The sequence below is a fragment of the Periophthalmus magnuspinnatus genome, chromosome 9 (assembly GCF_009829125.3).
Source record: "Periophthalmus magnuspinnatus isolate fPerMag1 chromosome 9, fPerMag1.2.pri, whole genome shotgun sequence".
In the NCBI taxonomy this organism is placed as follows: domain Eukaryota; kingdom Metazoa; phylum Chordata; class Actinopteri; order Gobiiformes; family Gobiidae; genus Periophthalmus; species Periophthalmus magnuspinnatus.
This window is the reverse complement of record NC_047134.1, coordinates 2221681-2365859: the sequence shown is the minus strand read 5'-3', so window position 1 is coordinate 2365859 and position 144179 is coordinate 2221681. Positions and strand designations below refer to the sequence as shown.

The window sequence follows — 144179 nt, the reverse complement described above, 5'->3', positions numbered from 1 at the left end:
CCTCACAGTTCTCACAGAGGTCTCCCGCTGAATAAAACCAGTGATATTAAAAATATCACTGGTGACACAAAATGATCTGACACAGCCAGGTCAACAACAGAGGACACACTCGCAGACAGGCCATGAGTGATGACCAAGTCCAGAGTGTGTCCTCTGTTGTGAGTTGGCTGTGTCACATGCTGGGTAAAATCCATGTAATTAAGAACATTTAAAAATTCCCTTGCAACAGGGTCTAAAATATCTACATGTAAATTAAAATCACTCATCATTAAAATAATCATATTGTAAGAATTATGTAAAATTGATAAGATAGGTTTGGTGGCCAGAGTACTTGAACATATAGAAGCAGTGCCACCTCCCCTTTTACTACCCCTAATTGAAAAAGCATAGTTAAAATCAGAGGGGGAGGCCTCTGAGAACAACCGGTCCATCTCCACCCAACCAAGTTTCCGTTAAAAAGAGACAGTCAAGTTTGTGGTCTAAAATTAAGTCATTGACAATAAAAGCTTTGTTCAGCAGAGAGCGGACATTTAAAAGTGCCATGTTTATTGTTGAAGGAGGATGAGTAGGAGGAATCTTTGATAAATAAATTTTGGTGAGCTGTGATAAATTATTGATGTTAACTGTACGATTTTAAGAGTTTTTGTGAATAGGCCGCTCTCTGCTGAAAATTACCGGGATATGATGTGATGATTCTATTGATGGCGTGGACGATGGTGATGGGGTTTCTGAAGAAAACCGTCATGTAGATTCTATTGTGAGCTGTATGTTCTGGGAAAGAAGAAATGAACCATGGAGATTTGGATGAAGAAGGTCCTTTTTGAACAGTCCGGGTCTCTTGAAGAACAGAAGGAAATTGTCTATGTAGGGGATATGGTTGGTGGTGCAGAAGGATTTGAGCCAGATGTGAAGTTGTCTTAAGCGGGTTGTCTTATGTAGGTCAGACTTATGTAGGACAGACTCATGGAGGACAGATTTGTGTAGGACAGACTTGTGTAGGACAGACTTGTGTAGGTCAGACTCATGTAGGTCAGACACATGTAGGACAGACTCATGTAGGTCAGACTCATGTAGGACAGGCTCATGTAGGACAGACTCGTGTAGGTCAGACTTATGTAGGACAGACTTATGTAGGACAGACTTGTGTAGGTCAGACTCATGTAGGTCAGACTTATGTAGGTCAGACTTATGTAGGACAGACTCATGTAGGTCAGACTCATGCAGAACAGACTCATGTAGGACCGATTTGTGTAGGACAGACTCGTGTAGGACAGATTTGTGTAGGACAGACTTGTGTAGGACAGACTTGTGTAGGTCAGACTCATGTAGGTCAGACACATGTAGGACAGACTCATGTAGGTCAGACACATGTAGGACAGGCTCATGTAGGACAGACTCATGTAGGTGAGGCTCGTGTAGGACAGACTCATGCAGAACAGACTCATGTAGGACCGATTTGTGTAGGACAGACTTGTGTAGGTCAGACTCATGTAGGTCAGACACATGTAGGACAGACTCATGTAGGTCAGACACATGTAGGACAGGCTCATGTAGGACAGACTCATGTAGGTGAGGCTCGTGTAGGACAGACTCGTGTAGGACAGGCTCATGTAGGCCAGACTCATGTAGGACAGGCTCATGTAGGCCAGACTCATGTAGGACAGGCTCATGTAGGTCAGACTCATGTAGGTCAGACTCATGTAGGTCAGACTTATGTAGGTCAGACTTTATGTAGGACAGACTCATGTAGGTCAGACTCATGCAGAACAGACTCATGTAGGACCGATTTGTGTAGGACAGACTCGTGTAGGTCAGACTCATGTAGGACAGGCTCATGTAGGTCAGACTCATGTAGGTCAGACTTATGTAGGTCAGACTTTATGTAGGACAGACTCATGTAGTTCAGACTCATGCAGAACAGACTCATGTAGGACCGATTTGTGTAGGACAGACTCGTGTAGGTCAGACTCATGTAGGACAGACTCATGTAGGACATGCTCATGTAGGACAGACTTATGTAGGACAGACTCGTGTAGGTGAGGCTCGTGTAGGACAGATTCATGTAGGACAGACTCGTGTAGGACACTCGTGTAGGTGAGACTTGTGTAGAACAGACTCATGTAGGACAGGCTCATGTAGGACAGACTTATGTAGGACAGACTCGTGAGGGACAGACTCGTGTAGGACAGTCTCATGTAGGACAGACTCATGTAGGTCAGACACATGTAGGACAGGCTCATGTAGGTCAGAATCATGTAGGACAGACTCATGTAGGACAGACTCGTGTAGGTCAGGCTCATGTAGGACAGACTCGTCTAGGTGAGACTCGTGTATGACAGACTCATGTAGGACAGTCTCCTGTAGATCAGACTCATGTAGGACAAGGGCAGACTCATGTAGGACAGACTCGTGTAGGTGAGACTCGTGTAGGACAGACTCATGTAGGACAGACTCGTGTAGGACAGACTCGTGTAGGACAGACTCGTGTAGGTCAGGCTCGTGTAGGACAGACTCGTGTAGGACAGACTCGTGTAGGACAGACTCATGTAGGTCAGACTCGTGTAGGACAGACTCGTGTAGGTTAGACTCGTGTAGGACAGACTCGTGTAGGACAGTCTCCTGTAGGACAGACTCATGTAAGACAAGGACAGACTCATGTAGGACAAGGACAGACTCATGTAGGACAAGGACAGACTCGTGTAGGACAGACTCATTTAGGACAGACTTGTGTAGGACAGACTCATGTAGGACAGTCTCATGTAGGACAAGGACAGTCTCATGTAGGACAGACTCATGTAGGACAGTCTCCTGTAGGACAGACTCATGTAAGACAAGGACAGACTCATGTAGGACAAGGAAAAACTCATGTAGGTCAGACTCATGTAGGACAAGGACAGACTCATGTAGGACAAGGACATACAGGACAGACTCATGTAGGACAGACTTGTGTAGGACAGACTCATGTAGGACAGTCTCATGTAGGACGGACTCATGTAGGACAGACTCATGTAGGACAAGGACAGTCTCATGTAGGACAGACTCGTGTAGGACAGACTCATGTAGGACAGACTCATGTAGGACAGTCTCATATAGGACAGACTCATGTAGGACAAGGACAGACTCGTGTAGGACAGACTCGTGTAGGACAGACTCATGTAGGACAGGTTCCTACATGAGTTCCTCTGTGTTCCTTCTGGTTGTACCTGTTGGATGTTGTCAAGGGGACGGTCAGTGTGAGATTAACAGGTGGATTGCGGCATCTGCAGGGATGTGGTCACTTGTGTTAAAGTAGGAGTTGAGTCTAAAAGCAAACCTCTCGATTTACCGATCAGTCTATGTTCCTACCCTCACCTATCGTCATGAGCTTTGAGTAGGACAAGATGGTCCATACAAAAGTTTGCTCAGGGGGTGGCTGGGCAGATTGTTATTTAACCTTGGATTCAAATAATCAGCATGATATTTTGTATTTTTCATATCAATCTGGTATGAACAAGGTTAATTGTTATTATGGACGACGGCACATTCCACATATTGTCAGCAGATGGCGCTAACCTTCTACTGACAGTTCTTGTGTTTATACCTTTTCATTTGTCAGTGCTATGATTTTTGGTATGATTTTATTTTATTTTTTCTGTGTCAAAATGTACTAACTACATTCTGCTGCTTAAAGCCTCACATTGTTTTTATTACCAAGTTTTACAGTGAGGCAAATAAGTATTTGAACTCCCTGTGATTTTACAAGTTCTCCCACTTAGAAATCATGGAGGGTCTGAAATGTTCATCTTAGGTGCATGTCCACTGTGAGACACATGATCTGAAAACAAATGGAAATCACATTGTATGATTTTTAAATAATTTATTTGTATGTCACTGCTGCAAATAAGTATTTGAACACCTGACAGGTTAGACCACTTTTTTTTTTTTTTTTTTTGACTAAATCGAAGTTAAGATTATTTTTGATAAGAGCGATGTCATCAGTGTGATGTCATCAGTGTGCGACTCTCTACTTCCAGACACTTTCAACACATTTTTTCATCTTTTTTTCACAAACAGCTTAAAACTGATTTTTTTTTTTTTTTTTTTTCACCAGAAGAAGTGGAAATGCAAGAATCATCCGATCCTGTCCTGACACACTTTAAAGTCTAAACCAGGTCTAAACCAGGACTATTGTCCTATATCGGCAACTAGATAGATAGATAGATAGATAGATAGATAGATAGATAGATAGATAGATAGATAGATAGATAGATAGATAGATAGATAGATAGATAGATAGATAGACAGATAGACAGACAGACAGACTTTATTAATCCCCAGCCAGGGAAATTCACCTGTCCAGCAGCAAAACAGAGACACAACAGAAATTGCACACAGGTATAAAATCACAAAGAATACAAAGATAAGATAATAAAGTGCACCTGATCAACAAGAGCTGTTATACAGTCTTATAGCAGCAGGAATGGCTGATCTACTGAACCTCTCAGTTCTACAGTGCAGCGAGAGAAGCCTGGTACTGTGGCTGCTTCTCTGAGCTGACACAGTCTCGTGCAGTGGGTGTCTGCTGTTGTTGAGGATGGTTTGCGTCCTCAACAAGCAGAACTAACCCAGGATTAAACTGGGGCTAAACCGGGTCTACTCTGGGTCTAAAGGTCCAGTTCCTTGCAGTAGTCGTAGTTCAGTGGATGGATGTAGAGGAGCCTCAACAGTTGAATGAGCAGGACTTTGACGATCAGGTCTGAGACTGAAGCTGCAAAAGACCCAGACCAGTCCAGACCAGGACTGAAACCAGGACTGAAACCAGGACTGAAACCAGGACTAAGATCAGGACTAAGAGCAGGAACAACACAAGGACCCTTGAATACCCCACAGAACTAAATACCTCCTCTTTAATACTTCAGTAAATGTAAAACGCCTCTGGGGACCTACGGGAGGGCATCTGTGTTTATTTGAGCCCTGAGCTGCTCTCTGCTGCCCTCTGCTGGTCGTTTAAACCGTTTCTGAAGAAAACCAGTGGAGAAAATCCTGCAGAGGTTGAGTTTATTTAAACAGTACAAAGTGTAAACGTGAGGACTGCAGACAGGAGCAATAAAACACACAGACACAGAAAACAGTGACACTGCGGACGCCATTACAGGGACTTTATGAACGGAACTTTACTTTAATCAAAAACACAGATTTAGAAACATCAGAGTTTTGTGAATCATTTAGAGAAATACCACAGAGTTTCAAACAGGAGGGATTTTTATTCGGCTACTCGAGAGTAGGCGAGTTAGCATGCTAACAGTGCACTTCCTGATTGAAATTAGATATAGACAGAACTCAAGAGCAGCTTTGAAGTCACATTTTATTAAAATATGTGGAAACAAGCAGGTGCAAGACATTTAAAAAGTACCAAATAAAGTGAATCTTAACACTATATTTTATTCACATATTTCTTAAGTTTTAATTAAAATGTCAGACTCATTTAAAGATGAAAGCAGAGCTGTGATTGGCTCAGAAGCTGTGCTCGGTGGTGACCTCAGCGGCGATGTCATCATACTCCTCCTCCTGCTGGCCCGTCTCCATGGAAACGACATGTGCACTTCCTGTGGGCGGAGTCAAGACAAGCAATTAGCCCAAACTGGGGTTGTGTTCAGATGCCCTCCCACAGCCCCTCTCTGCTCCACACTGCCCCCCAGTGACCTGAAACCTGTGTCTGTGTAATACCTCTTTTATCCAGCAGGGGGAAAACATTTGAGCTTTTATTTAGAGCGATTCATGTTTGAGTTTGTCCTGCAACTGAGGCTTGAGTGCTCAGTAGAGTCTGTTTTCACCTACCCCCTATCCCCGCCCCCTGCTCTGTACTTACAAATTCAAAATGTATTAGCCTGTGTGTTAGCCTGTGTGTTAGCCTGTGTGTTAGCCTGTGTGTTAGCCTGTGCGTTAGCCCGTGTGTTAGCCCGTGTGTTACCCGTGTGTTAGCCCGTGTGTTAGCCTGTATGCTAGCAGCGTGTCTGTCTAACAAAGTTTAACATCCAGGGAGGAGAATTACATATATAAGTACAATATATTTCACTCAACCAGACCCGCTTTGCCTCCACTCCAGATTCTTGCACATTTTCACCAAATTCACACTTTTATCTGTCCAGTTTTTCAGGCAGACGCCACGACTGTGAACCAATAATACGCCTGTGATTTTGAGCGTGACCAATCAGAGCGCAGCACCACACGGCTGTTCAAAAACACAAACACACAGAGGCTGGAGATCGACTTCATGCAGAAAACAAAGCTATAAACTTTAGGCCAACATAACAGCGACATGTTTATAGATGATTTAAAATTAACAATGCTTTTGGTTGGTTTCCTTCTTTCGTGGCACTTTTGGTTTTGTTTATCGTGTTATCCGTTGTAGAGACACAATATGAGTCTCAAAACACATAGTAATCATGAAATGTGCTGAAGCAACTGCTCACTTTTGGACCACGCCTCACAGAGCTCACCTTCGCTCATGGTTTGGAGCGCGGCAAAAGCTGAAGAACAGGTGGGCGGGGCTTGAGTCAGCACGAGAATATTTCCAGATGTGCTATTGGCTGATAGTAGAGGATACGTCACACTCTGGGGGAGCCGTTCACTGTTTGTGCCTCAAAAGTGTCAGAGAAAAGTTGCCAAAAAATGTGCAAGAATCACAATAGTGTTTTAGTATTTTAACAGACAAATGTGTTTCTATTCCCTGATAAATGTAGATGATGTGAGCAGAACACAGGCTCCTCCCCTCAGTGGAGATCCAAAAACTGCACCAAAAAGGCTGTTGTCCCAGCGCTTGGAGGACCTGGAGGACCTGGTGTGGGTTCATTCTTTAGTTTAGGTCAGAACATCTCAGACTGTGGGGTTACCTGTGCGACGCTGCCCCCTGTAGATCAGCACCAGCAGCACAGTGCACACGGCGTACGGACTGGACACCAGCAGAGGGCGCACTAGCCACAGCATCCACAGAGAGGGAGAGGAGGGAGGAGGAGAGGAGGGAGGAGGAGAGGAGGGAGGAGGAGAGGGAGGATCTGGAGTGAGAGAGAACATGCAGTGAGATATTAGGCTTTTTTAATTTTTATTTTTTTATAAAACTGGCCCTAAGTTCCTCGTCTTCTCTGTCAGTTTAAATAAACAAAAGTTAAATAATTTTTTCCCAATATCTTCATAAAGTGGAGCCATTATTCAAGCTCAAAGACGTGATCGTGCTCAGATGAAACGACTTTAAATCATAAGATTAATGTGACAATCTGTGGAGTCGATCCCAAACTAATAATGAAAAGGTTCAACATTTGTAGAGCAGAGGTTTGGACATTTGTTTTAAAATAGTAAGTCTCCCATAGAGTTTATAGAGTTTTATCGAGTTCTACAGGCCCCGCCCTCCATCTGAAACATCATGACATCATCAAATCCTAAACGTGAACATGACCCATTTGAATTTAAACTGTAGTGAGTCTAAAGTCTGACATTATGAACCACTCAATGCTTTATAATAAGTTATAATAAGAAGGACCTGTCCAGCAGAGGGCGCAATGACACCTCTGATCCCGCCCTTCTACTATGACTGCGTGTTTGTGTGGAGAGAGACTAATGTGTGTGTGATGAGAGACACTTGAAAATATAAAAATGTGAAATCAGACTTTTACCTGAACACTTCACCTTCAGACCCCAGGAAGAGGAAGAGTCTGAATCAAAGACACATTCTCTCACTGCAGACGTCTTCACACAGTCAGAATCGACCCACCAAACTGGACTCTGTGGAAAATCCTCTCTCTCTTCTCCATAAACAAAAGAGCCACAGTCCAGGTCTCTGCACACAGCAGCTGTGTCCTCCAGGGACCAGAAACTAGATGGCCCCACCCGTCTCCACTCTTCTCTGTGTCTCACCTCCACAGTCCCAGCACAGCGACTGGCCCCTCCCACCAGCCTGAGCGGCTCTGAACAGACAAGAGACAGAGTGAGCCCCGCCCCTTTACCTGAGCAGTGAAGCCCCGCCCCTTTACCTGAGCAGTGAGGCCCCGCCCCTTTACCTGAGCAGTGAGGCCCCGCCCCTTTACCTGAGCAGGTGAGGTTGACAGCGGCTCCAGAGGAGCAGGTCTCTGAGCCAGAGCGGGGACAGTCCATCAGAGCAGACTCATGGCCCTCACACTGGAACTTCTGCTTCAGAGGAGAGAGCGCCCCCTGGAGGAGAGAAGGAGCCCCACAGCCCAGCTCCCTGCACAGCACCTCTGCCCCCTGCTGGTCCAAGGCCCCTTCACAGACCCAGGTCCAGGACTGGTCCCAGATCTGCACTGATCCTGAGCACAGACTGGGCCCCGAGACCAGACGCACCGAGTCTGTGGACACACATGTGTGACATCATCACTCTGAGCCAATAGGACACACACAGGACTGTGACATCATCACTCTGACCTGGCGCAATCCTCCTGGTTTAGTCCTGGTTTAGTGCTGGTTCAGTTCTGGTTTAGTCCTGGTTCAGTCCTGGTTCAGTCCTGCTTTAGTCCTGATTTAGTTCTGTTTTAGTCCTGGTTTAGTCCTGGTTTAGTCCTGGTTTGTCCTGGTTTAGTCCTGGTTTAGTCCTGGTTTAGTCCTGATTTAGTTCTGTTTTAGTCCTGGTTCAGTCCTGGTTTAGTCCTGGTTCAGTCCTGGTTCAGTCCTGCTTTAGTCCTGATTTAGTTCTGTTTTAGTCCTGGTTCAGTCCTGGTTCAGTCCTGGTTCAGTCCTGCTTTAGTCCTGATTTAGTTCTGTTTTAGTCCTGGTTTAGTCCTGGTTTAGTCCTGGTTTAGTCCTGGTTTAGTCCTGGTTCAGTCCTGGTTCAGTCCTGGTTCAGTCCTGGTTTAGTCCTGGTTCAGTCCTGGTTCAGTCCTGGTTTAGTCCTGGTTTAGTCCTGGTTTAGTCCTGGTTTAGTCCTGGTTTAGTCCTGGTTCAGTCCTGGTTCACATGTGAGAAGTGAATCTCTCTGTAGTTTTTCAAAGTATGTGTTTTTTTTGTGTAAGTGTGTGTGTTTGTGTGTTTTCTGTGTGTGTATGTATGTATGTGTGTGTCTGTGTGTATGTGAGTGTGTATATGTGTGTGAATGTACATGTGTTTGTGTGTGTATATGTGTGTATGTTTCTTTGAGTTTGTGTATGTCTTTGTGTATGTGTGTATACATGTGTGCATTTTTTTATGTGTGCGTGTATGTGTGTGTTTCTGTTTATGTGTGACTATATATGTATATGTGTGTTGGGGTGTGCGTGTGTGTGTGTCTGTGTGTGATGCGAGACACTTGAAAAAAAAAAACATCTGAGAAACATAAAAATGTGAGATCAGACTTTTACCTGAACACTTCACCTCCAGACCCCAGTAAGAGGAAAAGGAGAATGATTCGTCGACACATTCTCTCACTGCAGACTTCTTCACACAGTCAGAATTGACTCTCCACACTGGACTCTGTGGAAAATCACGTCTCTTTTCTCCATAAACAGCAGAGCCACAGTCCAGGTCTCTGCACACAGCAGCTGTGTGCTCCAGGAACCCAAAGGACTCCACCCGTCTCCACTCTCCTCTGTGTCTCACCTCCACAGTCCCAGCACAGCGACTGGCCCCTCCCACCAGCCTGAGCTCTGAACAGACAAGAGACAGAGTGAGGCCCCGCCCCTTTACCTGAGCAGTGAAGCCCCGCCCCTTTACCTGAGCAGTGAAGCTCCGCATAGAGTAAAACAAATATTCAATTTTGTCAACAGAACAAAAGTTTCAGAGCGGGGTGACCAAAGTGTGGCCCACGGGCCGAACTTGGCCCTCCAGCGTGTCTAATTTGGCCCACAAAGGAGCTCTGAGATTTTAGGAATAATCTGTTTTGATTCAGTTTGTAGTGAAAAGACTGTCAGGAGACGGAAGGAGGACAGTCCTGTCTATTTCCTCATTTTTAAAGTCAGAATAAAACATAACTGAAGAAGTAATCTGACCAAAATGAAGAAGACGCTGGGATGAGACGCCAAATGTCACTCTAAAATGTTTGTCCCATGACACAATAGAGTTTTTGGATCCCACCTGGACGACTGAGGGATTACACAGACACTGTGTCAGAGTGGTTATCCTGTGTCCTCCCTCTCACCAGGAGGTTGTGGGTTAAACTCCTGATCTGAGCGGAGTGTGCATGTTCTCCCTGTGCTACTGTGGCAGAGTGGTTATCCTGGTGTGTGTCTTTACCTGAGCTGTTGTCTTCTGCCATGAGCCCTGCACACACAAAAGTCATGTCACAAAATGTCACTTGTTGGTCACATGACCAAAAGAACTTCACACAAATTGGCGACTGTTGGGCTCCTTAAAGCCACAGGCTGGTTTCATGAGTGTGATGGAAACAGGATGTTCACTATGGCCCCGTCTGATCAGACTGTTTGACTTTAGAACAACTTTAATATTAATCAAATGTACATTTATTTTGACATTTTGCTGAGACAGAGTCTCAGACACACATGATCCAGTTCCCTCAGACTGAAGAAGCTGGAGTGTGGGACCAAAGCCAAACTGTCATGATCCACACTGTCCGCTCCTGGTTTTCCTCCCGTCCTGCTCCTTCCCTCCCTCACCTGCCAGATCTGGGCTGGGCTCCTGGCTCCTCCTGCGCGCACCTGCAGCCCATCAGCACAATCACCACACCTGTGCATAAGAGGAGCTGGGAGAAGAGACTCAGGGCGAGATCATTGTCGTGTTCACTTCATCCCTGTCGTGTCACTTGATTCCTGTGTTTCTGTCATGCCTGTCATGCCTGTCGGTTCCTGTCGGTTCCTGTCGGTTCCTGTCGGTTCCTGTGTTCCTGTGTTCGTGTGTTCCTGCTCACCTGTTCACCTCCGGATCACCTTCTGTTCGTACTTTGTCCCTTGTCTACAATAAATACTGTAATTCTGCCCCGAGTCTGCATCCCTTGGTCCGCTACACACACCCGTTACGACACAAACTGACAAATAAACATAAACACCATCAAACAGACTGCAGCTAAACCATAAAGTGTAATGTAGCAGTGTGTTCACTACGACAGCTCCATCTGCTCCTTCACACAGACCAGGCTGGTCTGTGTGAAAGTGCTCACGGTTCTGCACAAGGACCACACATAAAATGGGCTCAAAGTCTGATTAACTTTTAGACGTGCTTTAGTCCTGGTTTAGTCCTACTTAACTCCTGGATTAGTCCTGCTTTAGTCCTTGTTTATTCCTGTTTTTTTCCTGCTTTAATCCTGCTATAGTCCCATTTTAGTCCTTGTTTAGGCCTGGTTTAGTCCGGTTTTAGTCCTGTTTTAGTCCTGCTTTAGTCCTGCTTTAGTCCTGCTTTAGTCCTGGCTTAGTCCTGCTTTAGTCCTGCTTCAGTCCTGTTTTAGTCCTGTTTTAGTCCAGTTTTAGTCCTGCTTTAGTCCTGCTTTAGTCCTGCTTTAGTCCTGGCTTAGTCCTGTTTTAGTCCTGTTTTAGTTCTGTTTTTGTCCTGCTTTAGTCCTGCTTTAGTCCTGCTTTAGTCCTGCTTTAGTCCTGTTTTAGTCCTGCTTTAGTCCTGCTTTAGTCCTGTTTTAGTCCTGTTTTAGTCCTGTTTTAGTCCTGCTTCAGTCCTGCTTCAGTCCTGCTTTAGTCCTGCTTTAGTCCTGCTTTAGTCCTGCTTTAGTCCTGTTTTAGTCCTGCTTTAGTCCTGTTTTAGTCCTGCTTTAGTCCTGCTTTAGTCCTGCTTTAGTCCTGTTTTAGTCCTGCTTCAGTCCTGTTTTAGTCCTGTTTTAGTCCTGCTTTAGTCCTGCTTTAGTCCTGTTTTAGTCCTGCTTTAGTCCTGTTTTAGTCCTGTTTTAGTCCTGTTTTAGTCCTGCTTCAGTCCTGCTTTAGTCCTGCTTTAGTCCTGTTTTAGTCCTGCTTTAGTCCTGTTTTAGTCCTGCTTTAGTCCTGCTTTAGTCCTGTTTTAGTCCTGTTTTAGTCCTGTTTTAGTCCTGCTTCAGTCCTGCTTTAGTCCTGCTTTAGTCCTGCTTTAGTCCTGCTTTAGTCCTGTTTTAGTCCTGCTTTAGTCCTGTTTTAGTCCTGCTTTAGTCCTGGTTTAGTCCTACTTAACTCCTGGATTAGTCCTGCTTTAGTCCTTGTTTATTCCTGTTTTTTTCCTGCTTTAATCCTGCTATAGTCCCATTTTAGTCCTTGTTTAGGCCTGGTTTAGTCCGGTTTTAGTCCTGTTTTAGTCCTGCTTTAGTCCTGCTTTAGTCCTGCTTTAGTCCTGGCTTAGTCCTGCTTTAGTCCTGCTTCAGTCCTGTTTTAGTCCTGTTTTAGTCCAGTTTTAGTCCTGCTTTAGTCCTGCTTTAGTCCTGCTTTAGTCCTGGCTTAGTCCTGTTTTAGTCCTGTTTTAGTTCTGTTTTTGTCCTGCTTTAGTCCTGCTTTAGTCCTGCTTTAGTCCTGCTTTAGTCCTGCTTTAGTCCTGTTTTAGTCCTGCTTTAGTCCTGCTTTAGTCCTGTTTTAGTCCTGTTTTAGTCCTGTTTTAGTCCTGCTTCAGTCCTGCTTTAGTCCTGCTTTAGTCCTGCTTTAGTCCTGCTTTAGTCCTGTTTTAGTCCTGCTTTAGTCCTGTTTTAGTCCTGCTTTAGTCCTGCTTTAGTCCTGCTTTAGTCCTGTTTTAGTCCTGCTTCAGTCCTGTTTTAGTCCTGTTTTAGTCCTGCTTTAGTCCTGCTTTAGTCCTGTTTTAGTCCTGCTTTAGTCCTGTTTTAGTCCTGTTTTAGTCCTGTTTTAGTCCTGCTTCAGTCCTGCTTTAGTCCTGCTTTAGTCCTGCTTTAGTCCTGCTTTAGTCCTGTTTTAGTCCTGCTTTAGTCCTGTTTTAGTCCTGCTTTAGTCCTGCTTTAGTCCTGTTTTAGTCCTGCTTCAGTCCTGTTTTAGTCCTGTTTTAGTCCTGCTTCAGTCCTGTTTTAGTCCTGTTATAGTCCTGTTTTAGTCCTGCTTTAGTCCTGCTTTAGTCCAGCTTTAGTCCTGTTTTAGTCCTGCTTTAGTCCTGCTTTAGTCCTGCTTTAGTCCTGTTTTAGTCCTGCTTCAGTCCTGTTTTAGTCCTGTTTTAGTCCTGCTTTAGTCCTGCTTTAGTCCTGCTTTAGTCCTGTTTTAGTCCTGCTTTAGTCCTGGTTTAGTCTGGTTTTAGTCTTGCTTTAGTCCTGTATTTGTTCAAGAGGGAAACAGAAGTGACAAATGAGAGTTTATTTGTGTTACTCTTAAAGTGATGTGCTCCAAAACATGAAAGGAACAGTTTCATATTCACCACACAACAGGTGAGAGGGGTTCTGACAGTTCATCTGAGCTCAGAGTTTAGACAAATGTCCTGAACAGAAGGAAACTCTTTCCTGCCAGTCACCTTCATGGTTTTATTTACCAGTTTTTAAGTTTGGTTTTACATTAGACAAAGACCTGAGGCTGTGCCACACTGTGTGTATAAGACTCTCCAAAACAGCTTTAGAAAAACAGATCTTGGGCTTTTTTTTTTTGGGCTCAAACAGCCTCAGTCTCCTTAAAAAGTGGAGCCTCTGGGACAGTTTTGAACAAAGAAAATCAGCATGTACATTCCATCTGAACAACTGCAAACCCTTGACCTTCTCTCACTGAGTTTCATGATGAAGTCTCTGCTCCTCAGCGTCAGGGAAAGCCACAGCAGAGGTCAAAGGGTATAGACCATTTCAACATTTAAATCTAAAAGAAGATGTGATTTATTTTGAGTTATTCACACGCTCGTCCATCAAAGACTCATATTCATAAATAACACAACAGCACCTGAAGCAGCATCTCACAGAAAACAGTGTTACTTACTTAAAAAGAACAAAGACCAGACCAGGACCAGTGCTCCAAGGGCCATCATCAGGACTGAACCAGGACTAAACCAGGACTGAACCAGGGCTGAACCAGGACTGAACCAGGACTGAACCAGTACTAAACCAGGACTGAACCAGGACTGAACCAGGACTGAACCAGGACTGAAAATGGCAGTAAAACTTGTGGTGTCCTCATTTGTCTTCATGCCCACACTTCCTGCTCTTTGAATGTGTGGTCTTCTTTACATCCTGTTTATTCTTTTTTGGTCATTCAGTTTTGCTGATATGGTGAGAGGCGTTGCTGTTGCTGCTGCTGCTGATACTTAAAGTCGTGTCACCATCAGGAGCGTAGTCTATATCTCTCATACAAACACACTAAAGTGGATTGATCCTGAATTGTTCCTTGTTTTACATATGACGTTATTTCATGATAATTTTGCATCACATTTTAACATGAAACTATGGCATATTTTTGAGTTGGCATCAGGTCATTACATGATAGTGTCAGGTTAAAACATGATACCGCAGATTTTTAGTATGAAGTGTCAGTTCTACACTGGCGAGCGAGGCTGTTGAAGGTAACGCCTAAGCAGGGGGCGGGAAAAAAGGCTCCTGATTTGTCCATTATTGATGTTCAGTTCAAAATAGTGAAATAAGACGAACATTTTAAGACCAAAATGATGAGCTTGACAGCAGCAGTTACAGAGAGAAGGGCGACGGTTTTTCAATAGAAAGTGAATTGGAGCCGGAGTCGATGAAGCCTGAAGTGCGATGTTCACTTCCTATTTGCAACATGGCGGCTAGCATGTTAGCTATGTCTGTTTGTATATACAGACTGTGGTAGTGACCCAGCAGCTTGTCAGGTTGTTTCAGGGCTCTTTTGTTTCCTGTTTTACTTTATTTTTGCTCTGATTTTATCTCTGAGTACTTGGCCCAAACTTTTTTGCACCCGGCAACCTTAATTTGAGTAAAGTAAATACAGAGGATGAACAATTACATTCTAACAAATTATTAATAATTGTAATAATAATAATGCATTTTACTCATGAGCGCGTTTCAAAACACCCAAGGAAACTGCACAGAACAAGTAAAAACACAAAAACAGGAGAAAAACACACAGTACAAACCTGGATGAGGGTGTGGCTGGTCATGTGGTGTAGGATTGTCTGAGGATCCTCCCACAAAACCTCCTGTAAATGTGCAATAATGTTCAAAATTCAAGATCTGAAGCCCGTTACTCCACTAATGCTGTGGATCCAATCAAGTTCACATGGGAAGAGGCCAAGAGCAAACTGGCCTTCTAAGATTGTGCAGGAGCAACAGGACAGGACTGGGGTCTGCAGGTAGAAGTCTTCAGGAAACCCCCACACACTGACCAATCCCTGCTGTTTGATTCACACCATCCACTGCAGCACAAACTCGGAGAAGGAAAGGCGTGACTATTCCTTACACAGCTGGTGTGAAAATGGTAAATTCCTCGGTAAAATAAGCGTTTGGTCACCTACAAACACGCAAGATTTCTGGCTTTCACAGACCTGTAACTTCTTCTTTAAGAGGGTCCTCTGTCCTCCACTCGTTACCTGTATTAATGGCACCTGTTTGGACTTGTTATCAGTATAAAAGACACCTGTCCACAACCTCAAACAGTCAGACTCCAAACTCCACTATGGTCAAGGCCAAAGAGCTGTCAAAGGACACTAGAAACAAAATTACACCTGCACCAGGCTGAAGACTGAATCTGCAATAAGGTAAGCAGTTTGGTGTGAAGAAATCAACTGTGGGAGCAATTATTAGAAAATGGAAGACATACAAAATCAATGGGGGTAGATCAGTAAAATGGTGTCTTGAAAGTAAAGATTAAAGATTATTCAAACAGGAATCACTCCAAATACAACTTTGGGTGAATAAATTGAGGGGGAACAACTACAACATGCTCAAAAACTCTGAACCATAATATGTGTGATTTAAGTATAAGTCCTTATGAAGCCCATAAGGCCCAGAAGAACTCGATTACAACTTCCTGACATATTCCAGTGGGGGGCAGTGTTGTAAACTGTGCACAGGGGGACTGAATGTGCAGGACTGAAACATGTAACTGAAACAAAACACAACTCCAGAGAAGTTTCTGAGGAGCACACTACATTAGAACATGGTGTCGTACTAAACCATTGGTGGAGCAAATGCCCTGGTGAAACATTCCTCTTTTGTCAAAAAACAAAGTTTTCACAATAAAGGCAGATCATTGTTAAAAGTAAAAAAAAAAAAGAAAAAAGTGCCACACCATATAATAAATATATGAAAATCAAAACCCTTTTACCATTTTTATTTCTGTTTCTTAAAATACAAATTATTAGTTGATCAAACTCCCAAGATTTCAAGTCCCACAAAAGTTCATAATAGAAAAATAATAATATGCTCAATGTTCTATAATAAAATCAAAGTGATTTATTTACATAAATGGATGACATCAACAAGTGACTGATTCACTGTACAGAGCAGCAAACGGAACACATGGAACACACTCCAAGGAAAAGCAAAACTGGATACACTGATGAAACAATCGTAAAATTGAAATGTAATAATCTGATAACAAACTTTTATACACACACCTGCCCCGGTTTTTAATAGACTTGTATACTTGTTTGTTTCGTGTTTTTCTGCTTGTATTGTATTTTAAACAGGGCGTCCATGAAAAAGAGAGTCCAAATGCTCTCACTGGATCCCCCTGTGTAAATAAAGATAAATAAATAAAATAAATGACTGCAGATAAATTAGAACAAGGTCAAAAATCATCTTCATTTTAGTTTGTGATGTTTGGTTCAAGTTCCACAAACTGTAGAAAATGCTTGAAGTTTGTTTTTAGTTTAATTTTTAGTTCAGTTGGGAGATTGTTCCTTTATTGTTTTATAGAAGGCTGTTTGTTTTGCATTTTCATGTGGTACACTGCCCCCTGGTGGAGGCAGGTGTAGAGTTATTCAGGGTTTTATATACCAGTCGATTTAAAGGCCAGTCTTTGTATATGTCAGAGTTAAACAGTCTGTATTTTTGTAGAATATGGAGGTGGTGGTGTTGTCGTGGTTTTCGTTCTAGGATTTTACAGGTTTGTTTGTGAAGTGATTCCAGAAAACCAGCTCTAAAACCTCTGGATAAGGTTGTTCTACATGATAATTTCTCCCAATGAGTAAACAAATTTCAAGAGGACTTTATAACCGAAGGGTGAGTTCCAACAACAGTGGAATCACACTCCTCAGCCTTCCCAGTAAGGTCTATTCCAAGTTACTGGAGAGGAGAATCTGACCGATAATCGAACCCCAGATCCAGGAGGAGCAGTTTGGTTTTCATCCTGGTTGTGGGGCTCATGGGAGTTTGCCCAACCAGTCCACATGTGTTTTGTGGATCTGGAGAAGGCATTCGACTCGTGGTGTCCTTTGGGGGGTGCTCCGTGAGTACAGGGTCCAGGGACATTTGATAAGGGCTGTCCGGTCCCTGTATGACCGGAGCAGGAGCTGTGTTCATTGCAGTAAGTCAGACCTGTTCCTGGTGCATGTTGGACTCCCCCAGGGCTGCCCTTTGTCACCGGTTCTGTTCATTGTTTTTATGGACAGAATTTCAAGGTGTAGCGGGTGGGTGGAGAGTCCCTGCCTCAAGTGGAGGAGTTCAAGTATAAAGATAAAGCAGAAGAACATGCATGGATGGATAGACTTATAAACACTGTGTTATCCAGGACAAAGTTCACCTGTGAACACAAAAACAGGACATGATTCTTATAGAGTGTGAGAACAAGGTATTTCACAACTTTATAACAAGTGTTTATTGCACAGGGCTCTGAATATGAAATTTAATCTACACAACAGTGGATTACACAGATTAGGATTATGTTTAGGACGTTAGCCTTGTCCAGTCGACTGCTTTTTGAAACCTTTAGTTACTGTTAGGATTCAGTCTGAGTACATTGGTCGTACATAGGCCTTATATTTTAACATGCACAGGTTGATTTAGTTAAATTGTTGGAACAAATGACTTAAATATACATTTTATTTTTGGGGAGATCATTTTCCTTTTATATAATCTTGATAACTCAGATTAAAAACCTCCTAAACACATTATAGGTCTCATTACACAGTTTTCCACAATAATGTTCTCACCAAAACAGAGGAATAAAGCGGCGTTCAGTGTTACTCAGTGGACTCAGCCTCAGGAGCTCCAGGCCTCAGTGTCTGTGTCTCTGGATCTGGAGAAGATCAAAATATGAACACATTAAGAACATGATGAAACACTGACAGATGAAATGTGCACTTACCTGATGTTTCCCCAGCTGAAAACAAACAAACTCAAATTATTCACATATTTATCCAGAACACATAAGAATGACAAGACAAATCATTTCACATTTAAAGTGCATTTGACCTGTTTGACTGTTTTTCTCATTCTGACTTGGTTTGGTGGATAGAACCTGTGCTAAATATTGATCAGAGTTTCACATCAGTTGAGTGACAGTGTCATATACACAATATACAGGAAGTATCACTGAGTTCCAAAATGAAATCCCTCTACTCTGTGTCATCAGCACCGAAAAGTCCAGACAAAAATCCAGGGGAAAATTAGGAAAAACACTTTCTGTCAGTTTAAACAATAATTTGACAAAATAAAGGTGTTATCATTCATGTTTATTAGTCTAATCAGAAGTATTGTGTCATTTGGACAGGTTTTGGCCCTTGTTTACATTATGGTTGCTCAGTAACATTTATGGAATAAGTCTGTTACAGCTGGAACTAAATTTATAAACTTCACCAAAACAAAAAAACTAGGCAAAATTTTGAGTCAGACCTTAAATATAATGACATAAACTGTGTTTTTATTGATTTGAGTATTCAAACCTGTCAGATGCACTGAGTAATTTGTCTGAATGAAATGCAACACTTTTAAACATTTTAAAGCACTCACAGTTTGTCGCCGGGGTAACAGGATTTAGATTTCGTCTCATCTGAGCATCTTGTCGACAGTTGTTTGGTGCTGAAAAAAGAACATTGAAACAATTCAAGCGTAAAACTATTATTACTATTATTAATGAGAAAAATGTGTTACATGTTTGTACAGATATGTAAAGTTAACAGTAAAGAACAGACAAGAAGTAATTTGTGTATTTTCATTTAAAAAAGGACGAGTCTCAAAAGAACATTCAAGTCAGGAAAGTCAAACAGACACAAGGAAACTGCAGATGATTTATTTTCATCTGAAGATGTGGAAGTACCACAGAAACATGATGCACCTCTATGGGGTATTAACTGTAACAAATAACATATTTAGATCATTTTTATCTTTTTATCTATTTATGGAGGATTGTCATGTGTGAGAATGGGTGGCTTGTGGGCGGCTAACTGTAAGGAGGGTTTGAATAGGGCCCAGGAGAGATCACTAAATTACTTAAACATGCATGGATGACATCTAAAACTTCTTCATGTTTTTGATGAGGGAACAACATTATAACATTTGTTGCTTAATTCCTCCTCTTTAACATTAAATATGATCATATTTCTGACATAAATTGCACAGTCCTGTCTGACCTCTCTTTCGTCTGATCACAAACAGAGCCACAGCAGCAGCGACGATGACGACTCCCACAACGACCACAGCAGCAGTGATGGAGGTCGGAGCATTTTTGGCTGAAAAACAAAAAAGTTTGAATATCAGTTGCTTCATTGGTGCAAACAGCTCCACAGATGTTCCCTGCTCCTTCACACTGTCACACCACAGTCTGGGTTTGGGGTTTGATTCTGATCCTTCACACGAAACTGGACATCTGTCATTTTGGGTGATCAGGGAGCTTTTATTACATGATCATTTATGACAGGTAACCAGAGGGAGGAGTATTTAAATCTAATGTCTGTGTATAACTCTGTCGTCCATGTAGGTTCCATCACTAAAGAAAGAGCAGACGCACTCACTCTCAAAAACTATTGTCCAGCTGACAGAATTTAACTTTATTCTGCTGTTTAAATCTCGCTCGTTCCTGGCTCTCACAAACACATCACTTCAGACAGAGAAATTAAACTAAACATTGTGTACACCTAAACTCCGCCCACAACCACATTTCAAATAGAGCTGTTAAACTGGGCGGGGCCTGGAGGACTAAAGGAGAGAGTGAAGAGGAACTAACAGACTAAAAACTGCAAACTTGTGGTCTCATCAGTGCCCCCTCTCACCATTGGTCCTGATCTTGCTCCGGTCCAGTCTGGTCACATACTTATTTTTGTCCCCAGACACCTGGAACACACAGTGGTACCTGTCCCAGTCCTCAGGGGGGACAGAGGACAGGTCCAGGGACACACTGGTCTGGAAGGTCCCGTCTTCGTTGGGCAAGATCTCTCCAGGGTCCACGTCCTCCAGCAGCTCGTCTCCGTCTTTGGTCCAGAACAGCCTGGCTCTATCGGGGTAGAAGCCTGTGGCGTGACACGTGACCGGGGAAGAGGAGGACTTCTGCAGCAGAGACACCAGGGGGAGCTCTACACAACACCACAGGAGAGATAAACAAACTTAAAGAGGAGGTATTTTTCATCTATGGGGTTTTAACTGCTAGCACATAACATATTTAGATCACCATGTTTCCTTTTATTGTTTTGAAAATGCTATTTTTGCCAAAACAACATATTAACATGTTTTATAACTTTGCTAAATCACTAAATCACAATCACATCAGATTTCTCAAGTTTCTGTGTACAGTTTTGTATATTGTTTTTTGTATATTTATGGAGAATTGTGGGACCATGTGTGGCGTAGAGGGTCAGACTGCTCACTGTATGGAGGGTTCATATAGGGCCTGGGATCAGGGCTGGAGTGGGAGAAGAAATTGGCCTTGGAGTTTTTGGTCTGGACCTTTCCCCCTGACAGCAACAATTAAAAAAGGCTGGGGCTCTAGCATCAGCCTCGCCCTGTTGGCTTTGGGCTGGTCCGGGCGATAAAGGACTGGGCCAGGACCTCATGTGCGTGAGGCGACGGCAAACTCATGATAGAGTGTATACAGCCAGGGAAAGCTGAATAAGAGCGGACCACTGAAGCGTTACATCAGGACTGTGTGGTGTTGCAAAGATCTGACAGTGACCAGCACAAAAAAGTGTTTTGGCCCACGGGGAAAACTCTAGTCCTGTCCGAGAGAAATCGCTAAATTACTCAAACACGCTAGATTTTGGTGAGGGAACTTTATATAACATGGAAGTAAGAAAAAAAACTAAAACAAAACATACATTTAGCATAATTTAACTTAGTGAACTTACTTAACTGAACTAATTTAACTGAACTTACTTCACAAACATGTTTCATACTAGTGAAATCGCTTCAGGGTTCTGTCTTATTCAGTCTTGCGATCAACTTCTGTATTTTAAAATCTAAAATATTCATATAATATGTAGGACTATGTAAATATTGAATAAAATCACTACAGTCATGGAGGTAAGTGGACATGTCCTGTTTTTGACAAAGGCCATTCTGTTCATTCAAAAGTCAAAAGGAAGTAAAGAAATGCTCCTGTTTCACTGGTCAAGGAGGAATCACACCAGAGAAACACTGGTTTATTAGGGCCTGAGCATGAATGTGCAAGGAGGCACCTCACGTTTAACAACTTACCAACTCAGGACATCAAAAGTCCACATTCAGGTTCTACTAGTACCTGAATGTGGACTCCCCTATTCTTCAAACTTACCTGAACATATTCCATTCTTGATCCAACACTCTGCAGTAAATGCTCGCCAGCATTCAAGCTACTGCATATTACAGTCCTCAGTATAATCACGTCAGGCCAGGATTGGCAGCCCTCCCACTCGTGAGAGCCCTTTATCACTGCTTGCAGTTTTAATTTTACATGTATGTCTCTTCTCACCTGTTCTCTTCAGACTTTTCTCTCCATAGCGCACATAGTTCTTCAGCCCCACAGTGCAGACTTTGCGGATGTTTTGTTTGTAAATCTGAGCTCGTCCACTGCTCTCAAACTTCAGTTTGATAATAAAAGCCTCAGATTTAGCAGCGACCCAGGACTCTGTGCTCAGGTCCAGAGAAAGAAAGTCCTGTCCATCAAAGGCGTACTGAATATACACAGTGATGTCATCAGTCTCATCGTCCCAGTCACAGCCGTACATCCGCTGCCAAATGTGAGCACCTGGAACACAAACATCAGGACCTGAGTCTGTTTATGTTGTAGGATTGAAAGAGTCTCATTTCAGAAAAAAAATGAAGCTCATATTTATTGTGTTTATGTAATTACATTTTAAGATCATAAAATCAATATGACAATGTTTACTGTTGTACTTTAAGCTCTGGTAAAACACTGGTTAAAATTGCACAGGACAGTACAGTGTAAGTGCCAAAGTTTGTCCTTTTATAACTTTATAGAAAAACATTATCTCTGTTCATTGTGTCAAAGTCAAAGTGTCAAACCTTCAGTCTGGTTGAAGAGTCGTTTTACAATCTCTATGCGGACTTTCCCTATCTGAAGACCAATCACACAGAGCTGAGTGGTCCAGTCCCAGAACATTGGGTCGTCCTCTGTCACTCTGTTCATCCACTCCTGTTTGGGCTCAAATCTCCTGGTCTCACTGTCCCAGCGTATCACCTCCAGACCATTCACCACAGCGACTGCAACATACTCTGGGAAGTTTGGAACTTGAGACGAAGATGTTTCAAATATTCTCAGAGTGTGGATCACTGTGGGGAGAAGATTAGATCAGTCCTAAATGTAAAATAAATGTATTTTATGAATATTTCAGTAAAGATGAAAACAAATAAATCAAACTAAAAGAAGCTGCTCCCAAACAACATGAGCAGTGATGCAGGAACATGATGTTAAAGGTAAAGCTGAGGCAGGTCTGTGTAAATCAGAAAGACTTCTCTCACTGTCAGAGGATGTGATGAATCTAATCTGTTCTGAGTTAATGTGTCAAACTCTATTGTGTGATTCAGATATTTCCCTGATGGAGGGTGAGGTCTTTACTGCTTTAAAGTTCAGAGTTTTATATAGTTATTTTATTCATTCATGTTTAAACCAGTAAGAATGCAGAATGGACTTTAGTGATGGGACTGGCGGCTCTTTCATGGGATCTGAATCTTTAGGATCCGCTCATGTCAAAGAGTCGCCTAAAAGACTGGCTCTTTATATTTATTTATACGACAGAAGCCAATGTGAAAACTCATTTAACAACAAACTAATCACAGAGAGAAATGACCCTCAGATGTGTTTAAAATGGTTCAAACTGAGAGTAGGACTGTTTTTAATCTTTGGAATTATGAATCATTTAAATTAAATGTTACACTAATAATAATTAAAAGCGAGCGAACATGTGCCTGACTGCGCCCGGTGTCTCCTGTTTACTCTCCAGCGCCCTCTGTCTTTCTGCCTGTGTTTTTTCTTCTTTTTTTTCACCATAAATACATCATCAAAAGACTTGAACAGACGATCACAGATTTAGAGAGGTTGAGAGTCTAAAAGCTGTCACCTCTCAGGACTCTCTTCTGTCCTTTCTGGAGAGTCCGTTGCTTCATCGTTCACTTTACCTGTGGAACTCATTAAACCTTCTGACTTTATGTTTCAGACTCTTGGTCGTCTTTGACACTTACACCAGAAACAAACATTCTGACATGTATCAAACCTCATGTTCAACCCTAAGAGGCAACTGCTGTTGTGATTTTGGCTTTTACAAAAATAAATTGAATTAAAATTGAATTGAGTCGATTTGGACCATCAGGGAAAACCCAAACATCAGTTTATTCTTTATCGCAGAATTTGTAATTTTACAATCTGTACAATTTAATATCAGTGTACAACTGACAAATCTGAACTAAACAAACATCAGCAGTGTCTCGTTCTGACATGATACTATCTAAGGCATAGCCTCTGTCTCACTGCACAAACGCTCAAAAGTGGATAGATCTTCTACTGTCGTCCCTCGTTTTACATATCACATCATTTCATGATCATTTTGTTTCATGTTCTAAAATGAAACTATAATGTAATTTCATGAAACCATCATGTGATTTTGAGATAGTATCTGTGATCGTCTGTTCAAGTCTTGTTTTGATGAGATATTTCCCTTGAAGAAAAAAAAAACAAAAAACGAGCGGGCGCAGGCAGAAAGAGAGAGGGTGCTGGAGGGTAAAGAGTGAGCGGAGACACCAACACTGGGCACATGTTCAGGCACATGTTCACTCGCTTTCACATTTTCACTGTTCACTGTTTTAGTTACCGCGCCCTCGATTTCTGTCTAAGCCACATGAGTCAAACTCAAGGCCCGCGGGCCAAATGTGGCCCTCCACATCATTATATGTGGCCCTCGACAGGGTAAATTAAAAGGAATGACGGTCTTAACATGTCATTTTATCAAGAGACATGCCGTTACACAGACATATTTTTACATCTATGCAAATGAATATGCAAGATTTGTAACTTGAATAAGTAATAAATACAGAAACTGTTAAAAGTGAAAAAGGTAGTTACATTTATTTTACATCTGGCCCTTTGAGGACAGCCATTTTGCTGATGTGGCCCTCAGTGAAAATGTCATTGACTGGTCTAAGCGCTCTCAACTTAAAGACAGACAAATGACGCCACACTGCTCTGCTTCTGTGATGATCCTCGTGTTGGTTCAGTGTTTGTATAAAAATGCATTTAAATTGAAAGAAAGAGATTCGGGTCTTTTAAAAAATTAGATCCAGTTCCAGCCATTTACGTCAAAGATAAAGTCAATGCAAAAATGTTAAAGTGTATTTTGTTTAAATTTCAGTAAATATATGTAAACATCAATACAAATAAATGATTGTCTTTTTCATTGAATCATGTTTAAACCAATAAGAATGCAGAATAAACATCCATCATGTGTTGCTAAGTAAAGTCTCAGTGTGTAATAAATGTGTTATATAAGACAGGACTAAACCAGATCTCACTCTGCTGTTTACTGCTGTAACTGTTCCATACAGAAAGTCTTGTTTTGGTTTATAACTTAAAGCTGAAACATTGTGAATCCAGATGAAGTTTTCTCTTCTGTAAAACTGATCACACAGTTAAAGTGAGAGAAAGGACAGAGAAAGAAAAACAACTGTGACTCCACGTATCAGAACAGGAGCAGGGTTAAGTTAAACCTGAACACCACAAGATCCATCTTAAATGAACTCAACACATAAAGAGTACTCACTCGATGTGCTGTCTTTTATTAGGATTCCCAACAGAATTAGTGCCACAAAAGTCTTCATGATGAACACGAGCAGAAACACTGAGACGTGTTATTGGGTCGAACTGAGTCTCAGGTTTTGGCATCAAAGTGAAAGTTAAAACTACAGGCTAAACTGGTTTTACAAATACAACACAGACATTATGTAAATGATGTGTTCCATCAGTGAAACACAAATGTGAGAGGAGTGTTTGCTTATTTCCTTCTTAAAACGCCTGATATTTATAAAGATCATTTGTGAAAGTTAATCTGCTTGTCTTTCAGTGACTCATCTCTGTTTCATTGAGTTTTTTGAACACGTCTGAAGTGACTGCTGTTGTGACTTTGGGCTCTACACAAAATTGAGTCCTTACAGCGTCAGGTTACACACAAATATGACATTTAAAATAAAACTGTGTCAGGAGACTCTATACACCACATTCAGTTTCAGATTTATAAAGTGTTTGCTTCAGTCTAATTTCAGCCTGATTAAAACATGTCTCAGTGGTGTCTTCTCTTAAACTTTGAGCCATTCCTTTTCCAGAGCTTCGTACCTGTCGAGATGTTGAAGATTCTGGCTCAGATCTGAAATGTGTCTCTGGGTTTAACTAGAGGCAAATGAAACACATTTTCAGATGCCCTCCCTGTGTCTCCATTCTGTGTAAAAGTTGTTAACCCTCTATTTCACCCTCTACAAACATGTTCTGAAATGCCTGTGATTCTTGGATTAGTCTAAAGTTCAGATTTCAGTCTGTCTCAGATGTGGCGTGTTATTTAAACCACACACTCTTATATACCAGGCTCCTCTGTTTCAAACTATAATTAAAAACATCAAACTAAAAGTAATTGAATGGTCAATTAAACAATCGTCTTGATACATGACATGAGGAAACAAATTGTGTTTTTGATTAAATCCTTTTTTTTGTCTAGAAACAAAAGAAAAAGACAAATGAGTGAGTTTCAGCCTGACTGTGCAAAGCCCTTTGAGATGATGAGCTCAGATGAAGTCTCATTAGGTTCATTTAATCTTCTGATATAGTTGAACTTTAGTTTCTTCTGTACAGACCTGTGTTGTGTACCTGATGTGTACCTAAGACACATCAGACCGATTGTTCTTGAGTCTCTTTACAGATATAATCTCTGACATCTGTGGATCATTATGTTATAATTTGGTCAATTTAAATCTCAATATTGATTTAATAAAAGAAGCAAATCCGCTGACTTGGAGGTTAGAAAACTGGGAGTTGACGTCACGGTAAATGTCATCACAATATGCTGTCGGCGCCCCCTGTGGATATCTGCACATTACACGAGAGCAGCCCATTTTTTTTTCATATGTACCAAAATGACGACACGACGCTGCCAAATCCCGCAAGTATCATCGATTAAAAAAATAATACAGGAAAAGGAAGCGCATACGTCACAGTGGGCGTGTCACAGTGGGCGTGTACAGGTGGAGGTGAAAACAGGGATAGATCGGTAAAATGGTGTCTTGAAAATAAAGATTAATAAATCCTCTTAGCTTTCCGGGTCATTTTGGTGAAATTGCCTCTGTTCTGAACTCTCCAAATTAAAACAATCACCATTATTGAACCCTCAGTAGTAAATACACAAGTTTGGGGTCTTTGTAAAGGTAACACCCTATAGTTTTACCCACAGGCGTCAGAATCACTGTAAGTTTGTCTGCTGAGCATTTATACACTCTACATTTTTTGTGAAAATGAAGGTGTAGAAAGCTGCAGTAGGAGCTGGGGACAAAAATACACCATACCTCAACTGACAAGATTGTTGACCACTTACATTTCAAATTTGAGGTCAATACCTATAAAAATGAGAGTTTTACAATCATTTTATCATGAGTATGTCCAGGCCTCTCCAAACCTATCCGAATGAGGACATTTGGAGAACGTTTGGAAAAAGTGCAATAACTTTTGAATGTTTCAACCCACAGACATAAATGAGGCTCTACTGAAAACTCACACTGAGAGGAATCTGTATCTGCACAGCTGCTCTATTACTGTACATTTATATATCATATCAAAACACAATATAAAATGTGTATTTGTATATAAAATACAGTCAAAACAAGTGCTATGGGTCAAAATAAATATATATTTACAAACCACACACTGCAAACAATCAACAAACACACACACTTCAAAATGTAAACAAACACACACTGGAAACTAAAAACACACTGTACATGATCGTACAGTGAGACAGTCTGCAACAGTGGCTCAGTGGTTAGAGCTTTGGTCCCCCAACCCGAAGGTTGGAGGATCGAGTCCTGTTCGGACCAACTTCTGTCATTGTGTCCGTGTGTGCGTGATGATTGGTGGTGGTTACATTGCTGTAAAGTTGTAACGTCTGACGGCCCGAGACGGGCCATTGGAACCTTAAGGGGTTAAAGATTATTCAAACAGGAATTACTCTAAATACAACTTTGGGTGAATAAATTGAGGGGAACAACTATAACATGGTCACACACTCTGAACCATAATATGTGTGATTTAAGTATAAGTCCTTATGAAGCCCATAAGGCCCAGAAGAACTCGATTACAACTTCTTACATATTCCAGTGGGGGGCAGTGTTGTAAACTGTGCACAGGGGGACTGAATGTGCAGGACTGAAACATGTGACTGAAACAAAACACAACTCCAGAGAAGTTTCTGAGGAGCACACTACATTAGAACATGGTGTCGTACTAAACCATTGGTGGAACAAATGCCCTGGTGAAACATTCTTCTTATGTGGATTAAAGTACTAAACCAAGCAAAACTATTCACTCAATCAAATAAATGTCATGAAGTACAGTATAAAATGTCTGTGTAGACCCTCAGTCGTCCAGGTCTGATCCACAGCAAAAGACAAAGTTTAAATCTGTCAACTGAACAAATTGTTGTAGGAGTGAAGACGTTTGACTGCTCATCCAAGATACTTCTTCAGTTCTGGTCAGATCACTGCTGGACACTGCCTTATATCTGTCTGAGTGGAGGGGCTAACCTCACTGGAACTATAAACAGCTATTGTCTCCAGTTTCAGGTGAGACTACCCTATTCAGCCCTTAACGACCTGCTATTGTTCTCATTGTTCTGGGTCTGAGGGTGGACTTGTAGATGGGGGAGAGATTATGTCTCAGGCCCCATTCCTGTTTAAGGAAGGATTCTCTTTCCCAACAAAAACTTCTTCTTTAACTGCCCTCTCAAACCATTTCTTTTCTCTGGCTAAGATCTGAACTTCACTGTCTTCAAAAGAGTGGTTAGTGTCTTTGAGATGGAGATGTACAGCAGACTGGGGTCCTGAGCAGCTCTTGTGTTGGTACATTCTCTTATGGAGCAGCTGTTTACTTTCTCTAAATGTAACGCTCACTTCACTCTTCACTACAATGAATAGAGTAGACCACATTACTTTATTCATGGCTCAGGGTTTTGTCCTTAGGGTGAACCAGTTTTTGCCTTAAAGTGTTTGTGGGTTTGAAAAAGACAGGAATCTAAAACTGTCTGAAGATTCTCTGAAGTTTTTCAGACACACCAACTGCATAAGGAATAGTTACACCTCTCCTTCTAGGTTCAGATTCCCTGTTGTCCCCTGTTATCTCTCTTGGATCTATTAAAGGCACATTTTGGATCTCCACCGCAGAGAGGACTTTCTCCACATGTTGTTCTTCCTTCACTTTCCCCTCTGTGTTTGTGGCTTGAGCTCTGTGTTGTAGGTCGTGGGTCACTCTGAGTTTGTGCTGCAGTGGATGGAGTGAATCAAACAGCAGGTATTGATCAGTGTGTGTGTGGGCTTCCCGAACACTTCTACCTGCAGACACTGGTCCTCTCCTGGTGTTACTGCACAATCTAAAAAGGACAGTTTGTTCCTTGGCTTCTTCCCGTGTGAACTTGATGTTTGGATCCACAGCATTAATATGTGCAGTAAAAGGCTCCAGATCCTGAATGTTGGTCCAGTTGTCATCCACATATTGAGACCAATGTACACACACGCACACACATACACCTACACACACACCCCTACACACACACACACACCCACGTACGCACACACATACACCTGCATACACACACCTACACACACCTACACACACACACTTTTTTCTTTACTTTCTATATTTCTATTATTACTAATATGTATGTATATATGCATCGATTCTTTGTGAAAACTATGAAAATAAACATAAAAAACAGAGTGTTCACAAAAACTGCACATAAATTATGAGACAGATCATTGCTAAAAGAGCCACAACACATAATAAATACAGGAAAATCAAAACCCCTTTACCATTTTTATTTTCGTTTCTTAAAATACAAAATCTTTGCTGATCAAACAGTGCGACTGGTGTCACTGAGAAAACACACGATTTCAAGTCCTAAAAAAGTTCATAATAGAAAAATAATAATAAGCTCAATGTTCTATGATAAAATCCAAGTGATTTATTTGCAAAACTGGATCACAACAACAAGAAGTGACTGATTCACTGTACAGAGCAGCACTTTGAACAGCCTTCAATGAAACTGCACCATCACCACAAACTCATGTCATTACATCTGCATCTTTCTACATTTTAAATCTATATAATTTTAGCTGTCTTAATAAAAAGGAAAACTGGATACACTGATGACACAATCGAAATGTAATAATCTGATAACAAACTTTTATACACACACCTGCTCCTGTTTTTAATAGACTTGTATACTTGTTTGTTTCGTGTTTTTCTGCTTGTATTGTATTTTAAACAGGGCGTCCATGAAAAAGAGAGTCCAAATGCTCTCACTGGATCCCCCTGTATAAATAAAGATAAATAAATAAAATAAATGACTGCAGATAAATTAGAACAAGGTCAAAAATCATCTTCATTTTAGTTTGTGATGTTTGGTTCAAGTTCCACAAACTGTAGAAAATGCTTGAAGTTTGTTTTTAGTTAAATTTTTAGTTCAGTTGGGAGATTGTTCCTTTATTGTTTTATAGGAGAAGGCTGTTTGTTTTGCATTTTCATATGGTACACTGCCCCCTGGTGGAGGCAGGTGCAGAGTTATTCAGGGTTTTATATACCAGTCGATTTAAAGGCCAGTCTTTGTATATGTCAGAGTTAAACAGTCTGTATTTTTGTAGAATATGGAGGTGGTGGTGTTGTCGTGGTTTTCGTTGTAAGATTTTACAGGTTTGTTTGTGAAGTGATTCCAGAAAACCAGCTCTAAAACCTCTGGTTGTTCTACATGATAATTTCTCCCAGTGAGTAAACAAATTTCAAGAGGACTTTATAACCGATGGGTGAGTTCCAACAACAGGGGAATCACACTCCTCAGCCTTCCCAGTAAGGTCTATTCCAAGTTACTGGAGAGGAGAATCCGACCGATAACACTGGTCAACACTAAATTTATTGTCTAAGATTTTATAGCTGATTCAGGATAATTTTGATGAGCTGAATCCAAAAATCACATTGGTTTCACTCAATCAGGTCAACGTTCTGAACTAAGCTACATATTTGTTTTTGGATGATTTTGTTTACATGTATGAGTATTTTCACATCATATGATGCAAAATTCTGTTATATTTCTCGCTATAAACAAATTCTGAAGATTTTGCATGTGCCAACTTATAACTAATTGTTTTTTTTATATTACAAGTGAATGACATGGCTTCGACTAGAAGATCTTGCAAAAATAAGCCTGACATATTCTGCTACATCTGCGGTGAATACACCAATGTTCCTAACAGGAATCAAGTCAAGTGCCGCCACCTGCAGGACAATAATATATTTGAAAAATGTCAATCTGGATTCAGACCTCACCACAGCACAGAGTCTGCACTGTTTAAAGTAACAAATGATTTACTACTAGCTGCTGATAACGGGCTGGCTTCAGTCCTGGTCCTACTGGACCTCAGTGCAGCGTTTGACACCATTGATCACAACATTCTACTGCAGAGGTTAGAATGTGACATTGGAATCAGAGGGACCGCCCTCAAATGGTTTAAATCCTATCTATCAGATAGGTACCAGTTTATTAGTATAAACCAGAGCACCTCTCCCTGTTCTAAAGTAGCCTGTGGTGTTCCACAAGGATCTGTGCTTGGTCCAATCCTATTTACTCTGTATATGTTGCCATTGGGGAACATTATCAGAAAACATGGCATTAATTTTCACTGCTACGCTGATGACACTCAGCTGTACTTATCAATGAAACCAAATCAGACTGATCAAATAGATAAACTCAGTGCCTGTGTGAAGGACATCAAAACCTGGATGACCTTGAATTACCTGCTCTTAAATCCTGAAAAAACAGAGGTCATTGTCGTTGGTCCCAAAGGTCAAAGAGATTCTCTGTCGGACCAGATAATCTCACTCGACAATGTGAGTATAGCTTCTAGCCCTACTGTAAAAAATCTTGGAGTCCTATTTGATCAAAATCTCTCAATCACAGCCCATATAAACCTAGCTTGTAAAACCGCATACTTTCACCTGCGAAATATAACTAAAATTAGAAATATTTTACCTAAAAAGGATGCTGAAAAACTCATCCATGCATTTGTTACTTCCAGACTTGATTACTGTAATTCTCTGCTCGCCGCCTGCCCCAAAAGTACTATAAAGTACTATAAGGTACTATAAAGTACTATAAAGTACTATAAGGAGCCTCCAGTTGGTCCAAAATGCAGCGGCCAGAGTCCTAACAGGAACTAAAAGAAGAGACCACATCAGTCCTGTGCTAAAATATCTGCACTGGCTTCCTGTCGAGCTTAGAATCAAATTCAAAGTCCTCCTCCTGACATACAAAGCCCTAAACGGTATGGCCCCATCCTATCTGCAAGATGCTATTGTCCCGTACCAGCCAAACAGAGCACTCCGCTCTCAGAATGCAGGACTATTAGTGGTTCCTAGAGTGTCCAAAAGTACAGTGGGAGGGAGAGCATTCAGTTACCAAGCTCCTGTGCTATGGAATCAACTCCCTGCTGATGTTAAACAGGCCCCCACAGTCTCTGTATTTAAGACCAGGCTTAAAACCTTCCTCTTCGGTATAGACCAGGTTACATAGTGAGGGAGTTAGGGACATTAAAACCCGGGATAAGACAGGCTGCAGTAGGAGTAACTAGCTGGAGGAAGTATGGCAACCTGAGCACTATCCTCTGCTTTGTCCTATTTTCTCATCAGCAATGCTATTCACATGTTGTCCCCTGTCCCACTCCCCCTGTGGAGTGTAACTCTTTCAGATGCCCCGATGACAGCTGGACCCTCCCCTCCTCCCCGCCTGGCCCTCCTCCTCGCCTGGTCTTCCTCCTCCTCGCCTGGTCTTCCTCCTCCTCGCCTGGCCGATTTTTCTTGTTTTGTCTGATTTTTCCTATTGTTTGATTTTCCTGTTTGTTTTTCTGTGTAGGCAGCACGGTGGCTGAGTGGCAACACTCATGCCTCACAGCAGAAGGTTTGGTTCAATTATACGGAACTTACAGGATTTTATGGTAAAAACATCGATTTTACGCCAATGTGACAAAATGTAATAACTGTCTTACTTTGGTACAAACTCAAACAACCCATTTTGTTTCATAATTGTGACGTCATTTCTACTCAAAGAGGACGATATGTAACTTTTGTAGTGAAGGGGGCGCCACCTGCTCCGCCCAGAATGTTTCACAGTACGACACCGACTTTATCTCCACGGAGACAAGTAGGTGACGCCACCAGGCCGAGTTACACGTCAGATCTGTGGAGAGCATGATTTTCAATGGATTTTTTTAACACCAGAAACATCTGCAGCTCCACCAGAAAAGTTACATAGTGCATCTTTAGCGTTAGTGTTTTCAGAAAAAGAAAAAAGAAAAAGAGTAATTAGCGACTTCTGTCCATCAGGGGGAGTTGGTACACAGGAAGGACTTATAAAAAAGAGGGGGAGGAGCCAGATGTTCCACTCACGAGTCCCTCCATGAGAAAGTAATCCCAAACGTAACTTCAAAACCCCAAAAGGAGAAGGTCAGAGCTGTGTATTTAAACCACAAAACCTCCCCAAAGCTTTTCACAAGCTCCTCAGAGCAGCAAACGGCAAATGAACGAACACTGGTGGACCACTGGAGCGGGACTTGGTTTGGAGCCTGAGTCTAGACCAGGTTGGACTCCTTCAGGTTGAGCTGCAGGATGGTGTCTTTGACCGCGGCGAACACAAAGTGGATGTTTTCGGTGTCTGTGGCGCAGGTGAAGTGGGAGTAGATGATTTTGTCACTGTCTGGGTTTAGGTCCACAAACATCTTCAGGATAAACTCCCGCGCAGCCTGGGCGTCTGAGGGCCTGAAGAGGAACAACACTGAAGTGCACAAGTCAGGGTTTCATGGCTTTGGAACTGTCATTTATGCTTCATTTTATAGAGTTTTACATCAGTTAAATGGAAAAGGAAGCAGCTCTAAAAATGAATCTGTTGAATGAATCCAAGACATTAATACACAAAATCCCAAAATGGAGGCTCATTTTGTGAGTTTTAACTTGTATTTAAGAAACTGAAGGTGTTGTCAATTATTAAAAACATAAATATGTACTGAGATAATGTCACTATAGTAGAACTTAACAGCCACATCACCATCACAGTCTTTTCACATTTCACTGAACAACTCAAACAAACTCTCCTCGCTTTTCAACACAGAGCATAGACCCAGTTTATGAGTCGTTTCTGTGAGGCTACGGAGCGCGCTCAGTCCGTACCGTCGTACTCGGGGAAGTAGTCCACCAGGTGTGAGGACATGATCTTCTCCTCCAGCAGGTCCTTCTTGTTCAGGGACAGGATCACGGAGGAATTCGTGGGACGTGATAAAGGTCCTGAATAGAGCTTTACTCTCCTCCACATACACACACAGACACACCCCGACACAGACACACACACACACACACACATACACACTGAGAGACACTATATAAACTGTAAACATGCACATTTCAGGACTCTCTTCTTTTCCGTAGAGTCCGTTGCTTCATTGTTCACTTTACCAGTGTGAAATTCATTAAACCTTCTGAGTTTATGTTTCAGACTCTTGCTCGTCTTTGACACTTACACCTGAAACAAACGTTCTTCCAAGTCCATGACAGAGGGAACAGTTCTGTTTTGGTCTCAGTGTTTATACTGAGCTCCATCTCTTTGCACCAGTGGGACTTTTGTAGTTACTCTGCAGTTTGATCAGATTTGAATTAAGAACTTCTACGACTCGTTATAGATACAAACTAATTACTAAAGTGTTGCATCTTTGTCACAGTTTGTGTTTTTGAACATTATTGCACATTTACAGGAGGTTTTGGGGGATGATCCTCAGACAATCCTACAGCACATGACCAGTCACACCCTCATCCAGGTTTGTACTGTGTGTTTTTCAATTCAGGATCAGTCCACTTTAGTGTGTTTGTATGAGAGATATAGACTATGATACTGATGTTGGCACGACTTTTAATGTTAGTATCAGCAGCAGCAGAAACAGCAACGCCTCTGACCCATTAGCAGAAGTGAATGGCCAAAAAAAGATTAAACAGGATGTAAGTATTACCACACATTCAAAAAGCATGAAGTGTAAGGATTAAGACAAATGAGGTCATCACAAGTTTTCCTGCCATTTTCAGTCCTGGTTCAGTCCTGGTTCAGTCCTGGTTTAGTCCTGGTTCAGTCCTGGTTCAGTCCTGGTTTAGTCCTGGTTCAGTCCTGGTTCAGTCCTGATGATGGCCCTCGGAGCACTGGTCCTGGTCTGGTCTTTGTTCTTTTTAAGTAAGTAACACTGTTTTCTGTGAGATGCTGCTTCAGGTGCTGTTGTGTTATTTGTGAATATGAGTCTTTAATGGACGAGCGTGTGAACAACTCAAAATAAGTCACATCTTCTTTTAGATTTAAATGTTGAAATAGTCTTTACCCTTTGACCTCTGCTGTGGCTTTCCCTGACGCTGAGGAGCAGAGACTTCATCATGAAGCTCAGTGAGAGAAGGTCAAGGGTTTGCAGTTGTTCAGATGGAATGTACATGCTGATTTTCTTTGTTCAAAACTGTCCCAGAGGCTCCACTTTTTAAGGAGACTGAGGCTGTTTGAGCCCAAAATCCTGATCTGTTTTTCTAAAGCTGTTTTGGAGAGTCTTATACACACAGTGTGGCACAGCCTCAGGTCTTTGTCTAATGTAAAACCAAACTTAATTAAAGCCGCAAGTGGCATCGAACGGCCCTCGCGGGCCGTGCTTCGCACTCGGCCGACCTGGCACTCCCTGTGGGTGGCGCTGGTGTGTTTTATTGCGGCTTTGGACTCTGTTTGGCACCAAACAAGTGAAAAAACATCGGAAGTGCTGATGCACAAAATGGCAAAATTTGGGTTTTTCCAAGCATCGCCATGGCAACACCGTGCAAAATACAAACTTGGCCCCTTGGACTTTTTTGACGGGGACAACCTGAAGAATCACTGTGCCAAATTTTATGTCCGTCGTTGACGGTAATAAGTCGTTATAACACTTTGAAATGTACGAAAATTTGGAAATTTTCCCATTAGGATAACATGGGCGCTCTCGCGCATCGCCATGGCAACCCAATGAAAAATATGACATGGGTCTGATTGACTTTTTTGATCAGGATGACATGAAGAGTCATGGTGCCAAATTTCACATTATTCCATAAAACTAATATTTTTCCCATGAATGGGAAAAATTGGGAGGTTTCCCATTAGGATAACATTGGCAGTTTGGCGCATCGCCATGGCAACATGGTGCAAAAGACGACATAGATCTGATTGACTTTATTGATTGGGATGACCCATTGGAATTTTGTGTCAAATTTGATAACATTTGGGAAAACTAAATTTTCGGCCTTCCATACAAATTTATTAGATGTTTTGTAGGGGGCGCTATTGCGCCAATTTAGTTTCTATCATAATGAGTAGCTTTAGACCCGAAAGTTTTACAACTGATTCGAATTTGAGCCAAATCGGACTTTGCTTGCGCAAACGGGAGCAAATTTTGAAATTTGAAAATTGCAAAAATTCCGATGGAAATTTGCGGCATCGCCGCACGGAAACCGTAAAAGGGATCATCATAAATTGGATAACTTTTGATGCCCCACTTGTCTAGATGATGTACAGTGAATTTCAGCCCAGCCAGTGAAGCGCCTTCAGAGGAGTTGACGAAAATGCGAGGTCAGCGAAAACGCTGACTCGGCATTTTGGAATTTTCAATCCAAGATGGCCGACTTCCGGTGTGTCAGAGGGCGTGGCCATAATAATATTTTTTGTTTGGCATCACTTGAAGAATGTGTGTACCGAATTTCGTAGCTCTACGTCAAAGTTGACGTCGGGACGTCTCCCATTGACGCAATGTATTTTGACTTTTGAAAGGGGCGCTGTCGCGCCATTTTTTTATGCCCAATGATGCACCACATAAAACAATAAATTTTTCGGCAAACCTGAATTTTGGGCAAAATTTGGTGAGTTTTTGAATATGTTCAGGGGGTGAAATTACTGCTCAAAGAGCAGAAGAAGAATAAATTAAAGCCGCAAGCGGCATCGAACGGCCCTCGCGGGCCGTGCTTCGCACTCGGCCGACCCCGCACTCCCTGTGGGTGGCGCTAACGCGCCACTTGTCCCTTTTTTATTGCGGCTTTGGGCTGCACTTGTCACCAAACAAGTCAAAACACATTGGAAGTGCTGATGCACAAAATGCAAAAACATGTGGTTTCCAGGCATCGCCATGGCAACACCGTGCAAAATACAAACTTGGCCCCCTGGACTTTTTTGACGGGGACGACCTGAAGAATCTCTGTGCAAAATTGTATGTTCGTCGTTGACGGTAATAAGTCGTTATAAGACTTTGAAATGTACGAAAATTTGGAAATTTTCCCATTAGGATAACATGGGTGCTTTCGCGCATCGCCATGGTAACACAGTGAAAAATATGACTTGGGTCTGATTGACTTTTTTGATCAGGATGACATGAAGAGTCATGGTGCCAAATTTCACATTATTCCATGAAAGTAATATTTTTCCCATGAATGGGAAAAATTGGGAGGATTCCCATTAGGATAACATTGGCAGTTTGGCGCATCGCCATGGCAACACGGTGCAAAAGACGGCATAGGTCTGATTGACTTTATTGATTGGGATGACGCAATGGAATTTTGTGTCAAATTTGGTAACAGTTGGGAAAACTAAATTTTCGGCCCTCCATAGAAATGTATTAGATGTTCTGTAGGGGGCGCTATCGCGCCAATTTACTTTCTGTGATAATGAGTAGCTTTAGGTCCGAAAGTTTTACAACTGAAAACAGGAATAAAGCAGGACTAAAACAGGACTAAAGAAGGACTAAAAGAAGGACTAAAACAGGACTAAAAAAGGACTAAAAGAAGGACTAAAAGAAGGACTAAAACAGGTCTAAAACAGGACTAAAACAGGACTAAAGCAGGACTACAACAGGACTAAAACAGGACGAAAACAAGACTAAAGCAGGACTAAAACAGGACAAAAAGAAGGACTAAAACAGGACTAAAAGAAGGACTAAAAGAAGGACTAAAAGAGGACTAAAACAGGACTAAAACAGGACTAAAGCAGGACTAAAACAGGACTAAAACAGGACTAAAACAGGACAAAAACAGGACTAAAGAAGGACTAAAAGAAGGACTAAAACAGGACTAAAACATGACTAAAGCAGGACTAAAACAGGACTAAAACAGGACTAAAAGAAGGACTAAAACAGGACTAAAAGAAGGACTAAAAGAAGGACTAAAAGAAGAACTAAAAGAGGACTAAAAGAGGACTAAAACAGGACTAAAACAGGACTAAAGCAGGACTAAAACAGTACTAAAACAGGACTAAAGCAGGACTAAAACAGGACTAAAACAGGACTAAAAGAAGGACTAAAACAGGACTAAAACGGGACTAAAACAGGACTAAAAAAGGACTAAAACAGGACTAAAACAGGAATAAAGCAGGACTAAAACAGGACTAAAGAAGGATTAAAAGAAGGACTAAAACAGGACTAAAAAAAGGACTAAAAGAAGGACTAAAACAGGTCTAAAACAGGACTAAAACATGACTAAAGCAGGACTAAAACAGGACTAAAACAGGACTAAAAGAAGGACTAAAACAGGACTAAAAGAAGGACTAAAAGAAGGACTAAAAGAAGAACTAAAAGAGGACTAAAAGAGGACTAAAACAGGACTAAAACAGGACTAAAGCAGGACTAAAACAGTACTAAAACAGGACTAAAGCAGGACTAAAACAGGACTAAAACAGGACTAAAAGAAGGACTAAAACAGGACTAAAACGGGACTAAAACAGGACTAAAAAAGGACTAAAACAGGACTAAAACAGGAATAAAGCAGGACTAAAACAGGACTAAAGAAGGATTAAAAGAAGGACTAAAACAGGACTAAAAAAAGGACTAAAAGAAGGACTAAAACAGGTCTAAAACAGGACTAAAACAGGACTAAAGCAGGACTACAACAGGACTAAAACAGGACTAAAAGAAGGACTAAAACAGGACTAAAAGAAGGACTAAAAGAAGGACTAAAAGAGGACTAAAACAGGACTAAAACAGGACTAAAACAGGACTAAAGCAGGACTAAAACAGTACTAAAACAGGACTAAAGCAGGACTAAAACAGGACTAAAAAAGGACTAAAAGAAGGACTAAAACAGGACTAAAAGAAGGACTAAAAGAAGGACTAAAAGAAGGGCTAAAACAGGACTAAAACAGGACTAAAACAGGACTAAAACAGGACTAAAACAGGAATAAAGCAGGACTAAAGAAGGACTAAAAGAAGGACTAAAACAGGACTAAAAAAGGACTAAAAGAAGGACTAAAAGAAGGACTAAAACAGGACTAAAACAGGACTAAAGCAGGACTACAACAGTACTAAAACAGGACTAAAACAAGACTAAAGCAGGACTAAAACAGGACAAAAAGAAGGACTAAAAGAAGGACTAAAAGAGGACTAAAACAGGACTAAAACAGGACTAAAGCAGGACTAAAACAGGACTAAAACAGGACTAAAACAGGACAAAAACAGGACTAAAAAAGGACTAAAAGAAGGACTAAAAGAAGGACTAAAACAGGACTAAAACAGGACTAAAGCAGGACTAAAACAGGACTAAAACAGGACTAAAACAGGACAAAAACAGGACTAAAAAAGGACTAAAAGAAGGACTAAAAGAAGGACTAAAACAGGACTAAAACAGGACTAAAAGAAGGACTAAAACAGGACTAAAAGAAGGATTAAAAGAAGGACTAAAAGAAGAACTAAAAGAGGACTAAAAGAGGACTAAAACAGGACTAAAACAGGACTAAAGCAGGACTAAAACAGCACTAAAACAGGACTAAAGCAGGACTAAAACAGGACTAAAACAGGACTAAAACAGGAATAAAGCAGGACTAAAACAGGACTAAAGAAGGATTAAAAGAAGGACTAAAACAGGTCTAAAACAGGACTAAAACAGGACTAAAGCAGGACTACAACAGGACTAAAACAGGACTAAAACAGGACTAAAGAAGGATTAAAAGAAGGACTAAAACAGGTCTAAAACAGGACTAAAACAGGACTAAAGCAGGACTACAACAGGACTAAAACAGGACTAAAAGAAGGACTAAAACAGGACTAAAAGAAGGACTAAAAGAAGGACTAAAAGAGGACTAAAACAGGTCTAAAACAGGACTAAAACAGGACTACAACAGGACTAAAACAGGACTAAAACAAGACTAAAGCAGGACTAAAACAGGACTAAAAGAAGGACTAAAACAGGACTAAAAGAGGACTAAAACAGGACTAAAACAGGACTAAAGCGGGACTAAAACAGGACTAAAACAGGACTAAAGCAGGACTAAAACAGGAGTAAAACGGGACTAAAGCGGGACTAAAGCGGGACTAAAACGTGACTAAAGCGGGACTAAAACGGGACTAAAGCGGGACTAAAGCAGGACTAAAATGGGACTAAAACAGGACAAAAACAGGACTAAAACAGGACTAAAGAAGAACTAAAACGGGACTAAAACAGGACTAAAAAGGGACTAAAGAAGGACTAAAGCAGGACTAAAACAGGACTAAAACAGGACTAAAACAGGACTAAAGCAGGACTAAAACAGGACTAAAACAGGACTAAAAGAAGGACTAAAACAGGACTAAAAGAAGGACTAAAAGAAGGACTAAAAGAGGACTAAAACAGGACTAAAAGAGGACTAAAACAGGACTAAAACAGGACTAAAACAGGACAAAAACAGGACTAAAGAAGGACTAAAAGAAGGACTAAAACAGGACTAAAACAGGACTAAAACAGGACTAAAGCAGGACTAAAACAGGACTAAAACAGGACTAAAAGAAGGACTAAAACAGGACTAAAAGAAGGACTAAAAGAAGGACTAAAAGAGGACTAAAACAGGACTAAAAGAGGACTAAAACAGGACTAAAACAGGACTAAAACAGGACAAAAACAGGACTAAAGAAGGACTAAAAGAAGGACTAAAACAGGACTAAAAGAAGGACTAAAAGAGGACTAAAACAGGACTAAAACAAGACTAAAGCTGGACTACAACAGGACTAAAACAGGGCTAAAACAAGACTAAAGCAGGACGAAAACAGGACTAAAAGAAGGACTAAAAGAAGGACTAAAACAGGACTAAAGAAGGACTAAAAGAAGGACTAAAACAGGACTAAAAGAAGGACTAAAAGGAGGACTAAAAGAGGACTAAAACAGGTCTAAAACAGGACTAAAACAGGACTAAAGCAGGACTAAAACAGGACTAAAGAAGGATTAAAACAGGTCTAAAACAGGACTAAAACAGGACTAAAGCAGGACTACAACAGGACTAAAACAGGACTAAAACAGGACTAAAACAGGACTAAAACAGGACTAAAAAAGGACTAAAAGAAGGACTAAAACAGGTCTAAAACAGGACTAAAACAGGACTAAAGCAGGACTACAACAGGACTAAAACAGGACTAAAAGAAGGACTAAAACAGGACTAAAAGAAGGACTAAAAGAAGGACTAAAAGAGGACTAAAACAGGTCTAAAACAGGACTAAAACAGGACTAAAGCAGGACTAAAACAGGACTAAAACAGAACTAAAACAGGACAAAAACAGGACTAAAGAAGGACTAAAAGAAGGACTAAAACAGGACTAAAAGAAGGACTAAAACAGGACTAAAACAGGACTAAAACAGGACTACAACAGGACTAAAACAGGACTAAAACAAGACTAAAGCAGGACTAAAACAGGACTAAAAGAAGGACTAAAACAGGACTAAAAGAGGACTAAAACAGGACTAAAACAGGACTAAAGCGGGACTAAAACAGGATTAAAACAGGACAAAAGCAGGACTAAAACAGGAGTAAAACGGGACTAAAGCGGGACTAAAGCGGGACTAAAGCGGGACTAAAACGGGACTAAAGCGGGACTAAAGCAGGACTAAAATGGGACTAAAACAGGACAAAAACAGGACTAAAACAGGACTAAAGAAGAACTAAAACGGGACTAAAACAGGACTAAAAAGGGACTAAAGAAGGACTAAAGCAGGACTAAAACAGGACTAAAACAGGACTAAAACAGGACTAAAGCAGGACTAAAACAGTACTAAAACAGGACTAAAGCAGGACTAAAACAGGACTAAAAGAAGGACTAAAACAGGACTAAAAGAAGGACAAAAACAGGACAAAAACAGGACTAAAGAAGGACTAAAAGAAGGACTAAAACAGGACTAAAAGAAGGACTAAAAGAAGGACTAAAAGAGGACTAAAACAGGACTAAAACAGGACTAAATCAGGACTAAAACAGGACTAAAGCAGGACTAAAACAGTACTAAAACAGGACTAAAGCAGGACTAAAACAGGACTAAAACAGGACTAAAAGAAGGCCTAAAACAGGACTAAAAGAAGGACTAAAAGAAGGACTAAAAGAAGGACTAAAAGAGGACTAAAACAGGACTAAAAGAGGACTAAAACAGGACTAAAACAGGACTAAAACAGTACTAAAACAGGACTAAAGCAGGACTAAAACAGGACTAAAAGAAGGACTAAAACGGGACTAAAACGGGACTAAAACAGGACTAAAACAGGACTAAAACAGGACTAAAACAGGAATAAAGCAGGACTAAAACAGGACTAAAGAAGGATTAAAAGAAGGACTAAAACAGGACTAAAAAAGGACTAAAAGAAGGACTAAAAGAAGGACTAAAACAGGTCTAAAACAGGACTAAAACAGGACTAAAGCAGGACTACAACAGTACTAAAACAGGACTAACAGAAGGACTAAAACAGGACTAAAAGAAGGACTAAAAGAAGGACTAAAAGAGGACTAAAACAGGTCTAAAGCAGGACTAAAACAGGACTAAAGCAGGACTAAAACAGGACTAAAACAGGACAAAAACAGGACTAAAGAAGGACTAAAAGAAGGACTAAAACAGGACTAAAAGAAGGACTAAAAGAAGGACTAAAAGAGGACTAAAACAGGACTAAAACAGGACTAAAGCAGGACTACAACAGGACTAAAACAGGGCTAAAACAGGACTAAAAGAAGGACTAAAACAGGACTAAAAGAAGGACTAAAAGAAGGACTAAAAGAGGACTAAAACAGGACTAAAAGAGGACTAAAACAGGACTAAAACAGGACTAAAACGGGACAAAAGCGGGACTACAACAGGACTAAAACAGGACTAAAACAGGACTAAAAGAAGGACTAAAACAGGACTAAAAGAAGGACTAAAAGAAGGACTAAAAGAGGACTAAAACAGGACTAAAAGAGGACTAAAACAGGACTAAAACGGGACTAAAACAGGAGTAAAACGGGACTAAAGCGGGACTAAAGCGGGACTAAAACGGGACTAAAGCGGGACTAAAGCGGGACTAAAGCGGGACTAAAGCAGGACTAAAATGGGACTAAAACAGGACAAAAACAGGACTAAAACAGGACTAAAGAAGAACTAAAACGGGACTAAAACAGGACTAAAAAGGGACTAAATTAGGACTAAAGCAGGACTAAAACAGGACTAAAACAGGACTAAAACAGGACTAAAGCAGGACTAAAGCAGGACTAAAACAGGACTAAAACAGGACTAAAAGAAGGACTAAAACAGGACTAAAGCAGGACTAAGACAGGAGTAAAACGGGACTAAAGCGGGACTAAAGCGGGACTAAAACGGGACTAAAGCGGGACTAAAACGGGACTAAAGCGGGACTAAATCGGGACTAAAATGGGACTAAAACAGGACAAAAACAGGACTAAAACAGGACTAAAGAAGGAATAAAAGAAGGACTAAAACAGGACTAAAAAGGAATAAAAGAAGGACTAAAAGAAGGACTAAAACAGGTCTAAAACAGGACTAAAACAGGACTAAAACAAGACTAAAGCAGGATTAAAACAGGACTAAAAGAAGGACTAAAACAGGACTAAAAGAAGGACTAAAAGAAGGACTAAAAGAGGACTAAAACAGGTCTAAAACAGGACTAAAACAGGACTAAAGCAGGACTAAAACAGGACTAAAACAGGACTAAAACAGGACAAAAACAGGACTAAAGAAGGACTAAAAGAAGGACTAAAAGAAGGACTAAAACAGGACTAAAACAGGACTAAAGCAGGACTAAAACAGGACTAAAAGAAGGACTAAAAGAAGGACTAAAAGAGGACTAAAACAGGACTAAAAGAGGACCAAAACAGGACTAAAACAGGACTAAAACAGGACTAAAGCAGGACTAAAACAGGAGTAAAACGGGACTAAAGCAGGACTAAAACGGGACTAAAGCGGGACTAAAGCAGGACTAAAATGGGACTAAAACAGGACAAAAACAGGACTAAAACAGGACTAAAGCAGGACTAAAACAGGACTAAACCAGAAGTAAAATGGGACTAAAGCTGGACTAAAGCGGCACTAAAACGAGACTAAAGCGGGACTAAAGCAGGACTAAAACAGGACTAAAGCAGGACTAAAGCAGGACTAAAACAGGACTAAACGAAGACTAAATCAGGACTAAAACCGGACTAAAGCAGGACTAAAGCAGGACTAAAGCAGGACTAAAACAGGACTAAAGCAGGACTAAAGCAGGACTAAAACATGACTAAAACAGCACTAAAGCAGGACTAAAGCAGGACTAAAACAGGACTAAAGCAGGTCTAAAACAGAACTAAAGCAGGACTAAAACAGGACTAAAACTTAGTCAGATCTTGAGTCTATTTGATGTGTGTTCCTTGTGCTGAACCCTGGGCACATTCACACAGACCAGGCTGAAGGAGCAGATGGAGCTGTCATAGTGAACACACTGCTCCAATACACTTTATGGTTTAGCTGCAGTCTGTTTGATGATGTTTATATTTATTTGTCCGTTTGCTTTTGGTCCCACACTGAAGCTACTTCAGTCCGAGGGAACTGGCTCATGTGTGTCTGAGACTCTGTCTCAGCACTTGTCAAAATAAATGTACATTTGATTCATATTAAAGTGTTTCTAAACTCAAACAGCCTGATCGGACACAGTGAGCTTCCTGTTTCCATCACATTCATGAAACCAGCCTGTTGCTTTAATGAGCCCAACCACCGCCATTTTGTGTGAAGCTCTGTGTCATGTGACCAACAACTGCCATTGTGTGACATGACTTTTGTGTGTGCAGGGCTCATGGCAGAAGACAACAGCTCAGGTAAAGACACTCACACACCAGGATAACCACTCTGCCACAGTAACATAGAGAGAACATGCACACTCCACTCAGATCAGGAGTCTAACCCACAACCTCCTGGTGAGAGGGAGCACACAGGATAACCACTCTGCCACAGTGTCTGTGTAATCCCTCAGTCGTCCAGGTGGGATCCAAAAACTCTATTGTGTCACAGGACAAACATTTTAGAGTGACATTTGGCGTCTCATCCCAGCGTCTTCTTCATTTTGGTCAGATTACTTCTTCAGTTATGTTTTATTCTGACTTTAAAAATGAGGAAATAGACAGGACTGTCCTCCTTCCATCTCCTGACAGTCTTTTCACTACAAACTGAATCAAAACAGATTATTCCTAAAATCTCAGAGCCCCTTCGGACCAAAGTAGACCCGCTGGAGGGCCAAGTTTGGCCCGGGGCCACTCTTTGGACACCCCTGCTCTAAAACTTTTGTCCAGTTGACAAAACTGAATTTTCGTTTGACTCTGGGCGGAACCTTACTGCTCAGGTAAAAGGGCGGGGCTTCACTGCTCAGGTAAAGGGGCGGGCCTCACTCTGTCTCTTGTCTGTTCAGGTCTCAGGCTGGTGGGAGGGGCCAGTCGCTGTGCTGGGACTGTGGAGCTGAGACACAGAGGAGAGTGGAGACGGGTGGGGCCCGATGCACTCTGGGTCCTGGAGCACACATCTGCTGTGTGCAGAGACCTGGACTGTGGCTCTGCTATTTATGGAGAAAAGAGAGAGGATTTTCCACAGAGTCCAGTGTGGGACGTCTCGTCTGTCTGTGTGAAGGAGAAGATAAAGAAGAAGAAGAAGTCTCCAGTGGGAGACTGTGTTGTTGGTTCATCCTCCTCTTCCTCTTACTTGGGTGTGGAGATGAAATGTTCAGGTAAAAGTCTGATCTCACATTTTTATGTTTCTCAGATGTTTTTTTTTCTATTGTTTCATTACACACAAAAATACACACATGTGCACAGACACACATATATATACACAAATACACAAACACACACATTTATACACATACACATTCAGATGCACACAAATACACTTACACAAAAACACTTAGACAACACACAGAAAGACACACTCACACATGCATACACACACAGACAACACACCTACAAATAAACAAACACACATATACAGACACACACACACACACATATATACAAACACACACAAAAACACACACACAAATAAACAAACACACATATACAGACACACACATATATATACACACACACATACACACCCCTACACACACAGACAACACACACATACGAACACGTACACACACTGACACACAAACAAACAAAAAACACACATACACGGGCACAAACACAAAAAATACAGAGAGATTCAATGTGTTTAATAACAAGTGAACCAGGACTAAACCAGAACTAAACCAGGACTAAAACAGGACTAAACCAGGACTAAACCAGAACTAAACCAGGACTAAAACAGGACTAAACTAGGATTAAACCAGGACTAAACCAGAACTAAACCAGGACTAAACCAGGACTAAACCAGAACTAAACCAAGGACTAAACCGGGATTAAACCAGGACTAAACCAGAACTAAACCGGGACTAAGCCAGAACTAAACCAGGACTAAACCAGGATTAAACCAGGACTAAACCAGAACTAAACCGGGACTAAACCAGAACTAAACCAGGACTAAACCAGGATTAAACCAGGACTAAACCAGGACTAAACCAGAACTAAACCAGGACTAAACCAGGACTGAACCAGGACTAAACCAGGACTAAACCAGAACTAAACCAGGACTAAACCAGGACTGAACCAGGACTAAACCAGGACTAAACCAGGACTGAACCAGGACTAAACCAGGACTAAAACAGGACTAAAACAGGACTAAACTAGGATTAAACCAGGACTAAACCAGAACTAAACCAGGACTAAACCAGGACTAAACCAGAACTAAACCAAGGACTAAACCAGGATTAAACCAGGACTAAACCAGAACTAAACCGGGAATAAGCCAGAACTAAACCAGGACTAAACCAGGATCAAACCAGGACTAAACCAGAACTAAACCGGGACTAAACCAGAACTAAACCAGGACTAAACCAGGATTAAACCAGGACTAAACCAGGACTAAACCAGAACTAAACCAGGACTAAACCAGGACTGAACCAGGACTAAACCAGGACTAAACCAGGACTGAACCAGGACTAAACCAGGACTAAACCAGAACTAAACCAGGACTAAACCAGGACTGAACCAGGACTAAACCAGGACTAAACCAGGACTGAACCAGGACTAAACCAGGACTAAACCAGAACTAAACCAGGACTGAACCAGGACTGAACCAGGACTAAACTAGGACTAAACCAGGACTGAACCAGGACTAAACCAGAACTAAACCAGGACTAAACCAGGACTAAACCAGGAATGAACCAGGCCTAAACCAGGACTGAACAAGGACTAAACCAGAACTAAACCAGGGCTAAACCAGGACTAAACCAGGATTAAACCAGGACTGAACCAGGACTAAACCAGAACTAAACCAGGACTAAACCAGGACTAATCCAGGACTGAACCAGAACTAAACGAGGACTAAACCAGAACTAAACCAGGACTAAACCAGGACTAAACCAGGACTAAACCGGAACTAAACCGGGACTAAACCAGGATTAAACCAGGACTAAACCAGAACTAAACCGGGACTAAACCAGAACTAAACCAGGACTAAACCAGGATTAAACCAGGTCTAAACCAGAACTAAACCGGGACTAAACCAGAACTAAACCAGGACTAAACCAGGATTAAACCAGGACTAAACCAGAACTAAACCAGGACTAAACCAGAACTAAACCAGAACTAAACCAGGACTAAACCAGGACTGAACCAGGACTGAAACAGGACTAAACCAGAACTAAACCAGGACTAAACCAGGACTAAACCAGGAATGAACCAGGCCTAAACCAGGACTGAACAAGGACTAAACCAGAACTAAACCAGGGCTAAACCAGGACTAAACCAGGATTAAACCAGGACTGAACCAGGACTAAACCAGAACTAAACCAGGACTAAACCAGGACTAAACCAGGACTGCCCCAAAACTAAACCAGGACTAAACCAGGACTAAACCAGGACAAAACCGGGACTAAACCGGGACTAAACCAGGACTAAACCAGGACTGAACCAGGACAGAACCAGGACTGAACCAGGACTGAACCCGGACTAAGACAGGACTGAACCTGGTCTGAACCAGGACTGAACCAGGACTAAACCAAAATCCTATTGGCTCAGAGTGATGATGTCACACATGTGTGTCCACAGACTCGGTGCGTCTGGTCTCGGGGCCCAGTCTGTGCTCAGGATCAGTGCAGATCTGGGACCAGTCCTGGACCTGGGTCTGTGAAGGGGCCTTGGACCAGCAGGGGGCAGAGGTGCTGTGCAGGGAGCTGGGCTGTGGGGCTCCTTCTCTCCTCCAGGGGGCGCTCTCTCCTCTGAAGCAGAAGTTCCAGTGTGAGGGCCATGAGTCTGCTCTGATGGACTGTCCCCGCTCCGGCTCAGAGACCTGCTCCTCTGGAGCCGCTGTCAACCTCACCTGCTCAGGTAAAGGGGCGGGGCCTCACTACTCATTTAAAGGGGCGGGGCTTCACTGCTCAGGTAAAGGGGCGGGGCTTCACTGCTCAGGCAAAGGGGCGGGGCTTCACTGCTCAGGCAAAGGGGCGGGGCTTCACTGCTCAGGTAAAGGGGCGGGGCTTCACTGCTCAGGCAAAGGGGCGGGGCTCACTCTGTCTCTTGTCTGTTCAGAGCCGCTCAGGCTGGTGGGAGGGGCCAGTCGCTGTGCTGGGACTGTGGAGGTGAGACACAGAGGAGAGTGGAGACGGGTGGTGTCCTATGGACCCTGGTCCCTGGAGGACATAGCTGCTGTGTGCAGAGACCTGGACTGTGGCTCTGCTGTTTTTGGAAAAATGAGAAAGGATTTTCCACAGAGTCCAGTGTGGAGGGTCAATTCTGACTGTGTGAAGAAGAAGAAGACGTCTGCAGTGAAAGAATGTGTCGTTGGTTCATCCTCTTCCTCTTCCTCGGGTCTGGATTTTAATTGTTCAGGTAAAAGTCTAATCTCACATTTTTATGTTTCTCAGATGTTTTTTTTCTAGTGTCTCTCATCACAAACACACACATACACACACACACACACACACACATACACACACACATACTCACATACATACACGTACACACACAAACACACACACTGACATACACAAAAATACACACATAAACTCTACTCTATAAAACTCTATGTAACTCTATGGGAGACTTAATATTTTTAAATAAATGTCCAAACTTCTGCTCCACAAATGTTGATCCTTCTCATTATTAGTTTGAGTTTGGCTCCTCAAACTGTCACATTAATCTTATGGTTTAAAGTCGTTTCATCTGAGCACGATCACGTCTTTGAGCTTGAATAATGGCTCCACTTTATGAAGATATTGGGAAAAAATCATTTGACTTTTGTTTATTTAAACTGACAGAGAAGACGAGGAACTTAGGGCCAGTTTTATAAAAAAATAAAAATAAAAAAAAGCCTAATATCTCACTGCATGTTCTCTCTCACTCCAGATCCTCCCTCTCCTCCTCCCTCCTCTCCCTCTGTGTGGATGCTGTGGCTAGTGCGCCCTCTGCTGGTGTCCAGTCCGTACGCCGTGTGCACTGTGCTGCTGGTGCTGATCTACAGGGGGCAGCGTCGCACAGGTAACCCCACAGTCTGAGATGTTCTGACCTAAACTAAAGAATGAACCCACACCAGGTCCTCCAGGTCCTCCAAGCGCTGGGACAACAGCCTTTTTGGTGCAGTTTTTGGATCTCCACTGAGGGGAGGAGCCTGTGTTCTGCTCACATCATCTACATTTATCAGGGAATAGAAACACATTTGTCACCATGGGGATTCTTGCACGTTTTTTGGCAACTTTTCTCTGACACTTTTGAGGCACAAACAGTGAACAGCTCCCCCAGAGTGTGACGTATCCTCTACTATCAGCCAATAGCACATCTGGAAATATTCTCGTGCTGACTCAAGCCCCGCCCACCTGCTCTTCAGCTTTTGGTTCTGGTTGAGTGAAATATATTGTACTTATATATGTAATTCTCCTCCCTGGATGTTAAACTTTGTTAGACAGACACACTGGGCCCAGCGCCTCATCTTAAAGACACATGACACTACAACATATTTACATCTTTATTTTACATTTCACTCATCGTTACTGTTATGATGCTCTAACCTCCATTTTACACTAGAGCAGCCGTCAGAAACCAGCATCTATCAGAGGCTAACACACAGGCTAACGCACAGGCTAACACACATGCTAACACACAGGCTAACACACATGCTAACACACAGGCTAACACACAGGTTAACACACAGGCTAACACACAGGCTAACACACAGGCTAAGACACAGGCTAACACACAGGCTAACGCACAGGCTAATGCAGAGGCTAACACACAGGCTAACACACAGGCTAATAGACAGGCTGACACACAGGCTAAGACACAGGCTAACGCACAGGCTAACACACAGGCTAACACACAGTCTAACGCACAGGCTAACACACAGGCTAATGCACAGGCTAAAGCACAGGCTAACACACAGGCTAAGAACAGGTTAATGCACAGGCTAACACATAGGCTAACACACGGGCTAAGACACAGGCTAACGCACGGGCTAACACACAGTCTAACACACAGGCTAAATCAAAGGCTAACACACGGGATAACACACAGGTTAATGCAGAGGCTAAATCAAAGGCTAACACACAGGCTAACACACAGGCTAACGCACAGGCTAATGCACAGGCTAACACACAGGCTAACACATTTTGAATTTGTAAGTACAGAGCAGGGGGCGGGGATAGGGGGTAGGTGAAAACAGACTCTACTGAGCACTCAAGCCTCAGTTGCTGGATAAAAGAGGTATTACACAGACACAGGTTTCAGGTCACTGGGGGGCAGTGTGGAGCAGAGAGGGGCTGTGGGAGGGCATCTGAACACAACCCCAGTTTGGGCTAATTGTTTGTCTTGACTCCGCCCACAGGAAGTGCACATGTCGTTTCCATGGAGACGGGCCAGCAGGAGGAGGAGTATGATGACATCGCCGCTGAGGTCACCACCGAGCACAGCTTCTGAGCCAATCACAGCTCTGCTTTCATCTTTCAAATGAGTCTGACATTTCAGTTAAAACAAAAAAATATATATGTGAATAAAATATAGTGTTAAGATTCACTTTATTTGTAATGATTTAAATGTCCTGCATCTGCTTGTTTCCACATATTTTAATAAAATGTGACTTATGAGCCACTCTTGAGTTCTGTCTATATCTAATTATAAAGCCTTTTATTACCCAATAATCAGGAAGTGCATTGTTCGCATGCTAACTCGCCTGCTCTCAAGTAGGGATGGGATGATATTAAAATGTAGACTTACGATTATTGTGGCCAAATTAATCACAATTACAATCACAATCTGCTGCAGGAAAGTATTCCAAATGTGAAATCTGCTCCATCACTTTTTTGCCTTTCTTTTGTTGTTTTCATGCATAATAAACTCCTGACAGCACCAACTTTGTTACTCAGGGCTAAACAAACGTGTTAGCTTCTGATTAACACCAGTGTTGGCCAATAAGGTGGGGGTTGCGGGTTACTGGAGCCCCAGACAGTGAATCAGTGCTACAGATGACTGGAAGTTTACTTCTCTCCCCCTTGTAGAATCAACCATTTACATTACACAAGTTTAGTGATGTTTTCCCCTTACAGCCAATGAGCAGTGGAACATGACGATGTATGATATGGTTTTCCGTAAATACGTGTGCGGAAAAGAAGCTGGATGGATGCAGAGATCTGCGTATTGGGTACATAATTTTACACACTGTTGTTTTGCAGCAGTTTTGCGTTCTAAACATGACAAAACATGTTTGCACAAATTAAACTAAAGGCATGTCGGACCTGGAGCAGTTTGTGGCAAAGAGTGAAGATTCCACCGTGGACTCAGGAGTAGAGGACCTTATGTTTTGGACTGGATGCTGTTCCTGATCGGTCAGTGTGGTTTATTCTGCTGGTGACATAATTGTAGGTAAAATATATTGTGTGTAATCTTTAGCATGGCTTCTGTGCATGTTTGTGTTTTTCCTTAGACACATGGGGGATGTTGACATGTCAGATGTGCTCATTGGCTGTTGCGGTTGTTGAAGCATCATCATCTTGTGTACATCAACCCGGGCAGTGACAAGACACACAGGGCAGAAGTGCAGGAAGTGACATGTCAAAACTCCAGTGAAATGTTTAAACCACAATATCCCCCTGTGCTTCCAGCAACAAAGAGACTGTTATAATGACTGTCACAGAGAAGACCAGACAAAATCAAGTACATTGTGTTTTCTTTCTGTGTGTACCAGAGTGTTTAAATGCTCAGCAGACAAACTCACAGTGATTCTGACACCTGTGGGTAAAACTATAAGGTGTTACCTTTACAAAGACCTCAAACTTCTGTATTTACTACTGAGGATTTAATAATGGTGATCTTTTTAATTTGGAGAGGTCAGAACAAAGGGACTTTCACCAAAATGACACAAAATTGTAAAGGGTTAAAAACGTGAACATAACTTTTTGTGCGAATATATTTGATAAGTTGTGAGAAGCTTCAACATTTGTGCATCAGATGTTTGGAGATTTCTTTCAAAAACACAAGTGAGTGAGGTGTCAGACCTGACTAAAGCAATGGGGCTAATGTGATCTGTGTTTAACAAACACTCAGAGGGGAAAAGCACTCTCACCGAGCAGACACTGAACACCACTTTTTTTTCCTTTAAACAAAAATACAATGACACAAAACCTATCCAAATGTTTTATGGAGCTGTTACTTAAGTCACAGCACATGAACTTTGTGTCAATACAAATTTAAACAGTATGAGACTTTCTGGGCCAAATAGACCTGTAAATATGTCTTATTACATCAGTCTTAAGATTTTCCAAAACATCTTGCCTACTTTTTGCTAGATTTTTAATTTTTGGTGTAGTTTATACTTTTACTTCCTTGTTCCATAACTGTTACCTAGCAACCACAAAGTAAACAAGGATTAAACAGGCTCTGTGCACAGCAGGACGCTAGCTAGCTCACTGTATCTCAAAGCTAACAATAAAAACAAGACTACCCAGTTATTTTATATGTAGAATACTTTGTGTTGTTGTTTTAATATTTATTATGCCTCTGACTTGGGAAAAAAACCTCATAAAGATAAAACTGGACAGGAAGTACTGACGCTAACAGTGAGGTAGAGGGCGTGGTTTTGCACAGAGCCTATTGTCTAAATGACACAATAGTTACGATTATACTAAAACAAATAAATTACATAACCTCTATGCAGTGAAGGTTTAAGGTGTAAGAAAAATGTCTTTCTTGTACCTAAACTGTCTTTGTTTTTTGGATGGACTTTTATGTGTTGATGACGTAACAACTCAGTGCTACTTCCTGTATTTTTGTACTTTTTTCTCAACTTTTCTTCCAAAACTGCCACATAACTGATGTAAAACGCTGATAAATATTTAGCACAGGTTTTATATACAAACTAAGTCAGATTCAGAAACACATGAAACCCTTTAAACTATAGGGATTCTTGTGATGTTAATCCGACTCTACTGGACAGTCCCTGAATGAAAACGTTCTCTGTTTTGTCTCATTCAGAATGAAGTGGATTGTAGTGGACTTTTTGAAGAGCTGGACACAGATGGGGACAGCAGTGTGACCTTCACTCTGCTCATTTATAAATGTTAATCTGGAGAATATATTAAACACATGTTAGATTGTGCTGCTGTTTCTGTTGTTTGAAATGCTTTCATACACCAGTGTGTACACACACACACACACACACAGGGGGCGAGGGGGTTAAGTGTGCTGCCCGAGGACACAACCACAGCATTCACCTGTGGGAGCTGGAATCACAACCAAGGATATTTATGTTGAGAGCTGGACTAGAACCACCAACCTTCAGATCAGAGGATAAACAATCACAAAATAACTCCATGATGAACGCAGTGTCATTATTCGTAGGTTATATAATTGACAATGATGTAGTATAAGGCCTTGTTTTTAGATATATTTATATTTACAAAGGCACACTGTGTAACTTTACAGGTGGAGGGTCTGCCACCCAGTTGTCTCCATGGAGATGTTAATTTATTTCCAGGAAAGTAGGCTTAACCAAAAAGAGGGAGTATTCTGCAAAAATCATTTTTTGTATCTTTCTACCAAGTTATAATGGTGTTTCCTCATCAAAAACACGTCTGAAGAGGTTTTATGTGTCATCCATGCACGTTTGAGTAATCTAGAGATCTCTCCAGGGCCCTATTTAAACCCTCCTCACATTTAGCTGTAAGATCCTGTCCAAAGCTCTGCCCACAAGCCTACATCACCCATGTACGAGGCTCCGCCCACAAGCCTACATCACCCATGCTCCACACGATAATCCTCCATAAATAAACAAAAACATGACACAAACTGTGCACTATGACAAACCTGATGTGATGTGCAGTAGTTTCATTCGTGGGATGCAGCTGATTGTGTTGTGATCGTGCTCTGAAGGGGGAGCGACTTAGCAAACATGTTAATCCGTTGTTTTGTGTGAGGACTGATCTAAATATGTCCTGTGTTAGAGTTAATAGTTGTTCAGTAACAGCAGCTCCTTCACACAATGATGTCACCAACAGGATGAATGGAGGAGGATCCTGTTCGTGACGCCATTCTGACATTTTACTCAGTTCTAACACGACTTCAGACTGAACACAACAGAACAGCAGGTTTCAGAACATTCTAAAGGACAAGGGCTTCACAGAGATGGACATGAGCACAGGGGCAAACAACTATTCAAAACTATATACTGTGTCTTTTCAGTGGTCAAAAGTCCTCAAAATGGCTCCTGTATTAATAAAGTGAAACAATAATGTCCCATTGAGAGGGGCACATGTAAAATGGACATGGACACATATATTGGACTCATGGACTTTGTCTCTAACTGATCAGGTACAACATTTGTGTATTTGTCTTTTGAATAATCCTTTTAAGACAGAACATGTGAAAGAAACAGCAGTTCTAGTACTGATGGTTTTCACACTTTAGAATGTGAAGATCTTATACTCTTAGATTTAAGCTCAAATGTTCAGATATTATTTAATGAAGATATGATTTGTTATTTCAGAACAGTAGGACAGTGTGAAAACACATGATAATGACTCTGTGACAGCCACACCCTCTGCAGCTACAGGCCTTTACCTGTGAACACTGTGACCTTTGACCTCACACACCACACATTTTTACTACACTATTATTTCAAACACACATTTTGTCTGAGTTAATCTTCAGTTTTTTACACTTTATTTTTGCATTAACATTTTCATTTTTTCACATTTTTAGGAACTTTTTCTAAAATAAATATTGTTTTATCTTTTTAGTCACCTCTTCACTCTCCCGTTTTTGTTCTACTGCTGCTTCTACATCTTGACCTGCCATCGCCCTAAACATTTGCATTTGACCCAGAGTGAACGGTGCTCTCCACTCCGCTCTCCGGTCTCTGCTTTCTTGCGCCACAGCGTTCACGTACTCCGCACACTCTGGGTCTGGTGCTGCTCCCTCCATACGCCGTTGAGTAGCTTTTTGTTAGCAAATCTTTTTTGTTTGGCCTGGTTGGTCCGGACGTCTTGTTTTCGTAGGGAAAGTTTATGGGTTGTGTTTTTTGGTAGGGTAAGGACAGCGGTGCGCTGGCTGCTCCTACGGCTCTGTATAGGGTTGGCCTGTCCAGTGCGTCGTCCTTATTTTATGTTGGCCGGCTCACCATGGTCCCTTTCCTTTGTTTTTTGTTTCTTTTTGGTTGGGCACGGGGTTTTGGGCAAGGTTTTGTTTTTTATCCGTCTTTTCATTTTTGACAGAAACTGAAACAACATGAAAATAAACACCTGTTTGAACACTTATCCTTGTTTCCTGTGTCCTTCCATAAATATATTTGATTCCCTTGGGTCGTAACAACCACCGACTTCCACAAACATCTGAAATAATAAAACAATATATGGAAGATCTGGGCCTTGGCGATGGCGGCTACAAAAGTCCAAGAGTGCTCCTTCCGCCCCGTCACAAATCACACACACGTAGAGACTTTTTATCATCAGTGATTCAATTTGATCAAATATTTACAACACACCCCATCCTCATTAGTGATCACGCCCCAGTAACATTTACATGGAACCAGATTCTTCCACAGCGAAAGAATAAAACATCCACCAGAGGGCGCTTTAATACTTCCCTTCTCAATGATCCAACACGTCACCTGTAGAAATGAATAACATATTTAAAGTCTTTTATATTAAATGATACGCTTCAGAAACACCCCGGAACAATCAAATATAAATCCATTCCTGAACAACACTGAACTTCCAAAAATCACAGAGGAACAACAGGAAAATCTAGAATCATCAATAACAGATTCAGAGCTTCAATCTGCCCTGAAATCAACAGCAAACAATGAAGCACCTGGACCAGACCCTGCTGAGTTCTACAAACACTTCTGGACCATTCTCCACTTTTTCAAAGACTCATACTTGAAATAAAAGAAAAATCAAAATGACCAAACCACATGAACACTGCACTAATTTCCCTCCTTAAACCAAGACTCAACTTTGCCATCCAGTTATCGCCTGTTTCTCTTATTAATGTGGACTTAAAAATAGTTTCTGAAGCAGTGTTTTTGTCCAATCAGAAGGATAAGGAGACACAGTGGTGTAGACCGTAGTAATTAGTACATGTGGTCTTTTATCAACCTTTGTTCAACTTGGAGAAGTCGACCGGAGCCACACCAAACAAACTAAACCATGAACTCATATAAAACCATAACAAGTTTGAGTCTTATCCTGTTTTCAGTCACAAATAAAAGACAAAAGTTCAAACACAAACTGTGTGCTGTAAGAATCCCTCTAGTTTAACCTGAGACAGGTCAGAATTCTCAGGTGGAGTTCTCTGTGTGACTGACTGCAGATGTGTGGACCTGGTTTATGGTTCATGTCTCTGTCGTTACTAAATGGCTGATTTGTAATGAGTCTCAAAAGAACTGTGCTGCCCCCTTCTGGAGCACAAATGTTCTGCAGTGGTAAAAATGAGGTTGTGGTGATTTTAATGTGATAATTCATAATGTGTTTGCAGTGTCACTTTGCACCTCTAGATGGCAGCGTGCTCTTCCTCTTCATCCCTTTGGAACAGACAAAAGATTGTTCCTCTTGGTCTTCTTCATTTTGTTGGTAAACTGGTGAACTTTGAATGGCTAGGACTAAACCAGGTCTAAACTAGGTCTAAACCAAGACTAAAGCAGGACTAAACCAGCACTACACCAGAACTAAACTAGACCTAAACCAGGACTGAACCAGGACAAAACCAGGTCTAAACTAGGTCTAAACCAGGACTAAAGCAGGACTGAACCAGGACTAAAGCAGGACTAAAGCAGGACTAAACCAGGACTAAACCAGGTCTAAACCCGGCTTAAACCAAGACTAAAGCAGAACTACACCAGCACTACACCAGAACTAAACTAGACCTAAACCAGGACTGAACCAGGACAAAACCAGGACTAAACCAGGACTAAACCAGGACTAAAACAGGACTGAACCAGGACTAAACCAGAACTAAACCAGACCTAAACCAGGACTAAACCAGGACTAAACCAGGACTAAAACAGGACTAAAACAGGATTAAACCAGGACTGAACCAGGACTGAACCAGGACTAAACCAGGACTAAAGCAGGACTAAACCAGGACTAAAACAGGACTAAAGCAGGACTAAAGCAGGACTAAAGCAGGACTAAAACAGGACTAAAGCAGGACTAAAGCAGGACTAAAACAGGACTAAACCAGGACTAAACCAGGACTCTGGCGTGTCCATTTGCAGACACAGTTCAAATGTGTAGACCCAGAGCCCACTCAAGACTAAGGGACAGAGGGGGGCTCATCCAGGACAGGGATCATCCCGGTGAGGGAAGGGGAGGATCTGGTCAGTTATCACCGGGCAGTCAGCGGGAGGGCATCTGAAACAGTTGACAGGGTACAACTTGTGAACAGCAATGAAGAGATTCCAGGTGAAGTGCAGTAGAATGTTCTATTTCACGTTCCAACCTTGTTAATAACTTCTTATGTCATTTTATCTTCAGATGGTGTTAATAAGTCATTATCTAATCTGTGGAGTGTGCTCTTTGTGACCCAGGTCTTTATAAATCAGATCTAATTCAAAGACTTCTGTTTACTGTTTGTTTGATGGAACGTCATTTTATGTTTTTGTAATTTCTTCTCAAAGGGAACATTTCATTGTACAGTTGTATTTCATACATTTTTAGCTCTTTTGGCATTTGGAAGTGTCTTTATGACAAAATGACATGAGATGAACCATGTGAGCAGTGGGCGGGGCTAAACAGTATGATGTCATTCTGTAGGACTCTGGACCGAGCATGGATCGTAGGCCATGTCTCAATTCGCCAAATGCACCGATTGAAGGTACCTTTCGAAGTACTCCTCATAGTATAGTTTGAAGGTTCCAGATGAGAATGTGTCCTCCTCAGTGTAGCCTCCATCTTGCTGAAATGGGACAGGCCCACACCACGGACCGCACACCGCTGTCTTTGAGCGTACGATATGTAGCTTACGTTACGCCTACTAACTGTGACGGCTGGTGACTAATTAGATATACGCCGTTGATGCATGAGCAAAGATGTAAAATGGACATTAAATTAATGATATTTTTATTTTCATTGTTCATAATTTAATAGAAGAGTCAAGGTGTCATTGTTGCGTTCAGTTCTTTTTAGATTGAATGAAGTAAATAATTAATGTCTTCTGTGGAATATCAGTAGATAAATCTAAGGTTCCAGGTGATTGTTTTCCCATTTGTAGCTACTTCATAACTTTAACCAAATATACCTTCTTAATACGCTATAACAGACACAGAGGTAACAATATAATTTTTACATTCATAGTTTATAACCAGGTTATAAACCATCGTCCACAGGGTCACTGGGGAGGTGGTGGCGTCACAAAATCATCCATCTCCCTACCAATGATGACTTTGAGGCAGTGACCCTTGGGTTTGCACGGCTGGCGAGGCACAGGGCCTTTAGGAGAGCAGCTGGGGCAATAGATGGCTGCCATGTAAGAATCAGGCCACCCAGTGGCCCTGAAGGTCAGAGCTACAGAAACAGGAAACTGTTTCCCAGTATCATCCTTCAGGCTGTGACCATCAGGGCCGCTTCATAGACACCTACGTGGGGTGGCCTGGTTCTGTTCATGATGCCAGAGTGCTTCGATACAGTCCTCTGTACCAGAGAGCGTACTCTCTGATTGGTTGACGCTGCGCAGCGAACGCCAAAAAGTTCCGCTTTTGATGTGCGCCTTGAGCGTCCAGGCGTCATACGCACTGCGTCAACGCCAGATTCAGGCCACTCTGACACTTGAAGACACACTGCAAAAACGCGCCACAAAACAGATGTACCAAAGTTCAGAAATAAATCAATGAATGAGTCGAGAAGAAAGTATGAAGAAATAATTTAAAGTAATTAGCAACTCTCCAATCTGTCCAATAGGGGGAGTTGGTACACAGGAAGGATTTATAAAATAGAGGGTGAGGAACCAGATGTTCCACTCACGAGCAGTGTTGGGCATCTTACTTCAAAAATGTAATTAGTTATAGTTACAAGTTACTTCTCCCAAAAAGTAACTGAGTTAGTAACTCAGTTACTTTTTGGGAGAAGTAACTAGTTATGAGGCAAAGTAACTACTCCGTGTTACTTTACTCCATGTTACTTATTATGTTAAAACAATAAAAACACAACAGATGTGAACCTTTAACATTTATTTTACTTTAACAGACTGTAATTATTTTGCATTTAATTCCAAGTAAATTATAGAATTTATCAAAAATAAAAAAATATAAAACATTTCATTTGAAGTGCAAATAAATCAACATGTCAAAGAATTTCAGTCAACTGTACTTCAAGTATTTTGTTCATTAAAATAAACAGTAACAATAAAGTGCTTTCATTAAAATACTGAAAAGATTCATTACCATGTTTTGCAAAACTAAGGCATTCAAATGTAAATCATGTAAAATAAGACAAAACCTTTAACCTTCTCTGGCCACACACTGTGATTCTCTGTCCAGTATTCAAATATTAATCACCTCTGATCTGAGCCTGTTCCTCTTTGGAGAGAACACAGTCACGTTTCTGATCAAAACACAACTCGCACCTAATCTGCTGTGAATGCCCGTGTGGACAGGACATCATTTCCCATCATGCATTACGCGTTTGTAGTCCATGCAGGCGGCCGCAGTCGGTGGAGAGCTATTGCGCTCAAAAACTTCCCGTTACCGGCGCATACGTCAGAGCAAGTCGGTGGCATCTTGGACACAAAACTAACCGGCATGCACCGCGCACCGATCGACGGCGTCGTATCTGCGCCCGCCTCATCTCAAACAAACCTTTTATCTCTGAGACTCTGATGAAGAGCAGAGTGAAATCAATTAAAAGTAACGCGCCACATTTTATTGTCAGTAACGGTAACTGCGTTACGACGCTGGGAAAAGTAATTAGTTAGATTACTCTGTTACTGAAAAAGTAAAGCAGTTAGTAACACCGTTATAGTTTAACGCCGTTACTCCCAACACTTCTCACGAGTCTCACGAGTCCCCCCATGAGAAAGTAATCCCAAATGTAACCTCAAAACCCCAAAAGGAGAAGGTCAGAGCTGTGTATTTAAACCACAAAACCTCCCCAAAGCTTTTCACGAGCTCCTCAGAGCAACAAACGGCAAATGAACGAACACTGATGGACCACTGGAGCGGGACTTGGTTTGGAGCCTGAGTCTAGACCAGGTTGTACTCCTTCAGGTTGAGCTGCAGGATGGTGTCTTTGACCGCGGCGAACACAAAGCGGATGTTTTCGGTGTATGTGGCGCAGGTGAAGTGGGAGTAGATGATTTTGTCACTGTCTGGGTTTAGGTCCACAAACATCTTCAGGATAAACTCCTGCGCAGCCTGGGCGTCTGAGGGCCTGAAGAGGAACAACATTGAAGTGCACAAGTCAGGGTTTCATGGCTTTGGAACTGTCATTTATACATCATTTTATAGAGTTTTACATCAGTTAAATGGAAAAGGAAGCAGCTCTAAAAATGAATCTGTTGAATGAATCCAAGACATTAATACACAAAATCCCAAAATGTAGGCTCATTTTGTGAGTTTTAACTTGTATTTAAGAAACTGAAGGCGTTGTCAATTATTAAAAACATAAATATGTACTGAGATAATGTCACTATAGTAGAACTTAACAGCCACATCACATCACAGTCTTTTCACATTTCACTGAACAACTCAAACAAACTCTCCTCGCTTTTCAACACAGAGCATAGACCCAGTTTATGAGTCGTTTCTGTGAGGCTACGGAGCGCGCTCAGTCCGTACCGTCGTACTCGGGGAAGTAGTCCACCAGGTGTGAGGACATGATCTTCTCCTCCAGCAGGTCCTTCTTGTTCAGGGACAGGATCACGGAGGAGTTCTGGAACCAGGGGACGTGATAAAGGTCCTGAATAGAGCTTTACTCTCCTCCACATACACACACAGACACACCCCGACACAGACACCCCACACACACAAACACATGCACCCCCCCCCCCCCCCCCCCCACACACACACACACCCCCACACAGACACACACACACACATACACACTGAGAGACACTATATAAACTGTAAACATGCACATTTCAGGACTCTCTTCTTTTCCGTAGAGTCCGTTGCTTCATTGTTCACTTTACCAGTGTGATATTCATTAAACCTTCTGAGGTTATGTTTCAGACTCTTGCTCGTCTTTGACACTTACACCTGAAACATACGTTCTTCCAAGTCCATGACAGAGGGAACAGTTCTGTTTTGGGCTCAGTGTTTATACTGAGCTCCATCTCTTTGCACCAGTGGGACTTTTGTAGTTATTCTGCAGTTTGATCAGATTTGAATTAAGAACTTCTACGACTCGTTATAGATCCAAACTAATTACTAAAGTGTTGCATCTTTGTCACAGTTTGTGTTTTTGAACATTATTGCACATTTACAGGAGGTTTTGGGGGATGATCCTCAGACAATCCTACACCACATGACCAGTCACACCCTCATCCAGGTTTGTACTGTGTGTTTTTCAATTCAGGATCAATCCACTTTAGTGTGTTTGTATGAGAGATATAGACTATGATACTGATGTTGGCACGACCTTTAATATTAGTATCAGCAGCAGCAGAAACAACTCTGACCACAAGAGCAGAAGTGAATGGTGAAAAAAGACTAAACAGGATGTAAATATTACCACACATTCAAAGACAATGAAATGTAGGCACGAAGACAAATGAGGAAACCACAAGTTTTACTGCCATTTTCAGTCCTGGTTCAGTCCTGGTTCAGTCCTGGTTTAGTCCTGGTTTAGTCCTGGTTTAGTCCTGGTTTAGTCCTGGTTTAGTCCTGGTTTAGTCCTGGTTTAGTCCTGGTTTAGTCCTGGTTCAGTCCTGGTTCAGTCCTGGTTTAGTCCTGGTTCAGTCCTGATGATGGCCCTCGGAGCACTGGTCCTGGTCTGGTCTTTGTTCTTTTTAAGTAAGTAACACTGTTTTCTGTGAGATGCTGCTTCAGGTGCTGTTGTGTTATTTGTGAATATGAGTCTTTGATGGACGAGCGTGTGAACAACTCAAAATAAGTCACATCTTCTTTTAGATTTAAATGTTGAAATGGTCTTTACCCTTTGACCTCTGCTGTGGCTTTCCCTGACGCTGAGGAGCAGAGACTTCATCATGAAGCTCAGTGAGAGAAGGTCAAGGGTTTGCAGTTGTTCAGATGGAATGTACATGCTGATTTTCTTTGTTCAAAACTGTCCCAGAGGCTCCACTTTTTAAGGAGACTGAGGCTGTTTGAGCCCAAAATCCTGATCTGTTTTTCTAAAGCTGTTTTGGAGAGTCTTATACACACAGTGTGGCACAGCCTCAGGTCTTTGTCTAATGTAAAACCAAACTTAAAAACTGGTAAATAAAACCATGAAGGTGACTGACAGGAAAGAGTTTCCTTCTGTTCAGGACATTTGTCTAAACTCTGAGCTCAGATGAACTGTCAGAACCCCTCTCACCTGTTGTGTGGTGAATATGAAACTGTTCCTTCAGGTGTTTGGAGCACATCACTTTAAGAGTAACACAAATAAACTCTCATTTGTCACTTCTGTTTCCCTCTTGAACAAATGTGCCCAACAGAGGCTTAAGTCCCTTTAATCTCCAGTGAGCTTCAGGATCTGTGAGTTGAATGTGTCGACTGTGGTTTTATTCATGATATTTGTGAAATGAGGCTGGTGCAGTGACACTTTATGGCTGTGCAGACACAAAATGGACACGTATTTGTCTTCTTCTTTTTGATGAGCTCTGACTGTCCCCGACTGTGATGTGTGAGTGAAACTGTGTTTAAGCTGCGGCACAAGACAAATGTCCCCTTGAACATAAGAACGTTTATCTTCATCTAAAAGAAGGACTAAAGGAGGACTAAAACAGGACTAAAACAGGACTAATGCAGGACTAAAACAGGACTAAAGCAGGACTAAAGCAGGACTAAAACAGGACTAAAGCAGGACTAAAACAGGACTAAAACAAGACTAAAGCAGGACTAAAACAGGACTATAGCGGGACTAAAAAAGGACTAAAGCAGGACTAAAACAAGACAAAAACAGGACTAAAACAGGACTAAAAAAGGACTAAAACAGGACTAAAACAGGACTAAAACAGAACAAAAAAAGGACAAAAACAGGACTAAAACAGGACTAAAGCAGGACAAAAACAGGACAAAAACAGGACTAAAACAGGACTAAAACAGGACTAAAACAGGACTAAAACAGGACTAAAACAGGACAAAAACAGGACAAAAACAGGACTAAAGCAGGACTAAAACAAGACTAAAGCAGGACTAAAACAGGACAAAAACAGGACAAAAACAGGACTACAACAGGACTAAAACAGGACTAAAGGAGGACTAAAACAGGACTAAAACATTACTAAAACAGGACTAAAGCAGGACTAAAACAGGACAAAAACAGGACTAAAACAGGACTAAAACAGGACTAAAACAGGACAAAAACAGGACTAAAACAGGACTAAAAAGGGACTAAAGCTGGACTAAAACAGGACTAAAGCAGAACTAAAACAGGACTAAAGCAGGACTAAAACAGGACTAAAACAGGACAAAAACAGGAAAAAAAGAAGGACTAAAAGAAGGGCTAAAAGAGGACTAAAACAGGACTAAAAGAGGAATAAAACAAGACTTAAGCAGGACTAATGCAGGACAAATACAATACTTAAGCAGGACTAAAACAGGACTAAAGCAGGACTAAAACAGGACTTAAGCAGGGCTAAAACAGGACTAAAGCAGGACTAAAACAGGACTATAGCAGGACTAAAGCAGGACTAAAACAGGATTAAAGCAAGACTAAAGAAGGACTAAAACAGGACTAAAGCAGGACTAAAACAGGACTAAAGCAGGACTAAAACAGGACTAAAGCAGGACTAAAACAGGACTAAAGCAGGACTAAAACAGGACTAAAACAGGACTAAAACAGGACTAAAACAGGACTAAAGCAGGACTAAAACAGGACTAAAACAGGACTAAAACAGGACTAAAACAGGACTAAAAAAGGACTAAAGCAGGACTAAAGCAGGACTAAAACAGGACTAAAGCAGGACTAAAACAGGACTAAAACAGGACTAAAGCAGGACTAAAACAGGACAAAAGCAGGACTAAAACAGGACTAAAGCAGGACTAAAACAGGACTAAAACAGGACTAAAGCAGGACTAAAAAAGGACTAAAGCAGGACTAAAACAGGACTAAAGCAGGACTAAAACAGGACTAAAGCAGGACTAAAACAGGACTAAAACAGGACTAAAGCAGGACTAAAACAGGACTAAAGCAGGACTAAAGCAGGACTAAAACAGGACTAAAGCAGGACTAAAACAGGACTAAAGCAGGACTAAAACAGGACTAAAACAGGACTAAAGCAGGACTAAAACAGGACTAAAAAAGGACTAGAGCAGGACTAAAACAGGACTAAAGCAGGACTAAAACAGTACTAAAACAGGACTAAAGCAGGACTAAAACAGGACTAAAAAAAGGACAAATGCAGGACTAAAACAGGACTAAAGCAGGACTAAAACAGGACTAAAACAGGACTAAAGCAGGACTAAAGCAGGACTAAAACAGTACTAAAACAGGTCTAAAGCAGGACTAAAACAGGACTAAAGCAGGACTAAAGCAGGACTAAAACAGGACTAAAGCAGGACTAAAGCAGGACTAAAACAGGACTAAAGTGGGACTAAAACAGGAATATAGCAAGACTAAAAAAGGACTAAAGCAGGACTAAAGCAGGACTAAAGCAGGACTAAAACAGGACTAAAGCAGGACTAAAGCAGGAGTAAAACAGGACTAAAACAGGACTAAAACAGGACTAAAAATGACTAAAGCAGGACTAAAGATGGACTAAGACAGAACTAAAAAAGGACTAAAGCAGGACTAAAACAGGACTAAAGCAGGACTAAAACAGGACTAAAACAGGACTAAAACAGGACTAAAGCAGGACTAAAACAGGACTAAAAAAGGACTAAAGCAGGACTAAAACAGGACTAAAGCAGGACTAAAACAGGACTAAAACAGGACTAAAGCAGAACTAAAACAGGACTAAAACAGGACTAAAAAAGGACAAAAGCAGGACTAAAACAGGACTAAAGCAGGACTAAAACAGGACTAAAACAGGACAAAAGCAGGACTAAAGCAAGACTAAAACAGGACTAAAACAGGACCAAAACAGGACTAAAAAAGGACTAAAGCAGGACTAAAACAGGACTAAAACAGGACTAAAGCATGACTAAAACAGGACTAAAGCAGGACTAAAACAGGACTAAAACAGGACTAAAGCAGGACTAAAACAGGACTAAAGCAGGACTAAAGCAGGACTAAAACAGGACTAAAGCAGGACTAAAACAGGACTAAAGCAGGACTAAAACAGGACTAAAACAGGACTAAAGCAGGACTAAAACAGGACTAAAGCAGGACTAAAACAGGACTAAAAAAGGACTAAAGCAGGACTAAAACAGGACTAAAGCAGGACTAAAACAGGACTAAAAATGGACTAAACCAGGACTAAAGCAGGACTAAAACAGGACTAAAACAGGACTAAAACAGGACTAAAGCAGGACTAAAACAGGACTAAAAAAGGACTAAAGCAGGACTAAAATAGGACTAAAACATGACTAAAGCAGGACTAAAACAGGACTAAAACAGAACTAAAACAGGACTAAAACAGGACTAAAGCAGGACTAAAGCAGGACTAAAACAGGACTAAAAATGGACTAAAGCAGGACTAAAGCAGGACTAAAACAGGACTAAAACAGGACTAAAACAGGACTAAAGCAGGACTAAAACAGGACTAAAAAAGGACTAAAGCAGGACTAAAATAGGACTAAAACAGAACTAAAACAGGACTAAAACAGGACTAAAGCAGGACTAAAGCAGGACTAAAGCAGGACTAAAACAGGACTAAAAATTGACTAAAGCAGGACTAAAGCAGGACTAAAACAGGACTAAAACAGGACTAAAACAGGACTAAAGCAGGACTAAAACAGGACTAAAACATGACTAAAGCAGGACTAAAACAGGACTAAAACAGAACTAAAACAGGACTAAAACAGGACTAAAGCAGGACTAAAGCAGGACTAAAAAAGGACTAAAACAGGACTAAAACAGAACTAAAAAAGGACTAAAGCAGGACTAAAACAGGACTAAAACAGGACTAAAGATGGACTAAAACAGGACTAAAGCAGGACTAAAAAAAGGACTAAAGCAGGACTAAAGCGGGACTAAAAAAGGACTAAACCAGGACTAAAGCATGACTAAAACAGGACTAAAGCAGGACTAAAACAGGACTAAAACAGGACTAAAAAAGGACTAAAGCAGGCCTAAAACAGGACTAAAACAGGACTAAAGCAGGACTAAAGCAGGACTAAAAAAGGACTAAAGCAGGACTAAAGCAGGACTAAAAAAGGACTAAAACAGGACTAAAAAGGACTAAAGCAGGCCTAAAACAGGACTAAAACAGGACTAAAGATGGACTAAAGCAGGACTAAAACGGGAATAAACAAGGACTAAAACAGGACTAAAACAGAACTAAAACAGGACTAAAAAAGGACTAAAGCAGGACTAAAGCAGGACTAAAAAAGGACTAAAGCAGGACTAAAACAGGACTAAAACAGGACTAAAACAGAACTAAAACAGGACTAAAGGAGGACTAAAACAGGACTAAAGCAGGACTAAATCAGGACTAAAACAGGACTAAAGAAGGACTACAGTTTCCATCACACTGATGAAACCAGCCTGTTGCTTTAATGAGCCCAACCGCCGCCATTTTGTGTGAAACTCTGTGTCATGTGACCAACAACTGCCATTTTGTGACATGACTTTTGTGTGTGCAGGGCTCATGGCAGAAGACAACAGCTCAGGTAAAGACACGCACCAGGATAACCACTCTGCCACAGTAACACAGAGAGAACATGCACACTCCACTCAGATCAGGAGTCTAACCTACAACCTCCTGGTGAGAGGGAGGACACAGGATAACCACTCTGCCACAGTGTCTGTGGAATCCCTCAGTCGTCCAGGTGGGATCCAAAAACTCTATTGTGTCATGGGACAAACATTTTAGAGTGACATTTGGCGTCTCATCCCAGCGTCTTCTTCATTTTGGTCAGATTACTTCTTCAGTTATGTTTTATTCTGACTTTAAAAATGAGGAAATAGACAGGACTGTCCTCCTTCCATCTCCTGACAGTCTTTTCACTACAAACTGAATCAAAACAGATTATTCCTAAAATCTCAGAGCCCCTTTGGGCCAAAGTAGACCTGATGGAGGGCCAAGTTCGGCCCGGGGACCACACTTTGGACACCCCTGCTCTAAAAATTTTGTCCAATTGGCAAAATTGAATTTTTGTTTAGGGCTTCACTGCTCAGGTAAAGGGGCGGGGCTTCGCTGCTCAGGTAAAGGGGCGGGGCTCACTCTGTCTCTTGTCTGTTCAGAGCTCAGGCTGGTGGGAGGGGCCAGTCGCTGTGCTGGGACTGTGGAGGTGAGACACAGAGGAGAGTGGAGACGGGTGGGGCCCGATGCACTCTGGGTCCTGGAGCACACATCTGCTGTGTGTAGAGACCTGGACTGTGGCTCTGCTATTTATGGAGAAAAGAGAGAGGATTTTCCACAGAGTCCAGTGTGGGACGTCTCGTCTGTCTGTGTGAAGGAGAAGATAAAGAAGAAGAAGAAGTCTCCAGTGGGAGACTGTGTTGTTGGTTCATCCTCCTCTTCCTCTCCATGGGGTGTGGAGATGAAATGTTCAGGTAAAAGTCTGATCTCACATTTTTATGTTTCTCAGATGTTTTTTTTTCTATTGTTTCATTACACACAAAAATACACACATGTGCACAGACACACATATATATACACACATACACAAACACACATTTATACACATACACATTCAGATGCACACAAATACACTTACACAAAAACACTTACACAACACACAGAAAGACACACTCACACATACATACACACACAGACAACACACCTACAAATAAACAAACACACATATACAGACACACACACATATATACAAACACAAACACACCCCTACACACACACACAAATAAATAAACACACATATACAGACACACACACCCACAAACACACACACAAATAAATAAACAAACATATACAGACACACACACACACATATATACAAACACACACAAAAACACACACACAAATAAACAAACACACATATACAGACACACACATATATATACACACACATACACACCCCTACACACACAGACAACACACACATACGAACACGTACACACACTGACACACAAACAAACAAAAAACACACATACACAGGCACAAACACAAAAAATACAGAGAGATTCAACGTGTTTAATAACAAGTGAACCAGGACTAAACCAGAACTAAACCAGGACTAAACCAGAACTAAACCAGGACTAAACCAGAACTAAACCAGGACTAAACCAGAACTAAACCAGGACTAAACCAGGACTAAACCAGGACTGAACCAGGACTAAACCAGAACTAAACCGGGACTAAACCAGAACTAAACCAGGACTAAACCAGGATTAAACCAGGACTAAACCAGGACTAAACCAGGACTAAACCAGGACTAAACCAGGACTGAACCAGGACTAAACCAGGACTAAACCAGGACTTAACCAGGACTAAACCAGAACTAAACCAGGACTAAACCAGGACTGAACCAGGACTAAACCAGGACTAAACCAGGACTGAACCAGGACTAAACCAGGACTAAACCAGAACTAAACCGGGACTAAACCAGAACTAAACCGGGACTAAACCAGAACTAAACCAGGACTAAACCAGGATTAAACCAGGTCTAAACCAGAACTAAACCGGGACTAAACCAGAACTAAACCAGGACTAAACCAGGATTAAACCAGGACTAAACCAGAACTAAACCAGGACTAAACCAGGACTAAACCAGGACTAAACAAGGACTAAACAAGGACTGAACAAGGACTCAACCAGGACTAAACCAGGACTAAAACCAAGACTAAAACCAGGACTAAAACAGGACTAAACCGGAACTAAATCAGGACTAAAGTAGGACTAAAACAGGACTCAACCAGGACTCAACCAGGACTGAACCAGGACTGATCCAGGACTAAACCAGGTCTGAACAAGAAGGATTGCGCCAGGTCAGAGTGATGATGTCACAGCCCTGTGTGCGTCCTATTGGCTCAGAGTGATGATGTCACACATGTGTGTCCACAGACTCGGTGCGTCTGGTCTCGGGGCCCAGTCTGTGCTCAGGATCAGTGCAGATCTGGGACCAGTCCTGGACCTGGGTCTGTGAAGGGGCCTTGGACCAGCAGGGGGCAGAGGTGCTGTGCAGGGAGCTGGGCTGTGGGGCTCCTTCTCTCCTCCAGGGGGCGCTCTCTCCTCTGAAGCAGAAGTTCCAGTGTGAGGGCCACGAGTCTGCTCTGATGGACTGTCCCCGCTCCGGCTCAGAGACCTGCTCCTCTGGAGCCGCTGTCAACCTCACCTGCTCAGGTAAAGGGGCAGGGCTTCACTGCTCAGGTAAAGGGGCGGGGCCTCACTGCTCATTTAAAGGGGCGGGGCTTCACTGCTCAGGTAAAGAGGCGGGGCTTCACTGCTCAGGTAAAGGGGCGGGGCCTCACTGCTCAGGTAAAGGGGCGGGGCTTCACTGCTCAGGCAAAGGGGCGGGGCTCACTCTGTCTCTTGTCTGTTCAGAGCCGCTCAGGCTGGTGGGAGGGGCCAGTCGCTGTGCTGGGACTGTGGAGGTGAGACACAGAGGAGAGTGGAGACGGGTGGTGTCCTATGGACCCTGGTCCCTGGAGGACATAGCTGCTTTGTGCAGAGACCTGGACTGTGGCTCTGCTGTTTTTGGAAAAATGAGAAAGGATATTCCACAGAGTCCAGTGTGGAGGGTCAATTCTGACTGTGTGAAGAAGAAGAAGACGTCTGCAGTGAAAGAATGTGTCGTTGGTTCATCCTCTTCCTCTTCCTCGGGTCTGGATTTTAATTGTTCAGGTAAAAGTCTAATCTCACATTTTTATGTTTCTCAGATGTTTTTTTTTTCTAGTGTCTCTCATCACAAACACACACATACACACACACACACACACACACACATACTCACATACTTACATGTACACACACAAACACACACACTGACATACACGAAAATACACACATAAACTCTACTCTATAAAACTCTATGTGACTCTATGGGAGACTTAATATTTTTAAATAAATGTCCAAACTTCTGCTCCACAAATGTTGATCCTTCTCATTATTAGTTTGAGTTTGGCTCCTCAAACTGTCACATTAATCTTATGGTTTAAAGTCGTTTCATCTGAGCACGATCACGTCTTTGAGCTTGAATAATGGCTCCACTTTATGAAGATATTGGGAAAAAATCATTTGACTTTTGTTTATTTAAACTGACAGAGAAGACGAGGAACTTAGGGCCAGTTTTATAAAAAATACTGAAATTTCACTGGACGTTTTCTCTCACTGTAGGTCCTCCCTCCTCTCCTCCTTCCTCTTCTCCCTCCGTGTGGATGATGTGGCTAGTGCGCCCTCTGCTGGTGTCCAGTCCGTACGCCGTGTGCACTGTGCTGCTGGTGCTGATCTACAGGGGGCAGCGTCGCACAGGTAACCCCACAGTCTGAGATGTTCTGACCTAAACTAAAGAATGAACCCACACCAGGTCCTCCAGGTCCTCCAAGCGCTGGGACAACAGCCTTTTTGGTGCAGTTTTTGGATCTCCACTGAGGGAAGGAGCCTGTGTTCTGCTCACATCATCTACATTTATCAGGGAATAGAAACACATTTGTCACCATGGGGATTCTTGCACGTTTTTTGGCAACTTTTCTCTGACACTTTTGAGGCACAAACAGTGAACAGCTCCCCGAGAGTGTGACGTATCCTCTACTATCAGCCAATAGCACATCTGGAAATATTCTCGTGCTGACTCAAGCCCCGCCCACCTGCTCTTCAGCTTTTGGTTCTGGTTGAGTGAAATATATTGTACTTATATATGTAATTCTCCTCCCTGGATGTTAAACTTTGTTAGACAGACACACTGGGCCCAGCGCCTCATCTTAAAGACACATGACACTACAACATATTTACATCTTTATTTTACATTTCACTCATCGTTACTGTTATGATGCTCTAACCTCCAGGCTAACACACAGACAAACACACAGGCTAGCACACAGGCTAACACACAGGCTAAGACATTTTGAATTTGTAAGTACAGAGCAGGGGGCGGGGATAGGGGGTAGGTGAAAACAGACTCTACTGAGCACTCAAGCCTCAGTTGCAGGACAAACTCAAACATGAATCGCTCTAAATAAAAGCTCAAATGTTTTCCCCCTGCTGGATAAAAGAGGTATTACACAGACACAGGTTTCAGGTCACTGGGGGGCAGTGTGGAGCAGAGAGGGGCTGTGGGAGGGCATCTGAACACAACCCCAGTTTGGGCTAATTGTTTGTCTTGACTCCGCCCACAGGAAGTGCACATGTCGTTTCCATGGAGACGGGCCAGCAGGAGGAGGAGTATGATGACATCGCCGCTGAGGTCACCACCGAGCACAGCTTCTGAGCCAATCACAGCTCTGCTTTCATCTTTAAATGAGTCTGACATTTCAGTTAAAACAAAAAATATATATGTGAATAAAATATAGTGTTAAGATTCACTTTATTTGTAATGATTTAAATGTCCTGCATCTGCTTGTTTCCACATATTTTAATAAAATGTGACTTATGAGCCGCTCTTGAGTTCTGTCTATATCTAATTATAATCAGGAAGTGCATTGTTCACATGCTAACTCGTTTGCTCTCAAGTAGGGATGGAATGATAGTAAAATTTTGACTTTTAGACAATTATTGTGGCCAAAATAATCGCAATTAACAATATTATCACGATACTTATTAACCTGTTAACCTTCCGACGGTCCAGGCCTTATTTTTCACCTGAAATAACCACAGTGCTGACAGGAAAAACATTTTTACAGAAAAGTCAAAAATGTGGACTTGGACTTCACTTATGTTTGAAAGCTCTGGTTCTGTCAAATATAAACATATTCACACAAAGTTGGTCTAATTCTTTCCGTACAGGCCCAGAGAATATAATTCAGTCAAGAAATTATGTCCACAAGATAAGTTAGATCCTCCATGTCCAATCTGCTGCAGGAAAGTATTCCAAATGTGAAATCTGCTCCATCACTTTTTTGCCTTTCTTTTGTTGATTTCATGCATAATAAACTTCTGACAGCACCAACTTTGTTACTCAGGGCTAAACAAACGTGTTAGCTTCTGATTAACACCAGTGTTGGCCAATAAGGTGGGGGTTGCAGGTTACTGGAGCCCCAGACAGTGAATCAGTGCTACAGATGACTGAAAGTTTACTTCTCTCCCCCTTGTAGAATCAACATTTACATTACACAAGTTTAGTGATGTTTTCCCCTTACAGCCAATGAGCAGTGGAACATGACGATGTATGACATGCCATGGTTTTCCGTAAATACGTGTGCGGAAAAGAAGCTGGATGGATGCAGAGATCTGCATATTGGGTACATAATTTTACGCACTGTTGTTTTGCAGCAGTTTTGCGTTCTAAACATGACAAAACATGTTTGTACAAATTAAACTAAAGGCATGTCGGACCTGGAGCAGTTTGTGGCAAAGAGTGAAGATTCCACCGTGGACTCAGGAGTAGAGGACCTTATGTTTTGGACTGGATGCTGTTCCTGATCGGTCAGTGTGGTTTATTCTGCTGTTGACATAATTGTAGGTAAAATATATCGTGTGTAATCTTTAGCATGACTTCTGTGCATGTTTGTGTTTTTCCTTAGACACATGGGGGACGTTGACATGTCAGATGTGCTCATTGGCTGTTGCGGTTGTTGAAGCATCATCATCTTGTGTACATCAACCCGGGCAGTGACAAGACACACAGGGCAGAAGTGCAGGAAGTGACATGTCAAAACTCCAGTGAAATGTTTAAACCACAATATCCCCCTGTGCTTCCAGCAACAAAGAGACTGTTATAATGACCAGACAAAATCATGTACATTGTGTTTTCTTTCTGTGTGTACCAGAGTGTTTAAATGCTCAGCAGACAAACTCACAGTGATTCTGAAACCTGTGGGTAAAACTATAAGGTGTTACCTTTACAAAGACCTCAAACTTCTGTATTTACTACTGAGGATTTAATAATGGTGATCTTTTTAATTTGGAGAGGTCAGAACAAAGGGAATTTCACCAAAATGATGCGAAATTGTAAAGGGTTAAAAATGTGAACATAACATTTTGTGTGAATATATTTGATAAGTTGTGAGAAGCTTCAACATTTGTGCATCAGATGTTTGGAGATTTCTTTCAAAAACACAAGTGAGTGAGGTGTCAGACCTGACTAAAGCAATGGGGCTAATGTGATCTGTGTTCAACAAACACTCAGAGGGGAAAAGCACTCTCACCGAGCAGACACTGAACACCACTTTTTTTTCCATTTAAACAAAAATACAATGACACAAAACCTATCCAAATGTTTTATGGAGCTGTTACTTAAGTCACAGCACATGAACTTTGTGTCAATACAAATTTAAACAGTATGAGACTTTCTGGGCCAAATAGACCTGTAAATATACTACTACTTACTATGTAAATATACTGCCTACTTTTGCTAGATTTTTAATTTTTGGTGTAGTTTATACTTTTACTTCCTGGTTCCATAACTGTTACCTAGCAACCACAATGTAAACAAGGATTAAACAGGCTCTGTGCACAGCAGGACGCTAGCTAGCTCACTGTATCTCAAAGCTAACAATAAAAACAAGACTACCCAGTTATTTTATATGTAGAATACTTTGTGTTGTTGTTTTAATATTTATTATGCCTCTGACTTGGGAAAAAAAAACCTCATAAAGATAAAACTGGACAGGAAGTACTGACGCTAACAGTGAGGTAGAGGGCGTGGTTTTGCACAGAGCCTATTGTCTAAATGACACAATAGTTATGATTATACTAAAACAAATAAAGGACATAAACTCTATGCAGTGAAGGTTTAAGGTGTAAGAAAAATGTCTTTCTTGTACCTAAACTGTCTTTGTTTTTTGGATGGACTTTTCTGTGTTGATGACACTCAGTGCTACTTCCTGTATTTTTGTACTTTTTTCTCAACTTTTCTTCCAAAACTGCCACATAACTGATGTAAAACGCTGATAAATATTTAGCACAGGTTTTATATACAAACCAAGTCAGATTCAGAAACACATGAATCCCTTTAAACTATAGGGATTCTTGTGATGTTAATCCGACTCTACTGGACAGTCCCTGAATGAAAACGTTCTCTGTTTTGTCTCATTCAGAATGAAGCGGATTGTAGTGAACTTTTTGAAGAGCTGGACAGATGGGGACAGCAGTGTGACCTTCAGATCAGAGGATAAACAATCACAAAATAACTCCATGATGAACCCAGTGTCATTATTCGTAGGTTATATAATTGACAATGATGTAGTATAAGGCCTTATTTTTAGATATATTTATATTTACAAAGGCACACTGTGTAACTTTACAGGTGGAGGGTCTGCCACCCAGTTGTCTCCATGGAGATGTTAATTCATTTCCAGGAAAGTAGGCTTGACCAAAAAGAGGGAGTATTCTGCAAAAATAATTTTTTGTATCTTTCTACCAAGTTATAACGGTGTTTCCTCATCAAAAACACATCTGAAGAGGTTTTAAGTGTCATCCATGCATGTTTGAGTAATCTAGAGATCTCTCCAGGGCCCTATTTAAACCCTCCTTACATTTAGCTGTAAGATCCTGTCCAAAGCTCTGCCCACAAGCCTACATCACCCATGTACGAGGCTCCGCCCACAAGCCTACATCACCCATAAACGAGGCTCCGCCTACAAGCCTACATCACCCATGCTCCACACGACAATCCTCCGTAAAAACACAAAAACATGACACAAACTGTGCACTATGACGTGACAAACCTGATGTGATGTGCAGTAGTTTCATTAGTCTGATGCAGCTGATTGTGTTGCGATCGTGCTCTGAAGGGGGAGCGACTTAGCCAACATGTTAATCCGTTGTTTTGTGTGAGGACTGATCTAAATATGTCCTGTGTTAGAGTTAATAGTTGTTCAGTAACAGCAGCTCCTTCACACAATGATGTCACCAACAGGATGAATGGAGGAGGATCCTGTTCGTGACGCCATTCTGACATTTAACTCAGTTCTAACACGACTTCAGACTGAACACAACAGAACAGCAGGTTTCAGAACATTCTAAAGGACAAGGGCTTCACAGAGATGGACATGAGCACAGGGGCAAACAACTATTCAAAACTATATACTGTGTCTTTTCAGTGGTTAAAAGTCCTCAAAATGGCGCCTGTATTAATAAAGTGAAACAGTAATGTCCCATTGAGAGGGGCACATGTAAAATGGACATGGACACATATATTGGACTCATGGATTTGTCTCTAACTGATCAGGTACAACATTTGTGTATTTGTCTTTTGAATAATCCTTTTAAGACAGAACATGTGAAAGAAACAGCAGCTCTAGTACTGATGGTTTTCACACTTTAGAATGTGAAGATCTTATACTCTTAGATTTAAGCTCAAATGTTCAGATATTATTTAATGAAGATATGATTTGTTATTTCAGAACAGTAGGACAGTGTGAAAACACATGATAATGACTCTGTGACAGCCACACCCTCTGCAGCTACAGGCCTTTACCTGTGAACACTGTGACCTTTGACCTCACACCACCACACATTTTTACTACACTATTATTTCAAACACACATTTTGTCTGAGTTAATCTTCAGTTTTTTACACTATATTTTTGCATTAACATTTTCATTTGTTCACATTTTTAGGAACTTTTTTCTAAAATAAATATTGTTTTATATTTTTAGTCACCTCTTCACTCTCCCGTTTTTGATCTACACCCGGATCGACATCTTTAAGTGACCTGCCATCGCCCTAAAGCTCTGCATTTGACCCAAAGTGAACAGTGTCCTCTGCATTTGACCCAATATGAAACTGTCCTCTGCATTTGACCCAATATGAAACAGTGTCCTCTGCATTTGACCCAGTGTGAAAGTGTCCTCTGCATTTGACCAATATGAAAAAGTGTCCTCTGCATTTGACCCAATGTGAAAGTGTCCTCTGCATTTGACCCAGTGTGAAAGTGTCCTCTGCATTTGACCAATATGAAACAGTGTCCTCTGCATTTGACCCAGTGTGAAAGTGTCCTCTGCATTTGACCAATATGAAAAAGTGTCCTCTGCATTTGACCAAATATGAAACAGTGTCCTCCACATTTGACCCAATAGGGAACAGTGACCTGTGCATTTGACGCAATATGAAACAATTCCCTTTGCATTTGACCCATTATTGAACTGTGTCCTCTGCATTTCACCCAACCTTAATTGCTCCTTATCCTCCTCCTCCACTCTTCTCGTTCATCTCCTCCTTCTTTTCGTCCTCTTCTCTCATCCTTCACTTTCCTCGTCTTCCTCCCTTCTCTCCTCCTTCATCTCCTCCTCTTCTTGCTCCTCCTCCTCTTCTTGCTCCTCCTTCATCTCCTCCTCTTCCTGCTCCTCTTCTCTTTTCTTCTCTGAAATATGGAGTGATGTAGAAATGAAAAAAATGATAAAAATAAAAGTGTGATATTTAAATGGTCCAAGTTTCCGCCCTTTGCTTTGTGTGAATATAGAGACGAGTTATTTCTCTTTTGTTCTTAACGACATCACTCCATGTTACAGTTTTCTGGACACAAACTTAATTCACTTCATTTAAGCCAAACTGAGGTCGTCTTATTAAACTCTCCAGTTAAATCTGGACAAGGGTTCCCTTTTAAAATGGAGCATGATGTTTTTTTATATCTTGGGGTTCATGTCACGCACAAACCAGAAGACTTGTTCAAAACAAACTTCTGTCCTCTATTGTTGAGAATTAGTGAAGATTTTGAGCGCTGGTCTTTACTTGTCCTTAGTCGCACGTATTAAATGTGTCAAAATGAATGTCTTGCTTCGCTTCCTGTTCTTATTCCAGAGCATTCCCCTTTTCCTGCCCGTTCTTCTCTCAGGCAGATTCACTTGTGGCTGAATTTCTTTGGGATAATAAAGTTTCTGGACTATCCAGGCCGTACCTACAGTGGCCTAAACCATCAGGAGGGAGGCCTTACCACATTTCAGGTGTTATTATTGATCCTCCAAGGTAAGACTTTTAAATATTGGCTTCAGTCCAAAACACTTCCCTCTTTGGATTGATTAGTGACGGAGCAGAACTCTGTAAAACCAGTGTCCTTTGCAGCTTTGTTATATTCACCCGTACAATCCCCCTTTAAATATTTTTTTTTCAGCAAATATCTGTAAAATTCTTTCTCCCAAAGCAACATCTTTTCAAATACCTGAAAGTTCACAGTTTTGTTAATAGCAACTTCCCTTCATTTCAAACTTTCCTTGAAGATTCTTCTCTTGATTCTTTGCTTTCATCCACTTCTTCCTTGAAAGGGTCTATTTGGTTCTTCTATAATCAGAGATCATTTATTCTCTCAGATTCAATTGCCTCGATAAAAGTTCTTTGGGAGGGAGATCTTGACTCTGATGAGCTGTGGTCACAGATTTGAACAAATGAACAAGAGTTTTCCACATGAGCTTGACAGAACACTCTCTCTGTGAGGTCCCCCACAGAAGAACAGCCTTTGGACAGAACACTCTCTCTGTGAGGTCCCCCACAGAAGAACAGCCTTTGGACAGAACACTCTCTCTGTGAGGTCCACTAACATCTGGAGCAGTCGTCCTCTACATATAAAGGAGAGCCCTACACTGATCAACTTTAAAACACAACTGAAACTATGGCTGAAAACAAACCAGTCATGTGACCACTAGACTTTTGTTTGTGCTGCTTGTGTTGCATGTTGTATTTTTTATGTATTTACCTGCCTATGTACCATGGATGAAAACCAGCTTTGTAGGTAAAATTTGGCATATTTACATCTATTTTATACTGATGTTCATTAATGTGCATTGTCCCTGTCAAATAAATAAATAAAACAATATATGGAAGATCTGGGCCTTGGCGATGGCGACTACAAAAGTCCACATCAAAAGAGAGCTCCTTCTGCCCCGTCACAAACTCATGTAGAGACTTTTTATCATCAGTGATTCAATTTGATCTAATATTTACAACACACCCCATCCTCATTAGTGATCACGCCCCAGTAACATTTACATGGACCAGATTCTTCCACAGCGAAAGAATAAAACATCCACCAGAGGGCGCTTTAATACTTCCCTTCTCAATGATCCAACACGTCACCTGTAGAAATGAATAACATATTTAAAGTCTTTTATATTAAATGATACGCTTCAGAAACACCCCGGAACAATCAAATATAAATCCATTCCTGAACAACACTGAACTTCCAAAAATCACAGAGGAACAACAGGAAAATCTGGAATCATCAATAACAGATTCAGAGCTTCAATCTGCCCTGAAATCAACAGCAAACAATGAAGCACCTGGACCAGACCCTGCTGAGTTCTACAAACACTTCTGGACCATTCTCCACTTTTTCAAAGACTCATACTTGAAATAAAAGAAAAATCAAAATGACCAAACCACATGAACACTGCACTAATTTCCCTCCTTAAACCAAGACCCAACTTTACCATCCAGTTATCGCCTGTTTCTCTTATTAATGTGGACTTAAAAATAGTTTCTGAAGCAGTGTTTTTGTCCAATCAGAAGGAGGAGGAGACACAGTGGTGTAGACCGTAGTAATTAGTACATGTGGTCTTTTATCAACCTTTGCTCAACTTGGAGAAGTCGACCGGAGCCACACCAAACAAACTAAACCATGAACTCACATAAAACCATGGCAAGTTTGAGTCTTGTCGTGTTTTCAGCCACAAATAAAAGACAAAAGTTCAAACACAAACTGTGTGCTGTAAGAATCCCTCTAGTTTAACCTGAGACAGGTCAGAATTCTCAGGTGGAGTTCTCTGTGTGACTGACTGCAGATGTGTGGACCTGGTTTATGGTTCATGTCTCTGTCGTTACTAAATGGCTGATTTGTAATGAGTCTCAAAAGAACTGTGCTGCCCCCTTCTGGAGCACAAATGTTCTGCAGTGGTAAAAATTAGGTTGTGGTGATTTTAATGTGATAATTCATAATGTGTTTGCAGTGTCACTTTGCACCTCTAGATGGCAGCGTGCTCTTCCTCTTCATCCCTTTGGAACAGACAAAAGATTGTTCCTCTTGGTCTTCTTCATTTTGTTGGTAAACTGGTGAACTTTGAATGGCTAGGACTAAACCAGGTCTAAACTAGGTCTAAACCCGGCTTAAACCAAGACTAAAGCAGGACTACACCAGCACTACACCAGAACTAAACCAGGACTGAACCAGGACTAAACCAGGACTAAACCAGGACTAAACCAGGACTAAACCAGGACTAAAACAGGACTGAACCAGGACTAAACCAGAACTAAACCAGACCTAAACCAGGACTAAACCAGGACTAAACCAGGACTGAACCAGGACTGAACCAGGACTAAACCAGACCTAAACCAGGACTAAACCAGGACTAAACCAGGACTAAACCAGGACTGAAGCAGGACTAAAGCAGGACTAAACCAGGACTAAACTAGGACTAAACCAGGACTAAACCAGGACTAAACCAGGACTAAACCAGAACTAAACCAGGACTAAACCAGGACTAAAACAGGACTGAACCAGGACTAAACCAGAACTAAACCAGACCTAAACCAGGACTAAACCAGGACTAAAACAGGACTAAACCAGGACTAAACCAGGACTAAACCAGGACTAAACCAGGACTAAACCAGGACTAAACCAGGTCTAAACTAGGTCTAAACCAAGACTAAAGCAGGACTAAACCAGCACTACACCAGAACTAAACTAGACCTAAACCAGGACTGAACCAGGACAAAACCAGGTCTAAACTAGGTCTAAACCAGGACTAAAGCAGGACTGAACCAGGACTAAAGCAGGACTAAAGCAGGACTAAACCAGGACTAAACCAGGTCTAAACCCGGCTTAAACCAAGACTAAAGCAGAACTACACCAGCACTACACCAGCACTACACCAGAACTAAACTAGACCTAAACCAGGACTGAACCAGGACAAAACCAGGACTAAACCAGGACTAAACCAGGACTAAAACAGGACTGAACCAGGACTAAACCAGAACTAAACCAGACCTAAACCAGGACTAAACCAGGACTAAACCAGGACTAAAACAGGACTAAAACAGGATTAAACCAGGACTGAACCAGGACTGAACCAGGACTAAACCAGGACTAAAGCAGGACTAAACCAGGACTAAAACAGGACTAAAGCAGGACTAAAGCAGGACTAAAGCAGGACTAAAACAGGACTAAAGCAGGACTAAAGCAGGACTAAAACAGGACTAAACCAGGACTAAACCAGGACTAAACCAGGACTCTGGCGTGTCCATTTGCAGACACAGTTGTAGACCCAGAGCCCACTCAAGACTAAGGGACAGAGGGGGGCTCATCCAGGACAGGGATCATCCCGGTGAGGGAAGGGGAGGATCTGGTCAGTTATCACCGGGTGGTCAGCGGGAGGGCATCTGAAACAGTTGACAGGGAACAACTTGTGAACAGCAATGAACAGATTCCAGGTGAAGTGCAGTAGAATGTTCTGTGTCACGTTCCAACCTCGTTAATAACTTCTTATGTCATTTTATCTTCAGATGGTGTTAATAAGTCATTATCTAATCTGTGGAGTGTGCTCTTTGTGACCCAGGTCTTTATAAATCAGATCTAATTCAAAGACTTCTGTTTACTGTTTGTTTGATGGAACGTCATTTTATGTTTTTGTAATTTCTTCTCAAAGGGAACATTTCATTGTACAGTTGTATTTCATACATTTTTAGCTCTTTTGGCATTTGAAAGTGTCTTTATGACAAAATGACATGAGATGAACCATGTGAGCAGTGGGCGGGGCTAAACAGTATGATGTCATTCTGTAGGACTCTGGACTGACCATGGATCGTAGGCCATGTCTCAATTCGCCAAATGCACCGATTGAAGGGACCCTTCGAAGTACTCCTCAAAGTATAGTTTGAAGGTTCCAGACGAGAATGTGTCCTCCTCAGTGTAGCCTCCATCTTGCTGAAATGGGACAGGCCCACACCACGGACCGCACACCGCTGTCTTTGAGCGTACGATACGTAGCTTACGTTACGCCTACTAACTGTGACGGCTGGTGACTAATTAGATATACGCCGTTGATGCATGAGCAAAGATGTAAAATGGACATTAAATTAATGATATTTTTATTTTCATTGTTCATAATTTAATAGAAGAGTCAAGGTGTCATTGTTGCGTTCAGTTCTTTTTAGATTGAATGAAGTAAATAATTAATGTCTTCTGTGGAATATCAGTAGATAAATCTAAGGTTCCAGGTGATTGTTTTCCCATTTGTAGCTACTTCATAACTTTAACCAAATATACCTTCTTAATACGCTATAACAGACACAGAGGTAACAATATAATTTTTACATTCATAGTTTATAACCAGGTTATAAACCATTGTCCACAGGGTCACTGGGGAGGTGGTGGCGTCACAAAATCATCCACCTCCTTACCAATGATGACCTTGAGGCAGTGACCCTTGGGTTTGCACGGCTGGCGAGGCACAGGGCCTTTAGGAGAGCAGCTGGGGCAATAGATGGCTGCCATGTAAGAATCAGGCCACACAGTGGCCCTGAAGGTCAGAGCTACAGAAACAGGAAACTGTTTCCCAGTATCATCCTTCAGGCTGTCTGTGACCATCAGGGCCGCTTCATAGACACCTACGTGGGGTGGCCTGGTTCTGTTCATGATGCCAGAGTGCTTCGATACAGTCCTCTGTACCAGAGAGCATACTCTCTGACTGGTTGACGCTGCGCAGCGAACGCCAAAAAGTTCCGCTTTTGATGTGCGCCTTGAGCGTCCAGGCGTCATACGCACTGCGTCAACGCCAGATTCAGGCCACTCTGACACTTGAAGACGCACTGCAAAAACGCGCCACAAAACAGATGTACCAAAGTTCAGAAATAAATCAATGAATGAGTCGAGAAGAAAGTATGAAGAAATAATTTTAAGTAATTAGCAACTCTCCAATCTGTCCAATAGGGGGAGTTGGTACACAGGAAGGATTTATAAAATAGAGGGTGAGGAACCAGATGTTCCACTCACGAGCAGTGTTGGGCATCTTACTTCAAAAATGTAATTAGTTATAGTTACAAGTTACTTCTCCCAAAAAGTAACTGAGTTAGTAACTCAGTTACTTTTTGGGAGAAGTAACTAGTTATGAGGCAAAGTAACTACTCCGTGTTACTTTACTCCATGTTACTTATTATGTTAAAACAATAAAAACACAACAGATGTGAACCTTTAACATTTATTTTACTTTAACAGACTGTAATTATTTTGCATTTAATTCCAAGTAAATTATAGAATTTATCAAAAATAAAAAAATATAAAACATTTCATTTGAAGTGCAAATAAATCAACATGTCAAAGAATTTCAGTCAACTGTACTTCAAGTATTTTGTTCATTAAAATAAACAGTAACAATAAAGTGCTTTCATTAAAATACTGAAAAGATTCATTACCATGTTTTGCAAAACTAAGGCATTCAAATGTAAATCGTGTAAAATAAGACAAAACCTTTAACCTTCTCTGGCCACACACTGTGATTCTCTGTCCAGTATTCAAATATGAATCACCTCTGATCTGAGCCTGTTCCTCTTTGGAGAGAACACAGTCACGTTTCTGATCAAAACGCAACTCGCACCTAATCTGCTGTGAATGCACGTGTGGACAGGACATCATTTCCCATCATGCATTACGCGTTTGTAGTCCATGCAGGCGGCCGCAGTCGGTGGAGAGCTGCTGCGCTCAAAAACTTCCCGTTACCGGCGCATACGTCAGAGCAAGTCGGTGGCATCTTGGACACAAAACTAACCGGCATGCACCGCGCACCGATCGACGGCGTCGTATCTGCGCCCGCCTCATCTCAAACAAACCTTTTATCTCTGAGACTCTGATGAAGAGCAGAGTGAACTCAATTAAAAGTAACGCGCCACATTTTATTGTCAGTAACGGTAACTGCGTTACGACGCTGGGAAAAGTAATTAGTTAGATTACTCTGTTACTGAAAAAGTAAAGCAGTTAGTAACACCGTTATAGTTTAACGCCGTTACTCCCAACACTTCTCACGAGTCCCCCCATGAGAAAGTAATCCCAAATGTAACCTCAAAACCCCAAAAGGAGAGGGTCAGAGCTGTGTATTTAAACCACAAAACCTCCCCAAAGCTTTTCACGAGCTCCTCAGAGCAACAAACGGCAAATGAACGAACACTGATGGACCACTGGAGCGGGACTTGGTTTGGAGCCTGAGTCTAGACCAGGTTGTACTCCTTCAGGTTGAGCTGCAGGATGGTGTCTTTGACCGCGGCGAACACAAAGCGGATGTTTTCGGTGTATGTGGCGCAGGTGAAGTGGGAGTAGATGATTTTGTCACTGTCTGGGTTTAGGTCCACAAACATCTTCAGGATAAACTCCTGCGCAGCCTGGGCGTCTGAGGGCCTGAAGAGGAACAACATTGAAGTGCACAAGTCAGGGTTTCATGGCTTTGGAACTGGCATTTATACATCATTTTATAGAGTTTTACATCAGTTAAATGGAAAAGGAAGCAGCTCTAAAAATGAATCTGTTGAATGAATCCAAGACATTAATACACAAAATCCCAAAATGTAGGCTCATTTTGTGAGTTTTAACTTGTATTTAAGAAACTGAAGATGTTGTCAATTATTAAAAACATAAATATGTACTGAGATAATGTCACTATAGTAGAACTTAACAGCCACATCACATCACAGTCTTTTCACATTTCACTGAACAACTCAAACAAACTCTCCTCGCTTTTCAACACAGAGCATAGACCCAGTTTATGAGTCGTTTCTGTGAGGCTACTGAGCGCGCTCAGTCCGTACCGTCGTACTCGGGGAAGTAGTCCACCAGGTGTGAGGACATGATCTTCTCCTCCAGCAGGTCCTTCTTGTTCAGGGACAGGATCACGGAGGAGTTCTGGAACCAGGGGACGTGATAAAGGTCCTGAATAGAGCTTTACTCTCCTCCACATACACACACAGACACACCCCGACACAGACACCCCCCCACACACACACATCCACCCCCCCCCCCCCCACACACACACACACACACCCCCACACAGACACACACACACACATACACACTGAGAGACACTATATAAACTGTAAACATGCACATTTCAGGACTCTCTTCTTTTCCGTAGAGTCCGTTGCTTCATTGTTCACTTTACCAGTGTGATATTCATTAAACCTTCTGAGGTTATGTTTCAGACTCTTGCTCGTCTTTGACACTTACACCTGAAACATACGTTCTTCCAAGTCCATGACAGAGGGAACAGTTCTGTTTTGGTCTCAGTGTTTATACTGAGCTCCATCTCTTTGCACCAGTGGGACTTTTGTAGTTATTCTGCAGTTTGATCAGATTTGAATTAAGAACTTCTACGACTCGTTATAGATCCAAACTAATTACTAAAGTGTTGCATCTTTGTCACAGTTTGTGTTTTTGAACATTATTGCACATTTACAGGAGGTTTTGGGGGATGATCCTCAGACAATCCTACACCACATGACCAGTCACACCCTCATCCAGGTTTGTACTGTGTGTTTTTCAATTCAGGATCAATCCACTTTAGTGTGTTTGTATGAGAGATATAGACTATGATACTGATGTTGGCACGACCTTTAATATTAGTATCAGCAGCAGCAGAAACAACTCTGACCACAAGAGCAGAAGTGAATGGTGAAAAAAGACTAAACAGGATGTAAATATTACCACACATTCAAAGACAATGAAATGTAGGCACGAAGACAAATGAGGAAACCACAAGTTTTACTGCCATTTTCAGTCCTGGTTCAGTCCTGGTTCACTCCTGGTTTAGTCCTGGTTTAGTCCTGGTTTAGTCCTGGTTTAGTCCTGGTTTAGTCCTGGTTTAGTCCTGGTTTAGTCCTGGTTTAGTCCTGGTTCAGTCCTGGTTCAGTCCTGGTTTAGTCCTGGTTCAGTCCTGATGATGGCCCTCGGAGCACTGGTCCTGGTCTGGTCTTTGTTCTTTTTAAGTAAGTAACACTGTTTTCTGTGAGATGCTGCTTCAGGTGCTGTTGTGTTATTTGTGAATATGAGTCTTTGATGGACGAGCGTGTGAACAACTCAAAATAAGTCACATCTTCTTTTAGATTTAAATGTTGAAATGGTCTTTACCCTTTGACCTCTGCTGTGGCTTTCCCTGACGCTGAGGAGCAGAGACTTCATCATGAAGCTCAGTGAGAGAAGGTCAAGGGTTTGCAGTTGTTCAGATGGAATGTACATGCTGATTTTCTTTGTTCAAAACTGTCCCAGAGGCTCCACTTTTTAAGGAGACTGAGGCTGTTTGAGCCCAAAATCCTGATCTGTTTTTCTAAAGCTGTTTTGGAGAGTCTTATACACACAGTGTGGCACAGCCTCAGGTCTTTGTCTAATGTAAAACCAAACTTAAAAACTGGTAAATAAAACCATGAAGGTGACTGACAGGAAAGAGTTTCCTTCTGTTCAGGACATTTGTCTAAACTCTGAGCTCAGATGAACTGTCAGAACCCCTCTCACCTGTTGTGTGGTGAATATGAAACTGTTCCTTCAGGTGTTTGGAGCACATCACTTTAAGAGTAACACAAATAAACTCTCATTTGTCACTTCTGTTTCCCTCTTGAACAAATGTGCCCAACAGAGGCTTAAGTCCCTTTAATCTCCAGTGAGCTTCAGGATCTGTGAGTTGAATGTGTCGACTGTGGTTTTATTCATGATATTTGTGAAATGAGGCTGGTGCAGTGACACTTTATGGCTGTGCAGACACAAAATGGACACGTATTTGTCTTCTTCTTTTTGATGAGCTCTGACTGTCCCCGACTGTGATGTGTGAGTGAAACTGTGTTTAAGCTGCGGCACAAGACAAATGTCCCCTTGAACATAAGAACGTTTATCTTCATCTAAAAGAAGGACTAAAGGAGGACTAAAACAGGACTAAAACAGGACTAATGCAGGACTAAAACAGGACTAAAGCAGGACTAAAGCAGGACTAAAACAGGACTAAAGCAGGACTAAAACAGGACTAAAACAAGGACTAAAGCAGGACTAAAACAAGACAAAAACAGGACTAAAACAGGACTAAAAAAGGACTAAAACAGGACTAAAACAGGACTAAAACAGGACTAAAACAGGACTAAAACAGAACAAAAAAAGGACAAAAACAGGACTAAAACAGGACTAAAGCAGGACAAAAACAGGACAAAAACAGGACTAAAACAGGACAAAAACAGGACTAAAACAGGACTAAAACAGGACTAAAACAGGACTAAAACAGGACAAAAACAGGACAAAAACAGGACTAAAGCAGGACTAAAACAAGACTAAAGCAGGACTAAAACAGGACAAAAACAGGACAAAAACAGGACTACAACAGGACTAAAACAGGACTAAAGGAGGACTAAAACAGGACTAAAACAGGACTAAAACAGGACTAAAGCAGGACTAAAACAGGACAAAAACAGGACTAAAACAGGACTAAAACAGGACTAAAACAGGACAAAAACAGGACTAAAACAGGACTAAAAAGGGACTAAAGCTGGACTAAAACAGGACTAAAGCAGAACTAAAACAGGACTAAAGCAGGACTAAAACAGGACTAAAACAGGACAAAAACAGGAAAAAAGAAGGACTAAAAGAAGGGCTAAAAGAGGACTAAAACAGGACTAAAAGAGGAATAAAACAAGACTTAAGCAGGACTAATGCAGGACAAATACAATACTTAAGAAGGACTAAAACAGGACTAAAGCAGGACTAAAACAGGACTTAAGCAGGGCTAAAACAGGACTAAAGCAGGACTAAAACAGGACTATAGCAGGACTAAAGCAGGACTAAAACAGGATTAAAGCAAGACTAAAGAAGGACTAAAACAGGACTAAAGCAGGACTAAAACAGGACTAAAGCAGGACTAAAACAGGACTAAAGCAGGACTAAAACAGGACTAAAGCAGGACTAAAACAGGACTAAAACAGGACTAAAACAGGACTAAAACAGGACTAAAGCAGGACTAAAACAGGACTAAAACAGGACTAAAACAGGACTAAAACAGGACTAAAACAGGACTAAAGCAGGACTAAAGCAGGACTAAAACAGGACTAAAGCAGGACTAAAACAGGACTAAAACAGGACTAAAGCAGGACTAAAACAGGACAAAAGCAGGACTAAAACAGGACTAAAGCAGGACTAAAACAGGACTAAAACAGGACTAAAGCAGGACTAAAAAAGGACTAAAGCAGGACTAAAACAGGACTAAAGCAGGACTAAAACAGGACTAAAGCAGGACTAAAACAGGACTAAAACAGGACTAAAGCAGGACTAAAACAGGACTAAAGCAGGACTAAAGCAGGACTAAAACAGGACTAAAGCAGGACTAAAACAGGACTAAAGCAGGACTAAAACAGGACTAAAACAGGACTAAAGCAGGACTAAAACAGGACTAAAAAAGGACTAGAGCAGGACTAAAACAGGACTAAAGCAGGACTAAAACAGGACTAAAACAGGACTAAAGCAGGACTAAAACAGGACTAAAAAAAGGACAAATGCAGGACTAAAACAGGACTAAAGCAGGACTAAAACAGGACTAAAACAGGACTAAAGCAGGACTAAAGCAGGACTAAAACAGTACTAAAACAGGTCTAAAGCAGGACTAAAACAGGACTAAAGCAGGACTAAAGCAGGACTAAAACAGGACTAAAGCAGGACTAAAGCAGGACTAAAACAGGACTAAAGTGGGACTAAAACAGGAATATAGCGTGACTAAAAAAGGACTAAAGCAGGACTAAAGCAGGACTAAAGCAGGACTAAAACAGGACTAAAGCAGGACTAAAGCAGGAGTAAAACAGGACTAAAACAGGACTAAAACAGGACTAAAAATGACTAAAGCAGGACTAAAGATGGACTAAGACAGAACTAAAAAAGGACTAAAGCAGGACTAAAACAGGACTAAAGCAGGACTAAAACAGGACTAAAACAGGACTAAAACAGGACTAAAGCAGGACTAAAACAGGACTAAAAAAGGACTAAAGCAGGACTAAAACAGGACTAAAGCAGGACTAAAACAGGACTAAAACAGGACTAAAGCAGGACTAAAACAGGACTAAAACAGGACTAAAAAAGGACAAAAGCAGGACTAAAACAGGACTAAAGCAGGACTAAAACAGGACTAAAACAGGACAAAAGCAGGACTAAAGCAAGACTAAAACAGGACTAAAACAGGACCAAAACAGGACTAAAAAAAGGACTAAAGCAGGACTAAAACAGGACTAAAACAGGACTAAAGCATGACTAAAACAGGACTAAAGCAGGACTAAAACAGGACTAAAACAGGACTAAAGCAGGACTAAAACAGGACTAAAGCAGGACTAAAGCAGGACTAAAACAGGACTAAAGCAGGACTAAAACAGGACTAAAGCAGGACTAAAACAGGACTAAAACAGGACTAAAGCAGGACTAAAACAGGACTAAAGCAGGACTAAAACAGGACTAAAACAGGACTAAAAAAGGACTAAAGCAGGACTAAAACAGGACTAAAGCAGGACTAAAAATGGACTAAAGCAGGACTAAAGCAGGACTAAAACAGGACTAAAACAGGACTAAAACAGGACTAAAGCAGGACTAAAACAGGACTAAAAAAGGACTAAAGCAGGACTAAAATAGGACTAAAACATGACTAAAGCAGGACTAAAACAGGACTAAAACAGAACTAAAACAGGACTAAAACAGGACTAAAGCAGGACTAAAGCAGGACTAAAACAGGACTAAAAATGGACTAAAGCAGGACTAAAGCAGGACTAAAACAGGACTAAAACAGGACTAAAACAGGACTAAAGCAGGACTAAAACAGGACTAAAAAAGGACTAAAGCAGGACTAAAATAGGACTAAAACAGAACTAAAACAGGACTAAAACAGGACTAAAGCAGGACTAAAGCAGGACTAAAGCAGGACTAAAACAGGACTAAAAATGGACTAAAGCAGGACTAAAGCAGGACTAAAACAGGACTAAAACAGGACTAAAACAGGACTAAAGCAGGACTAAAACAGGACTAAAACATGACTAAAGCAGGACTAAAACAGGACTAAAACAGAACTAAAACAGGACTAAAACAGGACTAAAGCAGGACTAAAGCAGGACTAAAAAAGGACTAAAACAGGACTAAAACAGAACTAAAAAAGGACTAAAGCAGGACTAAAACAGGACTAAAACAGGACTAAAACAGGACTAAAGATGGACTAAAACAGGACTAAAGCAGGACTAAAAAAAGGACTAAAGCAGGACTAAAGCGGGACTAAAAAAGGACTAAACCAGGACTAAAGCATGACTAAAACAGGACTAAAGCAGGACTAAAACAGGACTAAAACAGGACTAAAAAAGGACTAAAGCAGGCCTAAAACAGGACTAAAACAGGACTAAAGCAGGACTAAAGCAGGACTAAAAAAGGACTAAAGCAGGACTAAAGCAGGACTAAAAAAGGACTAAAACAGGACTAAAAAGGACTAAAGCAGGCCTAAAACAGGACTAAAACAGGACTAAAGATGGACTAAAGCAGGACTAAAGCAGGACTAAAACGGGAATAAACAAGGACTAAAACAGGACTAAAACAGAACTAAAACAGGACTAAAAAAGGACTAAAGCAGGACTAAAGCAGGACTAAAAAAGGACTAAAGCAGGACTAAAACAGGACTAAAACAGGACTAAAACAGAACTAAAACAGGACTAAAGGAGGACTAAAACAGGACTAAAGCAGGACTAAATCAGGACTAAAACAGGACTAAAGAAGGACTACAGTTTCCATCACACTGATGAAACCAGCCTGTTGCTTTAATGAGCCCAACCGCCGCCATTTTGTGTGAAACTCTGTGTCATGTGACCAACAACTGCCATTTTGTGACATGACTTTTGTGTGTGCAGGGCTCATGGCAGAAGACAACAGCTCAGGTAAAGACACGCACCAGGATAACCACTCTGCCACAGTAACACAGAGAGAACATGCACACTCCACTCAGATCAGGAGTCTAACCTACAACCTCCTGGTGAGAGGGAGGACACAGGATAACCACTCTGCCACAGTGTCTGTGGAATCCCTCAGTCGTCCAGGTGGGATCCAAAAACTCTATTGTGTCATGGGACAAACATTTTAGAGTGACATTTGGCGTCTCATCCCAGCGTCTTCTTCATTTTGGTCAGATTACTTCTTCAGTTATGTTTTATTCTGACTTTAAAAATGAGGAAATAGACAGGACTGTCCTCCTTCCATCTCCTGACAGTCTTTTCACTACAAACTGAATCAAAACAGATTATTCCTAAAATCTCAGAGCCCCTTTGGGCCAAAGTAGACCTGATGGAGGGCCAAGTTCGGCCCGGGGACCACACTTTGGACACCCCTGCTCTAAAAATTTTGTCCAATTGGCAAAATTGAATTTTTGTTTAGGGCTTCACTGCTCAGGTAAAGGGGCGGGGCTTCGCTGCTCAGGTAAAGGGGCGGGGCTCACTCTGTCTCTTGTCTGTTCAGAGCTCAGGCTGGTGGGAGGGGCCAGTCGCTGTGCTGGGACTGTGGAGGTGAGACACAGAGGAGAGTGGAGACGGGTGGGGCCCGATGCACTCTGGGTCCTGGAGCACACATCTGCTGTGTGCAGAGACCTGGACTGTGGCTCTGCTATTTATGGAGAAAAGAGAGAGGATTTTCCACAGAGTCCAGTGTGGGACGTCTCGTCTGTCTGTGTGAAGGAGAAGATAAAGAAGAAGAAGAAGTCTCCAGTGGGAGACTGTGTTGTTGGTTCATCCTCCTCTTCCTCTCCATGGGGTGTGGAGATGAAATGTTCAGGTAAAAGTCTGATCTCACATTTTTATGTTTCTCAGATGTTTTTTTTTCTATTGTTTCATTACACACAAAAATACACACATGTGCACAGACACACATATATATACACACATACACAAACACACATTTATACACATACACATTCAGATGCACACAAATACACTTACACAAAAACACTTACACAACACACAGAAAGACACACTCACACATACATACACACACAGACAACACACCTACAAATAAACAAACACACATATACAGACACACACACATATATACAAACACAAACACACCCCTACACACACACACAAATAAATAAACACACATATACAGACACACACACCCACAAACACACACACAAATAAATAAACAAACATATACAGACACACACACACACATATATACAAACACACACAAAAACACACACACAAATAAACAAACACACATATACAGACACACACATATATATACACACACACATACACACCCCTACACACACAGACAACACACACATACGAACACGTACACACACTGACACACAAACAAACAAAAAACACACATACACGGGCACAAACACAAAAAATACAGAGAGATTCAACGTGTTTAATAACAAGTGAACCAGGACTAAACCAGAACTAAACCAGGACTAAACCAGAACTAAACCAGGACTAAACCAGGACTAAACCAGGACTGAACCAGGACTAAACCAGAACTAAACCGGGACTAAACCAGAACTAAACCAGGACTAAACCAGGATTAAACCAGGACTAAACCAGGACTAAACCAGGACTAAACCAGGACTAAACCAGGACTGAACCAGGACTAAACCAGGACTAAACCAGGACTTAACCAGGACTAAACCAGAACTAAACCAGGACTAAACCAGGACTGAACCAGGACTAAACCAGGACTAAACCAGGACTGAACCAGGACTAAACCAGGACTAAACCAGAACTAAACCGGGACTAAACCAGAACTAAACCGGGACTAAACCAGAACTAAACCAGGACTAAACCAGGATTAAACCAGGTCTAAACCAGAACTAAACCGGGACTAAACCAGAACTAAACCAGGACTAAACCAGGATTAAACCAGGACTAAACCAGAACTAAACCAGGACTAAACCAGGACTAAACCAGGACTAAACAAGGACTCAACCAGGACTAAACCAGGACTAAAACCAAGACTAAAACCAGGACTAAAACAGGACTAAACCGGAACTAAATCAGGACTAAAGTAGGACTAAAACAGGACTCAACCAGGACTCAACCAGGACTGAACCAGGACTGATCCAGGACTAAACCAGGTCTGAACAAGAAGGATTGCGCCAGGTCAGAGTGATGATGTCACAGCCCTGTGTGCGTCCTATTGGCTCAGAGTGATGATGTCACACATGTGTGTCCACAGACTCGGTGCGTCTGGTCTCGGGGCCCAGTCTGTGCTCAGGATCAGTGCAGATCTGGGACCAGTCCTGGACCTGGGTCTGTGAAGGGGCCTTGGACCAGCAGGGGGCAGAGGTGCTGTGCAGGGAGCTGGGCTGTGGGGCTCCTTCTCTCCTCCAGGGGGCGCTCTCTCCTCTGAAGCAGAAGTTCCAGTGTGAGGGCCACGAGTCTGCTCTGATGGACTGTCCCCGCTCCGGCTCAGAGACCTGCTCCTCTGGAGCCGCTGTCAACCTCACCTGCTCAGGTAAAGGGGCAGGGCTTCACTGCTCAGGTAAAGGGGCGGGGCCTCACTGCTCATTTAAAGGGGCGGGGCTTCACTGCTCAGGTAAAGAGGCGGGGCTTCACTGCTCAGGTAAAGGGGCGGGGCCTCACTGCTCAGGTAAAGGGGCGGGGCTTCACTGCTCAGGCAAAGGGGCGGGGCTCACTCTGTCTCTTGTCTGTTCAGAGCCGCTCAGGCTGGTGGGAGGGGCCAGTCGCTGTGCTGGGACTGTGGAGGTGAGACACAGAGGAGAGTGGAGACGGGTGGTGTCCTATGGACCCTGGTCCCTGGAGGACATAGCTGCTTTGTGCAGAGACCTGGACTGTGGCTCTGCTGTTTTTGGAAAAATGAGAAAGGATATTCCACAGAGTCCAGTGTGGAGGGTCAATTCTGACTGTGTGAAGAAGAAGAAGACGTCTGCAGTGAAAGAATGTGTCGTTGGTTCATCCTCTTCCTCTTCCTCGGGTCTGGATTTTAATTGTTCAGGTAAAAGTCTAATCTCACATTTTTATGTTTCTCAGATGTTTTTTTTTCTAGTGTCTCTCATCACAAACACACACATACACACACACACACACACACACACACACACATACTCACATACATACACGTACACACCCAAACACACACACTGACATACACGAAAATACACACATAAACTCTACTCTATAAAACTCTATGTAACTCTATGGGAGACTTAATATTTTTAAATAAATGTCCAAACTTCTGCTCCACAAATGTTGATCCTTCTCATTATTAGTTTGAGTTTGGCTCCTCAAACTGTCACATTAATCTTATGGTTTAAAGTCGTTTCATCTGAGCACGATCACGTCTTTGAGCTTGAATAATGGCTCCACTTTATGAAGATATTGGGAAAAAATCATTTGACTTTTGTTTATTTAAACTGACAGAGAAGACGAGGAACTTAGGGCCAGTTTTATAAAAAATACTGAAATTTCACTGGACGTTTTCTCTCACTGTAGGTCCTCCCTCCTCTCCTCCTTCCTCTTCTCCCTCCGTGTGGATGATGTGGCTAGTGCGCCCTCTGCTGGTGTCCAGTCCGTACGCCGTGTGCACTGTGCTGCTGGTGCTGATCTACAGGGGGCAGCGTCGCACAGGTAACCCCACAGTCTGAGATGTTCTGACCTAAACTAAAGAATGAACCCACACCAGGTCCTCCAGGTCCTCCAAGCGCTGGGACAACAGCCTTTTTGGTGCAGTTTTTGGATCTCCACTGAGGGGAGGAGCCTGTGTTCTGCTCACACCATCTACATTTATCAGGGAATAGAAACACATTTGTCACCATGGGGATTCTTGCACGTTTTTTGGCAACTTTTCTCTGACACTTTTGAGGCACAAACAGTGAACAGCTCCCCCAGAGTGTGACGTATCCTCTACTATCAGCCAATAGCACATCTGGAAATATTCTCGTGCTGACTCAAGCCCCGCCCACCTGCTCTTCAGCTTTTGGTTCTGGTTGAGTGAAATATATTGTACTTATATATGTAATTCTCCTCCCTGGATGTTAAACTTTGTTAGACAGACACACTGGGCCCAGCGCCTCATCTTAAAGACACATGACACTACAACATATTTACATCTTTATTTTACATTTCACTCATCGTTACTGTTATGATGCTCTAACCTCCATTTTACACTAGAGCAGCCGTCAGAAACCAGCATCTATCTGTATGTGCAAGTGGACTAACCCGCGAGCCGCCGCGCGACAGACAGGAAGTGAGCATGAGCCTGTTTCAGCTCCACTGACTCTGGCTCTAATTCACTTTCTGTGTAAAAAGCACGACCCCTCTGTCTGTGACTGCTGCTGTCAGGCTCGTCATTCTGACCTTAAAATGTTTCACTCACAGCACAAAGGCTAACGCACAGGCTAACGCAGAGGCTAACACACAGGCTAATGCACAGGCTAATGCAGAGGCTAACACACAGGCCAACGCACAGGCTAACGCACAGGCTAACACAGAGGCTAACACACAGGCTAACACACAGAAGCTAACACACAGGCTAACACACAGGCTAATACATTTTGAATTTGTAAGTACAGAGCAGGGGGCGGGGATAGGGGGTAGGTGAAAACAGACTCTACTGAGCACTCAAGCCTCAGTTGCAGGACAAACTCAAACATGAATCGCTCTAAATAAAAGCTCAAATGTTTTCCCCCTGCTGGATAAAAGAGGTATTACACAGACACAGGTTTCAGGTCACTGGGGGGCAGTGTGGAGCAGAGAGGGGCTGTGGGAGGGCATTTGAACACAACCCCAGTTTGGGCTAATTGCTTGTCTTGACTCCGCCCATAGGAAGTGCACATGTTGTTTCCATGGAGACGGGCCAGCAGGAGGAGGAGTATGATGACATCGCCGCTGAGGTCACCACCGAGCACAGCTTCTGAGCCAATCACAGCTCTGCTTTCATCTTTAAATGAGTCTGACATTTCAGTTAAAACAAAAAAATATATATGTGAATAAAATATAGTGTTAAGATTCACTTTATTTGTAATGATTTAAATGTCCTGCATCTGCTTGTTTTCACATATTTTAATAAAATGTGACTTATGAGCTGCTCTTGAGTTCTGTCTATATCTAATTATAATCAGGAAGTGCATTGTTCACATGCTAACTCGCTTGCTCTCAAGTAGGGATGGAATGATGGTAAAATTTAGACTTTTAGACAATTATTGTGGACAAAATAATCGCAATTAACAATATTATCACGATACTTATTATCTTGTTAACCTTCCGATGGTCCAGGCCTTTTTTTTTTTTTTTTTAACTGAAATCATCACAGTGCTGACAGGAAAAACATTTCAAAATAAAAAAATGTGGACTTGAACTTCACTTATCTTTGAAGGCTCTGGTTCTGTCAAATATAAACATATTCACACAAAGTTGGTCTCATTCTTTCCGTACAGGCCCAGAGAATATAATTCAGTCAAGAAATTATGTCCACAAGATAAGTTAGATCCTCCATGTCCAATCTGCTGCAGGAAAGTATTCCAAATGTGAAATCTGCTCCATCACTTTTTTGCCTTTCTTTTGTTGATTTCATGCATAATAAACTTCTGACAGCACCAACTTTGTTACTCAGGGCTAAACAAACGTGTTAGCTTCTGATTAACACCAGTGTTGGCCAATAAGGTGGGGGTTGCAGGTTACTGGAGCCCCAGACAGTGAATCAGTGCTACAGATGACTGAAAGTTTACTTCTCTCCCCCTTGTAGAATCAACATTTACATTACACAAGTTTAGTGATGTTTTCCCCTTACAGCCAATGAGCAGTGGAACATGACGATGTATGACATGCCATGGTTTTCCGTAAATACGTGTGCGGAAAAGAAGCTGGATGGATGCAGAGATCTGCGTATTGAGTACATAATTTTACGCACTGGTGTTTTGCAGCAGTTTTGTGTTCTAAACATGACAAAACATGTTTGTACAAATTAAACTAAAGGCATGTCGGACCTGGAGCAGTTTGTGGCAAAGAGTGAAGATTCCACCGTGGACTCAGGAGTAGAGGACCTTATGTTTTGGACTGGATGCTGTTCCTGATCGGTCAGTGTGGTTTATTCTGCTGTTGACATAATTGTAGGTAAAATATATTGTGTGTAATCTTTAGCATGACTTCTGTGCATGTTTGTGTTTTTCCTTAGACACATGGGGGACGTTGACATGTCAGATGTGCTCATTGGCTGTTGCGGTTGTTGAAGCATCATCATCTTGTGTACATCAACCCGGGCAGTGACAAGACACACAGGGCAGAAGTGCAGGAAGTGACATGTCAAAACTCCAGTGAAATGTTTAAACCACAATATCCCCCTGTGCTTCCAGCAACAAAGAGACTGTTATAATGACACAGAGAAGACCAGACAAAATCATGTACATTGTGTTTTCTTTCTGTGTGTACCAGAGTGTTTAAATGCTCAGCAGACAAACTCACAGTGATTCTGAAACCTGTGGGTAAAACTATAAGGTGTTACCTTTACAAAGACCTCAAACTTCTGTATTTACTACTGAGGATTTAATAATGGTGATATTTTTAATTTGGAGAGGTCAGAACAAAGGGAATTTCACCAAAATGACGCGGAATTGTAAAGGGTTAAAAATGTGAACATAACTTTTTGTGCGAATATATTTGATAAGTTGTGAGAAGCTTCAACATTTGTGCATCAGATGTTTGGAGATTTCTTTCAAAAACACAAGTGAGTGAGGTGTCAGACCTGACTAAAGCAATGGGGCTAATGTGATCTGTGTTTAACAAACACTCAGAGGGGAAAAGCACTCTCACCGAGCAGACACTGAACTCCACTTTTTTTTCCTTTAAACAAAAATACAATGACACAAAACCTATCCAAATGTTTTATGGAGCTGTTACTTAAGTCACAGCACATGAACTTTGTGTCAATACAAATTTAAACAGTATGAGACTTTCTGGGCCAAATAGACCTGTAAATATACTACTACTTATTATGTAAATGTACTGCCTACTTTTGCTAGATTTTTAATTTTTGGTGTAGTTTATACTTTTACTTCCTGGTTCCATAACTGTTACCTAGCAACCACAATGTAAACAAGGATTAAACTAAACTGACGCTCTGTGCACAGCAGGACGCTAGCTAGCTCACTGTGTCTCAAAGCTAACAATAAAAACAAGACTACCCAGTTATTTTATATGTAGAATACTTTGTGTTGTTGTTTTAATATTTATTATGCCTCTGACTTGGGAAAAAAACCCTCATAAAGATAAAACTGGACAGGAAGTACTGACGCTAACAGTGAGGTAGAGGGCGTGGTTTCGCACAGAGCCTATTGTCTAAATGACACAATAGTTATGATTATACTAAAACAAATAAATTACGTAACCTCTATGCAGTGAAGGTTTAAGGTGTAAGAAAAATGTCTTTCTTGTACCTAAACTGTCTTTGTTTTTTGGATGGACTTTTCTGTGTTGATGACGTAACAACTCAGTGCTACTTCCTGTATTTTTGTACTTTTTTCTCAACTTTTCTTCCAAAACTGCCACATAACTGATGTAAAACGCTGATAAATATTTAGCACAGGTTTTATATACAAACTAAGTCAGATTCAGAAACACATGAAACCCTTTAAACTATAGGGATTCTTGTGATGTTAATCCGACTCTACTGGACAGTCCCTGAATGAAAACGTTCTCTGTTTTGTCTCATTCAGAATGAAGCGGATTGTAGTGGACTTTTTGAAGAGCTGGACAGATGGGGACAGCAGTGTGACCTTCAGATCAGAGGATAAACAATCACAAAATAACTCCATGATGAACGCAGTGTCATTATTCGTAGGTTATATAATTGACAATGATGTAGTATAAGGCCTTATTTTTAGATATATTTATATTTACAAAGGCACACTGTGTAACTTTACAGGTGGAGGGTCTGCCACCCAGTTGTCTCCATGGAGATGTTAATTCATTTCCAGGAAAGTAGGCTTGACCAAAAAGAGGGAGTATTCTGCAAAAATATTTTTTTGTATCTTTCTTATATCTAAGTTATAATGGTGTTGATGGAAATTAGCATTTTGCTAAATCTGGTGCAGCCATCTTTTTAATGCATCTGCACACTGTCCTTCAAATAAATAAATAAAAAAATAAAAATAAATAAATAAATTAAAAAAAATAAAAATAAAAAAGTGTTTCCTCATCAAAAACACGTCTGAAGAGGTTTTATGTGTCATCCATGCATGTTTGAGTAATCTAGAGATCTCTCCAGGGCCCTATTTAAACCCTCCTTACATTTAGCTGTAAGATCCTGTCCAAAGCTCTGCCCACGAGCCGACATCACCCATGTACGAGGCTCCGCCCACAAGCCTACATCACCCATGTACGAGGCTCCGCCCACAAGCCTACATCACCCATGTACGAGGCTCCGCCCACAAGCCTACATCACCCATGCTCCACACAACAATCCTCCGTAAATACACAAAAACATGACACAAACTGTACACTATGACAAACCTGATGTGATGTGCAGTAGTTTCATTCGTGGGATGCAGCTGATTGTGTTGTGATCGTGCTCTGAAGGGGGAGCGACTTAGCAAACATGTTAATCCGTTGTTTTGGGTGAGGACTGATCTAAATATGTCCTGTGTTAGAGTTAATAGTTGTTCAGTAACAGCAGCTCCTTCACACAATGATGTCACCAACAGGATGAATGGAGGAGGATCCTGTTGGTGACGCCATTCTGACATTTAACTCAGTTCTAACACGACTTCAGACTGAACACAACAGAACAGCAGGTTTCAGAACATTCTAAAGGACAAGGGCTTCACAGAGATGGACATGAGCACAGGGGCAAACAACTATTCAAAACTATATACTGTGTCTTTTCAGTGGTCAAAAGTCCTCAAAATGGCGCCTGTATGAATAAAGTGAAACAATGAATGTCCCATTGAGAGGGGCACATGTAAAATGGACATGGACACATATATTGGACTCATGGACTTTGTCTCTAACTGATCAGGTACAACATTTGTGTATTTGTCTTTTGAATAATCCTTTTAAGACAGAACATGTGAAAGAAACAGCAGCTCTAGTACTGATGGTTTTCACACTTTAGAATGTGAAGATCTTATACTCTTAGATTTAAGCTCAAATGTTCAGATATTATTTAATGAAGATATGATTTGTTATTTCAGAACAGTAGGACAGTGTGAAAACACATGATAATGACTCTGTGACAGCCACACCCTCTGCAGCTACAGGCCTTTACCTGTGAACACTGTGACCTTTGACCTCACAAAACACACATTTTTACTACACTATTATTTCAAACACACATTTTGTCTCCTCCTGAGTTAATCTTCAGTTTTTTACACTTTATTTTTGCATTAACATTTTCATTTGTTCACATTTTTAGGAACTTTTTTGTAAAATAAATATTGTTTTATATTTTTAGTCACCTCTTCACTCTCCCGTTTTGTTCTACACCCGGATCGACATCTTTAAGTGACCTGCCATCGCCCTAAAGCTCTGCATTTGACCCAATATGAAACTGTCCTCTGCATTTGACCCAATATGAAACAGTGTCCTCTGCATTTGACCCAGTGTGAAAGTGTCCTCTGCATTTGACCAATATGAAAAAGTGTCCTCTGCATTTGACCCAATGTGAAAGTGTCCTCTGCATTTGACCCAATATAAAACAGTGTCCCCTGCATTTGACCCAAAGTCAATGTGTCCTCTGCATTTGACCCAACAGTAAACAGTGTACTCTGCATTTGACCCAACAGTAAACAGTGTCCTCTGCATTTGACCCAATATGAAACAGTGTCCTCTGCATTTGACCCAGTGTGAAAGTGTCCTCTGCATTTGACCAATATGAAAAAGTGTCCTCTGCATTTGACCCAATGTGAAAGTGTCCTCTGCATTTGACCCAATGTGAAAGTGTCCTCTGCATTTGACCCAATATAAAACAGTGTCCCCTGCATTTGACCCAAAGTCAATGTGTCCTCTGCATTTGACCCAACAGTAAACAGTGTACTCTGCATTTGACCCAACAGTAAACAGTGTCCTCTGCATTTGACCCAATGTGAAACAGTGTCCTCTGCATTTGACCCAACAGTGAACAGTGTCATCTGCATTTGACTCAATAAAAGGGTGTCCTCCACATTTGACCCAATAGAGAACTGTGTCCTCTACATTTGACCCAACAGTGAACAGTGTCCTCTGCAACTGACCCAATGTGAAACAGTGTCCTCTGCATTTGACCGAATACAAAACAGTGTCCTCTGCATTTGACCCAACAGTGAACAGAGCCCTCTGCATTTGACCAAATATGAAACAGTGTCCTCTGCAGTTGACCCAATACAAAACAGTGTCCTCCACATTTGACCCAATAGGGAACAGTGACCTGTGCATTTGACGCAATATGAAACAATTCCCTTTGCATTTGACCCATTATTGAATTGTGTCCTCTGCATTTCACCCAACCTTAATTGCTCCTTATCCTCCTCCTCCACTCTTCTCGTTCATCTCCTCCTTCTTTTCCTCCTCTTCTCTCATCCTTCACTTTCCTCGTCTTCCTCCCTTCTCTCCTCCTTCATCTCCTCCCCTTCCTGCTCCTCCTCTCTTCTCTCCTCCTTCATCTCCTCCTCTTCCTGCTCCTCTTCTCTTTTCTTCTCTGAAATATGGAGTGATGTAGAAATGAAAAAAATGATAAAAATAAAAGTGTGATATTTAAATGGTCCAAGTTTCCGCCCTTTGCTTTGTGTGAATATAGAGTCGAGTTATTTCTCTTTTGTTCTTAACGACATCACTCCATGTTACAGTTTTCTGGACACAAACTTAATTCACTTCATTTAAGCCAAATTGAGGTCGTCTTATTAAACTCTCCAGTTAAATCTGGACAAGGGTTCCCTTTTAAAATGGAGCATGATGTTTTTTTATATCTTGGGGTTCATGTCACGCACAAACCAGAAGACTTGTTCAAAACAAACTTCTGTCCTCTATTGTTGAGAATTAGTGAAGATTTTGAGCGCTGGTCTTTACTTGTCCTTAGTCGCACGTATTAAATGTGTCAAAATGAATGTCTTGCTTCGCTTCCTGTTCTTATTCCAGAGCATTCCCCTTTTATGCCCGTTCTTCTCTCAGGCAGATTCACTTGTGGCTGAATTTCTTTGGGATAAGACTCTTTAGGCCGTACCTACAGTGGCCTAAACCATCAGGAGGGAGGCCTTACCACATTTCAGGTGTTATTATTGATCCTCCAAGGTAAGACTTTTAAATATTGTCTTCAGTCCAAAACACTTCCCTCTTTGGATTGATTAGTGACGGAGCAGAACTCTGTAAAACCAGTGTCCTTTGCAGCTTTGTTATATTCACCCGTACAATCCCCCTTTAAATATTTTTTTTTCAGCAAATATCTGTAAAATTCTTTCTCCCAAAGCAACATCTTTTCAAATACCTGTAAGTTCACAGTTTTGTTAAGAGCAGCTTCCCTTCATTTCAAACTTACCTGAAGATTCTTCTCTTGATTCTTTGCTTTCATCCACTTGTTCCTTGAAAGGGTCTATTTGGTTCTGCTATAATCAGAGATCATTTATTCGCTCAGATTCTCTTGCCTCGATAAAAGTTCTTTGGGAGGGAGATCTTGACTCTGATGAGCTGTGGTCACAGATTTGAACAAATGAACAAGAGTCTTCCACATGAGCTTGACAGAACACTCTCTCTGTGAGGTCCCCCACAGAAGAACAGCCTTTGGACAGAACACTCTCTCTGTGAGGTCCCCCACAGAAGAACAGCCTTTGGACAGAACACTCTCTCTGTGAGGTCCCCCACAGAAGAACCACCTTTGGACAGAACACTCTCTCTGTGAGGTCCACTAACATCTGAAACAGTCGTCCTCTACATATAAAGGAGAGCCCTACACTGATCAGCTTTAAAACACAACTGAAACTATGGCTGAAAACAAACCAGTCATGTGACCACTAGACTTTTGTTTGTGCTGCTTGTGTTGCATGTTGTATTTTTTATGTATTTACCTGCCTATGTACCATGGATGAAAACCAGCTTTGTAGCTAAAATTTGGCATATTTACATCTATTTTATACTGATGTTCATTAATGTGCAATGTCCCTGTCAAATAAATAAATAAAACAATATATGGAAGATCTGGGCCTTGGCGATGGCGGCTACAAAAGTCCACATCAAAAGAGAGCTCCTTCTGCCCCGTCACAAACTCATGTAGAGACTTTTTATCATCAGTGATTCAATTTGATCTAATATTTACAACACACCCCATCCTCATTAGTGATCACGCCCCAGTAACATTTACATGGAACCAGATTCTTCCACAGCGAAAGAATAAAACATCCACCAGAGGGCGCTTTAATACTTCCCTTCTCAATGATCCAACACGTCACCTGTAGAAATGAATAACATATTTAAAGTCTTTTATATTAAATGATACGCTTCAGAAACACCCCGGAACAATCAAATATAAATCCATTCCTGAACAACACTGAACTTCCAAAAATCACAGAGGAACAACAGGAAAATCTGGAATCATCAATAACAGATTCAGAGCTTCAATCTGCCCTGAAATCAACAGCAAACAATGAAGCACCTGGACCAGACCCTGCTGAGTTCTACAAACACTTCTGGACCATTCTCCACTTTTTCAAAGACTCATACTTAAAATAAAAGAAAAATCAAAATGACCAAACCACATGAACACTGCACTAATTTCCCTCCTTAAACCAAGACCCAACTTTACCATCCAGTTATCTCCTGTTTCTCTTATTAATGTGGACTTAAAAATAGTTTCTGAAGCAGTGTTTTTGTCCAATCAGAAGGAGGAGGAGACACAGTGGTGTAGACCGTAGTAATTAGTACATGTGGTCTTTTATCAACCTTTGTTCAACTTGGAGAAGTCGACCGGAGCCACACCAAACAAACTAAACCATGAACTCATATAAAACCATAACAAGTTTGAGTCTTGTCGTGTTTTCAGCCACAAATAAAAGACAAAAGTTCAAACACAAACTGTGTGCTGTAAGAATCCCTCTAGTTTAACCTGAGACAGGTCAGAATTCTCAGGTGGAGTTCTCTGTGTGACTGACTGCAGATGTGTGGACCTGGTTTATGGTTCATGTCTCTGTCGTTACTAAATGGCTGATTTGTAATGAGTCTCAAAAGAACTGTGCTGCCCCCTTCTGGAGCACAAATGTTCTGCAGTGGTAAAAATGAGGTTGTGGTGATTTTAATGTGATAATTCATAATGTGTTTGCAGTGTCACTTTGCACCTCTAGATGGCAGCGTGCTCTTCCTCTTCATCCCTTTGGAACAGACAAAAGATTGTTCCTCTTGGTCTTCTTCATTTTGTTGGTAAACTGGTGAACTTTGAATGGCTAGGACTAAACCAGGTCTAAACTAGGCCTAAACCAAGACTAAAGCAGGACTAAACCAGCACTACACCAGAACTAAACCAGGACTGAACCAGGACTAAACCAGGACTAAACCAGGACTAAAGCAGGACTAAACCAGGACTAAAACAGGACTAAAGCAGGACTAAAGCAGGACTAAACCAGGACTAAACCAGGACTAAACCAGGACTCTGGCGTGTCCATTTGCAGACACAGTTGTAGACCCAGAGCCCACTCAAGACTAAGGGACAGAGGGGGGCTCATCCAGGACAGGGATCATCCCGGTGAGGGAAGGGGAGGATCTGGTCAGTCATCACCGGGTGGTCAGCGGGAGGGCATCTGAAACAGTTGACAGGGTACAACTTGTGAACAGCAATGAACAGATTCCAGGTGAAGTGCAGTAGAATGTTCTATGTCACGTTCCAACCTTGTTAAGAACTTCTTATGTCATTTTATCTTCAGATGGTGTTAATAAGTCATTATCTAATCTGTGGAGTGTGCTCTTTGTGACCCAGGTCTTTATAAATCAGATCTAATTCAAAGACTTCTGTTTACTGTTTGTTTGATGGAACGTCATTTTATGTTTTTGTAATTTCTTCTCAAAGGGAACATTTCATTGTACAGTTGTATTTCATAAATTTTTAGCTCTTTTGGCATTTGGAAGTGTCTTTATGACAAAATGACATGAGATGAACCATGTGAGCAGTGGGCGGGGCTAAACAGTATGATGTCATTCTGTAGGACTCTGGACCGAGCATGGATCGTAGGCCATGTCTCAATTCGCCAAATGCACCGATTGAAGGGACCCTTCGAAGTACTCCTCAAAGTATAGTTTGAAGGTTCCAGACGAGAATGTGTCCTCCTCAGTGTAGCCTCCATCTTGCTGAAATGGGACAGGCCCACACCACGGACCGCACACCGCTGTCTTTGAGTGTACGATACGTAGCTTACGTTACGCCTACTAACTGTGACGGCTGGTGACTAATTAGATATACGCCGTTGATGTATGACCAAAGGTGTAAAATGGACACTAAATTAATGATATTTTTATTTTTCATTTTTCATAATTTAATAGAAGAGTCAAGGTGTCATCATCGTCATCGCAGGCATTCAGTTCTTTTTAGATTGAATGAAGTAATTCATGTATTCTGTGGAATATCAATAAATAAATCTAAGCTTCCAGGTGATTGTTTTCCCAAGTGTAGCTACTTCATAACTTTAATTAAATAAACCTTGTTAAAATGTTATAACAGAGACAGAGGTAAAAATATCATTTTTACATTCATAGTTTATAAACCAGAGTGTATAAACAAACACTTATTAGTTGTACAAAGTGGGATATTGTGTGGTTTAATGGTCCGGTATTTGGACCAGGTTAAATTTGATCCATGGCTAAATCACTAACATCTGTAGAGGGCGCTGTTTACATTCTATACTATTCCAGTTAACTTCATCTTATTATTGTTATTACTGCAATAATAACTTCTAATGATAATAATGTATTATTGTTCTTCTTATTGTCTGGGAATAACTGCACATGCCTTTATTCAATGTAACTGTTTGTTTACCCAAACCAGCCCTGAAGAATGTACTGAAAAGTTAACCTGAGTGTGCCAGAGCTGGAAAGGTTCTTTAATCATGAAGACACATGGTCTGACTTTCAGCTGAGCAGGGAATCCTTGGCAGTGCTAATGTGCCTTCTGGAGCTGGACCGACGGCACGGATGGGGTGCTGAGCTTGAGGTCCTGGTCTTCCTCTTCTGGCTGGCAAGTGGAACATCATACCACGTGGTCTCCCGAGTGTTTGAGATACCACGCTCCACTGTCCACCGCATCGTCCACAGGGTCACTGGGGAGGTGGTGGCGTCACAAAGTCATCCACCTCCCTACTAATGATGACTTTGAGGCAGTGACCCTTGGGTTTGCACGGCTGGCGAGGCACAGGGCCTTTAGGAGAGCAGCCGGGGCAATAGTTGGCTGCCATGTAAGAATCAGGCCACACAGCGGCCCTGATGATCAGAGCTACAGAAACAGGAAACTGGGCCGCTTCATAGACACCTACGTGGGGAGGCCTGGTTCTGTTCATGATGCCAGAGTGCTTTGATACAGTCTTCTGTACCAGAGAGGACTGTATCCTCCTCCAGGGCACTTCATCCTCGCAGATGGAGGGTACCCCTGTCTCCAACGTCCACTCCCCCTCATCATTCCCTACAAGTGGCCAGTGCAAGGTGTGGGAGCCCAGCGCTTCAATTTTGATCATTCCAAGGCACGTTCAATTATTGAGCGTGCCTTTGGAATGATGAAAACAAGATTCAGGGCCATCTTTTTTCATGCACTGGAGGTCCATCACACCTTTGCACCACATGTAAGTGAAATGTTAAATATCATGAAATATGTGATTGTGTAAATCATATTTTGTTGTCATAGCTCATCACTGCCTGTGCCGTCCTCCATAACATCTGCCTTGGGGCAGGAGACACTGTGGCCCTGGAGGACGAGCCACAGGAGAATGTAGTGGAGGACGAGGGGAACAATGAAGTGGAGGCCGTCGCTGGAGCACAGTGGCGGGACAAGCTGTCTGCTAAGGTTTCTGCCCTGGAGGAGGTTCCCATGGATCATGATTATATCTAGGTATTTACATAATAGCAACAGTTTCCAATTGTTATTGAAAGTGTTTCATTGTGATTACTTGTAAACACTGTAACTGTAAATAGATGTGATGTAACATGAGCAGTACTATCAATATTCTTTCCGATGTTTCTAAAGTGACATGCCAGTCATCTATTGCTCCAGCCAGCCCTGCAAACCAAGCCCACGAATGATGCGGTGGACAGTGGAGCAGCACCCGGTGTGAAAGCCCCACCTACCAGCCAGAAGATGAAGACCTCAGTCTCAGCAAGTCGGTCCAGGCAGAGAAGGTTGATTAGCACTGCCAAGGTCCAAGGAAGTGTGTCTTCATTATTAAAACCTGACACTGGCAAACTCAGGTTTATTGATTTGCACTTTGACTGTTACTTTAGTGTTTTAAGTTATTACGTTAATATATTGTAAATGGTAGTTTATTTTCCTTTTGTTTGAGACATATGACAATGATAAATGTAAATAGTAAATAAAAAGTGATAAATACTTCCGCAGTATTATCCTGAGTCATACAGAAAAAACATTCAGAATTTACCAAATTATAAATTCAGCAGCTTATACACTGACGATCAGAATGTCTAGACTTATTGGAAACATTTGTTCAATTACTATGCAGCACATTCTATTATTTCATTTATGTGGTTCATTATGTGTTTTTGCTTCCCCTTGAACTGCCACCTTATCGTGGTGGGGGAGTTTGTGTACCCGAATGACCCTAGGAGCTATGTTGCCTGGGGCATTATGCCCCTGGCAGGGTCTCCCATGGCAAACAGGTCCTAGGTGATGGGTCAGACAAAGAGCAGTTCCCTATACCCCTATGATCAAAAATAACAAGGACCGTGACGTCGCCCGGTATGGCCGGGGCCCCACCCTGGACCAGGCCTGGGGTTGGGGCTCGAATGCGAGCGCCTGGTGGCCGGGCCTTTGCCCATGGGGCCCGGCCGGGCTCAGCCCGAAAGGACGACGTGGGTCCACCCTCCTGTGGGCTCACCACCTGCAGAGGGTCTCATAGGGGTCGGGTGCGAAGAGGACTGGGCAGCGGTCAAAGACGGGTATCTTGGCGACCCAATCCACAGACACAGCATCTGGCTGTTGGGACGTGGAATGTCACCTCGCTGGGGGAAAAGGAGCCTGAGCTTGTGAGGGAGGTTGAGAGGTACCTCACCTCCACGCACAGCTTGGGCTCTGGTACCCAACTCCTTGAGAGGGGTTGGACCCCCCACCTGGGCAACAGCAGTGACACCTGGAGGGGTGTGATCGGGAAGAACGGGGTCCCTGATCTGAACCTGTGCGGTGTTTTGTTATTGGACTTCTGTGGTAGTCACAGTTTGTCCGTAACAAACACCATGTTCGAACACAAGGGTGTTCATCAGTGCACATGGCGACAGGACACCCTAGGTTGGAGGTCGATGATCGACTTTGTCGTTGTGTCATCTGACCTTCGGCCACGTGTCTTGGACACTCAGGTGAAGAGAGGGGTAGAGCTGTCAATCGATCACCACCTGGTTGGGAGTTGGATCTGCTAGCGGAGGAGGAAGCCAGACAGACATGGTGGAACCAAGCGTATCATGAGGGTCTGTTGGGAATGGTGGAACAACGAAAAAATGTAAATAATTTCTGGCTAATATCTAAATTACCATTTCTTGCAAAAGTTTTAGAAAAGTTAGCTGCAAATCAAGTTACAGGTTATTTAAATAATTGCTCCATTTTGAATCTTATCATTTGGGTTTCAGAAAAGGGCAGACTTCTGTCACTGCAAACACAAAAGTTTTAAATGACATTTTCTGAGCCCTTGATGACAAACAAAACTGTGTATCTCTGTTTATTGATTTAACTGAAGCTTTTGTTTCAGTGGATTATGGAGTCCTCCTGAACAGTCTGAAGCAGATTGGATTTGACAATGTTCCATGTGATTGGCTCCAAAATTATCTTTCAAACAGAACCCAGGCAGTAACAGCCCATGGTTTTAAATTAGATTTGTTTTCAACTTTAATTAAAGGAGTACCCCAAGGCTCAATTTTGGGCCCCCCTACTTTTTACTGTTTTTATAATTTCTATTGGTAACAATAATTTAAAAAAAAAAAAGCCACATACATTTATATGCAGATGATGCTGTTTTGTATGAAAGTGCCCCCTCTGCTGGTCATGTGCTTTTAAAACTACAACAAGATTTTAATGAAATCCAAAACTCCATAATAAATCTTAAACTGTCTCTGAATGCAAATAAAACTAAGTATATGATTTTTTTTCTAAACATTTAAGTATTGTGCAAGTATAAATCTTTATACAGTAAATGGTTCATCCATTGAAAGAGTCGACACTTTTAAATATCTTGGATTTTGTCTTGATAAAACTTATCCTTTAAAAAACATATCTCAGAATTATGTGACAAATCTAAATGATCATTTTATCACAGAAATAGTGCAAGCAGCCTTCCTGTCTGTATTGGATTATGTGGATGTGGTAAGTCCAGACTTCAGCCTCTGCTTTGAAACCATTGGATCCACTATTTCACTCTGCCCTTTATTTTATTACAGGTGATGGATTTGAAACTCATCACTGTTTCTCCATGAAAAAGTGTGTTGTCCATTACTGTCTGTTAGAAGAGAACAGCAGTGTATGAAGTTTATCGATAAGGGATGACCTCAAAAACTCCCAGAATACCTCACCTGTTTGTTAATCATTGATACCTGAACATTTAATACCAGATCACATGACTGTATAAGGCTAAGAACGAGCCACAACAGAACTGAGACCAGAAAAGAGGCTTTTAGCTGTTTTACTTCCCAAAAATGGAATGAAGTTCAAGGAAAAGCAAAAATGGAGACTTTAGTGACACAATCGCAATTTAATAATCTGATAAACATTTATACACACACCTGCACCTGTTTTTGGTGTTTTATGTGGACTTTGATTGTTTTTGTTTTTTGTTTTTTTTCAGTTTTGTTTATTGTATTGTATTTTATTTTAAACAGGGTGCATAATATTGTATTATTATTATGAACCATGACTAAACCTGGACTAAACCTGGACTAAACCAGTACTAAACCAGGACTAAACCAGAACTAAACCAGGACTAAACCAGAACCTGGTGAATCAGTGTTTGAGTTTTGTGCAGTTTAAACCTGGCACATTCTTGCTGAAGATGTGAGACAGACCTCGACTTTGACAATGTTTAAATCCAGACTCAAACGCTTCTGTTTAGCTGCTGTGACTGAAAGGGTTTTATTCTGCCTCTAATCTTTTAAAGTTAATTTTATGATGATTATTTATGTTTTGATTTGTTGTATTGTGATTTTAATGTCTTTCTTATTCTATAAATCTCATTGAATTACCTTGTGGACCAATTGTGCTGTACAAATAAAGTTGCTTTGCGTCTAATGTATTTGAAAGTGACAAAAACACAAATGTGACTGAATTCAGTAGGTGAGGGAGCCCTACTGGAAAAGTTTGATTATTTAAAGTGATTTTAGAGGTTATTATTCGCCCGGGGATGTAAATAAATATGATGATGTGATGTTATTTTAATAAATGAGATGTTAACAGTTTGGATCCATGTTGAAACTCAGTGGAAATAGTTGAATTGTTGAACTTGACCGTGGTTTGTTGTCGTAATGGTGCGGGAAGGACCAAGAGATGCAGACTCGGGGCAAGGTTACAGTGTTTATTTACCAAGTCAGTGAAATTCAGTCTTAATAAGTTCATACAAATCCACACGGGGAATCACGGAGCGGGAGGCAGACCAGGCGGGCGGAGTGCAGGTCGGGGACGGGGAAACCAGGACCGGGGTGCAGGCAAGAGCAGGACGAGACCGGGGCAGGCAGTTCCGGCGTAGTCCAGAGAGCGGAGTCCAAGACTGAAGGTAAGCAGCAAGCCGGAGACCAGGAGGAGACAGGTGGCGAGACGGAGGGGTGACTTTCCCGGAGCCAGAGCGCAGAGGCAGGAGCGGGGATGAGCGAGGACAGGGATCTGGAGGGTAACAAAATCCAAATGAGTACATACAAGCAGGTACCAGGATACAAAACTGAGCTAGAGCATTCACGTTTACACGCGGACGGTCTGGCGCCGAGTGTAGTCTGCCGAGCCCTCAAGTACTCAGCAGCAGGTGGCGGTGATTACGCTGATGCGCTCCAGGTGCGTGCGGAGAAGTCTCCAACTCCGCCCAGCTCCGGGCAGACAGGTCGGGGAGGGGTAGAGAGCACGGGAGGACAGGGACAAACGGGCGTCATGACATTTGTGCCTTGAGAATATTCAGACACAGTGACACAGAGAGGCCTAATAACGGTATAATCCGCTGTTATCACGTGACCACATGTGAGTGCACGGTTCCTCACCCAGCAGCAGCAGCTTGAGCTCACGACGGGAGTCCCTCTTGTCTTTCCGCAGCTGTCTCTCGATCTCCTCATTGATTCTCTGGTTCTCCCGCTCCTCCGCAGAAATACAGCAGTACTGCCCCCTTGTGGCGCTGATGTTTTAATTCAGCTCATAGAACACAGTCGACCAGTGTCTCTGTGGTCACACTGTCACCACTGCACACAGTCATGTGGACTATACAGTGGACTATGTGCCCAGAGGTCACAGTCTGAGCTTTCACTTATATGAATGTGAACCCACTGACACTTCAGATCTGGAGCTGCAGGAGTTCTACCTGCTCATGGGCGTGAGAAACACCCCTCACTACAACATTTTACAAATGTCCCTTTAAAGGCTCACAAGTTGATGTCGTTGTTCATATTTCAAAAGGGAAATAGTCTGAGTCTGGTGTCCTTCCTTATCGTGTCCTCGCTCAGAGAGCGGATAGTTCCTTTTTTACTTTCAACATCATGGCGCACTAAGAAATTCAGACGCTGAGTATTCTTTACATTAGTTATAAATCTATAATATAGTTTGTAAATGTAACAGCTGGACTGAGATAGTAGACCTAAAGTTTATATAAACACTGACAGTTTTATTTGGCCAATTAATCTCAGTGGCTCCTTCTAAAAGTCAGATATTCCTCGATTGAATAAGATTCAAATAGAACAATAAGCCTCTTCTTGTGAACCATAGATATGTTTATCATAGTGCGACATGTTTGGACACAGAAGTCGTCTTCCAGAAGAGGCCTATTGTTGTATTTAAGTATTACAAGAGGTGTTCTGTTATAGAAAAATATCAAATACATTTCTCAAACTGAACTATTAACCGTGGCTCCCACAGCCTCGCTCGGTCTTATTTTGTTGGTGATCAACAGCCAAAACACTTGTTTTAACCCTTTGATGCATGAATTATGAAAGCCTTGGTCAAGATGTTTTTTTTTTTGTTTTCTGAAGTGTTTTTCTTCTTCTCAGGACATGAAACAACATTGTGAACTGCCTGTAAATATGAATTAACTTGTGTTCTATTGTAAATATACAAACACATCTTTCTTTTTATGCTTTGAAAAACATTTCAACATTTTTGGGGGGAATTTCAGCAGCTGTTTAGATGAAACGTTTAGGCCTGGATAAGAAAACCAATCAGAGGAAATGTACTTGCAGTTACAACGACTGACCACTGAATTGATCTCAATGGAGTGTGGCAGCAGAGAGCACTCCACATAAACCAATGCATTAAAGTGAAAGTTGTTTTAGTAGCTGTCCACTGCAGTGACCGCTGTGCACCAGAGGGTTAAATCAGCCCTCGGGTTGTGAGCTAAAGAACTTGACAGGACACGGTTCTGAATCTTTGGTCAACCATGTCAGTCATTACAACATTCGATGGTCGATTTGATGAACCTTTTAGCAAATACTTAAAAACATGTACATGGCTTGGATAGTGCCTGTAACATCAGGCAGGAGGAACAAAAAAGACAGAAGTCAGGAAATGTTTAACAGTGTTTATTTACAAAAAGTGCAAAGTGCAGAAAATGACCGTAGGGGACCCCAGCCCCATGTCTTTGTAGCGGATGAGGCCTTTCCGATGCAGAGACACATGATGCGGCCCTACCCTGGACGTGCACATGGTGGCCTCCCTCCTGAAGAGCTTCAATTACCACCTCTCCCGGGCACGGTTGGTAGTTGAAGATGCGTTCAGAATCTGGACCACAGTGGAGAGTGTTTCGCTGGTAAGTGGAAATCCACCCTGAAACAGCTGAGAAGTGAGTGAAGGCAACCTGTGTCCTCCACAACTTCATGAGGGCTACACCAGACACTCACCTGCACTGAGGGCAGCTGGACCACAAGGGGAGGAGCCACTGCCAGATGTGAGGCAGATGAGAGCCAACAACGCTTCCCAAGAGGCCAGTGAGGGTGAGGGAAGTGTTCAAGGCTCACTTCTGTGAGGAGGGAGCAGTGCCATGGCAGCCAGCAGAGTAATGTCCACCACAGGACTGACCCACAACGGCTCTTTTAAGAGCCACCCACTTAACTATAAAGACCTTTGTCTACGGTTATGATTGATTATATTTATTTCCTTTACAAATATTATACTACCAACATTTAAAGATTGTATATTGTCGTTTGCAGGTACGAGCTGCCAGGAATGTGCTGCTGACTGTGGCTTCACGTTTATCACAATATGCACATTCAAGATTGACCCTAATTCCAGGTTACACAGGGACATTAATAAATACATACAGATGTACTTCACTCTTGTCTGTGCTTTTTTGATGTTTTATTCGTGGTGTTCAATTGGTAAATGAAGTAAACTTTTACATATATAAATATGGATACATTTTGTTCAGTTACTGATATTCTCATGTTGTTATAGTCTCATTTCCAAGATGGCGCCACGTATGGTCGCCCTGGTGATTTGGTGCTCCATCCTCACCTCCTCCATCAGTATGTGGTTCACTGGGGTCCAGGGACAGACACTGCAGCGCATTGTGCCTCTGCTGAGAAGGTGATTGGCTGCTCCTTCCATCTCTACAGGACCTGTCTCCAGGACTCGGGGGGAGCAGGCCGTAGAGCAGCTGACACACCCTGGACATGGACTATTTGAGCCACTTCCCTCTGGCAGGAGTCTATGGTCCATTGGGACCAGAACCTCTCGTCATAACAGCAGTTTCTTCCCCTCTGCCGGTTGTCTCATGAACACTTTATATATTTGCACAAAACTGGACACTTTATAACACCGGTCACTTTAATAAGTCATGTTTGCACTGTTGTTCCGATGCTGCTGTTGTATATATTTTCTACCTCTAAGTATTTATTTGATTTTTAAGCATATCCTTTCACTTCGTGCATGCCCTTAGTTGTATTTATTCAGTGTGTTTAATGTTGCACTTTATCACCAAACTAACTTCCAACTTTGTGAACTGTGTTCACAAACGATGGCAATAAAAGGATTCTGATTCCGATATTACTCCTTACAAACGGTACATGATGTATAAACAAACAAATGGAAATATTTTATTTCTCAATTACAGAATTTCAAACCAATCTTACATAAAAATAAACTATTTACATATTTATTTCTGTATTCCAAAAGGACCTTGTCTGGAGGAGGGGTGGTGGAAGTGAGGACACAAATGAAGGAGGAGAAAGGAGGCTCTGTTTCCTCCCCTGTAGAAGGTGCCACCTCAGTCTACACACTATGGTCCAAATTTATATAAACACAACTGCTTTCATATAATAATTTATTAATTTGAAATTTAACGTGTTCCTTCAAATGAGGTGGGACCTTCTGCAGGAGAGGAAGCAGAGACAAAAGAAAGTGCTCATCCTCAGACTGAGCAGGAGGAGGAGGAGGGGGAGGTAGGTCCCGGATTGCCGTCAGTAGCTCTGTCTCGAATGTTGTGGTGGACGACTCCAGGAACCTCCTCTTTGCCGTCCTCTTTCTCTGTTATGAGAATGATGTGTACACATAAGTTAACAAAATACAGTACAAATGTACATTTAATGGGAAATTGAAGACTGAAGTTGCACATTGAAATTCCAAACAACCTCATACAGTGTTAAGCCTGACTCCAACTTAATGCCTTTACACACCTGTGGGTGCAGCAGAAGGGCCAGCCTGCTCTGAAGAAGCATCAGCAGCAGATCTAGGAAGTTACTCTCAACTGGTTCTGTCATGATAATGAAAAAATAGTCCACAGCAGTTCTTTTTGCTTTGTATATTGTACTGTACACTGAATTATCATTACTCAATTCCTACTCTTATTATTACAACATAGCACAGACACAAACAGACAGGTTGTATGTACATCATTTTCCAATGTATATATAATATATATGTATGTGTATATAGGTCACTGGTTTGAACAGGCTTGATCTGGGATACATGAAACGTGGGATGAATAGGAAGGGATGGCGGAAGCTGGAGTTGCACTGCGGAGTCATTAATAAGTCTATTAATCTTGAACGGGCCGAGGAAATGTGGAGAGAGTTTACGTGAATCAGTTTTCAGTGGAATATTCTTGGCGGACAGCTACACCAACTGGCCAGGCTCATACTTAGGGGCTGGGACGCGACGACGGTCGGCCACCCTCTTGGTGCGGACCCCAGACTGGAGGAGAGCGGCCCGAGTCTTCCTCCAGACCCGACGACAGCGCTGGAGGTGGTGCTGGACTGATGGCACTGCCAGGTCTCTCTCCTCGGACGGGAAGAGTGGTGGTTGATAACCCAGAGAGGCCTGAAAAGGAGAAATTCCCGTGGCGGAACTCACCAGTGAGTTATGAGAATATTCAATCCATGGAAGGAAGGCGCTCCAGGCAGACGGATTGGCAGAGACCACGCAGCGTAGAGCCCTCTCCAGGTCTTGGTTCGTGCGCTCGGTCTGTCCATTGGATTCGGGGTGAAACCCAGAGGTGAGGCTAACCGAAGCCCCCAGTCCCTCACAAAAGAAGCGCCATACCTGGGAGGTGAATTGGGTCCCCGTCAGACACAATGTCCATGGGAATACCATGTAAATAGAAAACGTGATTAGTGAGGTGATCAGCCGTCTCCTTAGCAGTTGGGAGTTTGGGCAAGGCAATGAAATGAGCCGCTTTAGAAAAACTATCCACTATGGTTAAAATTATGGTGTTACCCAGAGATGAGGGGAGACCGGTGACAAAATCCACTGCCACGTGGGACCAAGGTCGACTCGGGACGGGAAGCGGGTGCAGCCGACCAGAAGGGGGCGAGTGGTAGGACTTTCCCCAGGCACACACCTGACAGGCGGAGACGTAAGCTCTGGTGTCTTTGTCCATAGTGGGCCACCAAAAATGTCACCTAAGCAGGGAGAGAGTCCGGGAGGCTCCGGGATGGCAGGCAAAACGGGAACCATGAGTCCATTGCAGTAACTGTGAGCGGACAGAGTCGGGGACAAATAATGTGCCGGGAAGAGCGTTACCTGGGTCGGGGTTGTCACGCTGGGCCTCCTGCACCAGGTCCTCAATCTCCCAGTGGAGGGCAGCAACCACACGGGATCAGGGAATGATGGTTTCCGGAGCGGAGTTTGCTTCTTGAGCGAACTGGCGGGAGAGGGCATCTGGCTTCACATTGCGGGACCTCGGGCGGTAAGTAAGGGTAAAGTTAAAGCGGCTAAAAAATAGGGACCAAGAGAGTGGTCGAGAGTTAAGACGTTTAGCAGATTGAATGTACGAAAGGTTCTTATGATCAGTCCATACCAGAAAAGGTAGATCCGCCCCCTCCAGCCAGTGACGCCACTCCTCCAGGGCCAGTTTGACAGCGAGCAGCTCGCGATCACCCACGTCATAGTTGGCCTCAGCTGGAGATAGACATCGAGAGAAGAAGGCACAAGTGAACAAACGATTAAACGGGTCAAACCTCTGGGAGAGCACCGCCCCCACGCTGGTGTCGGAGGCGTTGACTTCCACGATGAACTGCCGAGAGGGGTCAGGCTGGTGCAGGATAGGGGCAGACGTAAACAAGTCTTTTAATCTTTCAAAAGCCGATTGAGCCTCAGGGGACCAGGTGAACGGTTGGGCAGGAGATGTGTGTCTAGTGAGAGGGGAAATAAGTCGACTAAAGTCTAATAAATCTCCTATAAAAATTAGAAAGCCTATGAATCTCTGAAGTTGCTTACGGTTGGTAGGGGTTGGCAAGTCCCGCACAGCTTTAATTTTTTCCGGGTCAGCTTTTACCTGGCCCTGTCCCACTATAAACCCCAACTAACCTGGTTGGCGTGAAACTCACATTTTTCGGCCTTTACAGTTTATTTTCCAATAGTCGCTGCAAAACCTGGCGAACGTGCTGTCCGTGTTCCTGCAAGGATCTGGAAAAGATGAATATGTCATCTAGATAAATGAAAACAAATTGATTGAAAAAAATCACAAAGGACATTGGGCAGGAGGTTAACGGCACAATCATAAGGACGATGAGGAGGCAGGGAGAGGGCCCGATCCTTGCTGAAAACATCTCGAAGGTCGTGGTACTCCTCTGGAACCAAGGATAGGTCAGGTGCCTTCAGGACAGGGTCACTAGACGGGGAAGCTCCCCCCGCAGGAGATAGGGCTGACCGCAAGCACCTCGCATGGCAGGCGGAACTCCACCCTGCTATTTCTCCCCGGACCCAGTCAATGACCGGGTTGTGGGCCCTAAGCCAGGGATAGCCCAGAACCAATGGCGAGGAAGGGGTGGCGACAACATTAAACCTACGGATCTCACAGTGATTTAGAGTTTAAAGTACAGTAATAGGTTCCATAACATGGGTGACGCGGGCTAAAAGCAGTCCGTTGAGGGCACCAGCAGTGAGGGGTCCAGGGGCTCCAGGCAGATTCCCCACTGCTGGTCAATAAAATCTTCTTCAGCCCCGGAATCAACAAGGGCCTGGACCGGTAAAGTGTTTGAATGGAGGCAGAGAGTGGCCGGGAGCTGAAGTCTATTGTATTGAGCTGGGATATGCGACTGACCCACCAGTACTCCCAGGGCTACTGGTGAGCCCTTCCCTTTTGGCCGGGATGGACAGGAGGCGGCAAAATGCCCCCTCACTCCACAGTAGAAACACTCCCCTGCCACGCAACGTCGCATACGCTCCTCGGCCAAAAGGTGCACCCTCCCGATTTGCATGGGCTCTTCCGCAGCGGGGGGGGGGGCCGCGGTCCGAACAGGGGAATGACGGGTCTTCCGCTGATGCTCCTGTAGCCGATTGTCTATGCGGTTGGTCAGCATGATCAAAGTCCTAAGGTCGGAGGGCTCATCCCGTGAGGCTAACTCATCTTTTAAAATGTCATTTAGTCCCCTGGAGAACACAGCCTTAAACGCGCTATCTGACCAATCCACTTCTGCAGCTAGTGTCCAAAATTCAATAGTAAAATCCGCCACTGACCTGGATCCCTGGGTTATACTTAACAGGCGGGAAGCGGCGTCGGCTCGGTAGTGGGGATGGCTGAGAACCAACTTAAATTCATTCAAAAAAGTCTCAAAGTCTGTATTCTTCAAAGCAGAATTAGAATACTTAGCCTCCGCCCACTGGAGCGCCTTTCCCCAGAGTAGCCCACAGAGGTAGCGTATCCTAGCCGCGTCGGATGGGAAGCGGGCTGGACGCTGCTGGAACACGGACAGGCATTGGAAGAGGAAGCCCCGGCAGAGGACTGGCTGACGTGCAAATGGGTCCGGATCGGTGTTCCTCGATTCCGGAGGACAGGGCAGCGGAGCAGATCCAGCGCTGGCGGCGGCAGGGGGCAGGTGCGCGAGCAGCGTAGCAACCTGGTTCCCGAGCTACGACACCTGCTGTGCGAGAGACTGATTGTGCTTCAACAGGGTCCGGATGGTTTGCTCGTGCTGTCCAAGCACATCCCCGTGGTGAGTAAACGCCTGTTGGAGCGTAGAGTCAGGTCTAGAGTCCACTTGGTCCATTTCTGGCCGGAACGTTCTGTCGTAACCAGCAAGACGGAGGGACCAAAACTGCGTGACTCACGAAAGTTTTAACAGTGTCTTTATTCACAGGAATGTGTACATAGAAATCAAAGTTCATAGATCCACAAGGCCGGGGAACGATGGTGATGGAGATACACGAGTGCAGGACGAGGATAACACAAGACCATACCGGGGTAGAAGTGCAGGTGCAGGGGGTCCGGACCTGGTTCTCGGGCGGAGGTCTGGGGAAGAGTCAAAATTCCAATGAGACAAGAAGTTTACAAAAATATCAATACTAAGCCAGGCAGCAATATTCACGTGAAACACGCGGACATTCCGGTGCCAAGTGTCTGGTCCTTACTCCTCTTATCCACAGCAGGTGGTGTTGATTGCGTAGATGGGCTGCAGGTGCACGCAAAAGGAGCAGGAATCCGCCCAGCTCTGGAGACAGGCAGGTGAGGGAGGGGGGAACACAGCACGGGAGGAGAGCAAACAGGGATCACGACATCAGAAATAAATCAATGAATGAACTGAGAAGAAATTATTAAGAAATAATTTAAAGTAATTAGCGTCTCTCCAATCTGCCCATTAGGGGGAGTTGGTACACAGGAAGGACTTATATAGAGGGGGAGGAGCCAGATGTTCCACTCACAAGTCCCTCCATGAGAAAGTAATCCCAAAAGTAACTTCAAAACCCCAAAAAGGAGAGTCAGAGCTGTGTATTTAAACCACAAAACCTAGACCAGGTTGGACTCCTTCAGGTTGAGCTGCAGGATGGTGTCTTTGACCGCGACGAACACGAAGTGGATGTTTTCGGTGTCGGTGGCGCAGGTGAAGTGGGAGTAAATGATTTTGTCACTGTCTGGGTTTAGGTCCACAAACATCTTCAGGATAAACTCCCGCGCAGCCTGGGCGTCTGAGGGCCTGAAGAGGAACAACACTGAAGTGCACAAGTCAGGGTTTCATGGCTTTGGAACTGTCATTTATACATCATTTTATAGAGTTTTACATCAGTTAAATGGAAAAGGAAGCAGCTCTAAAAATGAATCTGTTGAATGAATCCAAGACATTAATACACAAAATCCCATCCAAAATGTAGGCTCATTTTGTGAGTTTTAACTTGTATTTAAGAAACTGAAGGCATTGTCAATTATTAAAAACATAAATATGTACTGAGATGATGTCACTATAGTATCCAATCCAATCCACTTTATTTATATAGCACATTTCATAAACAAATTGTTTCCAAAGTGCTGCACAGAGACAAAGTGACTTAAAATAAAAAGGAACAACAATCAAAAATAAATAGGTGCTCATTTAATTTGACTAATAACTAACTGTACATAAAATCAATAAAACACATAAAAATAAATAAAAACAATGCAGAAGACCACACAACTCACGCGGTGTTAAAAGCCAGAGAATAAAAGTGGGTCTTAAGACGAGACTTAAAACACTCTACAGTGGGAGCTGTTTGAACGTGGGGGGGCAGGGCGTTCCACAGTTTAGGTCCAACCACAGAAAAGGCCCTGTCCCCTCTGGTTTTAAGTCTGGTCTTAGGGACCACGAGCTGGGGCTGGCCCTCAGACCTCAGAGCGCGCACCGGGGTGTAAATTTTGATGAGGTCCGAGATGTAATCTGGGGCCAGACCATTCAAAGCTTTAAAAACAAACAATAAAATCTGAAAATCAACTCTAAAATTAACAGGAAGTCAGTGCAAAGACGCAACAATTGGTGTGATATGATTGTGTTTTTTGGTTCCTGTTAAAAGTCGTGCAGCAGAGTTTTGGACTAACTGCAGTCGGTAAAGCGAGTTTTGCGAAATGCCAGAATAAAGTGCATTGCAGTAGTCCAGGCGCGAAGAAATAAAAGCGTGCACGACTTGTTCAAAAAGTTTAAAAGATAAAAACGGTTTGACTTTGGATAAAAGCCACAGATGATAAAAACTAGATTTTAAAACGATATTAATATGCTTGTCAAATTTAAAAATCTTTGGTGACGCCAAGGTTGGTGACTGTGGGACGCACATAATTTTGAAGACGTCCCAAATCCGTGAGGGTACTGCCAGAGCCAAACAGTATAACCTCGGTCTTTGCTTCCTTCAATTTTAAAAAGTTTTGGGCCAACCAAGCCTTGACTTCACATACAGTCGAGTAGGGGTGTCAGGGAGCAGTTGTCTTTTTTAGAAATCGGTAAGTAAATCTGGCAATCATCTGCGTAAAAATGATATAAAAGGCCATGTCTTTTAAAAATGTCCACAAGCGGGAGAAGATAAAGTGCAAAAAGAATAGGCCCCAGAATTGAACCTTGGGGGACTCCGCTCACAAGGGGGGTGAAGGATGAGGTGGAGTCCCCCAGCCTGACTGTGAAGGACCACCCTGTTAGGTACGACCTAAACCAGTCCAGGGTAGTCCCCGTGACACCTACACAATATTCAAGACGGTTTGAATTTGAATTTGAATTTGAATTTTATTTGAGTATGTTCATAAATCATGTAATACATGTCATTACAGTCCATAAAATAAAATAAATTATCTTCCACAAAAAACATTGAACATTCTCAAAAGGGATGTGGGAAGAAGTGAACACTTATTTAATCCCACCCCGTTCTTCTGATTCAAACTTTGAACAAAAATTTCATCCAGCTTCCTTTTACTTTACTTCTTAGTATTAACTACTTTTTCTTCTTCTTCTTCTTCTTCTTATTATTATTATTATATATTCATTATTCTTGTTATTCTTATTCTCCTTGTTCATGTTATTATCACAAAAATCACCATAATCTTTCCTGTACATCATCACTGAACCATTCTATCAACAAAAAAGTATACATATAACCACCACTACCATTAATTAGGATTTTCTTTTGGTATATCTGGACAGAATATGACATTTATACAGTTTTTTAAATTGCCTAATAGTTGAACATTGCCTTAAATCTTCACTCAGCCCATTCCATAATCTGACCCCACAGACTGAGACACAAAAGCTCTTCCTTGTAGTGTGCACTTTAGCGTGTCTGAATTTTGCCATTCCTCTAAGGTTATAATTCCCTTCTCGCTCACTAAATAAGTTTTGAATGTTTGGAGGCAATTGATAATTTCTTGCTTTGAACATAATAAGCATGGTTTGGTATTCCACCAAATCCTCAAATTTTAGTAATCTAGACTGTGAAAATAAATCATTTGTGTGCTCCCTAAATCCCACTTTGTGCACAATTCTAACTGCTCGTTTTTTAAGAATAACTAAGGGTTGTATATTTGTTTTGTAATTGTTCCCCCACACCTCTACACAATAAGTCAAATACGGTAATATCAAAGAAAAGTATAATTGTTGGATAGGTTTTAACTCTAATACTTCCCGCGCTCGTGATAATACTGCTATACTTCTAGCTACTTTTGTTTTAATATATTTAATGTGTTCCTTCCAGTTTAATTTATCATCTATTATTACCCCCAAAAATTTACTCTGCTTTACTCTCTCTAAAATAGTTCCTTCCACTGACACCTTTATTTCATTATCTATCTTCCTATTTCCAAAAAACATTATAGTTGTTTTGTGTAAATTTAATGTTAACTTGTTTCTTTTAAACCACACTTGTAACTTTTCCATTTCTGAACTTATTGTTTCCATTAGTTTGTGCAAATTACCATCCGAACAAAAAAATATTAGTATCATCAGCAAATAGAACCAACTTCAACATCTTAGAAACAGAACAAATGTCATTGATATACAGAATGAAAAATTTCGGACCCAATACTGACCCCTGTGGGACACCACAGGTAACATCAAGATATGGTGAGCAACTCTCATTCAGCTTCACAAACTGTTGCCTGTTTGATAAATAGTTTTCTACCCATTTTGAGGCAACTCCCCTGATTCCGTATAACTCTAGTTTTTGAATTAGAATTTGATGGTTGAGGGTGTCAAAGGCTTTTTTTAGATCAATGAATAATCCAATTGCAAATTTTTTCTTATCTAATGAATTAGTTATTTCCTCAATTGTATCGATTAATGCTAATGAAGTTGATCTGTTGGCTCTAAACCCATATTGACAATCAGAAAGCAATTTGTGCTTTTCTATGAATGATTCCAGACGATTATTAAAAAGTTTTTCTAAAATTTTTGCAAATTGAGGTAGTATTGAAACAGGTCTGTAATTTGTGAAGTGATGCTTGTTGCCGGTTTTATAAATAGGAATTACCTTTGCCATTTTCATTTGTTTAGGGAAGGTGCCAGTTTGAAAGGACAAATTGCATATGTAGGTTAGTGGCTTTGCAATTTCATTAATTACAGTTTTTATTAGAGTCATATTCAAGCCTTGATAATCAGTTGATGTCTTATTTTTACAACTTTTAACTACAGCACTAAGCTCAATTTCATCTACTGGTTTTAAAAACATAGACTGTGAATTTCTTTTTATAAGATTATGCTCATTACTATCCGTAGGATCAATATCAGGAATTTTTTCTGCGAGCTCTTTTCCTATGTTAACAAAAAAAGTATTGAATTTGTGGGCAGCCACCTTCATATCATATTCCTTTTTGTCCTTTTCAATGAAAAACTGAGGATAACCATTTTGTCTGGATTCCTTTTTTATAATGCTGTTTAAAATTGTCCATGTCCCTCTTATGTTGGTTTTATTTTTTTCTAGTTGAACTCTGTAGTACTCTTTCCTAGCGCTTCTTAGAATATTAGTTTGTTTGTTTTTATACACTTTGTATTTCTTTTCAGCTTCTTCAGATCTTTTCACCAAAAATTCATTATATAACTTATTCTTCTTTTTGCAGGCTTTAACAAGTCCCTCTGTCATCCAAGGACACTCTTTAGCTTTCAGTTTGCTCTTACATCGACGTATAGGGCAGTTTTTATCATACAATGAAATAAAAACCTTTAAGAATTCCTTATATGCACTATCAACATCTGATTCCTGATATAAATCCTCCCAGTTATGTTTCGCTAGATCATTTTTAAAAGCATTAATTGCTTCCACTGATTCAATTCGCTTGTATTGTATTGGTTTGTCCATTTTTTTCATTTTATAGTTTTTGTTGTAAACTGCAAAAACTGGCAAATGGTCTGAAATGTCACACGCTAGTATTCCACTTTGTGTACAGTTGTTGACATCATTTGTAAAAATGTTATCGATTAGTGTAGCGCTAAAAGAAGTTATTCTGGTTGGTTTTGTGATTTGAGGATATAGACCCATGCTATACATGGTGTTAATAAAATCCTCTGTTCCTTTATGATTTTTTGAGTTAAGTAGGTCAATATTAAAATCCCCACAAATAAACATTGTTTTATGCATTAATTGTGAAAAGGTTTCCTCCATCCAATTTATAAATAGCTCCACATTTGCCCCTGGTGATCTATATACGCTACTAACCATAACATTTTTCTGTTTTTCTTTACAAATTTCTATTGTTATACATTCCAAAACATCATCAATCACAGTTGTCAAGTTATCCACAATTTTGAATTCCAAGGAATTCTCCACAAAAAGTGCTACACCTCCTCCTCCTTTATTCTGTCTATTGACACCAATAAATTCATATCCTTCCAGCTCAAAAGTGATTTTATTTTCACTCTTAATCCACGTTTCTGATAAGGCAATTATGTCAAATGGATGTGCAAATTTATTTAAATAAGCTTTAATATTATAGAAATTCACATTCAGACTTCTACTATTGAAGTGGATAATAGACAATGTATCATTGCTTTTAACCTTCTGTGTGAAATGCTCCTCTGACTAAAAGAGTTGAGTGGTCAACTGTGTCAAAAGCTGCAGTCAGGTCTAAAAGCAGTAAAATGGCAGAATTACCAGAGTCTGTCATTAAAAACAGGTCATTTAAAACCTTTAAAAGTGCAGACTCTGTGCTGTGAAACGCTTTATAGCCTGACCGGAAAGTGTCCAAAGTTCCGTTTGCATCTAGGAAAGGCTGCAGCTGTGCAATGATTTTCAACATTAAAGGGAGTTTAGAAATTGGTCGATAATTAGATAAAATTGTAAGGTCAAGACCAGGTTTTTTGATCAAAGGCTCAACAACAGCTTTTTTTTATAAAAAGAAGGGACAACACCATAATACAGACTGCTGTTGACAATCTCTTTAACAAAATTTCCAATAGTTCCCCAAACCTCTTTAAAGAACCGAGGTGGGACTGGGTCTGTGGGACAGGAGGATGGTTTAAGTTTATTCACTATCCCTGTAAGCACAGACAAAGACACAGGCTCAAACTGACTAAAAACATTTGAGCACTGAGTTGTTATGGTGAGGTTAGAAGAAAGAGACAGAGTAGATAAATTAGCTCTAATATCCTCAACCTTACTATTAAAAAAAGACAGGAATTTTTCACAAGTGTCCCGCGTCATCTCCAGTGTAGTGGATGGATTAGGGTTAAGAACAGAACCAATTGTTTTAAAAAGAACACGGGGTTGACTGCAATTACTTAAAACGAGTTCTGATAAAAACTTAATCTTTTCAGCTTTAACAACACGCTGATAGTTTTTCCAGCTGCATTTGAGTATTTGATAATTCACCTCCAATTTATTATCTTTCCACTTGCGCTCAGCTTTACGGCACTCACGTAGTGCTGCGTGCGTGGTTTCATTAAGCCAGGACTCTTGTTTTGATTTTGGACGCAAGCTTTTCAAGGGGGCTACATCGTCCAAGACGCAAGTACAAGTGGACAGAAATACATTCATTAGTTGATCCGCATCAAGTAGAACTTAACAGCCACATCACATCACAGTCTTTTCACATTTCACTGAACAACTCAAACAAACTCTCCTCGCTTTTCAACACAGAGCATAGACCCAGTTTATGAGTCGTTTCTGTGAGGCTACTGAGCGCGCTCAGTCCGTACCGTCGTACTCGGGGAAGTAGTCCACCAGGTGTGAGGACATGATCTTCTCCTCCAGCAGGTCCTTCTTGTTCAGGGACAGGATCACGGAGGAGTTCTGGAACCAGTGGGACGTGATAAAGGTCCTGAATAGAGCTTTACTCTCCTCCATGAAGTTCTGAAACACACAAAAACACACACACAGATTCCCCCCCGACACACACATACACACACACACACACATACACACTGAGAGACACTATATAAACTGTAAACATGCACATTTCAGGACTCTCTTCTTTTCCGTAGAGTCCGTTGCTTCATTGTTCACTTTACCAGTGTGAAATTCATTAAACCTTCTGAGTTTATGTTTCAGACTCTTGCTCGTCTTTGACACTTTCACCTGAAACAAACGTTCTTCCAAGTCCATGACAGAGGGAACAGTTCTGTTTTGGTCTCAGTGTTTATACTGAGCTCCATCTCTTTGCACCAGTGGGACTTTTGTAGTTATTCTGCAGTTAGATCAGATTTGAATTAAGAACTTCTACGACTCGTTATAGATACAAACTAATTACTAAAGTGTTGCATCTTTGTCACAGTTTGTGTTTTTGAACATTATTGCACATTTACAGGAGGTTTTGGGGGATGATCCTCAGACAATCCTACAACACATGACCAGTCACACCCTCATCCAGGTTTGTACTGTGTGTTTTTCAATTCAGGATCAATCCACTTTAGTGTGTTTGTATGAGAGATATAGACTATGACACTGATGTTGGCAAGACATTTAGTATTAGTATCAGCAGCAACAGCAACGCCTCTGACCACAAGAGCAAAACTGAATGGCCAAAAAAAGACTAAACAGGATGTAAAGAATACCACACATTCAAAGAGCAGGAAATGTAGGCACGAAGACAAATGAGGACACCACAAGTTTTACTGCCATTTTCAGTCCTGGTTCAGTCCTGGTTTGGTCCTGGTTCAGTCCTGGTTCGGTCCTGGTTCAGTCCTAGTTCAGTCCTGGTTCCGTCGTGGTTCAGTCCTGGTTTAGTCCTGGTTCAGTCCTGATGATGGCCCTCGGGGCACTGGTCCTGGTCTGGTCTTTGTTCTTTTTAAGTAAGTAACACTGTTTTCTGTGAGATGCTGCTTCAGGTGCTGTTGTGTTATTTGTGAATATGAGTCTTTGATGGATGAGCGTGTGAACAACTCAAAATAAGTCACATCTTCTTTTAGATTTAAATGTTGAAATGGTCTTTACCCTTTGACCTCTGCTGTGGCTTTCCCTGACGCTGAGGAGCAGAGACTTCATCATGAAGCTCAGTGAAAGAAGATCAAGGGTTTGCAGTTGTTCAGATGGAATGTACATGCTGATTTTCTTTGTTCAAAACTGTCCCAGAGGCTCCACTTTTTAAGGAGACTGAGGCTGTTTGAGCCCAAAATCCTGATCTGTTTTTCTAAAGCAGTTTTGGAGAGTCTTATACACACAGTGTGGCACAGCCTCAGGTCTTTGTCTAATGTAAAACCAAACTTAAAAACTGGCAAATAAGGCCATGAAGGTGACTGACAGGAAAGAGTTTCCTTCTGTTCAGGACATTTGTCTAAACTCTGAGCTCAGATGAACTGTCAGAACCCCTCTCACCTGTTGTGTGGTGAATATGAAACTGTTCCTTCAGGTGTTTGGAGCACATCACTTTAAGAGTAACACAAATAAACTCTCATTTGTCACTTCTGTTTCCCTCTTGAACAAATGTGCTCAACAGAGGCTTAAGTCCCTTTAATCTCCAGTGAGCTTCAGGATCTGTGAGTTGAATGTGTCGACTGTGTGGTTTTATTCATGATATTTGTTAAATGGGGCTGGTGCAGTGACACTTTATGGCTGTGCAGACACAAAATGGACACGTATTTGTCTTCTTCTTTTTGATGAGCTCTGACTGTCCCCGACTGTGATGTGTGAGTGAAACTGTGTTTAAGCTGCAGCACAAGACAAATGTCCCCTTGAACATAAGAACGATTATCTTCATCTAAAAGAAGGACTAAAGGAGGACTAAAACAGGACTAAAACAGGACTAAAGCAGGACTAGAACAGGACTAAAACAGGTCTAAAACAGGACTAAAACAGGACTAAAGCAGGACTAGAACAGGACTAAAACAGGACTAAAGGAGGACTAAAACAAGACTAAAACAGGACAAAAACAGGACTAAAGCAGGATTAAACAGGACTAAAACAGGACTAAAGCAGGACTAAAACAGGACTAAAGCAGGACTAAAACAGGACTAAAACAGGACCAAAACAGGACTAAAGCAGGACTAAAACAGGACTAAAACAGGACTAAAACACGACTAAAGCAGGACTAAAACAGGACTAAAACACGACTAAAGCAGGACTAAAGCAGGACTAAAACAGGACTAAAACAGGACTAAAGCAGGACTAAAACAGGACTAAAACAGGACTAAAACAGAACTAAAGCAGGACTAAAGCTGGACTAATGCAGGACTAAAGCTGGACTAAAACAGGACTAAACTAGGACTAAAGCAGGACTAAAACAGGACTAAAACAGGACTAAAACAGGACTAAAGCAGGACTAAAGCAGGACTAAAACAGGACTAAAGCAGGACTAAAACAGGACTAAAGCAGGACTAAACCTTAGTCAGACCTTGAGCCTATTTGATGTGTGTTCCTTGTGCTGAACCCTGGGCACATTCACACAGACCAGGCTGAAGGAGCAGATGGAGCTGTCGTAGTGAACACACTGCTCCAATACACTTTATGGTTTAGCTGCAGTCTGTTTGATGGTGTTAATATTTATTTGTCTGTTTGCTTTTGGTCCCACACTGAAGCTACTTCAGTCACTCATGTGTGTCTGAGACTCTGTCTCTGCACTTGTCAAAATAAATGTACATTTGATTAATATTAATGTGTTTCTAAAGTCAAACAGCCTGATAGGACATAGTGAGCTTCCTGTTTCCATTACAATCATGAAACCAGCCTGTTACTTTAATGAGCCCAACCACCGCCATTTTGTGTGAAGCTCTGTGTCATGTGACCAACAACTGCCATTTTGTGACATGACTTTTGTGTGTGCAGGGCTCATGGCAGAAGACAACAGCTCAGGTAAAGACACTCACACACCAGGATAACCACTCTGCCACAGTAACACAGAGAGAGCATGCACAATCCACTCAGATCAGGAGTTTAACCCACAACCTCCTGGTGAGAGGGAGGACACAGAATAACCACTCTGCCACAGTGTCTGTGTAATCCCTCAGTCGTCCAGGTGGGATCCAAAAACTCTATTGTGTCACAGGACAAACATTTTAGAGTGACATTTGGCGTCTCATCCCAGCGTCTTCTTCATTTTGGTCAGATTACTTCTTCAGTTATGTTTTATTCTGACTTTAAAAAATGAGGAAATAGACAGGACTGTCCTCCTTCCATCTCCTGACAGTCTTTTCACTACAAACTGAATCAAAACAGATTATTCCTAAGATCTCAGAGCCACTTTGGACCAAATTAGACCCGCTGGAAGGCCAAGTTCGGCCTGGTGACCACACTTTGGACACCCCTGCTCTAAAACTTTTGTCCAGTTGATAAAATTGAATTTTTGTTTGACTCTGGGCGGGGCTTCACTGCTCAGGTAAAGGGGTGGGGCTTCACTGCTCAGGTAAAGGGGCGGGGCTCACTCTGTCTCTTGTCTGTTCAGGTCTCAGGCTGGTGGGAGGGGCCAGTCGCTGTGCTGGGACTGTGGAGGTGAGACACAGAGGAGAGTGGAGACGGGTGGTGTCCTCTAGAATCAGTGGACTTTGGTTCCTGGAGGAGACAGCTTCTGTGTGCAGAGACCTGGACTGTGGCTCTGCTGTTTATGGAGAAAAGAGAGAGGATTTTCCAGAGAGTCTAGTGTGGAGGGTCTTATGTAACTGTGTGAAGACGTCTGCAGTGAGAGAATGTGTCTTAGATTCATTCTCCTCTCCCTCTCCCTTGGGTCTGGAGGTGAAGTGTTCAGGTAAAAGTCTGATCTCACATTTTTATGTTTCTCAGATGTTTTTTTTCTAGTATCTCGCATCACAAACACACACATACCCCCCCACACACACACACCAATCCGGAGCTCCAGGCTCAAATGCTGGGCTTTCAAAGTGTCCAAACAGAGTACCAGGGTCACATGCTGGACTTAGTCATTTTCGCAAAACATGACACCCTCAGGTGTCCCGGGCTGAATCACGCTGCTCACATGAAAATGCTCACGCTGCTCCACAGTGAGTATGCAATTTGCCCCCGCCACACACCCCCACACACCTAGACATACACACAAACATACACATTTATATACACACATACACACATGCACACACACATTTACATATATACACACATAAACGCAAACACACACATAGACACACAAACGCATAGACACACATATACAAACACACACATTTATACACTCACATACACACACACCTACAGATGCACACAAATTCACTTACACAAACACACATGCACACTTACTAAGACAACACACACACACTTATATATACACACTCACACATACACACATACATATGTACACTCATACACATACACACACATATACAGACACATATATTCAAACTCACACATACACACACATATACACATACACATATCAAAACACACTCATACACCTGCACAAACACATATAAACACACATACAAAATTATACACAAATATACACACATGAAACAACATACACACACACACAGAAACACCCCCCCCACACACACACACACACATACACACACAAACACAAACACACGTATACAAAAATACACACACACAAATGCATGTATATACACACAAAAATACACATATACACATGTACACACACAAGAATAACAAACACAGACATATACATACACATACACACAAATACACTCACGCAAACACATGCATACACACATACAAACGTACACACATACAAACACTCTCACACAAACATACACACACAATCACCTAAACCAGGACTAAATCAGGACTGAACCAGGACTAAACTAGGACTGAACCAGGACTAAACCAGGACTAAACCAGGACTGAACCAGGACTAGACCAGGTCTAAACCAGGACTAAACCAGGACTAAACAGGATGACTCTACCAGGTGTCAGAGCAGTGATGTCACACTGTGTGTCCTATTGGCTCAGAGTGATGATGTCACACTGTGCGTCCTATTGGCTCAGAGTGATGATGTCACACATGTGTGTGTCCTATTGGCTCAGAGTGATGATGTCACACATGTGTGTCCACAGACTCGGTGCGTCTGGTCTCGGGGCCCAGTCTGTGCTCAGGATCAGTGCAGATCTGGGACCAGTCCTGGACCTGGGTCTGTGAAGGGGCCTTGAACCAGCAGGGGGCAGAGGTGCTGTGCAGGGAGCTGGGCTGTGGGGCTCCTTCTCTCCTCCAGGGGGCGCTCTCTCCTCTGGGGCAGAGGTTCCAGTGTGAGGGCCATGAGTCTGCTCTGATGGACTGTCCCCGCTCCGGCTCAGAGACCTGCTCCTCTGGAGCCGCTGTCAACCTCACCTGCTCAGGTAAAGGGGCGGGGCCTCACTGATCAGGTAAAGGGCAGGGCTTCACTGCTCAGGTAAAGGGGCGGGGGTTCACTGCTCAGGTAAAGGGCAGGGCTTCACTGCTCAGGTAAAGGGGCGGGGGTTCACTGCTCAGGTAAAGGGGCGGGGCCTAACTGCTCATGGAAAGGGGCGGGGCTTCACTACTCAGGTAAAGGGGCGGGGCCTCACTGCTCAGGTAAAGGGGCGGAGCCTCACTGCTCAGGTAAAGGGGCGGGGCCTCACTGCTCAGGTAAAGGGGTGGGGCTTCACTGCTCAGGTAAAGGGGCGGGCTTCACTGCTCAGGTAAAGGGGCGGGGCTTCACTGCTCAGGTAAAGGGGCGGGGCTTCACTGCTCAGGTAAAAGGGCGGGGCTCACTCTGTCTGTCGTCTGTTCAGAGCTCAGGCTGGTGGGAGGGGCCAGTCGCTGTGCTGGGACTGTGGAGGTGAGACACAGAGGAGAGTGGAGACGGATGGTGCCCTCTAGATTCTCTGGACTCTGGTTCCTGGAGCACACAGCTGCTGTGTGCAGAGACCTGGACTGTGGCTCTGCTGTTCATGGAGAAGAGAGACGTGATTTTCCACAGAGTCCATTGTGGTGGGTCTCACCTGACTGTGTGAAGAAGAAGACGTCTGCAGTGAGAGAATGTGTCTTTGGTTCAGAGTCCTTATCCTCTCCCTCTCCCTCGGGTCTGGAGGTGAAGTGTTCAGGTAAAAGTCTGATTTCACATTTTTATGTTTCTCAAATGTTTTTTTTTTCTAGTGTCTCATTACACACAAAAATACACACACACATATATACACACATACACACATAAACACACACACACACACACAAACACACCCCTACTCACATACATACATGTACACACACAAACACACACACTGACATACACGAAAATACACACATAAACTCTACTCTATAAAACTCTATGTAACTCTATGGGAGACTTAATATTTTTAAATAAATGTCCAAACTTCTGCTCCACAAATGTTGATCCTTCTCATTATTAGTTTGAGTTTGGCTCCTCAAACTGTCACATTAATCTTATGGTTTAAAGTCGTTTCATCTGAGCACGATCACGTCTTTGAGCTTGAATAATGGCTCCACTTTATGAAGATATTGGGAAAAAATCATTTGACTTTTGTTTATTTAAACTGACAGAGAAGACGAGGAACTTAGGGCCAGTTTTATAAAAATACTGAAATTTCACTGGACGTTTTCTCTCACTGCAGGTCCTCCCTCCTTTCCTCCTCCCTCCTCTCCTCCTCCCTCCTCTCCTCCTCCCTCCTCTCCTCCTCCCTCCTCTCCCTCTGTGTGGATGCTGTGGCTAGTGCGCCCTCTGCTGGTGTCCAGTCCGTACGCCGTGTGCACTGTGCTGCTGGTGCTGATCTACAGGGAGCAGAGTCGCACAGGTAACCCCACAGTCTGAGATGTTCTGACCTAAACTAAAGAATGAACCCACACCAGGTCCTCCAGGTCCTCCAAGCGCTGGGACAACAGCCTTTTTGGTGCAGTTTTTGGATCTCCACTGAGGGGAGGAGCCTGTGTTCTGCTCACACCATCTACATTTATCAGGGAATAGAAACACATTTGTCACCATGGGGATTCTTGCACGTTTTTTGGCAACTTTTCTCTGACACTTTTGAGGCACAAACAGTGAACAGCTCCCCCAGAGTGTGACGTATCCTCTACTATCAGCCAATAGCACATCTGGAAATATTCTCGTGCTGACTCAAGCCCCGCCCACCTGCTCTTCAGGTTTTGGTTCTGGTTGAGTGAAATATATTGTACTTATATATGTAATTCTCCTCCCTGGATGTTAAACTTTGTTAGACAGACACACTGGGCCCAGCGCCTCATCTTAAAGACACATGACACTACAACATATTTACATCTTTATTTTACATTTCACTCATCGTTACTGTTATGATGCTCTAACCTCCATTTTACACTAGAGCAGCCGTCAGAAACCAGCATCTATCACAGGCTAACACACAGGCTAACACACAGGCTAACGCACAGGCTAACACACAGGCTAATACATTTTGAATTTGTAAGTACAGAGCAGGGGGCGGGGATAGGGGGTAGGTGAAAACAGACTCTTCTGAGCACTCAAGCCTCAGTTGCAGGACAAACTCAAACATGAATCGCTCTAAATAAAAGCTCAAATGTTTTCCCCCTGCTGGATAAAAGAGGTATTACACAGACACAGGTTTCAGGTCACTGGGGGGCAGTGTGGAGCAGAGAGGGGCTGTGGGAGGGCATCTGAACACAACCCCAGTTTGGGCTAATTGTTTGTCTTGACTCCGCCCACAGGAAGTCCACATGTCGTTTCCATGGAGACGGGCCAGCAGGAGGAGGAGTATGATGACATCGCCGCTGAGGTCACCACCGAGCACAGCTTCTGAGCCAATCACAGCTCTGCTTTCATCTTTAAATGAGTCTGACATTTCAGTTAAAACAAAAAATATATATGTGAATAAAATATAGTGTTAAGATTCACTTTATTTGTAATGATTTAAATGTCCTGCATCTGCTTGTTTCCACATATTTTAATAAAATGTGACTTATGAGCTGCTCTTGAGTTCTGTCTATATCTAGTTATAATCAGGAAGCGCATTGTTCACATGCTAACTCGCTTGCTCTCAAGTAGGGATGGAATGATATTAAAATTTAGACTTTTAAACAATTATTGTGGCCAAAATAATCGCAATTAACAATATTATCATGATACTTATTATCTTGTTAACCTTCCAACGGTCCAGGCCTTTTTTTTTTTTTTACCTGAAATCATCACAGTGCTGACAGGAAAAACATTTCAAAATCAAAAAATGTGGAGTTGGACTTCACTTATCTTTCAAAGCTCTGGTTCTGTCAAATATAAACATATTCACACAAAGTTGGTCTCATTCTTTCCGTACAGGCCCAGAGAATATAATTCAGTCAAGAAATTATGTCCACAAGATAAGTTAGATCCTCCATGTCCAATCTGCTGCAGGAAAGTATTCCAAATGTGAAATCTGCTCCATCACGTTTTTGCCTTTCTTTTGTTGATTTCATGCATAATAAACTTCTGACAGCACCAACTTTGTTACTCAGGGCTAAACAAACGTGTTAGCTTCTGATTAACACCAGAGTTGTCCAATAAGGTGGGGGTTGCGGGTTACTGGAGCCCCAGACAGTGAATCAGTACTACAGATGACTGGAAGTTTACTTCTCTCCCCCTTGTAGAATCAACATTTACATTACACAAGTTTAGTGATGTTTTCCCCTTACAGCCAATGAGCAGTGGAACATGACGATGTATGATATGCCATGGTTTTCCGTAAATACGTGTGCGGAAAAGAAGCTGGATGGATGCAGAGATCTGCGTATTGAGTACATAATTTTACGCACTGTTGTTTTGCAGCAGTTTTGCGTTCTAAACATGACAAAACATGTTTGTACAAATTAAACTAAAGGCATGTCGGACCTGGAGCAGTTTGTGGCAAAGAGTGAAGATTCCACCGTGGACTCAGGAGTAGAGGACCTTATGTTTTGGACTGGATGCTGTTCCTGATCGGTCAGTGTGGTTTATTCTGCTGTTGATATAATTGTAGGTCAAATATATCGTGTGTAATCTTTAGCATGGCTTCTGTGCATGTTTGTGTTTTTCCTTAGACACATGGGGGACGTTGACATGTCAGATGTGCTCATTGGTTGTTGCGGTTGTTGAAGCATCATCATCTTGTGTACATCAACCCGGGCAGTGACAAGACACACAGGGCAGAAGTGCAGGAAGTGACATGTCAAAACTCCAGTGAAATGTTTAAACCACAATATCCCCCTGTGCTTCCAGCAACAAAGAGACTGTTATAATGACACAGAGAAGACCAGACAAAATCATGTACATTGTGTTTTCTTTCTGTGTGTACCAGAGTGTTTAAATGCTCAGCAGACAAACTCACAGTGATTCTGAAACCTGTGGGTAAAACTATAAGGTGTTACCTTTACAAAGACCTCAAACTTCTGTATTTAATACTGAGGATTTAATAATGGTGATCTTTTTAATTTGGAGAGGTCAGAACAAAGGGACTCTCACTAAAATGATGCGAAATTGTAAAGGGTTAAAAACGTGAACATAACTTTTTGTGCGAATATATTTGATAAGTTGTGAGAAGCTTCAACATTTGTGCATCAGATGTTTGGAGATTTCTTTCAAAAACACAAGTGAGTGAGGTGTCAGACCTGACTAAAGCAATGGGGCTAATGTGATCTGTGTTTAACAAACACTCAGAGGGGAAAAGCACTCTCACCGAGCAGACACTGAACACCACTTTTTTTTCCATTTAAACAAAAATACAATGACACAAAACCTATCCAAATGTTTTATGGAGCTGTTACTTAAGTCACAGCACATGAACTTTGTGTCAATACAAATTTAAACAGTATGAGACTTTCTGGGCCAAATAGACCTGTAAATATGTCTTATTACATCAGTCTTAAGATTTTCCAAAACATCTTGCCTACTTTTTGCTAGATTTTTTACATTTTTGGTGTAGTTTATACTTTTACTTCCTGGTTCCATAACTGTTACCTAGCAACCACAATGTAAACAAGGATTAAACAGGCTCTGTGCACAGCAGGACGCTAGCTAGCTCACTGTATCTCAAACCTACAATAAAAACAAGACTACCCAGTTATTTTATATGTAGAATACTTTGTGTTGTTGTTTTAATATTTATTATGCCTCTGACTTGGGGAAAAACCCTCATAAAGATAAAACTGGACAGGAAGTACTGACGCTAACAGTGAGGTAGAGGGCGTGGTTTTGCACAGAGCCTATTGTCTAAATGACACAACAGTTATGATTATACTAAAACAAATAAATTACATAAACTCTATGCAGTGAAGGTTTAAGGTGTAAGAAAAATGTCTTTCTTGTACCTAAACTGTCTTTGTTTTTTGGATGGACTTTTCTGTGTTGATGACGTAACAACTCAGTGCTACTTCCTGTATTTTTGTACTTTTTTCTCAACTTTTCTTCCAAAACTGCCACATAACTGATGTAAAACGCTGATAAATATTTAGCACAGGTTTTATATACAAACCAAGTCAGATTCAGAAACACATGAATCCCTTTAAACTATAGGGATTCTTGTGATGTTAATCCGACTCTGCTGGACAGTCCCTGAATGAAAACGTTCTCTGTTTTGTCTCATTCAGAATGAAGCGGATTGTAGTGGACTTTTTGAAGAGCTGGACAGATGGGGACAGCAGTGTGACCTTCAGATCAGAGGATAAACAATCACAAAATAACTCCATGATGAACGCAGTGTCATTATTCGTAGGTTATATAATTGACAATGATGTAGTATAAGGCCTTATTTTTAGATATATTTATATTTACAAAGGCAAACTATGTAACTTTACAGGTGGAGGGTCTGCCACCCAGTTGTCTCCATGGAGATGTTAATTCATTTCCAGGAAAGTAGGCTTGAGTATTCTGCAAAAATAATTTTTTGTATCTTTCTACCAAGTTATAACGGTGTTTCCTCATCAAAAACACGTCTGAAGAGGTTTTAAGTGTCATCCATGCATGTTTGAGTAATCTAGAGATCTCTCCAGGGCCCTATTTAAACCCTCCTTACATTTAGCTGTAAGATCCTGTCCAAAGCTCTGCCCACGAGCCTACATCACCCATGTACGAGGCTCCGCCCACAAGCCTACATCACCCATGATCCACACGACAATCCTCCATAAATACACAAAAACATGACACAAACTGTGCACTATGACATGACAAACCTGATGTGATGTGCAGTAGTTTCATTCATGGGATGCAGCTGATTGTGTTGTGATCGTGCTCTGAAGGGGGAGCGACTTAGCAAACATGTTAATCCTTTGTTTTGGGTGAGGACTGATCTAAATATGTCCTGTGTTAGAGTTAATAGTTCTTCAGTAACAGCAGCTCCTTCACACAATGATGTCACCAACAGGATGAATGGAGGAGGATCCTGTTCGTGACGCCATTCTGACATTTAACTCAGTTCTAACACGACTTCAGACTGAACACAACAGAACAGCAGGTTTCAGAACATTCTAAAGGACAAGGGCTTCACAGAGATGGACATGAGCACAGGGGCAAACAACTATTCAAAACTATATACTGTGTCTTTTCAGTGGTTAAAAGTCCTCAAAATGGCGCCTGTATTAATAAAGTGAAACAGTAATGTCCCATTGAGAGGGGCACATGTAAAATGGACATGGACACATATATTGGACTCATGGATTTGTCTCTAACTGATCAGGTACAACATTTGTGTATTTGTCTTTTGAATAATCCTTTTAAGACAGAACATGTGAAAGAAACAGCAGCTCTAGTACTGATGGTTTTCACACTTTAGAATGTGAAGATCTTATACTCTTAGATTTAAGCTCAAATGTTCAGATATTATTTAATGAAGATATGATTTGTTATTTCAGAACAGTAGGACAGTGTGAAAACACATGATAATGACTCTGTGACAGCCACACCCTCTGCAGCTACAGGCCTTTACCTGTGAACACTGTGACCTTTGACCTCACAAAACACAACACACATTTTTACTACACTATTATTTCACACACACATTTTGTCTCCTCCTGAGTTAATCTTCAGTTTTTTAGACTTGTCGTAACGGGTGTGTGGAGCGGACCAAAGGATGCAGACTCGGGGAATATTTACAGGATTTATTGTAAGAATAGGATAAGTACAAACAGCGGGTGATCCGGAGGTGAGCAGGTGAGCAGGAACACAGGTTACACAGGGACCGGGGACATGAAGGGACCACAGGACAACAGGCAGACCAGACGGGCGTAGGGCAGAGCAGGCAGGAGACATCCAGGACCAGAGCACGACAAGAACACAGGGGCGACAGGAACGCAGGCAGGAAAGACGTGACACGACAATGATCTCGCCCTGAGTCTCTTCTCCCAGCTCCTTTTATGCACAGCAGGTGTGTTGATTGCACTGATGGGCTGCAGATGCGCACAGGAGGAGCCAGGAGCCCAGCCCAGATCTGGCAGGTGAGGGAGGGAAGGAGCAGGACAGGAGTAAAACCAGGAGCGGACAGTGCAGATCATGACAAGACTTTATTTTTGCATTAACATTTTCATTTGTTCACATTTTTAGGAACTTTTTTGACCCAAAGTGAACAGTGTCCTCTGCATTTGAACCAATATGAAACTTTTTTCCTTTGCATTTGACCCAATAGTGAACATTGTCCTCTGCTTTTGACCAAATATGAAACATTGTCCTCTGCATTTGACCCAATATGGAACAATGTCCTATGCATTTGACCCAATATGAAACTTTTTTCCTTTGCATTTGACCCAATAGGGAACAGTGTCCTCTGTATTTGACACAATATGAAACAGTGTCCTCTACATTTGACCCAATAGTGAACAGTGTCCTCTGCATTTGACCCAAAATAGAACAATGTCCTTTGCATCTGACCCAATATTAAACCGTGTCCTCTGCATTTGACCCAATATGAAACAGTGCCCTTTGCAGTTGACCCAATAGGGGACAGTGTCCTCTGCCTTTAAGCCAATATGTAACGCCTACTCTGTATTTCACCCCATAGATAACAGTGCCATCTGCATTTGACCCAATATGTAACAGTGTCCTCTGCATTTGACCCAATAGAGACCAATGCCCTGTGTGTTTGACGCAATATGAAACAATTTCCTTTGCATTTGACCCATTATTGAACAGTGTCCTCCTCCTTCATCTCCTCCTCTTCCACTCCATGTTACAGTTTTCTGGACACAAACTTAATTCACTTCATTTAAGCCAAATTGAGGTCGTCTTATTAAACTCTCCAGTTAAATCTGGACAAGGGTTCCCTTTTAAAATGGAGCATGATGTTTTTTTATATCTTGGGGTTCATGTCACGCACAAACCAGAAGACTTGTTCAAAACAAACTTCTGTCCTCTATTGTTGAGAATTAGTGAAGATTTTGAGCGCTGGTCTTTACTTGTCCTTAGTCGCACGTATTAAATGTGTCAAATGAATGTCTTGCTTCGCTTCCTGTTCTTATTCCAGAGCATTCCCCTTTTCCTGCCCGTTCTTCTCTCAGGCAGATTCACTTGTGGCTGAATTTCTTTTGGGATAAGACTCTTTAGGCCGTACCTACAGTTACCTAAACTAGGTAAGGGAGGCCTTACCACATTTCAGGTGTTATTATTGATCCTCCAAGGTAAGACTTTTAAATATTGTCTTCAGTCCAAAACACTTCCCTCTTTGGATTGATTAGTGACGGAGCAGAACTCTGTAAAACCAGTGTCCCTTGCAGCATTGTTAAATTCACCCATACAATCCCCCTTTAGATATTTGTTTGTTGATAAGGTCTTCACATCTTTTCAGCAAATATCTGTAAAATTCTTTCTCCCAAAGCAACATTTTTTCAAATACCTGTAAGTTCACAGTTTTGTTAATAGCAACTTCCCTTCATTTCAAACTTACCTGAAGATTCTGCTCTTGATTCGTGGCTTTTATCCACTTCTTCCTTGAAAGGGTCTATTTGGTTCTTCTATAATCAGAGATCGTTTATTCGCTCAGATTCTCTTGCCTTGATAAAAGTTCTTTGGGAGGGAGATCTTGACTCTGATGAGCTGTGGTCACAGATTTGAACACGTGTACATGAGTCTTCCATATGTGCTCGGCTCAGTCTCATACAGTGTAACGTGTTCACCGGGTTTGTTATACAAAATCACACTTATCCAAAATATACCCCAACTTTTCTCCAACATGTGACCGGTGCCACCAATCTACAGGAAACCTTAGTCAGACATTTTGGCTCTGTCCAAAACCCTGTGGTTATTGGACCGATTTTGTTTCAATAATCTCAGGTGTTATTGGCGAGAAAGTTCATCTAAATTCTCCGAGTGCCTCATTTGGGATTTTTGTAGGGCCAACTTCCCTTTTCAAGGGGGCAGGAAAGGGCAGGACCGACAGGGATCATGACAGTGCCTTCAAATGTCAGCGCGCCATCTGGATGCGCGCCATCTGGATGTGTCAACTCCCGCATAGACTATTGCAACGCTCTCTACGCAGGGATTAACCAAGCTGGACTTCACCGCTTACAGCTTGTGCAAAATGCTGCAGCTCGCCTCCTCACGAACAGTCGCAAACATGGTCACATCACCCCTGTCCTGTACTCTTTGCACTGGCTCCCTGTCCACTTCAGAATTCATTTTAAAATTGTAATGTTTGTTTTTAATGCACTAAATGGCCTTGAACCTTCTTATCTGTGTGACATTTTGACCCCTCACCAGCCCAGCAGAGCTCTACGATCTGCTGGGCAACATCTGCTGGAGGTCCCCCTGTCCGGTGACAAAAGTGGGGTGATCGATCTTTTCCAAAACTCTGGAACTCATTGCCCACAGAGTTGCGCTCCATCTCTGACCTGCCTCTGTTTAAAGCCAAACTTTAAACTTATTTATTTAGAATGGCTTTCAGCACTTAGTGGCCCTGTGACTCTTTATTTTAATGATGTAATATGCTTGGTTGATTTGTATGAAGTTATTGTTTTTAATCGTGTTTTTTAACGTTGTAAAGCACTTTGGGCAGCCTGGGTTGTTAGAAGGTGCTATAGAAATAAAGTTTAATTGATTGATTGCTTGATGTGCATCTAGAGCATCCAAGACACGTGGAGGAGGTGTCTGTGTTCAAATTTACAGGCGTCCAAATAGAGGCGTCCAGCACGTCCTTGACGATCCGGTGTGAACGCACCTTGACGCTTGAAGACGCACCGCAAAAATGCAGGACGCCCAAGACATCCCTTGGTGCGTTCCCACCGGGGCGTCGGGGGCGTCCAGTTTACATGCAAAGTCAATGGTGGACGCGCGTCTTGGTCACGCTGTGTTTTTGCGGCGCTTCTTGACCGTCCAGAGCGGCGCAAATCTGGTGTCGGTGCGACGCGTCCAGAGCGTCCAGGCGTCAAGACCCCACAAAAGTTCAAATATTAGAACTTTTGTGGCGTTTGATGCGCAGCGTCAACCAATCAGACACCAGTGATATCAACAGGTCATTATTCGGAACACCGGTTCCGGGTAATAGATGTCGGTGGGTACGGCCGGATGAACGATGGGGGGATTTTGGCCAACTCTGCCTTCAGCCAGGCACTGCGTGACGCCACCCTGGAGCTACCCCCTGGCCACCAGCTGCCTGGAGCTGATCGTAGGGGACCCCAGCCCCATGTCTTTGTAGTGGATGTGGCCTTTCCGCTGCAGAGACGTATGATGCGGCCCTACCCTGGATGAAAGCATGATTTTTACTTTTAAACCTTGTGTTGATTATTTTGTGTCTTAAGCATTGAGGTGAACTTGTTTCTCTGCAAGAATGTGACACAAGCTTATTTTAGGCTGTCTCCACTAGAACCAGTCGCATCGGTCATACGATACTAGTATTCCTCTTCAGGTTGACAAGAGTCTAGTAATCCATCTTTTAGTGACTGTAGGCATCTCTTAGTGACGCATTCTACCTCTCTGTAAACAGCTAACCATACATCCCTTTGTGACCTTGTACGGACAGTATGTAAAATTAGTTAAGTCCTTATAAGACCTGCCTTCTATAGATAGTACCTTGAAAAGGCTATAAGTACTGGAAAACTCCTCTGAAATGTAACGCATGTGCCTGCTGTCTGTAACTTCATTCATCTCATGAGATAAACTTCTTTCAACTCTCTACCTGGTCTGCAATCTCTTCCTTCACGATTACACTGGATGTGCACACGGTGGCCTCTCCCCTGAAGAGCGCATCTTCAATTACCACCTCTTCCGGGCACGGTTGGTAGTTGAAGATGCGTTCGGAATCTGGACCTCACAGTGGCGAGTGTTTCGCCGGGAAGTGGAAATCCACCCTGAAACAGCTGAGAAGTGAGTGAAGGCAACCTGTGTCCTCCACAACTTCATGAGGGCTACACCAGACACTCACCTGCACTGAGGGGAGCTGGACCACAAGGGGAGGAGCCACTGCCAGATGTGAGGCAGATGGGAGCCAACAACGCTTCCCAAGAGGCCGTGAGGGTGAGGGAAGTGTTCAAGGCTCACTTCTGTGAGGAGGGAGCAGTGCCATGGCAGCCAGCAGAGTAATGTCCACCACAGGACTGACCCACAACGGCTCTTTTAAGAGCCATCCACTTAACTATAAAGAGCTTTGTCTATGGTTATGATTGATTATATTTATTTCCTTTACAAATATTATACTACCAACATTTACAGATTGTATATTGTCGTTTGCAGGTACGAGCTGCCAGGAATGTGCTGGCGACTGTGGCTTCACGTTTATCATAATATGCACATTCAAGATTGACCCTAATTTCCAGGTTACACAGGGACATTAATAAATACATACAGATGTACTTCACTCTTGTCTGTTCTTTTTTGATGTTTTATTGATGGTGTTCAATTGGTAAATGAAGTAAACTTTTACATATATAAGTATGGATACATTTTGTTCAGTTACTGATATTCTCATGTTGTTATAGTCTCATTTCCAAGATGGCGCCGCGTACGGTCGCCCTGGTGATTTGGTGCTCCATCCTCACCTCCTCCATCACTGTGTGGTTCACTGGGGCCAGGGACAGACACTGCAGCACATTGTGCCTCTGCTGAGAAGGTGATTGGCTGCTCCTTCCATCTCTACAGGACCTGTCTCCAGGACTCGGGGGGGAGCAGGCTGTAGAGCAGCTGACACACCCTGGACATGGACTATTTGAGCCACTTCCCTCTGGCAGGAGGCTACGGTCCATTGGGACCAGATCCTCTCGTCATAAGAAGTTTCTTCCCCTCTGCAGTTTGTCTCATGACACTTTATAATATCTGCACAAAACTGGACACTTTATAACACCGGTCACTTTAATAAGTCATGTTTGCACTGTTGTTCTGATGCTGCTGTTGTATATATTTTCTACCTCTAAGTATTTTATTTTATTTTTAAGCATATCTTCTTTCACTTCGTGCATGGCCTTAGTTGTATTTGTATTTATTCAGTGTGTTTTATGTTGCACTTTATCACCAAACTAAGTTCCAACTTTGTGAACTGTGTTCACAGACGATGACAATAAAAGGATTCTGATTCTGATATTACTCCTTACAAACTAGTAAACAAAAGGTGTATGATGTATAAAAAACAAACAAATCAAATTTGAGAGACAAAAGAAAGTGCTCATCCTCAGACTGAGCAGGAGGAGGACGAGGAGAAGGAGGAGGTGGTGGAGGAGCAGGTGGAGGTAGAGGAGGTAGGTCCCGGATTGCCATCAGTAGCTCTGTCTCGAATGTTGTGGTGAACGACTCCAGGAACCTCCTCTTTGCCGTCCTCTTTCTTGGGCCTGTAAATCAAAAAGTTATGAGAATGATGTGTACACATAAGTTAACTAAATGCAGTACAAATGTACATTTAATGGGAAATTGAAGACTGAAGTTGCACAGTGAAATTCCAAACAACCTCATACAGTGTTAAGACTGACTCCAACTTAATGCCTTTACACACCTGTGGGTGCAGCAGAAGGGCCAGCCTGCTCTGAAGAAGCAGCAGCAGCAGATCTAGGAGGTTACTCTCAACTGGTTCTGTCATGATAATAATGAAAAAATAGTCCACAGCAGTTCTATTTTTGCTTTGTATATTGTACTGTGCACTGAATTATCATTACTCAATTCCTATTCTTATTATTACAACATAGCACAGACACAAACAGACAGGTTGTATGTACATCATTTTCCAATGTCTTTTGGACTGTACTCAACACACCTCCTGCATGTGACGGCCCTGCTCCTCCTGCTGCTGCTTCTTCTTCAGGCTCTTCAGGTTCTTCAGGATGGTCCCCTGTGGCCTGCATCTCCTCGACCCTCGGCATGTTCCCGCTCGTCTGACGAGGGGAAATGAAGGGGTTGAGGAATGTCAGAACCTCAGAGAACCGCCACTTTTTGGCTGACCCTGCTGCTGACCCACTCCTCTTTTCTTTCTCCTTTCTCCTCTCCTTCATGTCCCTCAGACTCTTCCACCGCTTCTTGCATATGTCCACTGAAAAAAGACAAACTCATCAGCTATAAACAAGTGCCAACGGCAACTGAATGATGCTGCACAGGTTAGCGTAAAGGCAGACAAATATTTTACCGCTCTAAAGTTGTGATAACTTACCAGACACACCGAGCTCCTCACTTATCGTCCTCCAGGCAAGGTCCTTTTTCTGCCGGTCTTTATAATCTGCCAGCATCACATTATAAATCAATGGACACTGGCAAACGGCAACTATCAGTCGGTCATCCATTTTGTTGGTGTGGCTCCCGGTGTTCAGATTGACCTGTTGATGTCACTGGTCTCTGATTGGTTGATGCTGCGATGCTCTGGACGCGTCGCGCCGACGCCAGATTCGCGCCG

The 144179-nt window shown here is 42.1% G+C and overlaps 2 protein-coding genes and 1 pseudogene across 4 annotated transcripts; 1 reads left to right on the top strand and 2 right to left on the bottom strand.

The window, feature by feature from the left end:
- Positions 1-16507: 16507 nt before the first annotated feature.
- On the bottom strand, positions 16508-25036 carry LOC117375710 (major histocompatibility complex class I-related gene protein-like). 2 transcript variants are annotated; one of them, XM_055224303.1, is made up of 9 exons: positions 24955-25036; positions 22208-22474; positions 21654-21929; positions 19984-20283; positions 19345-19443; positions 18725-18793; positions 18081-18095; positions 17926-18011; positions 16699-17516 (listed from the first exon to the last, which is right to left on the bottom strand). In XM_055224303.1, exons 1-8 carry the CDS (start codon positions 25010-25012, stop codon positions 17956-17958), a joined length of 1140 nt encoding a protein of 379 aa, XP_055080278.1. In that variant the 5' UTR covers positions 25013-25036; the 3' UTR covers positions 16699-17516; positions 17926-17955. The 2 variants fall into 2 exon arrangements, 1 of the variants encoding a protein (XP_055080278.1); XR_008648811.1 differs by having other exon boundaries at positions 16508-17516; positions 17926-18095.
- An 8025-nt stretch (positions 25037-33061) lies between these two features.
- Positions 33062-34951, bottom strand: LOC117375709 (guanine nucleotide-binding protein G(q) subunit alpha-like; annotated as a pseudogene).
- Positions 34952-45459: 10508 nt separating this feature from the next.
- LOC129456533 (antigen WC1.1-like) lies at positions 45460-133210 on the top strand. Of its 2 annotated transcripts, XM_055224305.1 has the most exons (8): positions 45460-45474; positions 47894-48172; positions 48374-48673; positions 49190-49321; positions 50661-50728; positions 71859-71888; positions 95410-95439; positions 133128-133210. In XM_055224305.1, exons 1-8 carry the CDS (start codon positions 45462-45464, stop codon positions 133179-133181), a joined length of 906 nt encoding a protein of 301 aa, XP_055080280.1. In that variant the 5' UTR covers positions 45460-45461; the 3' UTR covers positions 133182-133210. The 2 variants fall into 2 exon arrangements, 1 of the variants encoding a protein (XP_055080280.1); XR_008648813.1 differs by lacking the exons at positions 45460-45474; positions 47894-48172; positions 48374-48673; ... (1 more) ...; positions 50661-50728; positions 133128-133210 and adding an exon at positions 70874-70957 and having other exon boundaries at positions 71821-71888; positions 95410-95452.
- The last annotated feature ends 10969 nt before the right edge of the window (positions 133211-144179 follow it).

What these genes read in the sequence shown, in the direction of transcription:
- LOC117375710 (XM_055224303.1), bottom strand. Translation starts at nt 25,012, where the DNA reads ATGAAGACTTTTGTGGCACTAATTCTGTTGGGAATCCTAATAAAAGAC. An exon ending in ACTCTTCAACCAGACTGAAG is followed by an intron (nt 21,930 to 22,207) that starts GTTTGACACTTT and finishes TTTGTGTTCCAG; the next exon opens with GTGCTCACATTTGGCAGCGG. An exon ending in TGTGATCAGACGAAAGAGAG is followed by an intron (nt 18,794 to 19,344) that starts GTCAGACAGGAC and finishes TTCTTTTTTCAG; the next exon opens with CACCAAACAACTGTCGACAA.
- LOC129456533 (XM_055224305.1), top strand. An exon ending in TGTCAACCTCACCTGCTCAG is followed by an intron (nt 48,173 to 48,373) that starts GTAAAGGGGCGG and finishes TTGTCTGTTCAG; the next exon opens with AGCCGCTCAGGCTGGTGGGA. An exon ending in ATGATGACATCGCCGCTGAG is followed by an intron (nt 71,889 to 95,409) that starts GTCACCACCGAG and finishes ACGGGCCAGCAG; the next exon opens with GAGGAGGAGTATGATGACAT.